The sequence below is a fragment of the Anolis carolinensis genome, chromosome 3, assembly GCF_035594765.1.
Source record: "Anolis carolinensis isolate JA03-04 chromosome 3, rAnoCar3.1.pri, whole genome shotgun sequence".
Taxonomy (NCBI): Eukaryota; Metazoa; Chordata; class Lepidosauria; order Squamata; family Dactyloidae; genus Anolis; species Anolis carolinensis.
In genome coordinates this window covers 268,436,826-268,543,516 of record NC_085843.1, presented here as the reverse complement: position 1 = coordinate 268,543,516, position 106,691 = coordinate 268,436,826, and the positions used below count along the sequence as shown (strand labels likewise).

The window sequence follows — 106,691 nt, the reverse complement described above, 5'->3', positions numbered from 1 at the left end:
CTAGGGAGGCGAATCGCCGGAGCGCCAGAATCGCAGCCAAACAATTAGCTGATTAGGTCTGCTTCCCTTGGGAAATTCTAAAGAGTCATGCATCTGGACACAGTTTGGGTTTCACTTCTTGTTCTCCAGGGAAAGTGTTCCTTGGCGGGAAAACAAGATCCTATATAGGTGTTTTGCCGCAAGGGGAACCTTGCGGAGTCAATTCGTCAGCTTGAGGAGTGAGATCGTGTGTGGACTACGCTACTCCAGTTCCTTGTTTCCAGGACCAAGTTCCAAGCCTGCCTTGTTCCCCGGACCTCGCCACGGACCTTGTTCTTGCTTCTTGTTGCCTCGTATCAAGTCTTGTTTGCCAAGAATCTAGTTTGTTTTCCAGCCTTGTTGTCAAACTCCAATGGACTAAAAGACCTTGTCATTTCCCCACACTTTGCTCGGCAAAGTGTGTGTTTCGGTTATTGGATTATAACTTTGGACCTTAATATCTCCTATTGGACATTATTTTCCTGGACTATATTTGACCTTTCCTGAAAGGTCTATTTCTGAACTTTATTCTTCACTTGTTTTTATTGACTTTATATATTCCTTTAATAAAGATATTAGATAGATTCTGGTCTCTGCGCATGGTTATTGGTGCTCTGCAGCCTGGGTCCTGACAGTTTGACTCCGCCACCCTAAGCACCAATTAACCTAGGCCAGAATGTCTACAGGAACCGGGGCGGAAGCCCAACCACTCAGCTACACCATTTCCAAGGAAGAATTCGACAGGATCCGAGATACCCTCCGAACACAGGAGGGAGAAATACGGGGCTTAAAGGAACGCGGTGTCCGGCTCCCTGGCCTAGCGCTTCCAACCAAGTTTTCTGGAGAAGCCTCCAAGGTTCATGTTTTCCGTCACCAATGCCAGGCGTACATAGAAGCCCGCCAAGCCAAGTTTCCCCAAGAAGAAGTCAAGGTGGCGTGGATTTACAGTCTCCTAGAAAGGCCTGCGGCCAATTGGGCGACGGCGCTATTTGATGCGGGCTCCATGCACCTAAGTTCCGCGCAAAACTTCCTGAATCACCTTAAGGCGACATGGGGGATCGAGGACAACGAGGAGGCGGCCGGCCATAAACTCCGGCGTCTCTTCCAAGGGGACAGACCGCTATCCCAGTACATAGCCGAGTTCCGGGTGTTGGCCCAAAACACCGGCTGGAACGATATAGCCCTCAGCGGACAGTTTTGTGAGGGCCTTAACATCGAGATGCAGGAAGAAATCTCTAAGGTGGATCCTCCAAACTCTCTTGAGAGACTTATCAATCATTGTTTACGAGCCGAGGTCCTGCTTGCCAACAAAAAAACAGTGGCTCCGAGGCCAGAGCGGAAGGGCCGGAGTGAAACCTCCCGCTTCTGCCAGTATTCAGCCACGTCCAGTGTGGAGACCCCCACCGCCAGCCCCAAACCTCAGGGGAAGCGAGGAGGAGCCGATGCAGTTGGGCAATGTGCGCCCCAGACTAGATGTTGCCGAAAAGGCCCGCCGCCAACGTTTAAACCTCTGTTGGTACTGCGGGAATGGGCGGCGGCGTCCTCCACGGAGGCGGAAGCGGCCGCGGCGACTGAAATCAAGCCGGCGGGGGAAGCCAGCGACCGGGCGTAGAGAGGCTCGACAACCCGGTCAAAAACCCCGCTCAAGAGCCGCAAACCGGGGTCCTATTTCTCCTGGTGATTACGCTGTGGTCAGTAAAAAAGGGACCCGTCATGATCCATGCCATGATAGACTCAGGGGCAACAAACAATTTCATCGATAGATAGTATGCCGACTCTCTGGGATTACAATATCACGATTTCAAGAATGCCCGGGTGGTGCAAGCCATAGATGGACGTCCCCTAAAGACGGGCCCAGTAAGCCAATGGACTGAACCCACCAGGATGTGGATAAGGGAACACATGGAAGAAATTTCCTTCTTCGTTACCGAGGTTCCCCACTTCCCTGTGATTTTGGGGATTCCATGGCTGATGCTTCACGACCCAAACATCTCCTGGTCCAACAGAGAACTACAGTTTGCCTCAAAATATTGCCAAAACCATTGTCTAGTAGCCAAGGTCTGCCATGCCACAGACGCTGAGCCCATCATCACCTTGCCCAAGAAATATTCGGACTTTTGGGACGTTTTCAATGAAAAGGAAGCCGAGAAACTGCCCCCACATAGACCCTACGATTGTGCCATTGATTTGGTGGAGGGGGCCCCGATTCCGCGAGGACACCTCTACTCCCTGACTGAACCAGAGCAAGAAGCTCTCAGGGAGTTCATAGAGTTAAACCTTCGCAAGGGATGCATCAGACCCTCTCAATCCCCAGCTGCTTCCCCAGTAATGTTTGTGAAAAAGAAGTCAGGGGACCTGCGCTTGGTTGTGGACTATAAAGCATTGAACAATATCACGAAGCGGAACCGCTACCCCCTGCCTTTGATCTCGGACCTATTAGACCGGCTTCGAGGGGCCAAGGTCTACACCAAGCTGGATCTCCGGGGGGCTTACAATCTAGTTCGCATCAGAAAAGGGGACGAATGGAAAACCGCCTTCCAGACCAAATTCGGATTATTCGAGTCCCTAGTCATGAATTTCGGATTATCCGGAGCTCCCGCAACATTCCAGCATTTTGTCAACGATATCTTCCAGGATTATCTAGATCGGTTCTTGATCATATACTTGGACGATTTTTTGGTGTTTTCTAGATCACAATCGGAACACGAGAAACACGTCAGAATGGTGCTACAACGATTGCGGGATCATGGACTATATGCCAAGTTAGAAAAATGCGCCTTTGATCTGCAAGAAGTAGACTTCCTGGGGTACCGCGTCTCGCCTCTAGGGCTCTCCATGGACCCGGCAAAGGTCTCAGCAGTATTGGAATGGCGGGCGCCAACCAACAAGAAGGAAGTGCAGCGCTTCTTGGGTTTCGCAAACTACTACCGCAAATTCATCCCAGACTTCGCTCGCTGGTCTGACCCAATCACCAGCTGCATCCGTGGAAAATAGCCTTTCCGCTGGACGGAGCAAGCTGAGAAAGGGTTCCAGCAGTTAAAGAAGTTATTCACGACCCAGCCAATTCTTCAGCACCCTGACCCTAAAACCCCTTTTGTTGTACAGGCTGACGCCTCTGATGTGGCAATTGGGGCTATACTCATGCAACCAGTGGGAGAGCATCTCCATCCTTGTGCCTATTACTCCCGTCAACTAACAGCCCCAGAGAGAAATTACACTATTTGGGAGAAAGAACTTTTGGCCATAAAGGCAGCTTTCGAAAATTGGAGACATTGGCTAGAAGGGGCCAAATTTCCCATTGAGGTTCATACTGACCATCGTAATTTGGAACATCTAAGAACTGCACGAAAACTAAATCAAAGGCAGCAGCGCTGGGCTTTGTTCTTTGAACGTTTTGACTTCCAGATCCATTATGTGACCCCGGCTCAGACCAAGCAAGCAGATGCTCTATCACGGAAACCGGAGTATGCTGCAGGGCGCAGAGAGACCACAGAGTCCCGATTGCTGCAGCCGGAAAACTTTGCCACGCTCACAGTGGGAAACACCAAATCCACTCCAACTGAACCAACTCCCTCTAACCCAGAATCCCTTTGCTCTCAGGAAATTAGAGCCAGTCAACAGACAGATGCCTGGGCTCAAGAACAGATTCGCCAAGGACTACGTTTCCCATTCTCACTTAAAGACGGCCTGCTATGCTACAGGAACCATGTTTACATTCCTCCGGGCCCCGGCAGAGAAAAGGCACTTCGTCTGTGTCATGACAGCAAGCCAGCAGGGCATTTCGGACTATTTAAAACCATGCACTTGATCCTACGAGACTACTGGTGGCCCAAGATCCTCAAGGATGTGGAGAAATATGTCAATACCTGCCCTGTATGTCAGCGCTCCAAGACACGAAGGGAGAAGCCCTCAGGGCTACTTCATCCCCTTCCCACTCCTTCTCGTCCATGGGAGATAATTTCCGCGGATTTTATCACTGACTTGCCACCCTCCCTTGGATTCACCACGATTCTAGTAGTAGTGGACCTTTTTACCAAATTGGCCCATTTCATTTCCTGTGATGGTCTTCCCACGGCCAAAGAGACTGCAGATTTATTCCTTCAACATATCTTCCGCCTACATGGGTTGCCCAAGAGTTTGGTCACTGACCGTGGATCTCAATTCACCTCCCGGTTCTGGAAGGCACTGCAACAACTATTGGGCATAGACTCTTGTTTATCTTCAGCTCACCATCCTCAAACGGATGGGCAAACGGAGCGCACTAATGCCACTTTGGAACAATACCTTCGCTGTTATGTAAACTACCAACAGGACAATTGGGCTTCCCTGTTACCTCTGTCAGAGTTTGCCTACAACAACGGTGTCCAGGCTTCAACTAAGGAAACCCCGTTCTTTGCAAACTATGGTTTCCATCCACGTTTCTTTCCTTCTGTCATTGAAACCTCAGAAGTCCCTGCAGCGGAGGACTGGCTGCAGGAACTCACAGCAGTGCAAGAACTCTTGCACCAGCATCTGAATCAAGCCAAAGAGGACTATAAACGCCATGCTGATGGTCATCGCCAGCCGGGGCCCGAGATCAAGGTAGGAGATCGGGTTCTATTGTCCACTTGCTTTTTGCCCTCCCACCGTCCCTGCCGGAAGCTAGATGCCCGTTTCATTGGTCCCTACCCAGTGGTGGCGCAACTTAACCCCGTGACTTTCAAACTCCAACTTCCGCGCTCCATGCGCATTCATCCAGTGTTTCATTGTTCCCTGCTCCTTCCGGCGGATAGTGTACGCCCTGATGTGCACCGGCCAGCCCCCGCCCCTGTTTTGGTGGACGGGGAGGAGGAATTCGAGGTTCAGGACATTTTGGATTCTCGCTTTCATCGCCGCCGCCTTCAGTATCTCATTGACTGGGTGGGTTTTGGCCCCGAAGAACGCTCTTGGGAAGACGCCTCCACAGTCCATGCCCCCGACTTAGTCCGCCGCTTCCATCAGGCCTATCCTGCCAAGCCGCGGCCCCGCGCCCTGCGGAGAGGGCCCATTTGGGAGAGGGGCCTTGAGGAGGGGGATAGTGTGATGTCTCATGGGCCTTGTAGTCCCGTTCCTAGTACTATTGTGGCAGATGAGGAGGAAAACATGGGATTTCCACCGGTTCAGCCAGAATCGGAGCCTCTGCACCTGGAGGATGTTTGCCCTCAAGAAGTCAGCCAAACAAACCTTGGGCAGAATTCTCCCCCGTTTTCTCGTCGGGACAATTATAATAGAGATAGAGGAACTAGGGAGGCGAATCGCCGGAGCGCCAGAATCGCAGCCAAACAATTAGCTGATTAGGTCTGCTTCCCTTGGGAAATTCTAAGGAGTCATGCATCTGGACACAGTTTGGGTTTCACTTCTTGTTCTCCAGGGAAAGTGTTCCTTGGCAGGAAAACAAGATCCTATACAGGTGTTTTGCCGCAAGGGGAACCTTGCGGAGTCAATTCGTCAGCTTGAGGAGTGAGATCGTGTGTGGACTACGCTACTCCAGTTCCTTGTTTCCAGGACCAAGTTCCAAGCCTGCCTTGTTCCCCGGACCTCGCCACGGACCTTGTTCTTGCTTCTTGTTGCCTCGTATCAAGTCTTGTTTGCCAAGAATCTAGTTTGTTTTCCAGCCTTGTTGTCAAGCTCCAATGGACTAAAAGACCTTGTCATTTCCCCACACTTTGCTCGGCAAAGTGTGTGTTTCGGTTATTGGATTATAACTTTGGACCTTAATATCTCCTATTGGACATTGTTTTCCTGGACTATATTTGACCTTTCCTGAAAGGTCTATTTCTGAACTTTATTCTTCACTTGTTTTTATTGACTTTATATATTCCTTTAATAAAGATATTAGATAGATTCTGGTCTCTGCGCATGGTTATTGGTGCTCTGCAGCCTGGGTCCTGACAATCGCCCTGATCAGATGCGACGTTCCGCAATCTTCGAGGTTCGAGTGTGTCTTCTTGAAGGTGGGAGCCCGAGACAGCTTGGGGATTCTGCTGGTGTACCGTCCACCCCGCGACCCAGCAGTCTCTCTGTCTGAGCTAGCAGAAGTGGTCTCCAATTCGGCCCTGGTCTCCCAACAACTCATAGTTTTGGGAGACTTTAACATCCATGCCGAGACCACATTGACAGGTGCAGCTCAGGATTTCATGGTTGCCATGACGACCATGGGGCTGACTCAAGTTATATCTGGGCCCACACATCAGGCAGGACACACGCTGGACCTTGTCTTTATTGTGGACGGTGGGACAGTCAGAGTGGAAGAGCAAAATATCCTTCCATTGTCATGGTCTGACCATCATCTGATATGTTTAAGTTTCGCCGTGTCTTCTAACCTCCGCAGGGGTGGTGGACCCACTAAGATGGTCCGCCCCAGGAGGCTGATGGATCCGGATGGACTTCTGAGGTCTCTTGGGGATCTTCCTGTTCTGGAGACTGGCGATCCTGTCGATGTCCTGGCTGATCGCTATAATAGTGAGCTGGCTAGGGCACTTGACACGATTTCTCCCGAACGTCCCCTCTCGCTTCGTAGAGTCACGTCGACTCCTTGGTTCACTGAGGAGCTGGCTGTGATGAAGCGTGCGAGGAGGGGACTAGAGTGCATCTGGAGGAAATCTCAGGATGTATCTGACCAAGCACGGGCTAAAGCCGCTATTAAGGCTTACTCCGTGGCTCTGCGAGCAGCCAGGAAAGCTTTCACGACTGCCCGCATAGCGTCTGCAGCCAACAGGCCATCGGAGTTGTTCCGAGTTGTTGGGGAGCTCCTGCGGCCTCCCGAGACCCAGGGGCTTCCTGATGACTTGGCAACTCGGTGCAGCGATTTTGCGCACCATTTTGCAGGCAAAGTTGCTCAGATACGCCGTGAGTTGGACTCCAGCTTAACTGTAGTTCCAGCGGAGGTAACCGAGGTACCTGTCTGTCCGATCTTGTGGGATTCTTTCCGGCTTGTTCTTCCTGATGACGTGGAGGGGATTCTTGGGTCTGTGAGGGCGACCACTTGCGCTCTGGATCCTTGTCCTTCTTGGTTGGTTAAGCTGGCCAAAGATGGGTTGTTGGATTGGTTTGTGGCTATTATAAATGCCTCCTTGGGTCAGGGGTCAGTTCCATCCTGCTTTAAGCAGGCAGTAGTAAAACCATTACTAAAAAAGACCTCTTTAGACCCATCTGTATGTAACAACTACAGACCAATTTCCAACCTCCCATTTTTGGGCAAGGTTTGGGAGCGGGTGGTTGCCATGCAGCTCCAGGAGTTCCTCGATGACACTGATTTTCTGGACCGCTCGCAATCTGGCTTCAGGCCTGGGCACAGTACCGAGACGGCTTTGGTCGCCTTGGTGGATTACCTCCGCAGGGAACTGGACAGGGGGAGTGTGACCCTGCTGGTTCTCTTGGACATCTCAGCGGCTTTCGATACCATCGACCATGGTATCCTTCTGGGGAGGCTCTCTGGGATGGGGCTCGGTGGCACGGTTCTGCTGTGGCTCCAGTCCTTCTTGGAGGGCCGTTCCCAGATGGTGAAGCTGGGGGACACCTGCTCGGACCCCTGGCCATTGACCTGTGGGGTCCCGCAAGGGTCTATTCTATACCCCATGCTATTTAACATCTACATGAAACCGCTGGGAGAGGTCATCCGGAGTTTTGGAGGGTGTTGCCATCTCTACGCAGATGACACGCAAATCCACTACTCGTTCCCATCTGACTCCAAGGAAGCCCCTCGGATGATGAACCAGTGCCTGGCCGCTGTGGCGGACTGGATGAGGAGGAACAAGCTGAGGATCAATCCTGACAAGACAGAGGCCCTCCTGGTCAGTCGCACGTCGGATCGGGGTATTGGGTGGCAACCTGTGCTGGACGGGGTCGCACTCCCCCTGAAATCACAGGTCCGCAGTTTGGGGGTCCTCCTGGACTCAGCGCTGACGCTTGAGGCGCAGGTGTCGGCAGTGGCCGGGAGGGCCTTCGCACAACTCAAACTTGTGCGCCAACTGCGACCATACCTCGTGAAGTCTGACTTGACCACGGTGGTGCATGCCTTAGTTACCTCTAGACTGGACTACTGTAATGCGCTCTACGTGGGGCTTCCCTTGAAGACGGCCCGGAAACTACAATTGGTCCAGCGCTCGGCTGCCAGGTTAATTACGGGAGCGAGTTACAGGGAGAGATCTACTCCCCTGTTCAAGGAGCTCCACTGGCTGCCTTTTATTTTCCGGTCCCAATTCAAGGTGTATACCATCACATATAAAGCCCTAAACGGTTTGGGACCCACCTACCTTCGTGACCGTATCTCCTACCACAAGCCTACACGATCCCTTCGCTCATCAGGGGAAGCTCTCCTGTCCCCACTCCCGATATCCCAGACCCGCCTTGTGGGAACAAGGGAGAGGGCCTTTTCTGCTGTGGCCCCCCGATTGTGGAATTCTCTGCCCGCGGAGATTAGGCAAGCCCCCACACTAGCAGCCTTCAAGAAAGACTTGAAAACATGGCTCTTTCGCTGCGCTTTTGGAGAGTAACCATTTTATATTTCTTTTCCGTTGCTTCCCCTAATATCTATCCTCCAGAATACCCCACTCCCTTATGACCCTGTTCGCTGTGGTTTTTATTTTTATGTCTTTCTCACCCCGAGTTTTAAGTTAATGTTCATGTGGTCTGCCCTTGTTTTTATTGTCTCCTTGTTTTATTTTGTAATGGATATTATTTACTGTATTGCTTACTGTATTGTGTTGTGCTGTTCTTTTATATGCTGTTTACATTGTATTGTTTTGGGCGTGGCCCCATGTAAGCCGCCCCGAGTCCCCATTGGGGAGATGGTGGCGGGGTATAAATAAAGTTTTATTATATTATTATTATATTGTAGATCATCTGCCTTGTTATTCTGGGTTATATGGCTGTGTAGAAGAGCCTTGAGAAAGATTCAGTGGAATAGGTGCACATGTTTGGAAGCTACACAGCCCCTGATGAAACCGTATCCTCCAACTTGATCTGGTTAGGCAGTGCAAAATAATTCTCTGCCATCCCTTCTACACTGCCAAATAATCCAGAATATCAAGGCAGATAATCCACATTATCTTCTTTGAACTGGATTATTTGAGTCTATACTGCCAGATAATCCAGTTCCAAGCAGATAATCTGGATTTTATATAGCTGTGTAGAACGGGGCTCAGGTTTTTTTCTTCCCTTATTTTCCCATTTGTCCTTTCCAAACTCCAGTAGCTGCAGAATGAGTTCAAATGCAAAACAGTTTAATTCAACATGGGGGAGATAAGAGGAGAGGGAATCATATTGCACTCTCCAGAAGGCTCAGGCAAAAACAAACTGCTACAGCCTTTCTTCCCTTGGGTGTTCTTCCTCATGACCTCTGATGCTCCTTGACTGCACATGTCAATTTTTAACTGTGTAATGCTGGAGGGTATGTAAAACATATGATCCTGGGAACACTTCCATTTAAATTAACACCTTTCCTATAAGCAAATGTATTATAAGTGAAATGCAATGCTGTAAGAAACAGCTTTTTATCATGTCAAAGCAACTTGAGAACATACTGCATACTGGTTTGAGAGAATTGGCTGTCTACAGAGACATTGCCCAGGGCATGCCCAGATTTGTTACCATCCTGCTGGAAGGCTTCTCTCATGTCCCCGCAAGAAGCAGCTGAAAAATGCAAAGTATCCAAAATACAAGCTTGTAAAAAATGGTGACTCAATCCAAGTGAAGAAGAGTTAAAATAAGCATTTAACTCTCCAGCTTCCTTTCTCCATAGTGAAGCTTTTGGAAAAGTCCCTTCTTTGGAGTATTACTTCTAAAATGTCCACCGACCAATGGACATGCAAACAGTGAGATTCTGAGAACTATAGCCCAAAAAATAACCTTTCCCAACTTTTGGCCTCGTGCATGTATCAGAACCTGGGAAGATGTGCAACTCTGAGTTGACTGGACTTGAAAAGAAAAATATTCAAGATAGGATAGTTTAATTCTTCTTTTCAAATCCAGCTCTGAGGGCCCTTCCACATAGCCATATAATCCAGAATATCAAGACAGAATAACCCACAATATCTTCTTTGAACTGGGTCATCTTGAAGCCACACTACCATATATCCCACTTCAAAGCAGATATTGTGAGATTTTATTTACCCGTGTGGAAGGGCCTGAATTGGACTGCGGTGTCCTAACCAGTATTGGGTTCTACAAAATAAAATTAGGATTGTTTTAAGTTGACAGGCAACTTGAAGATCCACGTACACCCCATGTAATATGGCTTTAGAAAGCAATCCTAGCAGAACACAGTGATTCCAAGTAAGCAGGCTTGCTTCAGTTCTTTTGCTATATCTGTGGTGCCATTTGCCAGTTCATTGGCTAATTTGGAGTTAATTACTGAGACTCATAGAGGCGTGGAATGATAAGAATCTTAAGAAGTGCAAGAGTTCTCACTGTTCTTTCTGATCCCCTTCCTTAACAAAGAAATACCGTAATTAACATGCCCCATCATCCTCATTTCTTTCATTTGCAAGACTGAGGCTGGGCCAAGAGAGCTCCACCCTAAATCTTCCTACAAAGCAGATACATCTCATACTTCTTGCTGTTAGGATATAGTTGTTGTGACTCAATAGATGTGCCTTTTTTTCGTGTCAGGAGTGACTTAAGAAACTGCAAGTCACTTCTGGTGTGAGAGAATTGGCCGCCTGAAAGGGTGTTGCCCCGGGGACACCCGGATGTTTGATGTTTTTACCATCCTTGTGGGAGGCTTCTCTCATGTCCCCGCATAGGGAGCTGAAGCTGACAGAGGGAGCTCATCCGTGCTGTCCCCGGATTCGAACCGGCAACCTTCAGGTCAGCAACCTAACCTTCATGTCAGCAGTTCTACCAGCACAAGGATTTAACCCATTGCTCCACCAAAGTAGATGTGTCATACTTTGCTATGACTGAATAATACAAAGAAACACAGAAGATTTTGATACGCTGAGATTTGGCAACAGAAAATATACGTGTAGCCACTTTCTGGCCTGTTTAGATTCCAACTTTTTGAATGTACAGTATTGGTTTTTTTTTCCACTGTTTGGAGGCTTGGGCTTTTCAGAAGTTCACGCTCTGGGTTTTTGCCCTCATTCTTCCAGGTTCTTCTCTGCAGATCTGTCGGTGTAAATGCTATTGCTCATCCAACCTCATCCTTACACAACATGTCAACCAGATTTTGGTAATTCATATGGCAAACTTCTGAAGAGTATTTATGTATTTCTTGAGATAGAAAAAGCAGAATGATGATGGAGGAGGAGGAAGAGGAGGAGGGAAGGAGAAGGATGTGATATCTTAAGTTCAGCCTCTGACATCTGTTCAGTGCCATTGCTGAACCTACTTCAAACTACTTAACCGATTTAAAGTGCCATAAAGACCCTTGACACACGTTAAAGAGTCTTACATATCCACCTTCAGCCTTCTGGTTCATTGAAAAAAAAGAGGCTCAGACATTTACAGTACTGTTGCCCAGTTCATCTTCCATTAAGAAAAACATGGGATTATGCGGACATGCTAGTGTTATTTCCTTGGGGAAGTTTTTTTCTTCGTGTCAAGAGCGACTTGAGAAACTGCAAGTCGCTTCTGGTTTGGGGAAATGAACGAATCTCAAAGACATATCTTTTATATGACCTTGTGCAAACTTGGTTTTCTCTTACCTGGAATTCTGAAATACTCCAAATTTCCAACTAGGGAGCTAAAATAGTTTCATCTCTGTTTTCTGATGGTTCAATATAAGCAAACTTGTTTTATGCACAAAAATATTTAAAATATTGCATAAAATCACCCATGTGCATAAGGTGTTTTTGATACATAAATGAAGCTATCTCATATGCAATTACAGATGTTTAAAAACCTGACAAAATCAAAAATACTTTTGGCCGCATGCATTCCAGATAAGGAATATCTTTATCTTATTGTCATACCTGTGAACTCTAAACTGCATCTGTGAAGTAAAGACCCAAAGATAGTATGCTCTGGTGTTCATTACATGTAGACAACATGGGAGGCATAAAATCAGACATCCCAAACCCTTGCAAATTTTCTCATCTTTAAAGAAAATGCATGTTTTGACACATCACAACACCCACTGAAAAAACAGCAAAATGCTGTAAGATTTTTCTGTACTTCAGGAATTCTTGAGTAAAAAAATGAAACATTTTATGTAAAACTAGCAAATTCATCCACTCAAAAAACAAGTGGAAATGTTATGTTTCTAATGGAACCATTTGGTTCATAAACCAAATATTAATTACATCTTATCCTGCTATATGTAATTAATGAATCATGAACCAGAAATAAAATGAGGCTGGAGGCTGTATTAATATTTCTTGTGGGTATTATTATGGTCTTCTAACCAGTCACAGAAGTGAGTATTAATCTAACCAGACATCAATATATACCAGATGGGAGTTATCATTGATCCTTAGAGTTTTATGATTTTTAATTAAACTCCGGCAATTAATAAAGCTTGAGGACCTCAAATGAACTTGCTAAGTAACTTATTCATGATTTATATAAATGGAAGGAGCTTACTTTTGTTATTTTGATACATGTAATGTATCAATATACGTTACATGATTCTTGGACCATGAGTCAACAGCACTCAAGAACCTAGGCTGGGATGAAAAAATCTAAAAGTTTTAGTTTCTCCCACATTCAGTTTTTTCTGTTTCAAATAGGAAGAATTTTATGAATGTTGATAAACTTATACAAAAAAGCCAACAACAACAACAAATTTTAAATCTCTAAACTGCAAACCCCAGAAGTCCATAAGATATTGCCACCACAGTTAAAAATGAAACCATAGTGCTATAAATGTGTAAAGTGTTTTGAAAAAACTGGTTTGTCCCTAGCTCCATAGTGTCTTTTCTACATGAAGGATGGAAATTATATGACCCTCCAGATGTTGTTGGACTACAAGTTCCAGCAGCTCTCACCAGTGGTGAGGAATGCTGGGAACTAAAGTCCAACATCTGCAGCTCCACATGATTGACACTGCTGCCAAAGAGGTGCTTTGCCACTTGATAAAATCCAGACCCTTCTAGACTGACAGTAGTTGTCCAGAGGAGATTTTCTTCAGCTGCCCCAAGATTTTGGAATGTCCTGCCAGAGGGTATTCATCAACTGACTAAACTTTCTGAATTAAAAACAGTAGTAAAGAGATATTTATTCCAGCAGGCCTAGCCAGATGATTTCTAAATCAGTAGCTGGAAATTGCTTGGTGATTGCCATTTTCGTAAGCGAATTCACATGTGTACATGTGAACAGTTTTGCAATGTCCATATTCAGCAAGCGGCTGTTGTTACATTACTATGTAGAGGAGCTGGCAAAATGATTGATGTGTGTTGGAACCAATGTACAGCAAGATCTTGTGATCTAATGCATAACATGAGCTGATTCTTATTGGAACGGATGCCCTTACAGAACCCAACATACATGAATACACTGGTTAGGAAGAGCCAACACACATCCCTTTGAACATCAGGACACCCTTTCCCGGTGTGCTCTTATGCAAATCACTAAAATCACTGAGTCCCTTTGAGGAAATAGGGTGGAATACAAATAAAGTTTTATTATTATTTATTAAAATATTGCCTTTGAGTCTCTGCTACATAGATAGGTATCTTAGCCACCACTGGTCACAGAATGGCTATGTAGCTGCATCAACTACATGGTGAGCATGGGAGGGTGTCTTTGGTCAGTGAAGAGTGTGGAAAACAATGCCAACCCCCAAAATGACCAAAAAAAGACGTACAGAAGTGTAAAGTGGACTTAATGCCGGGTATATCGCTAACCGATGTAGGAGCTCCCAGTGGCACAGCAGGTTAAACCACTGAGCTGCTGAACTTGCTGACCAAAATGTTGGCAGTTCGAATCCGGGGAGCAGGGTGAGCTCCCTCTGTTAGCCCCAGCTTCTGCCAACCTAGCAGTTCAAAAACATGTAAATGTGAGTAGATCAATAGGTACCGTTCTGGTGGGAAGGTAACAGCACTCCATGCAGTCATGCCAGGCACATGACCTTGGAGGTGTTTACAGACAACGCTGGCTCTTCTGATTAGAAATGGAGATGAGCACCAATCCCCAGTCGGACACAGCTAGACTTAATGTCAGGGGAAACCTTTACCTTTACCTTACATCACTAACAGGATGTCAGCTTCAGTATGTTACTTTGCATGTTAATATTTGCACTATACAACCCCACTATAGAACCTGAGGCTTTGTTTGCCATCCCTTGCCATTGATGCATGACCTGGGAAAAGTGCAACTGCTGGTATTGTAGACCAGTTGTATTCTGGCCTTAGTCACACATGAATCAAATCAATGGGACGTAAGTTGATCAGTACATTAAAGACTATGAGGTGGCACATACACTTAAGACTCTTTCTTATAAGAATATGAAACAGAACTGAATCCTTGTGCTTTTGGCTAGTACCACTTGGCCTGGACTAGGATCACTACTAAATGGTAAATAAAATCCTCAAAATAATACTTCATGATTAAGTGCACGCCATATAGGATTTCGGCATTTGCAAATCCTTTTTTTCCAATCAACTTGTGGCATTAATCCTCTAATGGCATTATTCCCTTAGAATATATGCCGGATTAAGAAGTCATGATGAGGCAAAGTACAAAAATCCACTCTAATCTTTGAATGGAAGATGCTGCGTGGGACGCAGCTAATGAGGTTGTCCCCAGAAAGGGTCGGTCCCCTTTCTGTCCACCTACTCCCTTCTCCTTCTGGTGACAAATGGGAGAGAATGTGTTTGCCAATGGTGTGTGCACAAGGAACTCACAAACAGGTCTGTTGAAATTAGAAACCACCTTTCCAGGCATCAGTCATTGGTTATCTGGTCAATCATTAGCTGCTTGATCATTTCAGTTGTCAGAGATCCATGCTCTTTATGAATGCCAGGAGGCTTAGGGAATTTACCTCCTCCTGGTACAGCTGGATGCCAGCTTTCCGGCAAATCATACAAAAATAATACAAAAAGTGATCATATTTACAGACCTCCAGACCAAGAAAACTATCCTGTAGAAAAGAAAATACTGTAGTCATGAGTGCTCTCTTTCAGACAATGTTGTTTTGGTTAAAAGATGTCTGGTTAATGTTGTATATCCTGTCTAGTGCTGTTTTTGCAGGGATACCATGGCAAAACTTGGAAACATGATTTTGGAACTATCATTCCTGGAATCTCCCAATCAACGTGGTGACGTGCCATGAAAGCTAAGGAATTATAGGAGCTGTAGTCCCAAATAACTGTTTTGTTTTTTTAGTAAAATAGCACTAATTTTCAAAACTAAAAATATACATAAGAAGAATAAATTGAAAAGAGGGTATGGGACATTTTTATAAGACTTGAAAGTTAACTTGTGCCAAAGCAGTGTTGTAGTATTTATCTTAATGTAAAAATATAAATGGTTAGTTGCATTTTTACAAGTTTTTTTTAAAAAAAACCCTGTATAAAACTGCACCCTCAAAGGACAGCACTTTGCCCCTTTGATTTGGGCTAAAGATAGTCTTGGAGGAGAGAAATGTCGTAGTTCTGACTTTATATTTGTCTCAGTGAAGGAAATCAGCCAAATCATTAGGAAAAGAAGATATTGCCATATGTGCTGTGCATTTTCATTTGCAAATAGTAAGAACCCTCCATCTGGAAGCATCCTGTGCAGTATTGTAAATAAGCACAACTTAACCTGTTCTGTTTGCAGTTCTCTGAGCTATTCTGGTAGTTTGTGAGCAACTGACTTCACTCTGGGAGTTTGGAAACCAAATAGTCTTCCTTCTGTCTGTTATCAGTTCTGTTGCTATACCATAACTATGTACATTGCTAGAGATAAGTTTTTCTTATGCTTTGTGTTCACACCCTTTGTATATTTGCAGAATGATGTGTTTACCCAGCTTTACCTGTATTTTAACTAGCATGCTGTGCACTCACTCTGACATCAATCCTTCACAGGTTTTCTTTTGCTCAGTTCTAACATTCTCTCCAATAATTTGGTGTGTTATTTCTTGGCTATGTGCCATTCTGTCTTCTGGCAATAATATGTAGCAGTATAGATTCACGTAATTCAGCCAAGCCTTTGATCGGCGTTTTTACTTTTTCCAGTTATTGAAGACAGAGTTTTGCCAAGATTACTGTTATATGTCAAAACACAGCCTTGCCTGAATTCCTTGCCAGTTGGAAACCATTTCATTTCTCTACCCTGATGCTTGCCTCTTCTCCAATGTACAGGTTATGCATCAGGGAGATCATATGTTATGGCACACCTGTTTCTTTAAGAGCAATTCAAGGTTTTTCGTGATCGACCAACTATAGATTTCTTTAATCCTTAAAGTACAATAAAGTATATTAATATTTATTTACAATATGGTCTCTAGGGCCTCTTCCTCCTCTGAACGCAGCTTGGACATTTCTTGCTCTATACAAGGTAAAGTATTTGTTGTTTGAGTATCACTTTCCTTGCATGGTAAATTAATGCAATGGCCCCATAGTTACTAGTGTCTCCTTTCTTGGGGTGGGTGTTACCAATATGTGGGCCATTATTTTGATTTCCATATTTGTTCACAAATTTTAGAAATAGAGTTGACTCTGAAGAAGTTCTATTGTTCACCCATCAGTTCCCGGGGATTTATTTCTCCCAAGTGCTCCGAATACGGCTTCCACTTCACTTTCTAAGGACATTATCCCATGGGTGAGAGGGAACTGGGGGAAAGAGTGGGGACTCATTTTCAGGGTTGGCCAGCCATTCCACATTGTTCCCCTGTCTTCTTCATGCTTTCCCCCGCTTCCCCCCTCTTTCTTCAATCAGAAGTCAGGTAATGGAGTCTTTCCTCCATTTTTGCACTCTGGCAAGACCAACTCCCACGGGTGGCCACTGGAAGCAATTGTGCATCATGGGATGGCCTTTGTGGGGATCCATTTCGCCAGCATGCAAAAACGGAGAGAAAACGTGTGGAAACTTGCATGGGATAAGGTCCTAAAATTGGTTTCATCTTCTATTTATTTATTTATTTATTTATTTACAACATTTATATCCTGCCCTTCTCACCCGAGGGGACTCAGGGTGGCTTACAAAAATTGGCAAAATTTAATGCCCAAAATACAATCATAAAAACAAAACAACAACAGATCTATTAATAACATTGTTAAAACACATTATAAAACCTTAAAAACGTATATATAATTAATTCCATATAATTAAATATATTTTATATAATTAAAGTTTACCCATGCCTGGGATAAGCCCTTCTAATGGGTCTTCCTTGAATGAATCTACTACATCATTTCTTTTATGTGGTTCTTCAATGTATGTTTCTATCATCTTTACAATTAAAAAGTACAAATGCAAATCTTCTTTGGCACAATCATAATTGGCAAATAAAATGTCTCCAAGTTCTAGAAAAAAAGGGCGAATCACCAAAGAAATTCATAAATGGAGAGTTTGGGGGAGAGTGACATGTTTGCTATTTATCAACAGAAATAATGTAGAATGGATTGCCCTGATGAATTATCTTATTTGGAGTATTCCTTTTGCAGAAATACATATTTTACCTGAAGATCATGTGAACTCCCTAACAACCCATGAGTTATTGACATCTTTATTTAGAATGGAGAGTAATTTTTTTTAAAAAAATGAAACAATAATATTTTTGGACATCTGAAACTCCCTTCTTTCCCTGTAAAATATGATTATATATGAGATGTTAAGCTACCATAGTTTTTTTATTCTTAAATATAAATCAACTCAGCTCCAGTTGCCGTGACTTTAAATAAGTGTCCGGTCATTCTTTCTTTATTTACAGTATTTATACCATGCTCTTCTCACCCTGAAGGGGACTCAGAGCGCAGAATGCACATACAGCAAACATTCAATGCCGATTACACAATTAACAAGGACAGACAACACAAACAGAGGTAAAGGCAGTTTGTTCCATCTTTTTTCCGGCATCTTGGAGGCTGTGCTCCGGCCACAGAGGGTGCTATTGCTCCATCTTCCATGCCGAGGAGTGTTTTCTCCCAATCTATGTCCTTAAAGGTGCCTTTATTACCTCCCCGCTAAAAGTGGTACCTATTTGTCTACTCACATTTCTGTTTTCGATTTGCTAGGTGGGCAGGTGAGCTGTGGCTAACAGCGGGTGCTCACCCCGACCCAGGCTCGAACTGCCGACCTTTCAATCGGCAGAGTTTTTCTGCAGCACCGTAATTTAGCCTGCTGTACTAAGCCCGACAACACTTGAAAAACATTCTTTCATGGATTTTGACAAATTTCATTATGAACCATACTTTAACTGCAATGATTAACTTCATCTTGGATTAACTCTGCAGTAAGTGTTACTGAAAATCACAACAGCTGAACAATATTTTATAGGGAGGAGGGGAATGTTACACTGCACTACTGCTTCATAAAATAATTCCCACAGAAGTATTTGATTTCTCTCTCAGCTTTCTCAAAGCTCCAGCATAAGTGGAGGGAGGGAAACAGTTGAGAACACAATGAACTTTTTATTCTGTTAGCCTTGTAACGTGAGCTGTAAATTGACTCAGCCTTCACAAAGCAAACCAGCACCCAGCAATCCGTCACACGTAGAAGGCATCGGTGTCAAAGTCTACACAGCTATTTCCTCTTTGGTTTTGGAAATTTGACCAGAAAACAAAAGAAATTAAGATGGATAGAAAGCTGATGAAGATATTTAATTGAAATGCCCAAGGAAGCAGTTGAACAAAACTGTTTGTTCAGCCTCCGGTAAGACTGATAAACTGCAAAGTCTAATGGAAGAAAAAGTTATGGCAACCTCTTTCACAGGACTAACGTATTTCTTGAGGTGGATATATATGTCTTTTGAACTTTGAACAGTTCTTCTGGCTTAACTGCAGACATCATCTGAGGAGAAGGAATACAACCAGCGCAAGCAAATCTAGGGAATGCAACTCCAAAGCTTGAGTCTTTAAGGAACGATGAAAATACTTGGAAAGCTGAAACTCTGCAGTATCAGGAATGGATAGCGACGGTAGGTTATTTTATCTTCTAAAAATCTCTGTCAATGTTTCTGTTATTTCAATCTGTGGAGTGTTTAGAATTTTGCATGTCAAAGCTAAAGAATCAATGTCCAAAAGAGGGGGAAAGCAACAGAATAAATACCCAATAATAATATAAATATTATATAAAATTATATAACACCACAAATACAGGTTTACTATATTTGAGTTACTTCATAGTTGCTTGCTTGCTGAACCATAATGAAATTCTGAGTGTGAAAAAGACATACACAGTACACCATTCATCAGCAAGCCCTGAAATCAATTGGCCTTTTATATATTTGCTTGAATCACTTAGAGACATAGAATCAGAGAATCATAGAGTTGGAAGAGACCTCATGGGCCATCCAGTCCAACCCCCTTCCAAGAAGCAGGAAATTTGCATTCAAAGCACCCCGACAGATGGCCAGATGTTGTCTTTCTCCTTGGAGCTGCCAAAGCACTGCTGCTACCTCCTCTGTCAGGCACCTCCCCAGCAGAGCTCCATTAATTTTGAGGTCAGAACAAGACACCCAGCCATATAATCAATAGGAAGACTCCACTATGGAGATTTATTTATCGTGTCAGAAGCGAATTGAGTTATAATGTATAGAAAAACCACAAACAAAGTTAAAAACTTGGCATTATACTAAATTTCCTTTGATGTATGCCTCTGGTGTCACTGTAGGAAGGCCCTTCACTGATCGTGTGGCAGGGCTCAGGTTGCATTATAATAAGTGGTCTGTGGTTTGCTCTTCTCCATGGAAGATGATTGGCAAGGAAAGTAGCAATGGTGCTTCAGCAGCATAATGATGAGTTATTACACCAGCATTGCAAGAATATTAATTATATCTATGTGTTTGTGTTTGTTAGTATCTCTAATACAGGGATGAGGAACATCTGGTCCTCCAGATGTCAGACTGCAACTGCCATTATCCCCATCATTAGTTATGCTAACAAGTGTTGCAGACTAACGACATATGGGGAGCCACATGTTTCCCACCCATGCTTTTAGAGACATGTAGACTCTAATTCTTTTTGAGTATTATGGATTAAAACCATAGGCTGTCTTGTTTACATTTGTCTTTTTCTCCTGAAAGTAATCAGAATTATCATTGTTTGAAGGCATTCCGAAAGCATCTGGCTGACTAATGGCAGAAACAGGATATTCGTCTAGATAGCTTTGTGATCTGATCCAACAAGTTTCTTACAATACACTAGGGTCATATAATACTTAGTCAAGATGACAAGATTAATTCAGAAAGCTTTCCAACATGACCATTTAAAATTGTATTAGCAAGTTGGCTTTAGGCACAAATATTTGGATCAGGTTTGAGCTGATGTTATAAAAAGCCAGTGTACCAAAATTTATCATGTAGCTTGGAAAAGTTATTTTGGTGGGCCATAATTCTCAACTCTCAGGCAGCCTGGGCAGACCATAAATGAGAACTTTTCCAAACTCTAGATACATTAAATGCATGTATATATAGGTAAAGTTTCAAGAAGACCTACCGTATATACTTGAGTATAAGTCGACCTGAATATAAGCTGAGGCATGTAATTTTACCACAAAAAACCTGGGAAAACTTGTTGACTCGCGTAAATTTCAAAAATAAAAATAAAAATAGATACCAATAAAATTACATTAATTGAGGCATCAGTAGATTAAATGTTTTTTAATATTTACATAAAAGTGTAATTTAAGATAATAAGACTTTAATAAGAAAAGACTGTCCAACTCTGATTACCAATATACTCGAGTATAAACTGACCCGAATATAAGCCAGCCAGGACCCTCTCTTGAATATAAGCCGAGGGGGCTTTTTTCAGCCCTAAAAAAAGGGTTGAAAAACTTGGCTTATACTCGAGTATATACGGTACTTGCCATCTTGCAAAAAGATAGTTAAGAAGAGGTAAACATGTAAAGCTATATTTTGTGGCAAGGGAAATATACTATTTTCTATTATTTGATTTTGAGGATCCATGTGACAAAGTTTACATAACTATTGGTGACCAGCCAAACTCAAGAGCAAATACAGTTCAAAATACATTCTCTGACTCTTATCTATCTTTGTAAAAACCCAATGCCAGGAACTCCAAGAAATGGTGAAGGTAGACTGTTTCAGAGATCCCCATTCAGCTTGTTTATAAATCAGATCCAGAAGAAGAAATCTTCCGCTGAGAAGGGGAAATCTCGGCATCCATCAAAGAGCAGATTCTTTCCCCAAAACTCACACTGTGAGAAATCAGAAGATGAAAGCAGGAAAGGAAACTCAACAGATACGTCTAGATCAGAAACTCAAAGTGTGGAGAAAGCTCTCCCTGCAGAAGGTAAGAGTTGTAAATTCATAGATTTTAAAATATAATTTTTTTAGAGTTACCAAGTCTGAATTAACTCAAGTCTGAGATTTTAGCAGCAAAACCTGAGATCCAAGGATGATCCATAGAAGGCTGCCTCTTGTTATGTCATTAAACATGACATGCTAAGCATCAACTGCAGATGTATAGAATATGCCATTCAAATAAAACAAATAAGGAGGCATTACTCTCACTCTGAGATTCTTCCTCTTCTCTCAGGGGAGTGGAGAAGAAGGGCCAGGTCGTGAAATCTGGCATTTTGCTCCTGACGGAATGGGAACATTTAGCATAGTAAAGACCTCTTTTCTCTGCCACCCATGAAGGAGTAGATTCTTCATGTCTCTCAGCAAAGTGGGCCAAATATGTTTGATTATGAAAAAAATCTATAGTAATTAATACCAACTCCTTAGACATAATATTTATTTTGTGCACTTCGTTAATATTATCAGAAAAACTTGTGCATTTGCAGCAATTTTTAAGGCCAGTATAGTGTTTAAATTGTGTTTTTTGCAATTTAGTCATGCAGCTTTGGGGGGAAAGGTCTATCCTTTGAGTAAGGAGGGATGGAGCTTAGCACTGCTAGAGTGAGGCCCATAAAGCTTCAGCCTGCCATTTGCCTTTGTGGAAGCAAATTACTCATACAGAAGTTTCTATATGAATTGTCAGCTTGCACATTTCTCAGGAGAGGACAGGACAAAATCTTTTACACCAGAGTTAAGGACCTAATTTGGAATGGGACACATCACAAAAAACCTCATTGGTTCCTGGTGTACAGGGGACTGGCTGGAAGGAAACCAACAAACTTTGATATCTCCTGATATCATCAATGATTGGGGATAAAAGCAGGATTCCTGTATGCATCTTATGCTCCAAAGTGGGAAAACCAAGAATGGAGATGGCTCTGGGGAATTTTCTTCCATATCTTGTGTGAGTCAGATAGGAAATCTCCCCCAGGCCAGACTAGGTCCAAGAACTATTAATCCTCCTCCCCATTTTGCATTGGCCCAGACATACTCTTTTCCAGAGATAGTGATCATATCCATAATCTAGAACAGTGGTTTTCAATGCTTGGTCCTCCAGGTATTTGGGACCAGCATCCCAAGGCCCCAACGTCAGGAAATCTGGGAGCTGGAAGTCCAAAACACCTGAAGGACAAAAGGTTGGGAATCACTGATCTGCAAGGTAAGGTGTTTTTGGTGTCACCAAAAGAACAGTTTTATTTTGGAAACCATGGAGCCAAAGCCACTCCATCCTCAGTATTTTGGTTCTACAGATAATGCTCCATCTTCTGCGACTAAAGAAGAATTAGCTTTGTGTGAGTGGAGAGTTAAGCAGTTCCTGAACAAATTGGGCAAACAGCCTTCCAACAAGATTTTGGACTTAAATAATTGTGTACTGGGTGCATCAGACGTAACAGAATTGAGTAAGTATACATTTTGCAATGCTGAATGCTATGGTAACTTTATCCTAGGCCCCTTCCACACAGCTGTATAGAATCCACACTGAACTGGGTTATATGGCAGTGTGGACTCAGGTAGCCCAGTTCAAAGCAGATATTATGGATATCTGCCTTGATATACTGGATTTTATGCCTGTGTGGAAGGGCCCCTAGTGATATCTTCCTAGTTTTTTCTTCTTATTATTAGTGAATCTCATTATGCCTCTTCACTTCCAACAGGTATGGTTATTAAAATAAGCCAAGTTGTGGTTGACGATGCTGGCTTGTTTGGCTAAATTTTAATTTTAACCATAATTTAGAGTTAAGATATGGTATAAACAATTCAAAGAGTGAAGCAGGTCTCTTCCAACTTCTCCTTGATTAACACTAGATGAAGTGGGAGAATACATAGACCTACGTTTTGTAAATTGTTTTGTGTCAGTGTATCCACTCTGATAAGGCATGAGCAGCTTTGGGAAAAGCTAAATTGTAAATAGAAGATAATATTATCTCTCAGTTTTGTATGTAGAATGACTCCTGTACCCATGGGATGGGTATTTATGTTTTCATATACCATCATCCATCAAAATATGTCATCTCGAGCAGTTTTCTAGGTTTTCCAGACAATTCTATTGTATACTTCTGCTAGAAGTTACCATAGCACAATTCTGTAGTAACTTTTATTGGAAGTCATTCATCTCAATTGGATTCTTTATTGTCTACTATTTCCTGTTTCCACTGTAAGTTCAATAACTCTTCCATCATGAATAAGAGGGCTGTATTGTACTTTAAAAAGTGAAAATTAAATTAAATGTGTATGCTCACCTAATGCCACAAGGATGGTAAAAACATCAAAACATCAGGGCGTCCCCTGGGCAACATCCTTGCAGACGGCCAATTCTCTCACACCAGAAGAGACTTGCAGTTTCTCAAAAAAAAAATGTAATGCCCTTACCTTATCAGCTGTATTTTTAATCTGTTGGTCTGCTTTTTTCTCCTGTCACAGTTGGCATCATACCTCTGCTACCAGCGCTGGAAGAGATTGATCTTTCCTGGAATGATTGTATAGGAGGGACATTAGGACCTCTTACACAGCAATTCAGACATCTGCAGAAACTAAAAGTCCTCCAACTGAGCAACTGCAGGCTCACAGCCAAAGACATTGTTTACTTAGGTACTGTCAAATAAGTTATTCCAAGAATGGGTCATTTTCTTAAGCAATGCTGTTGAATTCTGCCATATCCACATTGAGAAAAGTTACATTGTTTAGACTGAAGCTCCTGTAGTCTTTTTTCTAATTTGCCAGTGGCCATTCTAGCTGACTTTTTCTGGGAAATGTACTGTTTCAAGCTCCTTCCAGACCCCTGATCTGTGTTCGGAAAATTTAGCACTGCAAATCCAATTTGGACTAAACTTCAAACTGTTTCTAGTATATGCACTAATTCAAAATAGCCAATTTAGACCTTAAGAATTGTGATTGCAAAACCCTGTGCTCAGTTCGGTAGCTGGGACGAATTTTACCATTCACCTTACTTTGCATTGCCTGCTAGGAGTGAGTGTGAAGACCCCATTCAGCTCCAATTGATGATTTCCATGTCTTTTAAAGTGATGAAATCTGTCTAGATTTTAGTTTGAACTTTAAGAGAGAAATTCACAATCCCGAATCCTTGGGTATTTTCTTTAAAGTTGAGACTAAATTAGAGCAAATTCTTCATCCTACTAATGCAGAAATCATCAGCTTTCTCCACTGGCTTCTTTATTGTGCTCAAGATTGAGATAGTGGGAAAACAATGCAACTCATTTCTTATTCCATGAATGTTATCACCTCACATTGGGTACCACAGGTCCTCAGTGAAGTCTGGATTAGTTGTCCGGATGGCCAGATGTTGCTACAAATTATTTCTAGCATGGATGCAGGAATTGTCCATCGTTATTTTGATTTAATGGTTACATGTTTGTCTGGAAAAAATAGATGTGTGTATGTGTTGGAGCCTAAATAGAAAATATAATAGCATTTTCCTAGTTCTCCTTGTATACTTCAGTCAATATGTAGAGTTCTGGGAATTGAAGTCCAAAAACATAATTCTTCCAAGGTCTGTTCCAAATGTCAGCTTCTTTTTATTATTGTTGTTGTTGTTGTTTTTTTTGTTTTTTTTTTTTTTTACAGGAGAAGGACTTCAAGTTATTCCTCATCTCGAAATTCTGGATTTATCATGGAATACCAATGTGGGTGGGAGATTTTCCCTTCTAACCCATAAAATACCAAAAGCTTGTGCACTCAAAACACTAAAAGTCATAGGTTGCAATCTGACTCCTGAAGATGGCGAATCATTGGGTGAGAATGCATGGCATAACAATGTGACATTTTAGTATTTTGTTACCTAATGTAGACATCAAGCTAAATTCCCTTTAGTATGAAATGATGGTATGAAGCCTATGCATTTGAATACAGGTTGAGCATCCCTTTATTTATTTATTTATTTATTTAATTTACAGTATTTATATTCCACCCTTCTCACCCCAAAGGGGACTCAGGGCGGATCACATTATGTACATATAGGGCAAACATTCAATGCCCATAAACACATCGAACTGAGACAGAGACAACAGACAGACAGACGCAGAGGCAATTTAACCTTCTCCTGAGGGGATGTTCGATTCTGGCCACAGGGGGGAGCAGCTGCTTCATCATCCACTCTGATGGCACTTCCTCACTTCCTCATTCCAACGTTGTAAATTAGTTAAACTTGCCTCCCCACTTTTTTATAAGTGGTACCTTATTTCCTACTTGATAGATGCAACTATCTTTCGGGTTGCTAGGTCAGCAATGAGCAGGGGCTATATTTTATTTTTAATTGATGGGTGCTCACCCTGCCACGGGCTGGCCTCAAACTCATGACCTCATGGTCAGAGTGATTTATTGCAGCAGCTGTTTACCAGCCTGCGCCACAGCCCGGCCCCATTGTCTGATATTCTGAAATCCAAATTACCCTAAAATCTCAAACTTCCCACAAGGTGGCTGAGATAGGAACGCCTTTGCTTTCTGATAGTTCAGTAGATGCAAACTTTAATTCATGTACAAAATTAGTGAAAAGGTTGTGTATAAAATGTGTATAGCATACCTGGCTATGTGTGTAATGTGTACATCAAACATACATGCACTTGGGTATCTCTGTGTGTGTGTGTGTGTGTGTGTGTGTGTGTGTGTGTGTGTGTGTATATATATATATCTCTCTCTCTCTCAAAATTCAAAAACATCAGAAATATGAAACACTTCTGGTTCCAAGCACTTCAGATACTCAACCTGAAATGACTATGTTGGTAGACTTGGAAGCCAAGTAGATGCCATGCAATGCTTAGAAAAAAATTACTTTTTGGGACTGAACCTCCAATTAGATAATTAAAAACCTATATGTATGTGTGTGCATATATATAGTTACATGACTCTTGCCTGTACCTGCGTAAATGCACAATGGTTATGGATTTGTTGTCTCTGACTCATGTCTGGCTTTCTTCTCAGCTCAGCTCCTAAATAGGATGCATGACCTTGAAGAACTGGACCTGTCTATTAACAAAATGATAGGATGGAGCCTGAACAGTATTGCCCAGGAACTAAAATATGTCTCAAGCTTGAAAGTACTAAATTTGAGCATGTGTGGATTAAAACAGGGTGGACTCCAGTGTTTAGGTAAGTACAGAGGTTGGCCTGGAACTGGGAATTTTAATATATATAATCACTGGCAGGATTTAGGATTTAGGAGCCACAGCTGTGCAATGAGTTAAACCGTTGTGCCAGCTGGACTGCTGACCTGAAGGTTGCCGGTTTGAATCTGTGAAACGGAGTAAGCTCTCATCTGTCAGCTCTAGCATGAGGGGACATGAGAGAAGCTTCCTGGGCGTCCTCTGGGCAACATCTCTGTAGACAACCAATTCTCACACACCAGAAGGGTCTTGCCAAGTTGCTTCTGACACAATAAAAAAAACTGGTAGTTAGTGGCCTCCGTATGAGACACAGTGAATGTAATCTAGGTTTTAGTCTAAACTTTAAAGAAACTACACAAGGTGATGATCCCCATCTACCAAATAGATTCAGCATCTTTGATTGCTTCCTGAAAGTTGAGACAAAACCCAGGAACGGATGCAATGCACCCATGAATATGGGAGTCACAAGTCATCAAGAGTTATATTTACCAAGGTCTGTATAGACTCTAGGGAAAATAAGATTGAAACAGTTTGGAATTAGATCATTTAGTGAATCATGGCAGAAAAAAGACCTAAATAAAGAATTTTATGATCCCTATACAACCGGCATAGGCAAACTTCAGACCTCCAGGTGTTTTGGACTTCAACTCCCACAATTCCTAACAGCCGGTAGGCTGTTAGGGATTGTGGGAGTTGAAGTCCAAAACACCTGGAGGGCCGAAGTTTGCCGATGCCTGCTATACAACCTCAACTCTCTTTTCAGAAGAAATATGTAAAATTATGTATGTGGTTGGGATGGGGGAATTGTGGCAGAGTCACTGCCCTATTAGGGTTTTAAAAATATTATATCGGTTGCACTGGAATGAAGTACAAATGAAGTATAATGAAGTTTAAAAATAAACAACAACAATAATAAATAAATAAAGAATATATTGACGGCACTTTGGTTATTGACAACTCTTTATCCTTGTTCAATTTCAGGGACTGCCTTGCAGCATTTATTGGAATTAAGGAAATTAGATGTATCTTGCAATAAAGAAATTGGAGGAGGTTTCCAAAACTTAGCAGCCCATTTGGCTGGCTTAAGCCACCTTGAAATTTTGGATCTTCACCAGTGCTGTATTACAGAAGAGGACATGGCCATTTTAAGTAAGAAAAATAATGAACAGCCTTATACAAAACACAATCTCCAGGATTCCATAAAAGGTCAGGTTGATAAGAGGAGTAAAAGTATATACTGTTGCCTACTCTGAACAGAAAATGACCCATACACTGCATTCATTTATTTCAAAGCCTGTGTACTACCTGTTTTGGTTTTTTCATAGCCCAGATAATACCCCTTTTGTCAAGTCTTCAAGAGCTGAATTTATCGTCAAATAAAAGTGTTGGCCTCTCCTCCGATCAGCTATTCAGCAGGCTCCGGTTTCTGCCCAGACTGACTTCTGTGCTCCTCAGCAATTGTTCTTTACAACATGATTCATTTGCATCTTTAGGTAAGAATCCTCCTCCTAATCTATTGCTTTGGTTTGGCTTTGGTTATCCATCTTTGCAAAGAAAGCACATCAACCTAGCATTAATTTTTGGATAAGGATCACTTGGAACATAATTCAAAGAACATTTATTAAGGGGACAGAAGTGAAGTATAACACAATCTACTCTCATCAGGGTGAGTATAATCAACCCTATCAGTGTTTACTTTAGAATGTATGGAAATGGAGCTAGATCACACTGATTTGGAAATGTTTCAAAATCACATTTTGGTTTGAAGACTGGGAATGCCATCCTTTGATTACAGGCAGTCCCTAAGTTATGGACAAGATAGGTACTGCAGGTTTGTTCTTATGTTGATTGGTTTGTACGTTGGGACAGGTATATTTTTAAATGTCATTCCAGATTTTATCTATGCTATTTTAATTTTTGCATGTGTTTAGTTTTAATTCACATATTGTTATAACTTTTACTTTTAGCTGCTTTGAGTCTTCTTTGGCAGTGAAAAGTGGTGCATAAATGCTACTTTTTCTACTACTAATAATCATAATAATGGTACAGTTGGGCAGTATTATTTTTTCAATCTTGAAACATTTTCCTGCATGGGGACAGCATATTTCACACCTACCGTACCTGCTCTTCTGAAATAGCTAAAGTATTAAACATTAAATCTAAGTTTCCTAGGTGGTACAACTTAATAAAATTAAAGAACTTACCCATAACAGCTTACCCTATAAAATGCTTAATTTAATTGTGTACTATGATAGCTTTAAAGAAAACGTTGTGTTTCTTTAAAGCAGTCTTACGAAAGTTCCATTATCTTATAGCAATCTTTCCAACCTGCACACCTCCAGATGTGTTGATGTGCAGATCCCATTATCCCTACAAGTATATTGCTAGTGGAGACAGCGGGCCTGTTTCCCATGATATCTGGAACACTATAGATTCTGGGAGACCGCCAATTTTGAGAGATTTATTTAGATATCAATATGGCAGGAGGTTGAACTAGATATTCCTATGATTTTGCATAAGTCCATAATACTACCCAGCTGTTCTGATTTGGCAGGGACAGTCCCAATTAGTGTTCCACTTTCTCATCTGCTTTTAAAATGTCCCAGTTTCTCTCCCCCTTTCCTGCTTTGTCCCAGGCACATTTCCATTGCTGAAAACTGAGTTCAAAAGGCAAAAGTTCTTTGTACTCAAGTAATTCAGCAGGAGAGAGAGGAATGAAGGGGGTAGAACAGGCATGGGCAAATCTAATTGTGGGAGGTGGGGCCCAAAACACTTGGAAGTCTGAAGTTTGCCCATGCCTGGGGTAGAATCCTCCCCTTCCCAGTCAGCCCAGGCAAAAGAAAATAACTTCTCTACTCTGCTATATCTTGGCTGCACATGTCCCGGTTTGGAACTGAGAAATGTTTGAGGGCATGGCAGTCTCTTACTGAGTAGGACTGAAATATCAGTCCTTCGGTATTTTCCACATGGAACGCGGAGCTGGAATAAATGCCGAAACTGTGCAGCAAGGCAAATAGGCAACAGACAAAATCTTTGGTCGAAGGATTTACCAATTCTCAGAACTGCTTGCAATCCATCCTATGCGTACCACTGATTGAGATAATTCATTGCAAGCGCTGGTGTTTTGTAAAGCTTCAGAGTTACACAGACAACATGAGCAATGCCTAAAGCATATTTGGTAATCCTTATCTGAGGTCACCGTGACCTGCACAGAATGTAGTTTTGTGGTTTAAGAAGATGTTCTCAGAATCTGGCACTGAATGTAACCAGATCTTTTGATTATTAGCCCTGGGCACATATAATTGCTGTTGCATCATTTTCAGCAGCAAACAAATGAGAGACTGCAGCAAACAGTACAGGCTATGGGGAGGGGCCAGCTATTGTCAAAATGGAGTTTATGAGGCTCACTAACACCCCTTCCACACAGCTGTATAAAAGTAACACTGAACTGGATTATATTTATTTATTTACCATATTTATACCCCGCCTTTCTCTACCCTGAGGGCGACTCAAGGTGGCTTACAAACAGCATGATACAGTGCCTTGAGCATAAAGCATAGACATAAAATAGAATTATTAAAAAAAATAAAACAGACATAAAACAGTTAAAATACATCCCAATATGAGACATGTCATCCAAAAGCAAGGTCGATTCCGTTCCAAAATCCATTGCACAATGGATTTTGTGCAATGCATTTTATATGGCAATGTGGACTCAATATTGTGGATTATCTGCCTTGATAATCTTGGTTATATGGCTGTGTGGAAGGGCCCTGCGAGGCTTAATCCTATTTTGGGTTTATATGATCTTACCAACAAAAAGCATACTGCATCAATAAGCAAGCAAAAATGTAAATGTCCTCTTATTGCAGAAATAATTACAATAATTTGGCATTATAGATGTTGGCCATGCATAAGCCACATTGATATCAGTGATGCTTTTTGTTGCATGAATGAAGCTGATCTGCGATAAGATAACCCATTCACACATGCATAACCTCTGGATTATATCTCTGGTGCTGTGCTGATAAGGGCCGTCATACACACAGCTGCCATCATGTGGTCATCTGTTGAAATGGATCGTTCAGTGCCAAAGCTGTTAAGACTTTCCCATTCAAGAGGTACTCATTTAGCCAGAGATAGCTAATCTGATGATTATGGCAATACTAGCTCTTGCAGGAAATAAAGGAGGGCACTGTTCATTACAGAGAAAGAGTGGGTCAGTAAAGTTTGGCGAGTAGGACAATTAAGTGAGGCAGTTTGATAGACCACGAAATTTAAAGTACTTGAATGAACGCAATCCTTTCATTGAATGTCAGAAAACAAAATGCACTGTGGAAATCAATGTTTATTCATGCTTAGTCTTTTGTAAATACTTATAAGTGTTCCTGCCATTATGCACTTCTTGAGTAACACCAAATTGGTATATGTTCCATTATTTTTCTAGATTGCTTACTGACAAGTTAAAAGTTGGATGTCTCTGTGTTTGTGTACACCAGGCATGGGCAAACTTTGGCCCTCCGGGTGTTTTGGATTTCAACTCCAACCATTCCTAACAGCCTCAGGCCCCTTCCTTTTCCCCCTCAGCCACTTAAGCGGCTGAGGGGGAAAAGGAAAGGGCCTGAGGCTGTTAGGAATGGTGGGAGTTGAAATCCAAAACACCTGGAAAGAGGGCCCAAGTTTGCCCATGCCTGGTGTTCACACAGGTGAATGCGTTATTTTATTTCTTTCTTGAAATTAGTTATTAACAGTTACTTTAATTTTTCAAAATTTCAGTGTTATGACTTTAAAAGCATTAAAGTGTATACTAGTGTTGGGGAGACTTAACCAAGAAGTTGCTTCAAAGATCACGAAAACTCATTCCAGAAGGTGTTTGGCACTGTGTAAGATTGCAGGCGGAAAAAAAAAGAGATGAAACCTCCAGTTCTAGAGCAGCACGCCACATAAATTGGGACAGCAAAGGACAGAAGAGAGGAAAGAGGAGCATCTTGCCCTTCCCAATAAGCTTGGGCAAAAACAAACTGCTGCAGCCTCTCCTAGTTTATTCTTCCTCATTCATTACCTTTGCTATCCTGACAACACTCTGACATTGCTTAATCATATGTATTTTGGTTTTCATCTGTGAAATATTGTAGTATGTGACAAAAGAGAATATTCCCTAGTCTGTCTGGCAAACAACTGCAGACAAGAAATATTCTGTTTGGAAGCATCACACATGGGTGATATTTAGTGCATAGTAAAGGTAAAGGTTTTCCCCTGACATTAAGTCCAGTCATGTCTGACTCTGGGGGTTGGTGCTCATCTCCATTTCTAAGCCGAAGAGCCAGCGTTGTGCGTAGACACCTCCAAGGTCATGTGGCCGGCATGAATGCATAGAGCGCCGTTACCTTCCCGCCGGAGCGGTACCTATTGATCTACTCACATTGGCATGTTTTCGAACTGCTAGGTTGGCAGGAGCTGGAGCTAACAGCGGTTGTTCACGCTGCTCCCGGGGATTGAACCTGGGACCTTTCGGTCTCCAGCTCAGTGCTTTAACGCACTTCGCCACTAGTGCATATATCACTTTAATTAAAAATCATAATAAAAATAGGCAGCTGTTATGTACTAAATTTGGTCCCTGTGCCTGTGAGAATTGGATGGGAACGACTGCAGGAAAGGGAGTCTTGAACCCATATAATTAAGCAAATATTCATCACTTTTGTGTGCTATTAAACTGCATTCATTCTACAGCGTAGAAGCAGCCTAGATAAGACAAACAGACTTTGGTTACATAGAGTAGAATAAAGTAGACTTTCATATATTTCATGGATAGGGCTGTGCATGTATGTGTGTCTGGTCCATGCCTATTTATTTCAGTAAGCACAAAATGCTGTTGCTAATCTTTTCAGCTGAGGCTGCCCTTCACCTTCCTGAACTGATGATATTAGACCTTTCTTGGAATAAATGCGTTGGTGGGAACCTAAAGCTGATTTTAAAGGCGCTAAACCCCGGAGCTGAGATGCAAGTGTTAAGACTGAGCAGCTGCAGCCTGGTGGATGAGGATATCCTTGGCCTTGGTTAGTAAAAAGACATGTAAACACACTCCTAGTATTTCCCTTTTCCTCCATACATCTGGTTTTTAGACCTTGGTTTTTTTTTTTTTTTAGAACAGCCTTTTCCCTCTTGATCCAAAATATTTGCAACATGTGGCATCAGTAGTAGCAGATGGTTTCGACATCCATGAATTCATTTTGGGCATTTGTTGAAGGTTTCTAAAGTGCTGAACCTATATGAGGGATATGGTTTAGAACTGTGAATAGTCATTTTAGATTTGGCTCTGAAACCTATTCTGGATTTACAATCCCAGTGAGCTAGCAGCCTCAAATTGCTATCAAGCAAATGCCTTATAATGATAAATTCAGCATTACCAACTGACCTGTCATTGCTTTCTTTCAGCTGCTGTTATTCAAGACAGGAGCTTGGGTCAACTACAGAAGCTGGACCTTAGCTACAACCACCATGTCTCTAACCATGGATGGACAATATTTTGCCAAGCGTTAGTTGCACTGGATCAGCTTTCTGAACTGGATCTCAGCCTTCGGCCTTCATTGCACTGTGACTGCGGGGAATGGTTTGGCCAACTGTTGGCTGCCTTGCAAAAGCTATCTTTATTCACAGAGCTGGGACTACAAGGTTGGGTCCTTTCCAAAGTTCAGCAACAGCAGCTGGAACAGTTCAATGGAGAGAATAAACGAAATGTTCGTTTTGACATTTGGAGTGAAACTTGACACTATGAAGTAGTGTAATAGCAACAAGCAACTAAGAACTTCCATATGTTGTTTCTTCAGCACTACCTGCCATGATATAGTAGTAACCTTTGGAAGTATATTGCTCATCTTGATAGTCTTCAAAGCCAAGGAGTGACCCCTTGGGAACCCACCAAATACAGCTACTTGTGTTGATCTATATCAACAAACCAATTTTAGCTCTCTCACCTTCATGCAGAATAGGTCCTTTGCAAAGCGAATGGGTCTTAATTCCTCCTTCAGGACCAAGTGACATCAAAATACTTGCATTTGGATATATAGCTGTTAGGAAACAATTTCCTCCCCACATTGTTAGGTGAGTAAGACAACTACATTTAGAGGAAACAGAAAAGTCTGGTGAGAGAATGGTGCAATCATTGCTGTTTCTCAAAAAACCCTTTGATCTGGCAAAGCTTTGACTTCACTACATCACTGTTGACCTGACATAGTATAATATAGAAGAAGAGAGGGGAAGAGGACAGCAAAGAATCTTACTTAGATGGGCAATACCAAAGACCTTTGAATTGACTGGTAGCCGTCTTATCATTCGTGGCTGTTGTCTGCAACTTTTGAAATTTCACCCTAAGAATATAATGTTTGCTTCACTGGACAATGTTCTGCATTAGTTGGAGTGTGCAAGTATCAAAAAAAAAAAAACATTTTCTAAAATCTATAAAAAGTATTGTTCGCACATTTGTTCTGCTTTGTTTTTATTCCCTGGCTCCATTGGCTTTTAAAATCTGCTTTATGTTTCAACCACAGAAGAACTATTTCTTCTTTCCCTTGCCTTTAGCCTTGCCCTTATCTTTGTCCTTCCCTTTCCCCTTCTCCTTCCCCTTATCTTTGCCTTTCTTTTCTTTCTTCTCTTTCTTGGCTTTCTTTATCATTTTCTGGATCTCTGCATAGGGCCCGAGACCCTTGCGCACCATGATGCCACGCCAGCAAGCCTGGACCTATGGGTTAAGGTGAGAATGACAAAAATGATAAAAGGCTCATTTTGGATATTTTGAAGGTGGTGTTGGTCTCTTTCACATCCCATAATTATAGCAGTTTAACTGTCATGTTTGGATGCTGAGGAATCCTGGATTGATAGTTTTGAGATAAGCTTTGAGAATTTTGTGCCAGGGAGCACTAATATCTCCCCAAGCTACAATATCAACCCAGGTCTTCCCCAAATTATAAATCTGAGGATTGAACTAAATGTAGTCATGGCAGTTAAAATGGTATCAAATTGTTATAACTGGGTAGAGTGAAAAAGATTACAGAGTAATCACCTTCTTTCCAAAAGAATATGCAATCAGTCGGGTGTTGAATTATGATGACCACATACTTTTCAGAGCATTTTCTTAGGCAAGAAATACTCAGAAATGACTTGCCAGTTTCTTACTCTGAAATATAGTCTACAGCACCTGGTATTAACTGGCAATCTCCCATCCGAATATTGACCAGAGCTGATTCTGTTTATCTTCCAAGATCAGACAGGCTCTGGTGCATTTAGGATATTTAATACTTGTAGGGAGTATATCTTGTAGGGGTTTTAATACTTTAACTCTGGCCCTCTTTTCACTGTCACTCCCATTTTGCAAGTCAAAAGAGGCCTTTTAAGGCCTTCCACTCTTCAGAGAAGGAGTGGACCCTGGGGAGGTGAGGAGTGAGCTGGCCCAGAGGAAACAATGGAGAGCAAAAGTTTTCAGCAGATCATTGATTAAGAAAAATAGTTCATCACAAGACTGCAGCCACTGGACTGCTTAGTGATTTCTAGATCAGTCACATGCTGAATTTGCTCCATGTTGTAATTTCTGCTCCATAGAAGTTATCCAAAGTACCAAAGTTTAGCAATAGGTTAGGTTCAGCACCTTGGATAACTCCTTTAAAGTTCAAGTTAAAGGTTGGCATTGCCTCATCATTGCGGCTATCAGCCATTATGGTCGGTCCCCTATGCCATTTTGTGCATCACTCTCAAGACAGGGGAGGCACTGATCATAACCTGTTTTTTTCGCACACTGTACTTTCAGCTTTGCTCTCTTATCCCTGAACTTCACCACATTCTGGCAGAGCAATGCCATACAAATGTATTTAAAGATTAGATATCCATCAAAACATTTGCCTGATCAAATATCTAGTTAGTTTACAAGCAGATTTAAAATGACATGGATTACACAAATCATCCAACCTCCACAATGCTGCCTGGCATTCTTCTTGTATTGTTCTGAAGTTGATTTGTACCTTGACAGCCCAGGCCCTCCGCAGTCTTGCATCTTTTAAGTACTGCCATATGGCTGGCAGGCCTTCGGAAAACACTTCCACCGGTGGATCCATCAGTGGGTTTCCCTCGAGGGAAAGAACCTGCAGTTTCTCTAAGCTATCCAAGTTCTCCGGGAGTTGAAATAACTGATTGCTGTGAAGTAGTAGCTTTTGCAAACCTAAACACAGAGAATCATAAAAGTGAAATGTTTCCAAGCTGTGTTTGCTTAATGCTTACTTTGAAGCTCAAATTAATCATTGGTTTGTTGGCAATGTTTTCAGCTACAAGTGCTGAAATTATCTTGGTCTTAGAAAATGTATATTCAGCCTCAATAACAGGCTCAGCAGAAGCCAGGTGAATTCCAGTTTGCTTAAGTTAAGTTAAGAGACCTCAATCTCTAGGAATGAATCTGATCGCAAATGCCACAGTCTAAAAGCTTGAAATGCTTCTCATAAAAGTTCCTTACTAATAGAGATTTCAGAGTTGAAATATACTGGTATTTGGCCCTCTGGATAAAAAGAACTCCACTTTTGTCTTCGAGCCCTTCCACATAGCCATATGACCCGGAATATCAAAACAAAATAACTCACAATATCTGCTTTGAACTGGAATATTTCAGTCTACACTGCAATATATCCTAGTTCAAAGCAGATGTGGAATTTTATCCAGCTATGTGGAAGGGGCCTTAGAGACTGCCTAGTTCCCAAAAGCAATGCAGTTAGATATAGTCTTTTTCTTAGCAACTCAATCTTGCATCAATCCCATGTTGTATCTCAACCCTTGTATTCCATCAGGATACGCCAGAAGAATATGAGCTAGGAAAGATAATGAACCCAACTGCTACAGTCCTTCATCTATACTGTTTTCTTCCTTTTGTGTTTAGACTACAATCTAACACTCAAGGATCATCTTGTTTTTTCTAAGTGACAGTAGGCCTCCTTTTGTTTGAAGGGCAGGATAAATGTGCTTCAAATAAATAAGAACGTCCTCCACCTTCCCAGAAGCGCGAGAAGCAGAAGGATGGGGCTGACTGAAATGGTTGACTTGAAGTCAGATTTTAAAACCATGGGAGTCATTCAAATTATGCAAAGATAAAAGGCTTTGGTAGAGTGGGTCCTCTGGATCCAAAAGGGTTAAATTCTGGGACCCCTGCAAATGCCAAATAAGGGAGAGGATTACAGACCATATTATTGAATGACAGTGATGCATGCACAGACACTCCAGCACATTTATGTCGCCAGCATTTTATGTGTAGGATGTGATGATCTGCAGTTGGTGACCATTGTGGATTGAAGCAAGTGAATGTAGAGAGTCGCTTTACTTGCTTTCTCTAATTTATACAGAGACCTCAGCTTTGAAGAAACACAAAACAGGTACCTAAATAATCTGTAGTTACACCAAAATGATGTTCTTTGAGTGAGGAAAGGCATTGGAGTAAGCCTTTGTCAGGATCATTCGTTTTCTTTATTTTACCTTGTAGGCGGCATATGGAGTCAGGCAGCTCTATAAGAAAGTTGTTGTGACAGTCAAGTATTTCCAGGTTATTCAGTAAGCCAATGCTTGTTGGAAGATACTCCAAATCATTCTTCTCAAGGTACAGTTCCTTCAAGTTCTGGAAGGAGAGAAATTCACACCTATCTATTGAGCTAGGCATTGAGAGTTTGAATCCCAGCTTGGCCATGGAAACTCACTGGAGGACCTTGAGGAAGTCAGACTCTCAGCCTCAAAGAAAGGCAAGTAAAAGCTGGGAACAAATATCAGCGTCATCATCATCCTCTCAACAAATTCTGGTAAGAAAACTCCTTAATAGGTTCACTTTAAGGTCACAAATAGTTTGAAGACACAACACTCCCATCTTAATATTTAACTTCCATATACTCAATTTTTGGGATTGGATTGTGAACACATATATGAGTGATATCTTTTTTTAGAACTGTGTAGGAATGTTTTCATCACTCCCTGGTGAGCTCTTGTTTTAATAATCTGCAAACTGCCAGAAGTCCCATTATTCTTGGGGGTGGGGGGAATATTTCCATGTTTAAATATTTGAAAAGATTCTATATCAAAGAGGGAACCAGCTTGTTTTGTTTTTTTTTGCTCCAGAGACTTGGACACAGAGCAATGGGTTCTAATTCTGAAGGGAAAAGGTGAAAATCTTTTTATTTAAAACTAGCTTGGGTGTCGGGCGTTGCCCAGGTTATTGGAAGAAGTTCAATTTTACAAAATGCATAAGGTTGTGGCTATACTACAACTCACATCATGCCAAGTTAACCCCCTGAAACTCGTATCAATGCTTGAAAGTTTGTCATGCTGGGCAAATGTGCTCTAGATGCAACATCAGTGAGGTTCAGTATGTTCTCTTGCCTACCCTCCCTCCTTAATTATTTTGGTACAACATTAATCCCTTATCCTAGACTCAAGGACATTGTCCTCCTAGATTTATAACTCCCTTTGTCTCGAAGGTAGTCACCTTCCCTTAAACCATTATACAACATACCAAAACCCAGCCACCCCCTAATTGTGGATTTTCCCTTATAATTATTTACAATCTTCCCTTTAAACAACAATTACTGGGTAACATAAGTCTCCTGCCCCTTTGGACTTTAAAGTTAGTTAGACTGTTTGTCTATGCTTCTGGTTTGCATGCCTTGATAATTGTCTTTCTTTGCAGTTTTTTGTCTTTTTTTCTCTCTGCCTCTTCTCCTCCTCTCTCCTCTCGTGGGATGTCCTTTGGCTCTTCACGTCCATCTTCTGGCCCTCTGCCAAATGTCTTATCTCCGGCCATGTCTTGGTAAAGATTAAACTGTTTGAGCAGTTTGATGCCTTCTCCCAAAGTTTTGACTGTATATTTTTCCCATCTTTATGAAATAGTATTGTGGCAGGGAAACTCCACATAAATCTAATTCCAGCCTTGTTTAGACATCTAGTTATTGGTTGTAGAGCCTCCCGGTCCTGCCGCGTTTCCTTTGTCAGATCTGGGTATATAAATATTTTGTAATCCTTATAACATAGGTTCCAGATAGTCCTCAGTTTTTTTAAGATCTCTAGTTTTCTCCCTGGCGAAAGCCACAATGGTATCCCGAGGGAATGCAGAGTGAGGTTTCTTGAAAGGGGGGGGGGGGATTTAGGAGCTTTGGTATGTTCTCCAGCTGCAGAATGAATGATGGGTCAGTCCCGTCAAATCCCTCCAGTACATTCAGTTGATCATGGGGGTTTTGTTTGCCAAGTTTGGTCCAGGTCCAACATCAGTGGGGTTCAGAGTGTTCTTTGATTGCAGGTGAACTATAAATCCCAGTACCTACAACTAACAAATGTCAAGGCCAATTCCATCCCAAATCCACCAGTAATCAAATTTGGCCATATTGGGAATGTGTGGCAAATTTGGTGCAGATCTATTGACGTTTGCGTTCACAGTGTTCTATGGATGTAGGTGAACTATAATTCCTATAAATCAAAGTGATTTACCCCCAAGGTCCACCTGAATTTTTGTTGGTCATGGGGATTCTGTGTGTTAAGTTAGGCCCAGGGACATTGTTGGTGTGGTCCAGAGTGCTCTTTGATTGCAGGTGAACTATACATCCCAGTACCTACAATAGCTATAAATCAAGGCGAACTCCCCCCAAACCCCTCCAGTATGTTTAGTTGCTGCTCAGTTCTGCTCTGTTTGTTATGGAGACAGAATTGAAAAGAGCAGGAAAGGGTTAAGGGAGAGCCAGTGGGTGGGGTCATGCAAATTCCACACCAATGGAGAAAGGAAGCCTGGGATGGCTGCCTGTGGCGGAGGAAACACGTAAAATCTAGGATGAAATTATCCCTGAATGAAAGCCTTCCTTGGGTGGTGGGCCATAGTGTTTGGGGAGGATATTAGCAGTGTTTTGGCTACACGTTCATGGCGCTCGCTATAACCTACAATGTTCCTTCGAGTGAGGGCCTTGGGTGGCTCCTCAGCACTACGGATTGTAGCTTTTTGTGAGGGCAGGAGGCTGTAGGTGTAAGTGGACACCTCCACACACACACACACACATTTTCACTTTTATTATGTGGAGATAGATAGATAGATAGCTGATAGATAGATAGATAATTATGTGTATAGATAGAAATTTCCAAGCTGTTCTTTTCTACAAGGAGATTCCAGGGTGGGGTACATAAAGTATAAATAAAGTTACCACACCAGATTCAATACAGTAAAACAACTTTCTCACAAACAACAAATTGAGAGGTAATAGAACAACAAAGCAATTAAAGCAAACATAAACGTTAAAATGTAATGTATGGGGAAATAAAAATAGATCAACATGCCCACACCACCATTCCCAAAGATTGCAATGTTGCATCTGAACCTTCTAAGGGAAGATATTCCACAAACAGGGTACAACAACACCAAAATAAATAAATAAGTATTAATATTAATAACAATAATATTTTTACCCCTCCCCATGTGAAAAATACAACATGTATCATAGATTTAAAATATCTCTGGCAATCAGTTCTGCCATAAAATGAAGCACAAAAATCAAAATTTATGTGGTCTCAATATCTTCATCATGATTGTGTTTTGATGTCGTTTCACACTACATAATGACAGTACTATGGTTCCACTTTATGGAGTTCTGGGATTTGTAGTTTAGGGAGGGATATTTAGAAAGACTACTTCCTCAGATACAAATATTTAGAAAGCTAAAATGGAAACACAATGCTATAACTGTACACTGTGAAAAACCCATTGCAGTTAACCTGCGAAAGGGGAGCTACTACTGGAAGCCATCTCTGCTCATTTTCTTACCTGTAACTGACTGATGTTTTCTGGTAAATCTGCAAGCTTGGTTCCTTTGTCTTGCCCCATGTACAGTTTCTCTAGTGACTGAAGATGAAATATTTCCTCTGGGAACCAGGCGAATCTGTTGCTGGTCAGGCCGAGGCATTTTAGCCGAGAAAGTCTGTGTACTTCTGGAGGTACCTTGAATTATCGTTATTATTTTTTTCAAAATCAATATTCTGAAAAAATGGATATAGGACTAGGATTGTGGGGTGAAAACAATTTCAGTTGTTTGGAATCCAGATGGCATATGCAGGTATTAAACAAAGAAACAAATGGATGTCTCTTCCAATCTCATGCATAGCAAGGAGATGGTATAAAGGAAATCTGAAGACAAGGAATGTTATTATTATATTATTTTTACCATTGTTCTTCATTTTGATTCTCTTTGAAAGAAAAAAAGTGGTATACTACTACTACTACTACTACTACTACTAATAATAATAATAATAATAATACTAATAATAATATCCTAAGAGTACAGCTACAAAGGAGGGGGCAAAATGAGAGTATTTCCTCTCTGCCTCCATGAAATTTTCCATCAATCCATGCTAACATTTCCAAGAGATAATGGTCTGTACTGAAAACTCTTATGTTTGCTGTTTAATGATACAGGTATATCAATTTGGAATATCATTAAGCAAAGTGATCTTGTAACACTCTAGAGCAGTGGATTGCTGTGAGTTTTCCGGGCTGTATGGCCATATTTCAGAAGCATTCTCTCCTGATGTTTCGCCCATATATATAGCAGGCATCCTCAGAGGTGTGACCTCCTCACAACCTCAGATAATGCCTGCCACAGATGCAGGTAAAATGTCAGGAGAAAATACTTCTGGAACATGGCCATACAGCCTGGAAAACTCACAACTACCTAGTGATTCCGCCCATGAAAGCCTTCAACAACTCTAGAGCAGTGTTTCTCAAACTGTGCTCTTACAGATGTTTTGGACTTCAGCTCACAGAAATCCCAGCCAGTTTCCAGCTGTTAGGAATTGTGGGAGCAGAAGTTTGAGAAACCCTGCTCTAGATAATAAGGCCTTATCAACCTCTATTTTGGTGCTATAAGAATATGTGGCATATGAATGTTTTAAGAGAAAAAGCATTTTTCACTGTTTTAATGCAATTTTTAAAAACCTAATTTTTTGCTTTGTTTCCGGGGGAAAGAAAGTTTGTTATTTTTGTTAGTGTGCGACATTAGGGAATAGTGGGATAGATTTGTAGGTGGCATACTCTATCCGACAAGTGGCACCATTCCTTTTAATACCCAGTGCTACTTGCTGGGGTGTGCGTTTAATATGAACACTATTTTGATTAGGAAAGAAGGCTGCTGATTTAATGGCTGGGTCTCATGGCTAAGTTCACCTGGGGATGGGACGATGGCCCTAAAGAAAAAGAAAAAACACAGTGCCAACTTGAAATTTGGCTGGGGAAACATGTGATTGTCAATACATTTCAATCTGGTATATTACAAGTATGGCACTAAAAGGGTAAATCTGGACAAGCTCCAGGGTGGAATACTGTATACTAGACCTGTATTATTTTGCTCATGTGGGCAACTGAATCAATCTACTTCCTCAGATGCAAATATTTGCTGTGTCTGCATTCCCGCGATAATGTTGCTTGCCCTTTTTTGGATAGCTAAACTATATTTCCAAATGCTCAACTAAAGTTTCAAGTCACTGAAATGCTAGAAATCTGGGAACTAATTTGGCCCTAAAATTGTCTAGATCTCATTAGAGTTTCTATCCATACCTCAGTTATCTGATTGTCATCCAATGCCAGCACCTCCAAGTTTTCCATTGTGCAAATCTCCCTTGGAAAGGTATCCAGGAGATTTTCACTCAGGTCTAATATCATCATGTTGGTGAGCTTGGCTAAAGAGGGGTGCACCATCTGTAATGTACAGTTTTTCAAGTAAACCACAATGAGAGACCTCCAGCGACGAATCTGGCGTGGGAAGTTTGCCAGAGGGTTCCCGGACAACCCAAATTCTTTTATTTCTGTCAACTCTTTTAGACTTCGAGGAAGTTTGTGTAGAAGGTTATTGGACAAATCCAAAATGGACAATTTTGAGCACTTGCTCAATGTATCAGGGACAGCTGTCAAGCTATTATATGCAATGAAGAACTGGGCCAGACGTTTCAGGGAGCAAATTTCTTCTGGTATGGAGTTCAGTTCATTTTTTTCTAGATCTATTATCTCTAAATTATACAGATGACAAAGTTCTTGGGGGAAATTTTCAAATTTGTTGCTTTTTAAATAGATCTCTGTAAGTTTGGTCATGTTGACCACTTCTTTGGGAAGGCAAGTTAGATTATTTGTAGACAGGCCAAGGAGCTTCAGGTGATGGAGATGCTTGCAGATTTCGACTGGAAATTCATCCAGGTTGACATCATATAATCGGAGCTGGCAAAGTGCTCGCAGTTTACTGACAATATTCAGTGAATCATAAGAAAGTGGGTTATTGCTTAAATCCAAGTTCTGAAGACATTTCAGTTCTCCAAATTCCTTGCATAAGGTTCCAATGTTATTCTTATTCAGATAAAGGACTTTCACATTCTTGAGTTGATCAATGCTTTCAGGGATGCTCTCAATCATATTTCTTTCCAAATGCAATTCCTCCAAGTCTTTCAGATCAAAAACCTGGCAAGGGATCGCTGTCAGTTTCTTGTTGGCTAAATCAACAAAAAAGATCCGATCTGTGATCTGCACTGGAACAAAAATTTCCTCTATTGGTTCTTCAACTACTATGTCTTCAATTATTATGTCCTGACTTCCATTTGTTACCTCTTCTTCTTCTATCTCTGCCTCACTGAGATCTTCAAAAATAAAATCACTAGATCTGGATCTGTAAGAGTCTGTTTTTCCGACAAAGCTTTTGGAAGTATCAACCATCGTTTATCTAGATTTGACTATGAAGAAAAAGGAAGAAGAAAAATAGACAGAATGCTGAGAACAGTGGCAGAAACAGAACACTGGAATTATGAATGAAAGCATTTAATGAGGTTCGAATATTTATTGAGTAATTTATTGAGTAAGATATAAAGTGGAGCCCCCGATGGCGCAACAAATTAAACCGCTGAGCTGCTAAACTTGCTGACAAAAGGTCAGCGGTTCGAATCCGGAGAGCAGTGTGAGCTCCTGCTTTAAGCCCCAGCTTCTGCCAACCTAGCAGTTCAAAACATGCAAATGTGAGTAGGTCAATAGGTACCGTTCCGTAATGCCACTCCATGCAGTCATGCTGGCCACATGACCTTGGAGATGTCTATGGACAATGCCGGCTCTTCGGCTTAGACATGGAAATGAGCACCAACCCCCAATTTTGGACACGACTAGACTTAATGTCATGGGAAAACCTTTACCTTTGGATATAAAGTACCTCGCAATGTTTTGGACCCCGTTTTTTATTTTGTTCTTTGCATTTTCAGATTGAATATGATCCATGCCATTCTGGTTGTATGAATTTACTCTTAACTGTTTATTATAAGCTGAAGCTGCATACAGTTCTATGGGGTAAGAGCTATAGGTGGTTCCCACCTCCCAACAATTTGGGATATGTGGTGGTTGAATACTGACTGCTAGAAATGTTTTCTAATTCCACTTAACTTCTTTTAAATCTGAAATGAAATAACAAGCGAATCTAATTAATTTAAGCAAAGCAAGGTTTGTGGCTTGTACTGTCAGAGTTAGCAATCTTTAAATGCCTATACTCACTAGCTGTTAATTTGCATGTTTGTTTGTTTGCTTTTCCATATCCATACTCTTCCTGCACCACCATAGCCCACTGCCCCCATTTTTCCCGTTTCTACTTTATTAGATCTGATTTTTAGCTATGCACAACTAATTTGTAAGTAAAGCCAGTTTTATATTATTATTCTATGACTCTATATGTTTTGCAAAGAAGGCCGAGGCTGGCTTCTTGGGCCCCTTCCACGCAGCTGAATAAAATCCCACATTATCTGCTTTGAACTGCAATATATGTCAGTGTGAATTCAGATAACTCAGTTCAAAGCAGATATTGTGGGATTTTCTGCCTTGATGTTCTGGGATATAGGGCTGTGTGGAAGAGCCCTTCTTTGTTATGATGTCATTAGTCTGACTTAGCACATCATAGCTGCTTTGTATTCTCATTTGAGATTGTGCTACTATTGCCAATCAGAGTTTAGAAACATTACTTTTTGGGATACAACTTGCCAAAGACCCCAGTGTTTGGTGGTAATTGTGGGAGTTGTTGTCCAAGAAAATAACTTGATCCACTTCCAATTAATTAAGGATGGTAGAACTCAAATCTTTTTACAGTATCATACACTACTTTAGTACTTTATATACTACATGAATTGCGACAGCAGCCTTCTACAAACCTGGGATTTATAGCTTGGCGATACACTAGTGCTCTCCAATATCCCACAGGACTACAAATCCCAAGCTTCCAAAGATCACTCGTGGTTTCAGAATTCTATAATGATATAGTATGAAAGAGACCTTGGTGATGAAAGAGGGTCTGTCCTCACCAATGAGTTTTGGTCTCTTTTTCTCAAACAATTACTGTCAATAACTAAGGGCCTGACTAGGGAAATTTTAGTCGGACAATATTAAGAGTTGCAACAGATGTGTGTGCATCATACAAGACATCCCCAACAGCATGGATGTTTTGTTTAGAGTTGAGTGCCAGCATGATGTAGTGGTTTGAGCATTGGATTATAGGTCTGGAGACCAGGGTTTGATTATCTCTCAGTCATGGAGAAACCCACGTGTCACACAGTCTCAGTCCCAGAAAATCCCATGATATGTTTGCCTTAAAATTGCTGTAAGTCAGAAATGACTTCATGGCATACAACAAGAAGCAGGCTTGTTTTGGGACTGAGAAATCTCCAAAAACGTTTTCATAAATATGGCCTGGAGTCATTGCATAGCATCATAAAAATACAGAGCTGGAAGAGGTTCTGAGGGCCATCCAGTTCAAACCCCGATCATGCAGAATAAAACAAGTAAAGCACTTCCAACAGACAGCCTTAAAAACTTCAGAGAAGGAGAATCAACCAAACTTTCATTGCCAAAACAGCTCTTACCATTAAGGAGTTATTTCTAATGCTTAGGAGGAATCTCTTTTCCTGTGGTTTGAATGCTTCGTTTTGTGTTCTAGTTTCTGGAGTAGCAGAAAACAATCTGGCTCCATCTTCAATTTGAGATCCTTTCAAATATTTCAACATGGCTGTCATTTCATCTTTCAATCTTTTCTGGGCTAAACATACCCAGCTTCCTTAGTTACTCCTAAAAGGGCATAGTTTCCAGGACTTTTACTATTTTGGCCTCCCTCTTCTGGAGATGAGATATTATGAGACTTTTACCAGAAATAATGCTTTTGAATTGAGGCAATACTTGTGCATCATCTTGGTAGAAAATATTTACAGTGCTGCAAGTCACATAGATTAGAGCTGTATAGTGATGAAATAGTGGAATGATGACATAAAACACTGGGCATATTCTCTTTTTCCGGTGCCCATAAGGACCAGTCTACAACAACAAACTCTAAGAGCCGCTTGCTTTTGTTTTTCAACTGTTGGCAGTTTTCCCTGCGTTCTAACGCAACTGTCATATCCCCAGCACAAGCCCTTTTCAAAGATGATTCGTCCACATACCTCTGATGTCATAAAACTACGTTGGGATGGATGACGCTTTCTGATCTCCGGCAGCCAGGCATCAAAATGAGAGGAACGAAAAAGAGGAGGAGAGAGTTGGGGCGGGAGGCCAAGTTCAGCTGATGAGCTCACGTTTGTCTTAGAGATCATAATAAGGCCATCATGAGCAGCTTCCTCCAGGACTTAACCGTATCTTCTTCCGAGGTATCAGTAGAGACAGATGTGGAGGGCACAGAAGAGAAGAAAACAAGCAATAGGGTAGGTGAAGCACTGAAAAGGTATGGGTACTATAAAAGTAGCTTTCATAATCTGATAACAAAGATACCAAATTCTATTGTAATGGTATAATCATGGCTACCAGTGTGTTTGGGTTCAATAGTTAACTTTTTCCATTCGTGACCCCTTTTTGTCCAATAAATATTTTATGTGACCCCAGGGATATTGGTATATAAAATAGGCATGCAAAAAAAATTACTAATAAATCATAAAGAATTTTGTTTTAAATCCATTTTTGTATATATATAATTTTACCATTAATTAAAGATTAAAGCAAATTTGCATACTAATGTGATGGATGTGCTAATTTATTTTTACATAAAGAATCAGAATTTGGCTGAATATTTGACACTACAGCACATAGAGCATCATCAACACTGTCCATGCCATGCTGGCATGTTTACTTTGCAGCCTCAAGCAACAGAATATGTTCTGTTGCCTCTCTTTTTTTTCTCCTGGATTCATGTAAATGTCTAAAACAGCCAGCTACATACATTTTCATTACCCCCAGATTCAGTTAAGGGACCACAAATGGGGTTGCCGCCAACAGTTTAAGAAGCTTAGTAATAGTGGTCCGGGGGATACCTTTTCTATAGTTTCCAGTGTTTCTCAAACTTTGATCTTCAAGATATTTTGGACTTTAGTTTCCATAGTTCCATAGTCAAGTTGACTGGGGTTTCTGGGAGTTGAAGTCCAAGACACCTGGAGGACCAAAAGTTTGGGAACCACTGTTCTAGACCATGGAATTTGGTGCAGGGGTCATACTTTCAGCCTAATCTGGTGGTGATGAAGACAAGATGTTTTCATCTGATATATGCCACTCCAAATTCCTTGGAAGGCTGAAGCTGCAAATATTATACTTTAACCACCCACCTCTTTTTACGGGAGGGACCATAAACAAATCCAAGGTTGGGTTGTTTTGCACCATCCATTTAACATCATCAAAAATGGCTTGGCTAGATTCACCACCAATTTCCATCTGACAGCACTTAAAACTAGATAACAATTGTTAACTATAGACAGGGGCTGAGTTAGAAGATGAGCACCAATGCTTCATCAGTAGTCCTTGAGTTGACAGAGTGAAAACTGGAAAAGGTTCCTACCTCTTAAAGAGAGAATTTCAACAGGTGTTGCTTGTTACCTGGCTGCACGGCAAGCATCTCTGTCTGAAATTCCTTCTTCTACACAATTATTACAGGGACAGTAGCTCTCTCCAGTTGCAAGCTGGTGGCCCTAACCAGAATACACACTCAAAATACAAAAAGTTTAGCCCAGTGTTGTCAAACAGCCATCCTTCTACATTTGCTGGGGTTAGGGGCACGGGAAATCCATAAAAGTGAAACAAAGAGAACAAAGAAATGCTATTTTTTGTACCTGAGAGAACACTTTTCTAAATCTTCCAAGCCAACCACAGAATCCCATTGAGGAACCTAGAGATTCCCAGAGCAATGTTCTGTCTGGAAATCTCTAGGTCAGGCATGGGCAAACTTCAGCCTACCAGATATTTTGGACTTCAACCCCCACAATTCCCAACATCTGGCAGGCTGTTAGGAATTGTGGGAGGTGAAGTCCAAAACACCCAGAGGACCAAAGTTTGCCAGACCTAGGTCCTCCAGCATAACTGGAAGAAGCTGACTATAGTGTCACAATGAAGGATACATATCAGGTCTGCACAACCCGTAGCCCTCCAGGTGTTTTAGACTTCAGCTCCTAGAATTCCTGGCTATTGGGACAAGCTGGTTATGGCTTCTGGGGAATTAGAGTCACAGGATGGAGGGTCACAGGATGTGAAGGCCTGATCTACGTAGAAATTCATAGAGAAAACATTTTAATCTAAACCTGTAAATACATAATAAAATCCACAAATGACAAACCATATAGGTCAGTGGTTCTCAACTTGTTGGTCCCAGATGTTTTGGCCTTTAACTCCCAGAAATCTTAATCACTGGTAAACTGGCTGGGATTTCTGGGGGTTGTAGGCCAAAACACTTGGGGACCCACAGGGTGAGAATCACTGATATAGGTGAATTGATATTTTTACGTAATGAGACAGCTGATGCTGATGAGAGAAATGGTGAACATACAGCAGCAATGAGATGTTGAAGGTCTCCTAAATCTCCAAAGTTGGCTTGAGACCTCACTGACAGTAGAGTTTGCCATCTATCTCCAATGCTAAAATATGTCTCAACGTCCAATCTGCTACGGTCAGTGGAAGTGCCTCCTGGAGATGCTGGTTTAAAGCAGACCTTATTTGAAATGTGTGGGACCAGAAGTGTTCTGGATTTCATTGGAGGTAGGGGGATTGGAATATCTACATTAGCATATATGTATACAATATAATATTATGGAAATATTATGGAGCTAAGACCAAACATGAAATTCATTTATGTTTCTTGCACACCTTATACACATAGCCTGAAGGTAATTTTATACATTGCCTTTTAATAATTTTGTGCATGGAATAAAGTGTGTGTACATCAGAAAGCAAAAGTTTTATGGTCTCAGTCACTTATATAAACAAATTTGAAGTACAGTATTTGGGACTTTGCAATTCCAGGTGAGGGATGCTCAATGGGTATGGTATGCAAATGTGGGAACATAAAAAGATCCCGATAGGTTTTGTGTTGTCTGGCTAACAGCATTGCAAGATGAGAAAGAATCAAGGCTGTTTCTATTAGCAATTCCCTTAATTTTTCTTAGAAGTAGTTACATCACCTTTTGAGAAATTTTTAGCCTGTGATCAGTCTATTCTGCAATTTAATGTACATGCCATACATACTCATATATACGTCAACCTTGTATATAAGTTGAGGGCAGTTTTGGGGGCAAAAATGATGAATTTTGACAGGCTCATGGATAAGTTAAGGATCATTCCAGAGAGAGGAAAAAGCACCAGTCTTTCCTCACAATTTAAGGTAGATAATTGTTGTAGACAAAAGTATAGTAGGCAACTGGTGGATAAGTTGACTTCATGGATAAGTCAAGGTCAGGTTTTGGGGCCAAAGTTATGGATTTTGACAATGTGCCCTTGCCTGTTTTTGACTCTACTCAGAGAAGGGGGTCATTCCTTGTTTGGTGAAAGTTAAGATGCAGTACTCACATTCACCCCAGGGTAACTGTAAATGTTCCAGAAGCATTCTCTCCTGACACTTCATCCACATCTATGGCAGGCATTCTCAGAGGTTGTGAGGTATATTGGGAAAAAACTAAGCAAGATATATAAACCTTCCTTGCTTAGTTTTTTTTCCCAATATACCTCACAACCTCTGAGGATGCCTGCCATAGATGTGGATGAAGTGTCAGGAGAGAATGCTTCTGGAACATGGCCAAACAGCTCGGAAAACACACAACAACCTTTAATGTATTTTGACGCCACTTTAAATGCCGTGCCCCAACGCTATGGGATCCTGGGAGCTGTCGTTTAGTGGTGGTGCCCACTAAACAACACTCTTTGCACTCCTTTGGCTGAGAAGACCTTGTAAAACCACAACTCCCAGGATTCCACAGCACTGAACACGGCAGTTAATTGGCATCAAACTGCGCTAATTCCACAGCATAGATACACTCTAGTACCACAAGGCAGGCTTCCGCACGTCCTTGTCCTTCCTTGGGCTCCGGCGGGCAGGAATTGCAGGCGAAAGCCAAGTCTGCCTGGGTTGGAGAGGACAAAGGAGGCGCGCGCCCTGTTGCCCCGGCAACCGCGGCCCGGGAGGAGCTGCTTGGATGTTGCCCTCCAGCTTGATCACTAGCCGGAGAGAAAAACACCTTTGCACAACAGCAGCAGGTAAATGGGCACAAAAAGACAACTGGAGAGGGGGAAGGCAGGGAGTGCATTGCCAAGTTTCGTAAATGCACAGAGACAAGTGGACATGAACGCTTTCTTCCTTTTTTTGCTGCAACAGCAGGAGGCACATAAGCAAGCACTGCTTCATACAAAGTGTGCGCCTGCAGTCGTGTGCTGCTTTGCTCAGAAAGTGCTATGCTAAACAGTTCTGGTGGTTTACCAAACTACAATCCCCAGGATTTCACTGCATTGAGATAGGGCAGTTAAGTGCTGTCAATCTGCGTTACTTCTACAGTGTAGATCAAGGGTCCCCAAACTTTTTAAACTGGGGGACAGTTCATGATCCCTTAGACCATTGGAGGGCCAGACTATACTTGGCTGAGCAACAACAATAATAATAATAATAAAATTGTCTGCAATTTTTCTTTCAGCAGCTGAGGATATGATCAATGGTTTCGGCAGACTGTGCAAGGAAACTGACGAAACCGTTGATCATATCCTCAGCTGCTGTAAGAAAATTGCACAGACAGACTACAAACAGAGGCACAACTATGTGGCCCAAATGATTCATTGGAACTTATGCCTCAAGTACCACCTCCCAGCAGCAAAGAACTGGTGGGATCACAAACCTGCAAAAGTATTGGAAAATGAGCACGCAAAGATACTGTGGGACTTCCGAATCCAGACTGACAAAGTTCTAGAACACAACACACCAGACATCACAGTTGTGGAAAAGAAAAAGGTTTGGATCATTGATGTCACTATCCCAGGTGACAGTCGCATTGACGAAAAACAACAGGAAAAACTCAGCCGCTATCAGGACCTCAGGATTGAACTTCAAAGACTCTGGCAGAAACCAGTGCAGGTGGTCCCGGTGGTGATGGGCACACCACCGGATGCCCATCACCACCCGGTGCCAAAAGAGCTCAGCTGGCATTTGGAAACAATAGACATTGACAAAATTACGATCTGCCAACTGCAAAAGGCCACCCTGCTGGGATCTGCACGCATCATCCGAAAATACATCACCCAGTCCTAGACACTTGGGAAGTGTTCGACTTGTGATTTTGTGATATGAAATCCAGCATATCTATCTTGTTTGCTGTGTAATAATAATAATAATAATAATAATAATGAGGGTTGGAAGATGCCCCTTGGGCCATTTTGTTATGATTGAGCCTCGTGGCTCTGTTACTGACAGGCGTGGGCGTAAGACTCCTCGAGAGTCAGATACTCTCGATGAGCGAGAGAGAAAAAGACTGCGAGACATATTTGCAGCACCATCTGATGAAGAGTCTTTCGAGGGGTTTACGGAGAGAATGGAGGAGGGGCAGGTTAGCTCGGAGGAGGATGAGATGGATTGGACTCGGGTAAGGGAGGAATTGGGTGCCACTGGCCATGATGGGGCAGAAGATGAATGGGGACCTTCAGGATCAGATCCATGGCTTAGCTGGAGGGATGGGACGGGATCCACAGCTGGAGATGCTGCTGGGCGTAGTCAGAGGTGTTCCAGCTCTGACGAGGAAAGTGATGAGGAAACGCCCGGGTTAAGGAGGACAGCTGACAGTGATGAAGATTTGTAACTGGCATAAAATGGGGCTTGAGAGCAATTGCAAATTGCGTTGGGCAAGGTAATCTGGGCAAACGCTTGGGATCCGTGTGTGTGTGGGACGCTTCCCTGAAGACTTGTGTGCTTTCCTGTGCTGAGACGTAAGTTGATTGGAATCCAGGGTCAGACGGCGGGAGGGATTGTGTGGGCATTTGTTTGTGCAAACCTGTGCTTACTCTTATTAGCTTGACCTTCCGTCGTCTTCTTGACGGACGCCATCTCCTGCTTTGAATACCCGGACTGAACTGACCACGGCTTGGCTTCATCCCCTTCTTGGACTTGGGAAAACTACAAACGTCTGCTTCTGGCTTTGAACTACGGAACGGAACTGGTCTACTCTACTGTTGCATTCCCTGGCTGATTTGTTCGTGCTGGAAATCCTGTCTGCTGTGTGTGTGTGGGAGCGACGCAAGTTACTGTAAACACTGTGTTGGCAGCAGAGAGGAATCTGCTGCCAATTAGCTGCATTCTTTGTATCTTTTGTTCTTGGCTCTCGTTTTGTTTATATTCAGGCTGAAGCAAGCAGTTTGTTTTTTACCCGGATTAAACTCCGGTTTAATCCGGTTTATCTTTTGAACATTTATTTTGCCCCTTTTTGCTCCTAAAGGCAAATACTGCCTGGCCCTTGTGTTTTACGGGCTTGTTTTGAGTTCTGTAACCTAATAAACTCTGTTACTTTGAATCTCGTGGCGTTCTGTCCTTGACACATTTAGTCCAACCCCTTCTGCTTTTGTGCACCAAAAGCACAAGTAAATCACCCCTGACAGCCTCAACGTTAATAATAATAATAATAATAATAATAATAATAATAATAATAATAATAATAAAGAGGGTTGGAAGAAACCCCTTGGGCCATTTAGCCCAACCCCCTTCTGCTTTTGTGCACCAAAAGCACAAGCAAAGCACCCCGACAGATGGCCTCCCACCCTCAATGTTTAATAATAATAATAATAATAATAATAAAGAGGGTTGGCAGAGACCCCTTGGGCCATTTAGCCCGACCTCATTCTGCCTTTGTGCCGTGGGGGCCAGATAAATGGCTTCAATGGGCCGCATGTGGCCCGCGAGCCTTAGTTTGGGGACCCCTGATGTAGATGCACCCTTTGATGTCACTGGTGCTTAAGTGAGGAATCCATTCCAGGTTTTAATCTGAATTTTGTGCTGGATCTACACTGCCCTGTATCCCAGGATCTGATTCCAGATTATCACCTTTAACTGGTTTATATGAGCCTAACTGTCAGGGCCGGCCGGAGATAATTTTTAATGGGAAGCGGGGGTGCTGAAAAGCGCCCCCGCCACCGGCCCCGCCTCCCGCGCCCTGGCCCCGCCTCCCACGCTGCGTGGGAGGCGGGGCCATGGCGATTAGTGAGGGGGCGGGGCCACAGTTGGCCCCGCCCCCGCCCAGCGTGCCCTGGCCCCGCCTCCCACGCTGCGTGGGAGGCGGGGCCAGGGCACGCTGGGCGGGGGGGCGGGGCCAGAGTTGGCCCCGCCTCCCACGCTACTCCCACTCGCCCGTCTGGCCTTCCTAGCAGGCCAGAAAGCAGCGGAGGTCCCTCCAGGCCGCGATTGCGGCCTGGAGGGACCTCCGCTGCTTTCTGGCCTGGTAGGAAAGGCCAGACGGGCGAGCGGGAGTAGCGGAGGCGGAGCCAGCTCTGACGCCGCTCCCCCCCCGCCCAGCGTGCCTTGGCCCCGCCTCCCACGCTGCGTGGGAGGCAGGGCCAAGGCACGCTGGGCGGGGGGGGAGCGGCGTCAGAGCTGGCTCCGCCTCCGCTACTCCCGCTCGCCCGTCTGGCCTTTCCTACCAGGCCAGAAAGCAGCGGAGGTCCCTCCAGGCCGCAATCGCGGCCTGGAGGGACCTCCGCTGCTTTCTGGCCTTCTAGGAAGGCCAGACGGGCGAGCGGGAGTAGCGTGGGAGGCGGAGCCAGCTCTGACGCCGCTCCCCCCCCGCCCAGCGTGCCTTGGCCCTGCCTCCCACGCAGCGTGGGAGGCGGGGCCAAGGCACGCTGGGCGGGGGGGGGGAGCGGCGTCAGAGCTGGCCCCGCCTCCCACGCTACTCCCGCTCGCCCGTCTGGCCTTTTCAAGCAGGCCAGACGGGCCAGGGCGCACTGGGCGGGAGGCGGGGCACCGTCAGGGCGGTGCCCCGCCTCCCGCCCAGCCTGACGGCGCCCCCCCGGGCCTGCGCCCGAGGCGGCGGCGTCAGCTGCCGCATGAGTGGGGCCGGCCCTGCTAACTGTTTTACTTGCAATGTTTTAATCTGTTTTTACTTGGGATGTTTTAAATGCAATGGGTTTGACCATTTTAACACTACTGTATGTTCATTGTTTGTATAGTATGCTGTAAACCGCTTTATAAATGATGTAAATAAATAAATACACTGTCAGATAATCTAGGATAAGAAAATAATCTGGGATCAGATCCAGGGATATAGGGCAGTGTGGATCCAGCCTAAGAGGACCTATCCAAGGTGCAGGACCCAAACCCCCAAATAAGTGTAGCATTTTAGAATGCTATAAAATTCAGACTAAAACCAGGAGTGGGTTCACCTCCAGGAACTAGTGTCAGTCACATTGGTAGTTATTTACTTTATTGTATTTTACTGCCAAAGGTAGAGAAAGTATTAGGCGGTTCCCCTTACACCTGGCTGGTTTCAAGTACTATAGAATGAATGTGTGTGTGGTTCATGTGTTATTTTGCTTCAAAATATATTTGCAACAAAATATATTGAATGGGCACTGGATACTGGGGGTTAAGAAGAGAAAATGGTAAGGGTTGTAGCACACTACAACTGCATTAGAAAAGGCTATTCTGTTTGGACTGTATTACAGTAGAGTCTATCCGACACTCGCTTATCCAACATTCTGGATTATCCAATGCATTTTTGTAGTCAATGTTTTCAATACATCATGATATTTTGGTGCGGAATTCGTAAATACAGTAATTACTACATAGCATTACTGTATATTGAACTACTTTTTCTGTCAAATTTGTTGTATAACATGATGTTTTGGTGCTTAATTTGTAAAAATCATAACCTAATTTGATGTTTAATAGGCTTTTCCTTAATGCCTCCTTATTATCCAACATATTCGCTTATCCAACATTCTGCCGGCCCGTTTATGTTGGATAAGTGAGGCTCTACTGTAGTTCATTTCTGCATGTCGTTTTCAAATAAGTAAATTTTGATGGAAAAGGAAATGATGCCAACTTTGGCACCATCTGAAAGGGAGTTCTTCCATATGTGTTTGAACCATCTTGAGAGCCTTTCTTTACCCAAACAAAGAGAGGTTTAGCCGTTTTAGACTTCAGTTCCACGAATCTCTAAGAACAGGGACAACGTTTCTGCTGATTTAGGGCTTCTGGAATCATTATCCAAAATGCCTTTTCAGTGCTTTGATCCCTGTGAAATTATGAACCAGTTTTTTTACACATTTGTATTCATTTCAGGGGGGAAATATATGATTTCCTTCACATATGATATGCAATAAAGTAACTTTGCCTGTTTTTTTTTTCCATCCATGCCATCCCACAGTCGGGAATGTCAACAAGCTTTGACGAACAGTATTCCCAAGCCTGTGAAGAACACAAACAGCCTGAAAATCCATATGTAGCTCACATTCTCCGAGAATTGAAGCAGGATGAAGAAACTGAAGAAACTGAAGAAATGTAAGGCAACCAATTATTATGGGGCTCAGACAATGTCTTCTCAATACTCAAATGAGGCTTTTAAAAGTCTGTTCTTTGACAATGGAAAATCCGGTGCAATTGTAATCCAAATTCTGATGCAAGACCATTTGGATTCTGTGGAATAAATGAAACAGTAATGGGGCAAGTGCAATTCATGGGTGGCCAGGGTCTACAGTGTCCATCTTCCAACACACAGCCCTTCCAATTTTGAGGCAAAGTGATAAAGCAGCATGCCTGGAAAATCAGCTGTAAATCCTGGAACTGGAAGTCGACATTTGGTCAACCTTTTATGCTCCTTTGAATCTCTTTTAGAGAGAAAATGTTGTGGATCTCCACAGGTTTGCAAAGAGGAAAATTGGCTTTTGTATATGCTAAAGTTGCCCACTCCAAGTATAAAATATGTACATTATCCAGGTTTGCCTGAAACTGTCTATATTTCCTTGTTTTTGTACAATCTGCCAGATATGGGTAAGAGCATTTTCATAACAAAGTAATGCCTTGTGTCCCAATCTCTCTTCAGTCCACCTTGAAACCCAGCAACTGGGTTGGGCAAAGAATGTGAATGAGGCTTCAAGGAGGGATTGAGATAGAAGTCCTGCTTCAGATTGTTGTAGTTAGGAAATGTCATTTCATTGCAACCTGATTGAAAACCTAACAGACCAACAACTCAGCTGTTGGCTCTTAAGGTGGACTTAAGGTGGCATTTACATATTATCAGTAAGACTACATAGAACTACTATTTTATTTATTTACGTAGTTTCTATCTTGCTTTTCCCCCATATTGGACCCATAGAGCAGTTAAAGGTAAAAGTAAAGGTTTTCCCCTGACGTTAAGTCCAGTCATGTCTAACTCTGGGGGTTGGTGCTCATCTCCATTTCTAAGCCGAAGATCCGGCGTTGTCCGTAGACACCTCTAAGGTCATGTGGCTGGCATGACTGCATGGAGCGCCCTTACCTTCCCGCCGGAGCGGTACCTATTGATCTACTCACATTGGCATGTTTTTGAACTGCTAGGTTGGCAGGAGCTGGAGCTAACAGCGGCCGCTCACGCTGCTCCTGGAGTTTGAACCTGGGACCTTTCGGTCTGCAAGTTCAGCAGCTCAGCGCTTTAACACACTTCGCCACTGGGGCGAAGTGCATTAAATCTATAATTGTAATAATGCATCCCACCAATATGTATGTGGACATATCTATATCTATACGTATATATATTTGAGCTCTGGAAGTGAAAGATTAAACAGATCAGTAGTGTGTTTTAGAGTACAGGCAGTCCCTGAGTTACAAAACTCTGACTCATAGTTAATAATGGAGGTGAGACAACAGGAAGTGATAGAAATCTAACCCTAGGAAAGGAAATTAACTCCTGAAAGAGTTATCAGGGGGAAAAGAGGTCTCCACTGAAGCTTTATCACCAATCCTTGATTCCACAAGAAGCCAATTTTTTTTCAGATTCCAATTATCACAGGAACAGAGAGTGAAGTGAAACTTTCTGAACAGGGGCACAGACAGCAAAACAAACATTATAAGGATGTAAACCCGTCCCTATGATATCCTAAGCTAATACGTATGTATATTTGACTGGAGTTGGACTTAAAAATGTATATATTCCAACTTACAAACAAATTCAACTTTAGAACAATCCTACAGAACCTATCTTGTTTGTAACTTTGGGACTGCATGTATTACTAAACATTGTTTGAAGAGTTTGTTTGTGTTTTATCCTGGCCACATGGAAGCTAGTTTTCCCCCTCTGTGTGTTTTCTGTTTAGCTAAGGAAACATTGGACTGACCATGACCACACACTTCTCAGGCATGGAGTTAGCCCTCAGTGGCTGTGGTCCAGGCAATTTTGGAAGCCATCGCTCCTGTCCTGTTTTGGCTCTCAGGGCCCCTCAAAGCCAGGCATTCAAAAACAGGTTGTTCAAAGCCCATTGCCTTTCCCCGTTCCTTTGTTGTCTCCTTGCATGAAGGTGGAGAGTGTCAAATCACTTGCTTAGACTGTGGCATGAACTATTTATGGCCCAGAAGGCTGTTTCTACAGTTCTAGGTTCCAACAGACTTCCTAAATTGCCTCTTTTCTGGCAAGAAAATTGGAGTGAATTGATTTTAGCAGCTTCCAGGAGCAGCACTTCACCTTTTATAAATAGGTTGCACCGTTTAACATGATTTTTTAAAAAGGAAAAAAAAATAACAAGTGAATTTCCAGCCACTTCCAAGTTGGTTGGTTGGTTTTGCCTTTTGGCAATCTGTGCAACTCTAGACTTTTAAAACAGCTAAAATGGCTGCCTTAAAATGAAATTTACCTTCAAAAGTCCTGTACATATACACTGATTTCTTTTCAGATTGTATACTTTCATTGTTTAACTAAATATTTATATGGAGGGGGGCACCTATAAGTTTGTGAGATACTTTTAATGGACTTAAGAAAAATAAAACCAACAACTAAAATCTCAAATCCTTTTTGCTCACATTGTAACAGAGTGGCAAAAAAGATCACCATAAAAATAGCTGGGAATAATCGCTTGGTACCTGTGCAGAAAGTGACAGATGCTGACTTCCAGATCCTTGCGACTCTGTTTACAAACAACATCTTCCTTACAGGTATGTCTCTTTATTTCAACCTTGGAAATGCAAGCAGATTTTTCACCCAAGTTCTCCCTTTCTATCCTTTTGAATGTATGTATAAACTCATTGGCTCAGATTGAATCATGAGAGCTGTTATTTAGTAAAGATCATTAGCTTTCTCTGCCAAACAGTGCAGGTTCCTCACCAAACTACAACACTCATGATTCCATAGCATTGAACCATGGCAGTCAAACTGATGTCAGACTGCAGTGTAGATGCACCTTTTGTCTCGTATGAAGCTGCAATTAGACGAGAAAAACAGTTTAGATCATTTGGTGGATAAAATCAGTAGAGTATAACAAAAGTGATTAGGCTCTGCAAAACCCAATCCACTCATTTCTGTATTCATTGACTTGTTTCAGGATTGGACTTGAGATATAACCTGTTAACAGATGCTGGTGCAGTACACGTTGCAGCTTTCCTCCAGGTATGTGTTGTGTGATTGTAAAGACCATAGATTTCTCTTATTGGCTGGTTTCCATGGCTGTTAAGATTTAGCCCACTGTAAAAGGAACACAGATGCCCTCTTAAGAAGTCTGTAAGTTTAATTCATATAACTTTTCCCTTCCAGAAAATGGGATTAGCCTTGCAATTCTATGTGTATATTAATCAATGTGCCTTCAGCCTCTGTATAGCCTAGTAGAATAGCCCAATGGTTTCCAGAAGTTGTAGTCCTGCAACAACTGTGACTTGAGGTTAGGATACACTGTTCTGGAATAAACATGGGTGGGCTTCATGCAATCCCCTGTCATGTATGGTTTAAATGGGGAGTGTGATGTAGAGTTAGAGTCATCCCCATGTACCCTCCTTTCACATGAAATTATGCTCTGCATAAATGCATAACGATGGGAAAAGCTGCTGGATATCTGGGTGGATTTTATGTGCTTGCCCTATTGGCATGTAAAGCAATAGACACTACTGATCTATGTCTGGGGATGGGAATTAGATGGCCCTCCATTACTCTTGAACTTGCGGGGACATGAGAGAAGCCTCCCACAAGGATGGAAAAACATCAAAACATCCGGGCGTCCCCTGGGCAACGTCCTTGCAGACGGCCAATTCTCTCACTCCAGAAGCAACTCTGGTTGCTCCTGACACGAAAAAAAAATTCTTGAACTACACCTCCCAATAGCCCTGCTAACAAGGACTTGTCTTTCCTTGTATTTTAGGATAATCACACCTTACTTTACCTCAATCTGATGTTTAATGACATTGGTACCATTGGAGCAGAATTCATAGCAAAAGCTCTGCATGTAAGTATTTATCAGTTGGGTTGGGGTTGAAAGGAATGCAAATATATTGGCATCTCATTTGAAGCAAAATCCTGGAGAACTCAGCAGTTAATGTTGGTTATCAGTAGGCTTAATTCTAGGATTAAAAAGAAGACTTCCTTTTGTTATGCTCAGCTTCATTGTGGAATCAAGGAGTCATTGGCTGAGCAACCCTAATTTAACAGAGATGTGGGGCCAACCAAGAGCCTCACCTCTGGGTTTCCAGGTGGAATAAGGGAAATAGGCTCTGTACCTTTATTTGTTGTGTAGAAGAGGAAAAGAGACAGTGTGGTGTAATGGTTTGAGTGGTGGGCTCTCAGAGACCAGGTTTCAAGTCTCCATTCAGCCTGGAAACCTACTCAGTGACTTTGGGCAAGTCACATCTGCCTCAGATCTTGATAAGAAAAAACTTTAAATATAACGCACTCAGCGTTTGCTTCCAGTGGGTGCTGTCTAGAAATAAAGACATACTGGTGGAACAGGATTGTACTGTGAAATGTGTAAAGCTATAATAAAGCTAACGTTTCATTAAAAGCAATGCTGTAGGTATCAGTTCTCTAGCATTAGGTCTGAGAGGTTGGCGATGGGGATATTTTACGCTTCCTAACCCACATTACAATGAATGAAAAGAATTCATAGCCCTGCAATAAATAAACCGTTTGCATTATTGTAGCCCAGTTTCATGAGTTTTGGGTTGTGAATTTGAAAAAAAAAATTAAAATGTCATAGTTCTTTTATAAATGTGAAATTTTGTATCAATTCATTCGTTACTCAGTTTTGATTAAGTGCATATATTGACGTTCCAGTGTGACTTCTTGTCGTGCTTTTTGAGCAGATTTTTGTGTTTAATATCAGTAAATGAAAATGTTTTGAAAGCCTATTAGTAGACTTTAGCCCAGGTATGGGCAAACTTGGGCCCTCCAGGTGTTTTGGACTTCAACTCCCGCAATTCCTAACAGCCTCAGGACCTTTCCTTTTTCCCCTTAGCCGCTTAAGCGGCTAAGGGGAAAAAGGAAGGGGCCTGAGGCTGTTAGGAATTGCGGGAGTTGAAGTCCAAAACAATTGGAAGGAAGGCCCAAGTTTGCCCAAGTCTACTTTAACCCCATTCTTACTATTTACGTGCAGTCCCATATTACAAAAATAAAACATCAAAGCCAGTTGTGAAAACAATTGTATATAATGGAGCAAATTTGAGGTCATTCTTGGATTTTGAATGCAAAACCAGCATACTTTTAAAAAATTATTATTATTATTTTATTATTATTTTTCATTGCAATCAACTGAATGCTAGCAAAAAGAACCTGATTTTTTTTTGCAAGCTTGTAAGTCCATAGCAAATTTTAGAGATGTTTGCAAGCCAATAATTGATTTTTCCTGCTTAGAGGAATGAAACCCTGCTTCACCTCAGAATGACTGGCAACAAGATCGAAAACAAGGGAGGAATGTATTTTGCAGCAATGTTGCAGGTTAATACCACAATACAGAAGTTAGATTTTGCAGACTGTGACCTGGTAAGTGAAATCAAAGCAAAGCCGAATTACCTTTAAAAAAAAGAAAAAAAAGAAAACAGACTCCAAGACTATCAATTTATTTATTTATTTATTTATTTATTACAATATTTATATCCCGCCCTTCTCACCCAACAGGGGACTCAGGGTGGCTTACAATAAAACGCATATATAAAAATTATACAGTACAATATAAATCAGTTAAAAAATTATTAACTTACATCAGTATTCATAAAACACATTATAAAATACAAGTAGGCATGTTCAGTTCAAAAAACTGGGTCTGTCAATTGAGTTCCAGCGTACATGATAATAATTAACGCTGCCAATTATTCAAAAGCCTGGCCCCAGAACCAAGTTTTAACCTTCCTACGGAAGGATAGGAGGGAGGGAGCCTGCCTGACATCAATGGGGAGGGCATTCCATAGGCGGGGAGCCACTACTGAAAAGGCCCTGTCTCTCGTCCCTGCCAGCCGCACCTGTGAAGCTGACGGGACCGTGAGCAGGGCCTCATCTGATGATCTTAAGCTTCGAGGTGGGTCATAGTGGGAGACACGTTCGGACAGATAAGCTGGGCCGGAACCGTTTCTAGGATATGAATAAGGGACAGTGAAGGTCAAAACAAATAATGGAAATCTGAGGCAGTTTCTCTAGCCTTGGGGCTGGCAACTGTAGTGCATCTGGATGCCAGTCTCCTGCCACTGGGACTATGGGAGGCAGTTTTGTTGGGTGACTTAGAGTTGTTTCCGATTTACAGCAAACTGAAAGTGACTCTATCACAAGGTTTTTTTGGCAGGACTTGTTCAGAAGAGGTTTGCCATTGCCTTCCTCTGAGGCTAAGAGAGTGTGTCTTGCTCAAGGTCACACAGTGGGTTTCATGGTTGAATAAGGATTTGGACCTTTTGTCTCCATAATCCAGTTCTCAAACCACTATGCCATCCATACTGGCTCACATTGTGCACCCAGCCAAAAATGCCAACTCTTTTCCCCTGCAAAAAACAAAACAAAACCCTGAAGTGGTCTGAATTCCATGTCTGGTTTTAAAATGTAGGGTTCCCAGCCCATAATTAACATTATATGTAAGTAGGGGGCTGTAATCTTTTAAAAAAATGAATTGCAGCCATAGAAGGCTCCAAGATAGGGTTTTGTGTGTGTGTGTGTGTGAGGAGCGACTTGAGAAACTGCAAATCGCTTCTGGTGTGAGAGAATTGGCCGTCTGCAAGGATGTTGCCCAAGGGATGCCCGGATTCTGTGGGAGGCTTTTCTTACGTCCCACATGGGAAGCTGGAGCTCACCTCCCCAGGATAAGTAATGCCATCATTTTGGGGAGGGATAAAAAGGGCAGTCGGGGAAAATTTGGTATGTTCCAAAAGAGGAATTGGGAGCCACCTGAGCTATCGGTTGCCCATTTCTGCTCCAGTTACTTCTCTGACTGCATCACATGGAAGTTGAATGGTACTTTGTCATTTCCAACAGAGAGGATTAAATGAGGTTTTATGGATGATGTCCCTCTTTTATTTTCAGCGCACACAGAGTCTCATAGCTTTAGCAACCGTTCTGAATCAGCACGAATCCATCAGAGCCATAAACCTAAACCGGCCAATACTTTACAGTGAAGAGGTAAGCATCATGGATACATTGACTTGCAGTGGGTGTGTAAAGCAGAAATGCTACAGCCACAAGAATAATGGGAAAAAGAAAATAAATACCAACAGGAATACTGGAAGCATATTATTGGGGACATGAACTAGGTCTGCCTTCACAGCTGCTGTTTCTTGCAAGCTTTATTTGTGATTTTTTTAAAATTACTGTCCCTTTATGGTAAAATGGCAGTGTGAAAATCTCTAGAATGTAAAACTCTATGCAGTAAGCTTTTCGTTGTCTAAAAGGTGCTTGAATGCTTATTTTTCACCTCATTTATCTTTATCTGTGTTCTTTCACATCTCAGCTGGAGCGATATTCTTTGTTCAATGGTATAATTAATTGTCAACTACCGTAGTTAGTTTTATATGGGAGGGGGAAAAAATTAGTTATAAAGATGTTAATTTGAGGTCAGGCTAAGGTCCTGCACTCCAGGGATAGTCATAATATAGACACAGGGCACTGCCATCTTCATGTTGTAGACAACCATGTTAATCCCAGAGTTGGGTAGTTGAAATATCATCATAATGTAATAAGCATTTTCTCATCCATGTCTGTGCAGCAATGATAATTTCCCCCCAGCTGATCTGGCTAAATGTTTCATATGGAACAGATGTATTGTTTGACCCCCAATGTTCCAGTTGTAATTTATTATTATTCAACTTTAGGAAGAGCCCACTGTCCACCTAGCCCTCATGCTGAAAGTCAACAGCGTCCTTGTTGAACTGCATTTGTGCAAGCATGAAATGAAGAATTTTGGCGTGGAACGCCTGTGTGATGCATTATACGAGAATACCACTCTTCGGTATCTTGATCTTAGCTGGTAAGAAAGACTTGTCATATGGATATTATAGAATAGTACAAGTGGGAGAAATATTGCAGAAGAGTGTGCTTTTATTCATGACTCTCAATATGGCATTAATTTCCTCATTTTCTCTCTCCTGCAACCCAGCAAGAAAGTCCTGGTGTTTTATGTTTTCTGAGCGTGAAGGGTTCTCATTTAGTTGTCCTAGATGGAGTGACTTCTGAATCACTAATTTGTTCCTCCTTTTCATGTTTGGAAGATGCCTTTTTGGTTTCATAAGATATCACATTTGGAAAACAGTTAAGCATTAGCATATGTAATTCAGTGATGACATTCTTAAAATTAATGCAGTGCAACTAATATTTATATTGGATGGATGTGCAGCATTATTTGGTAGGGATGGCAACTCATAGCTTTGACCAGAATAATGAACCAACCAGGCAAAGTAAGCTATGCAAAGTAAACAAGAACATTTTGAACCTTCTAGAGACCACTTGAAAGTGTCCTCCAAAATATATCCAAGGACAAAAAAAGTTCTTCCACCATCCCCCATGTTTCTAATGATTTTCATTTCAGTATTCAAATGTATATATTTGTGCTTCTTTAATGTGTTGAGGGTAGCTAGCGAGGCAGGCTTTTCCTATTTCTGTTTTGCTTTTCATTAATGACAGTTATGTATTCCAGAGACAGCTGCCGTTATCTTTCATGTTTTAGGCAAACACACATAGCTACCGTAGGATTGGCAACATTAAAATCCATTTTTCCCAGTATAAGATTTATTGCATTGTTTTCTGCAGTCATGCTGCTGCAATCAAAAATCCGTTTCTCTAGTTTTTTTTCACTATTCTCTCAAAACCAGTGCTACTACCCTGTTTCCCCTAAAATAAGACATCCCCAGAAAATAAGACCTAGTAGAGGTTTTGCTGAATTGCTAAATATAAGGCCTCCCCTGAAAGTAAGACCTAGCAAAGTTTTTGTTTGGAAGCATGCCCAACGAACAGAACACCAGAGCATACAGGATCGGTAAATGTACGTACCATAAAGTGTTGTACATGGAAATATTGGTAATAACAAGAAATTCTTGATAGGATTCACAGTTTGTCTGGTTATGCTGGTTTGTGATGACAACTACTGTACAGTATATAATAAATGTTCATTTTTTGTTCAACAATAAATGTGAATTCTTCTTCATGGAAAAATAAGACATCCCCTGAAAATAAGACCTAGCGCATATTTGGGAGCAAAAATTAATATAAGACACTGTCTTATTTTCGGGGAAACACGGTAGCACTTCCACCTCGACAGGGAGAAAGGCAGACTGGAAGGGCATAAAATGACTTTGCAGAAAGGATCTTCTCTAGCAAAGACTATGAACAATGGCTGGTGAATTTAACTTTGCTCTGTGCATGTATGAGAGAGATGAGAAGAGGAAGGGATTTCAGATGTATTTTCAAAACTGATCCTCTGAAATTTTATTGCAAAGTAAAACTGCCTTTGTCTCTTTTCAGTAACAAAATTACTCGAGACGGTGTCCAGTTTCTGGGACGGCTGTTGAAAATTAACAGCACCTTGGAAATCCTGGATCTGAATTTTAACAGGATAGAAGATGATGGCGCTTTCTACCTGAGTGAGGCATTGACTTCTTATAACCGGACCCTTCAGGCGTTAGTATGCAAAGCTCCTAGAATCCCCGCTTTGTAAGAGCAGGCTTTTGGATATGGCAACAAAGGATGCTACACTTCACAGCAAAATGCCACGGTGGTAACCAGGACAGGAACATACGGGCCTGGGTTGAGAAATTTGCTGAAATGGTCATGTAATCATTGCGGTGGCCATGAGAGATCCAAAAGTTTCAGCTCAGCATCCTTTGAGAAAGCTGCAGAGAAACTCAGGATATTCCTTTGAAATCTGGAGTCTTTTTCATTCTATCACCAGTGTTATGATTTATAATCCACATTAACAGATCTTTAGTTGAGCACACTGAATAGATAACAAGGTTGTAAGAAAAAGTTGAAAATAGCAGGAAGTTTCAAGTCTTGGAAACTAGGACTAATCTTGTAACCTGAAGGAATGACACCTTCACCCTCTTTCCGTTTGAATGTTGTGGGTAAAGAAATAGACTGTTGGGTGGGTAGCAATCCTAAGGCAAAAACTACAGTGTTGGTTTGTGGTTCATGCAGGCCAAGGAAACTGGATTGTCTGTCATTGAATAGTGACTCTTTTCTGCCTTGTGTCCCTGTGGTTACTAGGTTAGCAGTGACGCACAACAATATCACTGGGCAAGGATTGGTTGCCCTATCGGAGTCAATGAAAATAAACCCAGTCCTTTCCTACATCTATATATGGGGAAACAAATTTGATAACGACACCTGTGTGGTATGTCTTCTTCATTTTCTTATACAGTTAAGTAGTTTAATTATTTACACTATAGAGGATAAGGATGTAGGATTGGGAGGATTTCAATTTAAAAATGGTGCTGGGAAGCTCAATTCCTTTCTTTCAGTAGTACAGCCAACAATTGCAGTTGCACCTTTAAAAGAAATCTCATTGTCATTGCACACAGTTGGGCCCTCAATCATTTTGATATCTTTCTGTCTTTCAGGCATTTGCAGACTTAATTAAGAGTGGCCGCCTAGCGCCAACCGGCACAGATGTGGAGCCATATGAAGTGGATGGGACGACATACTTTGCAGAAGTCTCCCATGGCTTGAAACAGTATTACTATTGGACTCCAAGTTATGGAGACCCTGAAAGCAAACATGCCAATGCCTCTCTGGCATTATCTCCGGTTACTGAAAACCTATGAATCGGACTCCTTATATCTTGGGATTTTTAAAGTTATATATGATTTGTGTATCGGCCTTAAAACAATTACATAGTTATGTGAATGCTATAAAGTTTGGGACCATCATTTTGACATCGGGTCACAATATGAAGGTACTTTGATTCTACACTTGAGTCCTAAACCAGCAAAAGTTATCATAATGTATGCTTATTAAAGAGAGTAAAACTGAATTTAGTTTCAATTAAATTGTTCTATTGTTTTTGATGGATGTTAATCATTGCAAACATTTAAAACTATTGAATCAAGATTGAAAGTAGTGAAACAAAGCATCATTTTATAGCATTAGAACTGTATACGAAGGAGAAATCAAGGAGTACGGTTTTTGAAAGAAAGGCAGCAGCCCTGAACATATATGTTTAGAAATAAAATGATAACTTACCAGAATCAGTAAGATTTCAGTATAAGTATCTTTCAAATTGGAAATTTATTTTACTAACCTATTTGTAAGTGAAAGATATAATATAAGCACCCTGTTGGATACGGGGAAACAGAAACAAAAAGTTATATCAGCAGAATTAAACCTGCAGTTCATGATTTGTCAACAAACATTGCTTGTAAGAAGTGAAAACCTACCAGACATTCTGAATTAACAAGCATAAAAAGAATAATTACTTACTCATAGAAATCCTGTTGATTTGAGAAAAATGGTCTGACCCGTCAGTCTTCAGTTGTGAGTTTTATACATTCAAGAACATTATTAGCTTGTGGTACTACAGCTATGGTGGTGCTGGGCATGCACTGTATTCCTTTACTAGATCAGGAAATCCATTAATGACTTCTTGGCTCTAAATATGAATTCATAAGACAGCCTTTTTCAAGGTAAAAGAGCATTAAAAGAGATTTCTCTGTAGCTTTGTTTTTTTCTAAAGCAATTTTATCTCTGCCTGAAGCCTTTGCTAATTTATAAACTGACATGTGTATATTAATCAATTAACTTCCAAATTATAGATTTACTGCACTGGACTATGTGCATGATCTCCAGTGAAAAACACTGCATTTGGGACATCGTGAACATTAGTTCCTGTAGCAGAAATGTGTGCCTCCTTCTCTGTCAGTAGCAGTTCTTGTTGCATAATCTCAATATATGAAATAGACCAACTCTTTAGAACAGCTTAACTTAAATAAACTGCATCCATCTTTAAAATTAGAGGGCTTTTTTCCTAGTTTGCACTAGATCAGCAATTAGTCAATTTCATAACCAGCTTTTTCAAGCAGCACATAATTTCATTGATTTACTTTTCCCTGACCCTGGCAATAGTTAAAACAGAACTACCTGTTACAGTCAAAGTAATGAAACAATGCGACATGTAACTGGTGAAGACATTATCAATTCTTTTATCAAATTATACTGGTACTTTGCTTAGCAATGAAACAAATCATTCTGGAATTAGGCTTTTCCATCCCACATCTCTCTCCAGAGCAATTATATTTAAAACAGTAACATCAGGAACAAAGAAGTGCTACAAAACAAGTTTTATTCAAGGCTAACACTGAAATATTGCAAGTTAGTTATGTACACAAAACCTTATAGGAAAGTATAAATACAAAAAGCAAGCTCTACACAGAGAACGAGGAACAAATATGTTTGTGAAACATGTCAGACATAATTAAATCAGAAAGGGTGACTTAAGACTAGCTCTTAAGAAAATCCCTTTATACTAGTAAAAGTAGCATTTTGAATAAGAACTTAGTAGGAAATATATGGTCCTCCAGATGTTGCTAAATTGCAAATCCCAGCATTCCTCACCACTGGCTATGAAGGCTAGGGTTGGTGAAAGTTTCAGTTCAATAATATCTGGAGGGTTCCATGAACTCCACTGAAGCTTGAAATACGAGTATGGATGTAGAGAAAGTAAAACTCCAAGTTGAGGTCCTTCCGTTTTGGGGAACAGCTACCACTGAGCCCAACCAATATGGTCACATGGTGAGGAATCACGGGAGCTGAAGTACAAAACACCAAGGAGAAGAAAGGTTGGAGTACACATTCTTTCCCCCCATCAAAGTAGGGCCTCAGATTGAAAACAAATCCATATATTCATAGCAGATGATGAACTTTAGATGGTCAATTTGGATAAATCCAGCTGCATATGTCATCCAGGTAAGGTTCATGGAGTACCAAGCTCTACTTAACAGATACAAGTAACATAGCCCTATGGTTGATAAGATGCAATCCTGATAGGACCCCACAAATCATGTTCTTCCCAACAATATAAATGTACATATATTTTAAAGGGGCATGGGGCCTTTGCACACGGCAGTAAGTACTTCCAAGTTTGGAAACTAAAAGGGATATTTCTTCCATTATTGCTACAATAGATTTCCGCTCTCTCAAGAGTCTGTTAGTGTTATGGGGAAACGGACTCAAAAAAGAGCTCTGAAAAATACTTCATGTACAAAAGTCAAATGAGATCTATAAAGTAAAACATCTTTATAAATATTAAATAGCTAACTAGAATCTAAGAAAAATCTAAGAATGGGCCTTTTTAAAAGTACAGTATGCTTTTTTGAAAGAAAAGGTGACAAGACACAAAACCCAAGTAGAAATTCTCATATGAAATATAAATATTAAACAGTCAAGTTCATTTCCCTCTTCTCCACAAGACAAATGGCAGTCATATTCTTAATAAATGAAACAAGACTTAATACTGCAGGGGGACGAGGGACTATCCAATCAATAGAACTTAAGAACTGACTTACTAAGTTTCCATTAATGTAATGCATATACTACAGTTGGGACTGACTCTTAAATTTAGATCATTAACGCTTTTCAGAAAAAAACAAGGATTCTGCATTCCCAGATACATGATAGAATCAATACTGTACCATGTACAAAGTCTGTATTAAATTTCGTATCGTCGGAAGTTTCTGGTAGCAAAAGAAGTTGATCCTTGAGAACAAAACAACTGAAATCTCTTGATGGATAGTGGATAGACAGATCTATGCTGCAACCTTTCTAAGGGATTGATGTAGTATCAAAGGATATGAGCATAGTATTCCCTGTTGCTCTGATTTTAGTAGGTCAGCATGATAGGCTTGGGAAATAAGAGTCCTCACTTCACAAATAGCTGGGTTTTGTTTAACCAGGTTTCTAACCTTCATGATTACAAAAGAAAAGATCTATTTTCCCCAATGTCCAGTGTCCATTTCTCTCTGTCCCACTCACACCAAGTAGTGAAAGCAGAAGAGCCTACATTCAATTGGACAGATTTGTACTTTCCATATTTGAAGACCCTTCATCCAAATGAAGTAAATTTAGGCACATCTAATTCTGTCCAAACCTCCAATCTACTTTAAGCCAAATGTAAAGTTCCCTCAAGATCAAATATCACTAAACAATTTTGTGGATTTTGTATGGTACAGTGAATAGAAATGCATTTGTTGCACTGGATACATTTTTAAAGCATCATGTCCCAAAACAGCATTTCTTGATCCCTTTAGCCCTCTTCATTTGTTGCTTCCCAAAACTCCCAACACAGAATAGCAACGAAGCCCGCATAATATCACTTGTTAAACGTAACAAGAGTAAGGCCATTATAAAAGCATCATTTTGATCTGTTAAAGAATGAAAATATAAAAACACCCTTTTTTGTTCATGTGCTGTTAAGCCTGCACCACTCAGCAATCCTGAAAACCCCTGCATAACATAATCAATGTATTCATTTGCTAATCTGTTTAAGCACACCAAGGACAAGGAATGGACAGAGAATATCAGTTTCTGCCTAATCATGGCCACTACACCTCACAGCAAGGAAATGAGCATCTCACAACCTCAGAAGCAGGGCGTCTGAATATTGATGTTAAAGGAAAATCAAGAATTGGACTTTTTTATGGTGCCCAGCCAAGGGCTTCTTTTGAAGACATCTTACTAGGAAAAAATATGGGCTGGAATTTGGACCAACTAAATCTCTGAATTAATTTGAGCATTGAAACAGGGTTCAAATCCCTGATTGTCCATGGAAACCCACTGCCCGAATTTGGGCGAGTTTCACCCTCAGCCTCAGAGGAAAGCAAGGGTAAGCCAACTCTGAACAAATTGTGCCAAGAAAACCATGAGAGAGTCCCCAAAAGTTGGAAACAAAGGCACACAACCACTCTGTGAACCTTAGTTGCTTCTGCTATTCCAAACTTAGTATGGCTAAACACCCCTCACAAAACATATATTTTAATACTAATTTCTGTAATCACACTCTCATGAGCAAAGGTATTTACACTGTAGTTATGATACCCATAGCCACTTAGATTTCCTCTGATGCCATGTAAAATTAGCTTCAAAATGCACCACAGTTCCATGAACAAGTTCAACGCCTATCCTATCCACTGTCTACAAGTAATCACATCTCCATATCAAACTGCTTCATGATTAGGGGAATAGTATAGAAAAAGCCTCGACTGTCATGTTAAGTCCAGCTTTACAAAAAAAATCTCACTTTCATTTCATACAGTTTTAGAAATCATTATAGCTATTAAAAAATCTGTGAAAATTTGTAAGCAGTGCCTGTTGACGTGTTAGAAGTCAGGATTGATGAAATGGGATTTGTCTCTGTGACAGTTTTAATGCCCTGCAAAGCCCTTGACAGGGCCACCCAAACCTGTTATACAAAGTAAGAAAAAAATCATGCAAATTTAGTTCAAATATAGAATTCAGCTCTCAACACATACGTTTGAACTACTTGGATGCAGAAAACAGCCAACTCTAAGTACAGATGTCAGAATTCATGAAGAAGAGCTTCTTTTGCTGTCGCTATTCACTAATTTTCACTTAGGAGCTCTGAAAAGTTCCTTTTTCTAAGAATACAGCTCCTGGAAATCTAAAGTGGAAGTTTTAGCCCAAGAAAGGAACTTTACTGAGCACTTAAGAAAGTGAATTAGCTGGTGAGTGGGCAACAAGAACTGATCATATATTGATTACAGAAGATGAACAGCATGAACTTCAATTGAGTTGTCCAGATTAACTGAAAGACTGCTTAAGGCAGGTGTTGGAGGGGAGAAAGACATCTTTATCTTCTAGAAAATGCAAACTTAATTATTCCAAAGAGAAAGAAACCCCAGAATCTTTTGTTCTTGATTAACAAACCATAAGAATGAAAAAAGGGCACTGCAAGTGTCTACATGAATCAAAGAGAAAGTCTGGCTTAAAAACAGCCACATAATTACATTCGCTTTACCAAAGATGCCCTTGCTGCCGAATCTTTCTCCACAGAGGGGATTTCAGTACAACTGCTGGAGAAAAATAAACTGAGGTTCTGAATATCCAGAAATGGTTGACCTCAGGAGCGTGTCTGATGGGGGAGACTGGCTGTCCGTTACCGGCAACAGCACTTGGTGGTCTTCTGTCCCAATAGGGAGAGGCAAGGTGATGTCTGAAGGCTTCACGTCGACAGACTCCAGCAAAGGGCTTTTCTCTTGTGGAAGTGAGTCCTGGTCATTAAAGGAATGCTCAAGTGTGACGGGGTCCAGACCATCCTCAGAACCTGGGGAGACAAACAGAATTTTAAGCCTGGGCATTCCTTGAAAGCAAAGCTACAGTAGATACATCAGATCCAGGGACAACTACCACTTTCCATACCCAGGACCTGAGAGACAAGATCTCAACCCCCCTCTTTTTGCTGGAAAAATCTTGCCAGTGCCCTTGGGAAGCCCTGAGTGGCAATTTCATTCTGTTTCAGATCTAGAAAAAGTCTCTTTCCTAATCAGAAATTGGCTGGAAATAATTTCCATTATGGTAGAAAGTCTGCTCATCTTAAAACATGTGCAGATTCCCTCCTAGAGGATGGAATTGCTCACTCCATAGCCTTCTGAAGACATGAGGGCACCTTTTCAGCAAAATAAACAAAAGGGGAAGAGGGAGTCCACACAAAAGGATGACAAATGTATTTAATTTCATGGTATATGATGTGGGTATTCACTACAGCCACCTCAACACAAATATTTTAATTTTGATAGATAACTAACAGCCGACCATGTTTGTTGAAGTTGAGCTAAGGGTTTTTTATGAGCATAAAGGCTGTGTGGATGACCTTCTGAGACCAGCTCTTACCTGTATGAACCTTTGCTTTGTGTTTCTTTAGGTTTTTAATATCTGTGTAAGAATTTCCACACAGCTCACAGATAAATGGTCTTTCACCTTGGGAAAACAAAACAAAACAAAAAACCCCTCGTTAAATTACATGCATGTACAAGAAGATGAAATAATCTAGAGTGTGTATACTCCAAATAATGATTTATTTTCTAATCAGTGAGCTTAAAGCTGATGTTTTATTTACTTTAGCATAATCACAATAAGAAAAAGAGAAAATATATGTACATTCCTATTATGGTTCGCTTCACCCATGTTTTCAGTGTCCCACTTTACTTTAACCAACCTCCACAACTATCTAACTGTTTATAGTTACATAGATTAGTTTATAGTTACATAACTGTTTATACATGTCCGAGGAATCAATATTATACGATACCATGCATCCGGTAAAGTGAACTGCAATCCATAAAAACTATTGCTAAATTAAGCTGATTAGTCTTAAAAGTGCCATGGTTTTTTTCATACAGAAACAGTGTCATGATCTCTTTTAAAATGGTTTTTGACATTAAACAAGATTAAACCTAAAAGGAGATATATGCCTGAAAACTAACCTGTGTGAGACCGAAAGTGTTTGCTGAGTTCTCCTGAAGAAATGAAGCTTTTGCCACAAATGCCACATATATATGGTTTCTCTCCTACAGAAAGAAGTGGAATTAAGTAACTCAATACCCAATTTACAGGTTGTGAATATGCTCCCCAAATCAGAACTGTATAAACACGCGAATGTTTTCTCAGCTAGAAATCTTTCTATTTTTTCCTATATTTTTGTGATTGTCTTTAAAATATATATTGTGATGTAGGCTACCAATTTTTCTAGAACAAGATGTTTTGGGACTACAAATCCTATTGTCTCTGACCACTAGCTATGAATGATGAGAGCTAGGATCCAGAAGTATATTTAAAGTTACAAGTTATCCAGTCTTATTTCAAGGCATAGAGTTGTCTCACATGTGCTCATCATCGGTCAATCAGGCAGCGAGGAAAAGCTGCTAATCTACTCAAGGCAAGTTAACGATTTTTCATTTGTTTTACTGCCCCACTAACTAAGAAAGGTGTACATCTCCAGCTCTGGTGGCTTTCATATCATTCCTGACTCCATCTATCCTTTTGGCTACATCAGGCATGGGCAAACTTGGGCCTTCCAGGGTGATTTGGACTTCAACTCTCAGCCATAGGCTGTTAGGAATTGTGGGAATTGAAGTCCAAAACACCTGGAGGACCCAAGTTTGCCCATGCCTGGGATACACTTCCCCCTTCAACTCTACTATTTAAGAATCACCTGTATGCTTTCTTGAGTGTGTAATAAGCGAGCTTGAGACCGCAAAAGCTTTCCCGCAAGTATCACAAACATACGGTTTTTCTCCTGTGTGTCGCCGCACATGATAGGTCAACGTGCTCGCCTGTGCAAAGCGCTGACCACATCTATCACAGACATATGGCTTCTCTCCACTGTGCTTCCTAAATTGGAAAAAAGAAAAGATGGTTAAATTCTATCAATGTATCTATCAACCACTTCTCTGAACAATAACCTCCTCAACGACCTCCTCCAGATCTATTGTAGGCAATGCCCATTTACTCACCGGGCATGAATCTTCAGATTGCTAGAGGTTGCAAACTGCAGGTTGCAAGCGTTACATTTGTATGGTTTCTCCTCCCCGTGATGCATACGGCTGTGGAAAACCAGCTGACATTTCTGAGCAAAGCTTTTGTCACAGAGTTCACATTTGTATGGCTTTTCCCCTATGGAGAGAATAAAACTGTTCATTTTAGCATTGGTGGGTGAAGGATGAGGTGTTTCAGTAGCAGATTATAATGACATAACCAAAGAAACAGGCAAAATTCAAAATTAGGGGGAAAAGAATTCCAAAATCAAGTTTCACTCTATCTAAATTCAAATCAGCTAGGATTTGAATTTACTCAAATATTTACTTCAAAAGTTGGAGCTAGTGGGGCAGAGAAACTAATAAGAATTCTCAGGTACAACATTTAGCAAACGACTGCTAAGCAAACCAGTAAGAGAACCAGCATAATGTAATAACATGAGCATTGGACTATGACTCTGGAGATGAGGATTCAAATTCTTGCTCATCCATGGAAACTCACTGGTGACCTTGGGCAACTCACACTCTCCGAATCCAGATGAAGGGAAAGGCAAACCTCTCTGAACAAATCTTGCTAAGAAAACCTTGTAATACATTCGCCTTAGATAATTATAAGTTGGGAAAGAAGGTACACAGCAACAACTAGCATAGCAGTTACCAGATGAGCTAGCAAAATGAATGCTTGTACCAGCAGACTTGCACAATATAGGTGACATCAAGTTGAACACATCTTACTAGCCAAGTCTGGCAGGGGCTTGGTGAAGACTACAGAAAAATAGTTTTTGACTTACACAGAACTTTGAATATTCCTTTCAAAAAAAGAGCTAATAACATTACCTTCAAAAATTATTTCATATTTCACAATTATCATAATAAAAATAAAAGTGTAATAATGAGGTTAATTCCAGAATCTCCTTTATACCTGTGGTTACCTTCAAAGGGCCGTTGAATCAATGGACAAAGAATCCATGGATAGAGGGCCAACTATATTTTTTTCACATAGTGGTCAGTGCTCTTTAGTTTTTACCTAGATGTTATTAAACAATTCCCATCACTTTTGATGATCTGTTGTGTTGACTGGGAATAACTGTCTCTGTTTGATGTGTTTATGGGCATTGAATGTTTGCCTTATGTGTGTTATAATGTGATCCGCCCTGAGTCCCCTTCGGGGTGAGAAGGGCGGAATATAAATACTGTAAATAAATAAATAAATAAATAACGGGAATTACAACCCAATAGGACTTTTGGCTCTGGGGATGGGGAAAGGTTAAAGGATATTTTAAAGTCAGGCATCAAATCCACAGATCTTATAGCTAAATCCAAAGCCCACTATTCTGACTAACAGAGCAAACTGAGCATTCCAGATGTTACTGTATCACAATTCCCATCAGTTGTAGTAATGTCTAATGATGAGAAATACAGGAGTTGTAGTCCAGCATCTGGAGGGCCACATAAAGTGACACGGTGGGCCAGGTTCAGCCCATGGACCTTGAGTTTTGACACATGTGCTCTAATCAATCCCCATTGCCAAGGATGAGACAACTAATTTGAGGCAATTGGTGGGCTTTCCTACTCATACTCCCATGAGGCAACTCCCAACATCAAGCAGAAAACCTACCTGTGTGAGTTCTTACATGAGTTTTCAGCTGGTTGCACTGTGTAAAGGCTTTTCCGCAGAGCTGACACACATAGGGCTTGACACCTTTGTGGATCCTCATGTGCCGCCTCAGGCTGCTGGCTTCAGAGAACACCTTGCCACAGGTGTTACATACTGGCTTGGTCTTAGGGTATTTCGGGTCCAGTTCCTCTCCTGAGCTTTCCAGCTGATAAGAGTTCTTGTCACTGGTGATGTTAGACAAGCAGTGCTCTTTCAAAGCGCAACTTTGCTGCGCTTTGCTTCGCTTGGGTTTCACAGCCATAGTCTGGATAAGGATCTCCTGGGCAGCAAACGTTTCACTCTCCACTACAGGAGTGAGCTGCAGCTCAGAATTATCCCCACCTTGGGCAGCTTGCTCTGTTATCTCTGTTGCCAGTTTATTTGCATCCAAAAACATCTCTATGGCAGTGTTCTCTATGACATCATTTGGATATTGTGCAGGCTTGTCTGGCAGCGTTTTGGGGGAACCAAATGCCTTCTTCCGCTTTTTGGTTTGAGCAGATTTTTTCCCCAAGGTTGCTGTTAAAACTGGGGATGGGACTGGATCCACTGAAGGGGCATCCAATTTCTCTTGGCTAGTGTAGTCACGAAGAGTTAGCAGGCAAGTCTGCTGATTCAGTGCAATGTTCCCAGTAATACTAGAGATTTCTGTAGAAGACGGATTAGCAATAAAAGCAAAGTCTTCCATCTTTATTTTACATTTAGTGACTACCTCTTCCACTCTGAGATAGTCAGCAGCCTGGTGTATTTCTTTAACATTCCAACTGCAAGGGGTGAAAGGTAAATATGAATGTACTAAGTGAATAAAAATAGTGATCTTGTAGAATCAATTCAAATTCTAAACAGTCTAAACTAGATGAAAAGCTAATGTTTTTGCAGATACACTTAAAAAGTACGGCTGAGTGTATGAATTCAAGGCTTGCTGCTCAAGCTTGTTCCCTTTGCAATACGTGCAAAAAATTATGCTATGGGATAACATGCAAAATATGTTATTGACTTGCTCAAGGGTTTCTGGTGATCTTCACAGCCAAGTGAAGACATGAAACATTTCCATATAAACTTGATATTAAAGTGACAACACCATACAAAAAAGCCAGAAAAATAACATTCTCAAATTGAGATTTGCTTTTAAACTAGATTATTATGGTGTTAGCTATTGGTGTCCCAGCAAAAGGAAATTGAAACAGATGTAAAATGGAGTTTTTTCGTGTCAGGAGCGACTTGAGAAACTGCAAGTCGCTTCTGGTGTGAGAATTGGCCGTCTGCAAGGACGTTGCCCAGGGTATGCCTGGATGTTTTTGATGTTTTGCCATCCTTATGGGAGGCTTCTATCAGGTCCCCGCATGGAGCTGGAGCTGATAGAGGGAGCTCATCTGCGATCTCCCAGGGTTGGATTCAAGCTGGCAACTTTCAGGTCAGCAACCCAACCTTCAAGTCATCAGTCCTGCCAGCACAAGGGTTTAACCCACTGCGCCACAGGGGGCTCCAGCTCAGGGAAAATTGAGTATGGGCAACTGTCCACTGAAATCATGTGGTCCACAGAAATGATGTAAAACCAGGGCACGCTACAGCGTGCAATAGTGGAAGAATTAAACCTCAAAAGGATCATATTCTCTTTTAAAAGAAAGTTAATTTTCTACATCATTTTTTAAACACACACACACACACAATTCTTTGTGAACTAAAAAGTTTCCTTGCTGCCTGCAGGAGCCAGGGTGAAAAAAAAACCTCCAGCTTTTCCAAGTCATTCACCGTACCCTTTTCAACAGGTCTAATTCTGACTCATGACATGGCCAGTTACTTCAATCAAACCAGGACCTTGGAAACCAGAACACACTAACTAGTGTTTGACACATGCGTATTCTAGGTCCTTTTCACATCCTCCTTGACCCATCTGCGATTATGTCCTTAACTGGGACTATTTCAGGCAAAGACCTATCTTTGTAATTCTCCAGAAAGTGTTTATTTTGGACCCTAAGCAAATATATCCCCATCTCTAATGTATTACCTGTCAAGGCTTAAGTCTCCTGTGTATATAAACTCTAGAAGTTTCTGAAATCCATCGGCCTTCACTTGGTTCTGATCCAAGAACACGTTACTCTCTGAAGTATCCCTGTAAAAAGCCCCAAAGTATTCGCTAAAGGAAGCCAGAACATTTCGATGAGCTTTGAACTGGAATTCACCAATAATGATGGTGCAGTCACAAAGGAAGCCCACCTCTCGTTGCTTGTTCAGTCTCTCCAGTAGGTGCTCACAGTGATGGGCACACTGCATTTTCAGCAATGGGAGATGGTGTTTTGCTCTGGCCTGTGAAGGCAAAGGAACATACTTAGCACCAGTGTGCAATGTTCAGAATGGAAGGCACAGGTAAAATAGTCCCTATACAAACAGTCATATAAACCAGGCCACACAAGCAGGTGTTCTCCAGAAGCTTGGGACTACAGTTCTCTCAATATGTGATCACTGATCATGCTGTCTAGGGCCTACCAGACTTGCAGTCAAAGACATATGGAGGGTATCAGAAAAAGACTATAGAACAGACATGGGAAAACTTTAGCCCTCCAGGTGCTTTGAACTTCAATTCTTATAATTCCTAAGAGCCTACCGGCCACTTTGAGTCTCCTCGGAGAGAAAGGCGGGGTAAAAGTGATGTAAATAAATAAAATAAGTCCAAAACACCTGGAGGGCCAACGTTTGCCCATGCCTGTTATATAGGAAACTATTCTAGGTATCAAAAGCAGCATTCCAATAATTAGACCCGCACACAAAAATGTAAGTTATCCAAGAGATGCCAATAACACACTGCTACTACAGTTAAATACTATATAAGAAGTATACCCCATCATTACTGGGAACATCTGGCATTCATGTCCAGAAAAGCTGAGTTTAGCAGTTATCTTCTGATCAATATCAAGAAGAGCTGAATCCAGAATCCATGCTAAAACTCAAACCTGATGCCACCCAGTTGTACTGGACTATGCCAAGTCAGTAGAGTTGTGGCTTCTTTCTCCCAGATCCAGTACTAGGTCAGATGTGACACCTGTGCAGCTACAAGTCTATACGTAATAGTAAGCAGTCTCAGTTTGACATTGTACCTAAATTACTGATTTTGTGGCCTGACATTTGGCAAAACACCAAGATTTTTCAGCCCCCCTCTACACTGCCATTTAAAATCCAGATAGCCTGTTTTGAACTGGAAGTGTAGATCCATGTAATCCAATTCAAAGCAGATAATGTGGGTTATCAGATTTAACAATCTGGATTATATGGCAGTGTAGAAAAGGTCTCAGTGTCTTCCCTATCTGTGACTCTTACCTGATTATTAGTGTTCTGGGTTATTCAAAAGCTTGCACACATTTTGTAGAATTTGAGCTGACCCTAAGGTAATTAATTTTGCTCACAAACTACCTGTCTGACAAAGTTTGTTCCGTATCTGAAGTATTCCTACTTAACAGGGAAATCCTTCTAATGTTTAATTTTGTTGTTGTTGTTGTTAACATTCAGGCCCCATTCTCCCATTTCCGATACCAATGATCTGCGACATCTACAGATTTTTTTTAATGGGAACCTGGTGTAAAAAATACACAGAATGGGAAAAAACTTTTAAGCACAGAGATTTGTGTAATAGTTTGCATATTGAACTACAACTCTGGAGAATAAGGTTCAAATCCTCGCTGTTGGAAATTACAACCTTCTTCCAGCCTCCTCTATTAATTTGTTCATCTATAATCCTGTTGCTTATTTATTGTATGTATGTTCTGGGTATGCAGCCTTCTTTCCTTGCTCTATTTTTTCCAGAGAAATTGTGGGAAGGACTGCAGACCACATGATCTGCTCTGAGCTGAGCACAGACTTCTTTAGACTTTGGGACTGCTCAGATCGCAGATTTGTAAATGTTTGTTATTTATTGTAAGAGATGTTCTGATCGGATGACACAGAAACGATCTCAAACATATTTGTAACTGACTGATAAGTTGTGTACGGTGTTTATGCTGAACACATGATGGTAGTGAGTAAACCAAATATGTTATTTTTTTTACTAAAGTCTACTTTATTTTGTCTCATGACTGCATAATATAAAACAAGTTGTTTTATGAGAGAGTAGATATATTTTTGGGCCCTAAAAAATATTTCTGAAAAACTGCTATTTTTATGCCCTGGCATATTCTCTGTTTCCTAACGGATCAGAGACATTCGGTTATTCAGTCTAACAACGGAACCCAATTGCCTTGCATAATTACATTTGGTTGTATACCACTTAAGATTCTACTCAAACGGGTTTTTGGCTCTTCTCTAAAAGGTTATGAATATCATTTTCAAAAAGACTATGATCTCTAAAAGGTCATGCTTCTCTTCAGCCAAGTCACACTGTCTCAACCCCTAAAGAAAGCAATGATAGACCTCTCCTGAACAAAGATTGCAAAGAAAGAAAGCCCTGCGATAATCTGGAAATGACTTGAAGGCACACAACAAAAGCCAGCCCATAAACCCAAAAATCTGGTTTCTGGACGTCCCAATATTGCCCTGTTTAGGGAGGAAGAGAAGTAAGTTTGTTTTTGTGCCATAAGTCATAGAATCACAGAATAATAGAGTTGGAAGAGACCACATGGGCCATGTAATTCACCCCCCTGTCATGCAGGAAAAGCACAAAGTATCCCTGACAGATGGCCATCCGGCCTGTTTAAAAAGCTACTAAGGGAGGAGCTTCCACCACACACTGAGGCAGAGAGTTCCACTGTTGAACAGCTCTTACGGTCAGGAAGTTCTTCCTAATGTTCAAATGGAATCTCCTTTCCTGTAATTCGAACCCATTGCTCCTGATCCTAGTCTCCAGGGCAGCAGAAAACAAGCCTGCTCTTTCTTCCTTATGACACCTTTTCACATATTTATATACGGCAACCATGTCTCCTCTCAGCCTTCTCTTAGGCAGGCTAAACATGCCCAGCTCTTTCAGCCGCTCCTCATATGGATTCATGGTCTCCAGACCTTTGATCCTTTTAGTCGCCCTACTCTGGACACCTTCCAATAGGAAACATAATCCTTGCCAGTCATTTTGCTTTGGTCCCAGTGAGGAAAGAGACACCCTTGCTAGTCTAAGCCTGAGACAGACCTGAAACTACCTGAAATATGTGACAGCTTTTACAAATCTTCTCAAAGCTTTAAACATGGGTTAACCCCCCCCCCCAAATGTGACGTCACAAACACCCTCCAAAAGCCAATGGCTTAGTGAAGTCCCTCCCATATATCCCAACTGGATCTTCTCCCATCCCCTTTCCCTCTCGCAGCAGCTCTTCTTCCCAACTTTTCCTTGAGCCCTTCTTTTCCTACCACCCCCCGCAAAGGTCATATTGGTCGCGTCCAAAACCCTTTTCCAAATGAGTTGGGATGACCCACCTGGAGGAGGCGGGGGGGAGGTGGGAAAACTGGGCACACAAACCCTCCTTCGCTTCAGGCCGCCATTTTGTGTTGACGTGACGGTCGACGCCTCCTTTGGAGGGGGCTGGAATCTCACTTCCGGTTTCAATGGTCTTCAATGGGAATATGGTGGAAAAGGGAGAGCGGCGTTTAAAAAACTACATTTCCCGTGATACTTCGCGCCACAACTCTTTATTGGACACGCAGTGTGTAGTGCAGCTTTGTGGCGCTCAGAATCACGAGAAACGTAGTTTTTAATGTCTATATAGCTTTATACAGATACACACACACTTTTAACAGTTTATAATTCTGAATCTAAATTATACACTCGCAAGAGAATTAATATTTTTGAAAAATGGTACACACAAATATATACACACATAAATATATACAGTAGAGTCTCACTTATCCAACATAAACGGGCCGGCAGAATGTTGGATAAGCGAATATGTTGGATAATAAGGAGGCATTAAGGAAAAGCCTATTAAACATCAAATTAGATTATGATTTTACAAATGAAGCACCAAAACATCATGTTAGACAACAAATTTGGCAGAAAAAGTAGTTCAATATGCAGTAATGTTATGTAGTAATTGCTGTATTTACGAATTTAGCACCAAAATGTCACGATATGTTGAAAACATTGACTACAAAAATGCGTTGGATAATCCAGAACGTTGGATAAGCGAGAGTTGGATAAGTGAGACTCTACTGTATTACAAAACATGGCGCTCTTTGTATGTATATGTATGTATTATACTTTGAAGCCCATATTAGGGATTTTATTTTTTGTGATGGAGAGACATAACATTACTTTTAAACCAATGACAACAAAGCCCCGTGAAAGTATATTAATTCTGGAAAATGGAGAGAGGGGTTTAAAAAACTACACTTCCCGTGATGCTTCGCGCCACAACTCTTTATTGGACACGCAGTGTGTAGTGCAGCTTTGTGGCGCTCAGCATCATGGGAAACGTAGTTTTTAATGTCTATATAGTTCTAAGCACATGTATACACACCCCTTTAACAGTTTATAATTCTGAATCCAATTTATACACTCTCAAGAGAATTAAAAATTAATATTTTTGAAAAATGGCACACACATACATATATATTACAATGTATATGTATGTATATGTGTATGTATTCTACTTTAAATCCCATATTAGGGATTTTATTTTTGTGATTGAGAGATAAAATTTAACATTACTTTTAAACCAATGACAACACAGCGGGGAAATGCACATTTAATGTTGGCGTATATATAAAGCCCCATGAAAGTGCATTAATTCTGCCCTAAGTGTGCCTATCTACTTTGGAAAAGTTAAAAATAAACTTCTCCAAGCTCCTCTATCTTTCCCAAACCCATGAAATTTCCATTCTTACATACACATTGAATTAAAGAAACATTTTAACAAGGATATGAAATATTATTAAGTCAAATTAAAAGCTTGTGTTTCCGCCCGGTTTCGAACCGGGGACCTTTCGCGTGTTAGGCGAACGTGATAACCACTACACTACGGAAACTCACATAGGGAACCATTGAAAATTATATTCCTTATAGACGAATCAAACATCAATTAGAAAACTAATATTAGAAAGACTGTTAAAAGTAATTGATCCCTTGGAGTCTTAAAACCTTTTGGGGAGATAACATGCACACTCTTTAGTGGAAATTTTAAGCCCCTCTATTCTTCCCACTTCACAAATTACTAACATTTTCTCATGTGGTGTATTGCAAAAAAATAGTCACAGAAGTCTCTTGTTTTGCTAAGTTTTTTAAAAAAAATTATTCGTAGAGGAACTTTTTTTGCCTGGTTTTCAGGATTGCAGTAAAGAGCAAAGCAAAACTGGCTTCCCAATAGTACTTTTAATAAAAAGTTTAATTGTTTCTGAAGCTAGAAATTGTTTGCATTAAGTATCCCTTGCCTCTGGGAATAAGTCGCACGCATAGCACGCTGTTGGCTTAATTTTTGGTGGCTGTCCTGGAAAATAATTAAGATTTGGAAAATGTGTTTCCGCCCGGTTTCGAACCGGGGACCTTTCGCGTGTTAGGCGAACGTGATAACCACTACACTACGGAAACCTCCATGTAAACTGATGCTGCCCTCTTTCCTGAGAAAATAGAAGCACAGTGTGAATCTATGTACAGTAAACCTATTTATAATTTAAAACCCACTGAGTTCAATGAGACCAGGTAAGTCTGTAGGGCTGGTATCAACTTCTAAAGAGCAAAACAGATTATAGGGTGCACCTACACTATAGAATTAATGCAGTCTGATACCACTTTCCTGACCATAGCTCAATACTATGGAGTCATGGGAGTTGTAGTCTTATAAGGACTTTATAGCCTTCTATGACAGAGTGCTGGAGCCTCACCAAACTACAAATCCCAGGATTCCATAGCATTGATTCATGGCAAAGTGCAGTCAAAGTGCATTAATTCTGCAGTGTAGATGCACCCTATCAAAGAAAACACAAACCCACTATTACTACTACAGTAGAGTCTCACTTATCCAACGTTCTGGTTTATCCAACGCTTTTTTGTAGTAAATGTTTTCAATGCATTATGATATTTTGGTGCTAAATTCGTAAATATCATAATTACTACATAGCATTACTGCGTATTGAACTACTTTTTCTGTCAAATTTGTTGTGTAACATGATGTTTTGGTGCTTAATTTGTAAAATCATAACCCAATTTGATGTTTAATAGGCTCTTCCTTAATCCCTCCTTATTATCCAACATATTCGCTTATCCAACGTTCTGCCGGCCCAGTTATGTTGGATAAGTGAGACTCTACTGTACTTTAAAAAGGTTTCCCTTCTAGGTTGTTGTGCATTTTCTGGGCTATATGGCCATGTTCCAGAAGCATTCTCTACTGACATTTCACCCACATCTATGGCAGGCATCCTCAGAGGTTGTGCAGTATACCTCTGAGGATGCCTGCCATAGATGTGGGTGAAATGTCAGGAGATAATGCTTCTGAAACATGGTCATACAGCCCGGAAAAGGCACAACAACCTAGTGATTAAAGTCTTCGACAACACATTTCTCCTCTCTTCTCAATCTGCTCACAGTAAAAGGAAGACTGCTCACAGTCAAAGGAAAACTGGGGAATCCCAGACAAGAAACAATCAGGGCCAGCTAATCACTTCCCAACAAAGGATTCCTCCAGGCAGGAAGCAGTCAGGCTTTGAAGCTGAAAGGCCATTCAGTGCTAATCAATGTGGTCAACTGCAATAGTCATACTTTCCTCAAACAAACAATAGTTCTTTCTCCCTCTCTGGACATTATTTCACAGATGAATTAACCTCACTGATCTAGTTTCCATAGATCTCACAACCTCTGAGGATGCCTGCCATAGATGTGGGTGAAATGTCAGGAGAGAATGCTTCTGGAACATGGCCATACAGCCCGGAAAACTCACAGCAACCCAAATGAAGTCTGTTTTGCGAAACACTGGATCTTTTTACACATAAAGCCTAACCCATTTGATGACTACAAATCCCAATCAGATCCCCTTCCGGATACAAAGATTTCACCAGGTATTGTACAAACATTTTCAGACTTACTTAAAAGGGGGAAAAACTAGTATTCTCAGAGCACTGAATGCTGTTGGTTGGATCTGTAATGGATTTAATATATGGAAATTCCTACAAGATAGTGATGTTTGAAGCAAATCCAGGGCTAGTTCTAATTCTTAAGCCATAGGCATGTTTCCAGGAGGGGAAGGGAAGCAATTGTACCCAATGGGTACAAATGTAGTGCCAGTCCCTGGTACATTAGAGGAAGAATGACTGACTTTCCACAAGAAACACTGCTTTACCTATTTCCCAGAAAATAAGACATCCCCTGAAAATAAGACCTAGTAGAGGTTTTGCTGAATTGCTAAATATAAGGCCTCCCCCGAAAATAAGACCTAGCAAAGTTTTTGTATGGAAGCATGCTCACCAAACAGAACACCAGAGCATGCAGGATTGGTAAGTATACGTACCATAGATTGTTGTACATGGAAATAATGGTAGTAACAAGAAATTCTTCATAAGATTCACAGTTTGTCTGGTTATGCTGGTTTGTGATGACAACTACTGTACAGCATATAATACATGTTCATTTTTTTGTTCAACAATAAATGTGAATTCTTCTTCATGGAAAAATAAGACATCCCCTGAAAATAAGACCTAGTGCATCTTGGAGAGCAAAAATGAATATAAGACACTGTCTTATTTTCGGGGAAACACGTTAAGACTGATACATGGGCACAAAAATTTCCCAGGTAACTATAATTCTCTTCCATTCACACCACAGTGTGTCTGTTCGCCTATTTTTCTGAAAACTACAGAGAAGGTAACTTGGATATTATCTAAAGATTTCCCTCCCAAGGTGAGCAAAGTGGAAAGGAATGAAGTCATAATGAAACAGCAACATGTTTTCACATTGTATTATCACTTTCCAGTTACGAGAAGGGGAGAATAACAATTTCATGGATATTGAAGCGTGGAAAATAGTATGTAAGATTTGGGGTTGGACCATCTCCCATTCTCTTGAGATGAACAAAGCAGGGCCATCAGGTCCCTGATAATTATGGATTTGTCATTTGTATTGTGAGTGACCCATCAAGGTTGGTCGGGCACTCACTGCACCCATGTCCATTGTATCCATGCCAAGGCATTGTCCAAAATGATGGGATTATGGAATCCATTCCTGGGAAACGTGGAAATGGCATCTTGGAAAATGGGGCAGGACCTCCCAGTATCAGGGAAGAGCGCCAGGTGATTACTGTCCCTTTTGTATCCATATGACTGCACAAAGGAAGGTGACCCAATCACTTAGGTCCCTGTTATTCCTTGAACAGGGAACTAATAGAGATGGATTGGTTCCAGAGATAATGGGTGCTTGGATCCATTGTTGATATGATGACCAGGAAAACACTGGAGGGAATTCCAGGATCAAGAGGTGCCGGTGAAAGGTTACCTGAGTCTTGATTGGTGGCTTCATATCTCCAAAGTTTGTATAAAATATAAAATATGGTATTTTACACACACAAGAGGGTCAGTGGATACCGGGGGCACCCAATTGTGGGAGCCTCTGCACAGCTGGAGGAGAAGGTATCATAGCAACATGCAAGTCACAATAGAGCCAGCAACACCTGCCTTGGGAGATTGTGAGCCTCACTTTCCCCCCAGTGAAAGATAGACCCACTGAGGGGCAAGGGCCCTGAGCAGGAACAAGCAGAAGCAAGACCATCGTCCAGGAATGGGGGAACTGCCACCAGCTATAGTGATCGACAATGGCTCTGGCTTGCTCAAAGCTGGGGTCGCCGGGGACAAGGAGCCACGGGTCATATTCACCAACTTGGTCGGGCGTCCCAAGGCCAAGTCTGTGATGCTAGGAGCCGGCCAGAAGGACTACTACATTGGAGACGAAGCACAAGCCAAGCGAGGGATCCTCTCCCTCAGGTGCTCCGATCGCCCTTGTGAACCACAAGGAATCGATAAGTGTTGGCTAACCTGAGCATTGGGTGGCTATGCAGCAGTGGAGACTGCCTAGGCAGGACAAGCACTATCTATCTAGCTGTCTGCATATCTATCTATCCATCATCTTCCCCCTCCTTCCATCTAGCTTTCTGGCACTCTCCGGATTCTTTCCTCCCTTCCTTTCTAGTATTTATAGCCTGTCCTTTTTATCAAAAGGTCTGGTCAGGGCATCTAACATGATAGATTATATATGACATTCTCTGCCCTCTAAAAACATGACACATAGGTGGAAAAGGATAGAAAGAGAAGAGATTCAGTGCTTACTATGAGCTATCAGTGGTTCTCAACCTGTGGGTCCTCAGATGTTTTGGCCTTCAACTCCCAGAAATCCTAACAGCTGGCAAAACTACTGGGATTTCTGGGAGTTGTAGGCCAAAACATATAGGGACCCACAGGTTGAGAACCACTAAGCTAGATGATAAGGGTCTAGGAAACCTGCTGAAATAGCAGGAACTAGTTGTCAGTTGAGAAGGAGAAAATCAGTGTGTTAACCATTATGCCTAAGTAGCCAGAAGGCAATACACCTTGCAATGTGCAAAACCACAGATGGACATTGTGTTCACCTGTGATGTTGAAGGCCTTCAATTATTTGTCCAGCAGTTACAGCAAAAGACTTTACAATTGATGGTTCTTCTCAATAGTTTGACTTCTGGCACTAGGGATATGTTTGCTGTTCTTTTTCTGTGGTTAATATAGTGGCATTGGAAGCTGGATGGTAGGTGTTTAAAGAACAGCTGAATTCAAGCAGAGGCCGCATCTCCACTACCTAAGATATTATATGAGTCTTCACCACCATAGAATGCAGTTCAATACAGTTAAATTGCATTATAGTATATCGAAGTGGAGATGGGGCCATAGATGTGCTTAGCTGGTGGATGCTTCCCTCTCTGGACAGAAAAGACTGTAATAAGTCACTTGGGTCCAACCTCAGGCAGCAGATGCTTGGGAACCAGAGCATTTAAGTTGGAAAGACAGAGCTGTGTGTGCCATTTAGCTTGTCCCTCCTAAACTTCTTTCCTTAGCTGCAGCATGGTTGTGTTTCAATATGACTCAGCTGTGAATTTGATCAGATGTTGTAATGCAATCTGGGGCTGTATTGCAGATATCTTGTCCTTCACCACAGGTAGAAGACAATTTGGGTTAGACTGAGGGAAATACAAGGCTTGGAACTAGCTTTTTGCTTCCATGGTGCAACCTAACAAAAAAGATTTCAAAGCCACCTGCGAATCCCAATTAGAATGGATCTATTAAATCCTTGTTGAATGATAAATCAAAGATTAGGTACATGTAATTGATTCAGTGGATTTGTTTTATTTGGCACTAGGAATCAGATAAGAGGTAATTTCTTAGTCCCTTTTAACCAACTTGCAATTACAGTAGAGTCTCGCTTATCCAAGGTTCTGTATTATCCAACGCAGTTTGCCTTTTAGTAGTCAATGTTTCAATAAATTGTGAAATTTTGGTGCTAAATTCATAAATACAGTAATTATTACATATCATTATAGTTTACTGAACTGCCTTTTCTATCCATTTGTTGTAAAGCATGATATTTTGGTGCTTAATTTGTAAAATCATAGCATAATTTGATGTTTAATAGGCTTTTCCTTATTCCCTCCTTATTATCCAGGATATTCGCTTATCCAAGCTTCTGCCGGCCTGTTTAGCTTGGATAAGTGAGAGACTACTGTACTAGCAAAATATTGTTCTATCAAGGAAATTTGTGGTTCAGGAAGCCTTCAGGCATAGCACATCTCCTTTTAAAGTGAGGTATTTCTGTTCTTTTCCCAAAGTCAAAAGTGGGCATTCACGGAGGCTGGATCTACACTGCCATATAATGTGGTATAACTGCATTGAACTGGATTGTATAGTATAGTAGACTCATATATTGCATTCTGAAACTGCATTATTTGGCAAAGTAGATCCAGCCTCAACTTTTAGTTTTGAAATCCTGCACCATTTTGGTTGAGATGCCATCCACCACTATGTGCTAAATTTTCCCGCCCCATGCTAAAATTAATAAAGCATGAGAAATAAGAGGGGCATTTTGTACTTCATAAGTTGGGTTAACTTGTTCAAGAAGGTTCATGGTCCAATTCAAGTGTGCATGTATTGTAGCAAGTTGGGAAAACTTTAGAAATGTTGTTTTTAATGGACTGATCGTTGCCATGAATTTCGTTGCACAGTGAACTTTTCACCCCATCTTAAAGACATTGCATAGGAGTAGGTTAACTGGAAGCAGTTTGACTCTGTTTTCATATTACAACAGTAGTGCAATGACTGTTTTACTAGGAATTAGGTCCCTTAAAAATATATTGATTATTCTACATACTGCTGTCCTATAAATTCAATAGGTTTAAGTTTAATAAATGACCTGTCATTCCATATTAAAAACAAAGCAAACTCTCCAGGAACAGTAGCTTTTAGAGTGTTAAACACTGGTGGTTCAGACTGACCACAGAAATACGACCTGCATGGGATATTTAGCATTTTTGTACTTTTTTTTTGGTTTGGGATGTTTAATAAATACTTGCATTTCTAGTTTAAAAAAAACCCACCCTTGTATCTGTTGGGGATATGTATCTGAACATATAGTGGAAACATGAAAACACAGATAATAGCAGACTGTTGAAATGAAAAAGTTGTATTGGAATTTACTACACAGCAGGCATGGACAAACTTTGGTCCTCCAGGCGTTTTGGACTACAATTCTCACAATTCCTAACAGCCTACCAGTTGTTAGGAATTGTGGGAGTTGAAGTTCAAAACACCGGGAGGGCCGAAGTTTGCCAATGCCTGCTATAGAACCATCTTGGAAAATCTCTAGAACCTCCAATACAACTCCATGGTAATTTCCAGAAGAGGCATAACACCAAATGACCTGGAGTACCTAAATACAGTAGAGTCTCACTTATCCAACACTCGCTTATCCAACGTTCTGGTTTATCCAACACATTTTTGTAGTAAATGTTTTCAATACATCGTGATATTTTGGTGCAAAATTCATAAATACAGCAATTACTACATAGCATTACTGTGTATTGAACGACTTTTTCCTTAAAATTTGTTGTATAACATGATGTTTTGGTGCTTAATTTGTAAAATCATAACCTAATTTGATGTTTAATAGGCATTTCCTTAATCTCTCCGTATTATTCAACATATTCGCTTATCCAACGTTCTGCTGGCCTGTTTATGTTGGATAAGCGAGACTCTACTGTATTCTTAGAGAAGTAGTATTTGTTTGTTAGGTGAAAAAGTAGGGACTGGGGACTGAATATAGTCGGTAAACTTAGTGTCCATGTGAACTAGTATAATGTGATTTTGGGGTGTGCTTATGAGTGATGACTTTCCATGGTGGTGGGCATGTTTCCATTTGATAATATATCACCATCATCTTTCTTTTATTTGTATGAATACAATTTAGATACCCAGTGGAACATGGAATTGTCACTTCCTGGCCAGACATGGAGAAAATTTGGAAACATGTGTATGAGAATGAACTCAAGCTCAATGCCTGCAACAGACCTGCGCTATTAACCGAGGCACCACTGAACCCGTTGGCTAACCGTGAACAAATGACGCGACTGCTCTTTGAAAAGTTTGAGGTGCCAGCCCTTTACGTGGCCATCCAAGCCGTACTGGCGCTCTACGCAGCGGGCCTCACCACGGGCTGCGTGATGGATTCTGGCGATGGTGTCACCCACACCGTGCCCATATTTGAAGGCTACTGCTTGCCTCATGCCGTCCTCCGGCTGGACCTGGCGGGCCGGGACCTCACTGAATATCTCATGAGGATCCTGAGAGAGAGTGGCATTGCCTTAGTGAGCACAGCCGAGAGGGAAATTGTGCGGATCATCAAGGAAGCCTTGTGCTACGTCTGCCTGAACCCAGAGGAAGAGATGGCTAAAAAGCCAACGGCGATAGAGAAGACTTGGAAGCTGCCCGATGGGCAGATCATTAAGATCCACAACCAGTTGTTCCGCTGCCCCGAGACGCTCTTCCGCCCGGCGAATGTGGGCATGGAGGCCCCGGGGATTGATAAGCTCCTCTTCAACACTATCATGAAGTGCGACATTGACTTGAGGACCACTTTGTACGCCAACGTGCTCCTCTCTGGCGGCTCCAGCCTCTTCCCTGGGATTGCAGAGCGCTTAACCAAGGAGCTGATCCGCATGGCACCCAAGGACACCGAAGTGATGGTCAATGCCCCTCCCGACAGGAAGATCTCGGTGTGGATGGGGGGATCCATCCTGGCGTCGCTCTCTGCCTTCCAGGAGATGTGGATCTCCAAGGAAGAGTATGCCGAAGTCGGGCCCAACATAGTGCACAGGAAGTGCTTCTAGATCCCTCTCGTACGGAAACATTTTTATTTAAAAAGCTGTGGGGAAGAACCTCAAATTCATGGCATCCTTGGTGGGGCTTGGAGCCTCACTGCTTTCTGAAAGATGAATAAAGGTAACAATCAATTCCAGGCATGTTTGTTTAGTGTGTCTTGAGAATCAAAGATTTGGAAGAAATTGTTACGGATTGATGATGATAAATGGAAGTTCTTATGTCTGCCCACAATCCAGAGTCACCCGCAGAAAAATAACATGACACTCAGGTTTGCAAAACAAACATGCAGGAACTTTACTGATTCCAAAAGAGTAGTACAGTAGAGTCTGACTTAGCCAGCCTTCGCTTATCCAACATTCTGCATTATCCAACTCAGTCTGCCTTTTAGTAGTCAATGTTTTTGTAGTCAATGTTTTCAATAAATTGCAATGTTTTGGTGCTAAATTTGTAGATACAGCAATTGCTACATAACATTACTGTGTATTGAACTGTTTTTTGTCAATTTGTTGTAAAACATGATGTTTTGGTGCTTAATTTGTAAAATCATAAAGTAATTTGATGTTTAATTGGCTTTTTCTTGCTACCACTCCTTAATTCCTCCTTATTATCCAACATTTTCGCTTATCCAATGTTCTGCCGGCTCGTTTATGTTGGATAAGTGAGACTCTACTGTATTGACAATGGTCCCTCTGCTTCAGAGAAGAATACAGTCCTGGTTCTCAGCAGCATAACAGGCCTCAAAATAGCAAGGCCTCTCTGAGTACACTGCTCTCATCACCAGCAGTACTCAATCAGGAATGAAAACTTGTCCAAACTGGTTCTGCAGCAGCAAAACAGAAACAGTATCAAAACAATTCCCAGGTCTTTGCAGGCTCAGCCAATCGGCTTCATGCACTTCATTTTTCAGTAAACACACACAGCACAGTGCCTTTGCAAACCACAACAGTTAAACCATCCAGTTTAACCCCCTGCCATGGAGGAAAATACAATCAAAGCACTTCCAACAGATGGCCATTTAGGCTCTGTTTAAAAAGCTCCGGAGAAGGAGACTCCACTGCACTTCAAGCAAACATATTCAAATGCCAAACAAATCCTTTACAGTCAAGAAGTTCTTCCTAATGTTTGAGTGGAATATCTTTTTCTACCATTTGAATCCATTATTCAGTGTCCTAGGGCCCTTCCACGCAGCCATATAACTCAGAATATCAAGGCAGATAATCCACAATATCTGCTTTGAACTGGGTTATCTGAGTCCACACTGCCATACAATCCAATTCAGTGTGGATTCTATACAGCTGTGTGGAACGGGCCCTAGTCTCCAGAGCTGCAGAAAACAAACTCCTTTCCTTTCAATGTGACATTTTTTAAAATATTTAAATGTCAGCAACACAAACAATACCTGTCTATGGCACAGGTACAATTATCAAACATGCCCCCTTTACTCCATTAGTGTAAAGAACGAAAGAAAGTTGTATGAGGGAAAGGGAGGAAGGTAATAAGAGCCACAAATAAATTGCTGGGTTAGTACACAAGTTTCCAATAAATCAAGCAACATGCTTGCCACAACTTTAGACTTACTGAAGACTTTGGATGCATCTACTCTGCAGAATTAATGCAGTTTAGCACCACTTTAACTGCTATCGTGCAATGCTATGAAATCAGGAGAGTTGTAGTTTTACAAGATCTTCAGCTTTCTCTGTCTTAAGAGCGCCGGTGCCTCACCAAACTACAATACCAGTAGTATGGCACTTTGGGATTTGTAGTTTGCTGAGGACCAGATCTCTTTGATAAGGAAAGCTAAACACCAAACACAACTACAACCTTCATGATTCCACTGCAATGAGCCATGGGAGTTAGAAAGTGGTAAAAAGTGGTATCAACTCGACCACTTTTAAACTATGGATATTGCTTTGAACCCCATTGAAACCCACATGTGTTTTATTGGTTTAATTATGATTTATTTTTATGATTGAATGTTTATATTATTTTATCTGTTTGGCTTAATTGATTATTATTTCATGTTGTAAGCTGCCCTGAGTCCCCATGGGGAGATGAAGTGGGATTTAAATAAGGTTTGATTGATTGAAACTGCATTAAAGCTCCAATATAGATGCAACACACCCACCTGCAATTTTAAGTAACAGAACATGTTCAGAAGTATTTATATTGTGGAAAAGGTGCTTTAAAATGGAAATTATTATTATTATTCCAGCCATGATGGTCCCTACTTGGCCTACTCAAAACAGGATTTTTCAGGATTTCAGGTGGCAAAGCGTAAACTCTCCAACCTCAGCCACGTCGGGTTGTTGTGTGTTTTCCGGGCTGTATGGCCATGTTCCAGAAGCATTCTCTCCTGACGTTTCACCCACATCTATGGCAGACATCCTCAGAGGTTGTGAGGTATATTAGAAAAACTAAGCAAGGAAGGTTTATATATCTGTGGAAGGTCCATTGTGTGGGAAAAGGAACTCTTGTCTCTTGGAGGCCAGTGTGAATGTTTTAATTAATCACCTTGATTAGCTTTAATGGCATTGCCAGATTCATTTCCTGGCTTTTTCCTGCCTGGGGGAATCTTTTGTTCAGAGATGTTATCTAACTTCAACAACACAATCCCTTTCCTACTCTTCCATCCACTTTTAAACCTTGAAAAAACCCCAAAACAGAGGCCACAAAAAGTGCTTTGCCCGGGCAAGTCCTGTGGAAATAAGGGCGTGGCTTGGAACTTTGCAAAACGCCACTCTAAGCAATCCCGCCAATGAGAAACGCCGAGACTTTTCTCGGTAGCCAATGGGATTGAAGGAGGCGGGAAATCAGAATGTCTATATGAGACACTAGCGCAGGTTTCTTCCGATCTCCGGCTGGGAGGCTCTCGCTATTCTAACCCTAACTGGTCTTTCTTGACATCTATTACGCATGCGCTGTTTTTCTCGTTGACTTTCAGCGATTTGAACACTCAAAAAAGTCAACGGCGAGAGCCTCCTACCCGGGAGGCCCCGCGCCTCTTCTTCGCCTTCATGGTTTCCCTCCAGTTGGGCCTCGCCGTCCCGTCTACGAGGCCGCGGCCAGGCTTTCCTGTCGCGAAGGGTTCGCCCCTGTCAGCCTTAGGGCGGAGGAGGCTCCGGCTGAGGAGCGAAGGCAGCTGAGGGGAACGGCAGAGAAGCGCCAGAGAAAAGCGGGCACGCCTTTCCCCCCGCAAGGGGGCGCTGCGCTCTTGATCGGTAGGGCGTGCGGCGTAAGGCAGGTCCCGACAGGCATCTCTATAGCCTTGGGCCCTCTCAACTCCCAGAGGCCTCGACCGCTTTGGCCAGTGGTCAGCAATTCTGGGAGTTGGAAGTCCAAAGGACTTGTGAGTTTGGGAAACTGAAATGTTAATATTACTGATCGTATAGTACCGTAGTAAAGTTAAGTCCAGTCGTGTTCGACTGGGGGTTGGTGCTCATCTCAATTTCTAAGCCGAAGAGCCGGTATTGTTCATAAAGACACCTCCAAGGTCATGTGGCCGGCATGACTGCATGGAGCGCCCTTACCTTCCCGCCGATCTACTCACATTTGCATGTTTTCGAACTGCTAGATTGGTAGGAGCTGGAGCTAACAGCAGGCGCTCACTCCGCTCCCGGGATTTGAACCTGCGACCTTTCAGGCTGCAAGTTCAGCAGCTCAGTGCTTTAATACACTGTGCCACCAGGGGCCCCTATAGTACCATATAGTAATGTATATAATGCTGATATTGTGGTAATGCTAATAATATATTGTATACACATGGCTTCTAGGGACATGTAAGTTTAATATTTTCCCTTTAAAGTTCCCTGAAATTGCTCTATGCACATAAACTATTGTGCCACAAGATGCTAATATGGTATTCTTCCCCCCCCCCCCCCCGTCTTACCACCCTGCATTTGTGCTTTATTTGCAGCTGCATATATCAAAACCATTTCAAACAGTTTTGATACATGTTTTTACATACAGTGGAGTCTCACTTATCCAACGTTCTGGATTATCCAACACATTTTTGTAGTCAATGTTTTCAATGCATTGTGATATTTTGGTGCTAAATTCGTAAATACAGTAATTACTACATAGCATTAATGTGTAATGAACTACTTTTTCTGTAAAATTTGTTGTATAACATGATGCTTTGGTGCTAAATTTGTAAAATCATAACCTATTTTGATGTTTAATAGGCTTTTTCTTAATCTCTCCTTATTATCCAACATATTCGCTTATCCAACGTTCTGCCGGCCCGTTTATGTTGGATAGGTGACACTCTACTGTATTTATATGTTTTTACCTGTATTTATATATTTGATGTATTTTATTTGATTGTATATGCTGCATTGAATATTGCCATGCTATAAGCCTCTCTGAGTCCCTTTTGGGGTGAACGAGAGAGTGAGATATAAATTCAGGAAATAAATACTATATATGAAAAATAAATTTAAACAAAAAATGAGTACTTTTCTTTCATTGGCTTGCTTTACTAAACTAAATCACATTTATTTATTTATTTATTTACAGCATTTATATTTCGCCCTTCTCACCCCGAAGGGGACTCAGGGCGGATCACATTACACATATAGGCAAGCATTCAATGCCTTTTAATATAGAACAAAGACAAACAAACATAGGCTCCGAGCGGGGCTCGAACTCATGACCTCCTGGTCAGAGTGATTCATTGCAGTTAATTGCACTGGCTTGCTCTCCCCCTGCGCCACAGCCCGGGCCTGTTGTGGAAACAAGGATTGGTGAGAAAGCTTCAGGGGGAGACCCCTTTTCCCCATGATAATTCAGGAGTGAATTTCCCTTTCTAGAGGTAGGTTCCTCTCACTTCCTATTGTCTCAACCTCCTCTTAACTTAATCATTTATAAGTCAGGTGTTTGTAACATGGGGATTGCCTGTAATAGAGTTGGAAGAGACCTCATGGGCAGGCACAGGTTTGTAGCTTGGGAGTCCTGGACACATTGCTGAGCCTGGAACTTTAGGTTGCGGTGGTGCCTAGGGGGCTTTCGTACAATTAAAACTTGTGCCCCAGTTGCACCCGTACCTTGGGAAGTCAGACTTGGCCATGGTGGACAACACTCTCATTACATCCAGGATAGATGTGGGGTTGTCTTTGAAGACTGTCCGGAAGCTACAAATAGTCTTAACGAGAAGCAGCCAGGTTAATAACTGCAGTGGCATATAGGAAGCATACAACTCTCATGTTACGGCAGTTCCACTGGCTGTCTGTTTGCTACTGGGCACAATTCACAGTGCTGGTTTTGGCCTATAAAGCCCTAAAAGTCCCCAGGCCAGTTTACTTGTTCAAACGCATCTCCCTTTACAAACCACAGTGAAAACTAAGATCTGGGGAGGACCTGCTCTCGATCCCACCACTATCACAGGCATGATTGGTGGGAATGAGAGACAGGGCCTTCTCAGTGATTACCCCCTGATTATGGAACTCCCTGGTGAGATTATATCTGCCCCCTCCCTCCTGTCCTTCAGAAAGATGGTAAAGACATGACTGTGGGACCATATCTTTGAGGCTGTGCAATGGGCAATAATAGGAAACCTACTTCACTGACCATCATGGTGTCCTGAATTGGTTTTAATAGCTGATTTTAAAGTAGATATAACTGATGTTTGTGTATATTTAGCATTTTTTTATGCCCCGGCATGGAGTGCTTGCCATATATATGTTGTACTTTGCTGTGCGTCCCCTTTGGGGTGAGAAGGGCAGAATAAAATGTTTTAAATAAATAAATAGATCTAGTTCAACCTCGACATGCAGGAAAAGCACAATCAAAGTACCCCCATCAGATTGCCATTCAGCCTCCATTTAAAAGCCTCCAAGGAAGGAACTTCCACTACACTGAGGCAGAGAGTTCCACGGTTGAACAGCTCTTATAGTCAGGATTAATATAAATCTATTTGATATAAATTGATTAATATATAGATTTATGTATCACTGCTAATAACTTATTCTTGAATCTTATTCTGGTCTCCTTATTGCCATAAGTGGAATGACTAAAGGCATAGAACAGTGCTTTTTTAAAACCTTATTTTATTTTTTCCCACATTTTTGGGAAAGCAAGAGCCAGTGTGGTGGTGATGTGAGCATTGGCCTATCACTCCAAAGACCAGGCTTCAAATCCCTGCTTGACCATAGGAACCCACTGGGTGTGAAGCACACTGACTCGGCGTCAGGGGAAGGCAAAGAAGCACAATCCAACTGAATAAATTTTGCCCAAAATAGTGCCATAAATTAGAAACAAGGTGTCAAGCTGTGTGGATGTACATCTCAGAATTTCTCCTAAATCATTTAGGCAGCACTCTGGATAGGATTTAATACCAGCCTCAAAATATCAGGTCTGATACTTGTTTAATCTGGACCAAAAATGCAAACAATAATTTAAGTACAGGTATACCATAATTTTACATGCTTGACTACTGCCATCTACTGGTGTGTTGAAATTTTCATACAGTACTTGTGATGACTAGAAGAGATTGCATCAGAAAGAAATTGGAAAATAAATCAAAGCTCTTTTCTCATAATTAACGTGATGTGAATCTGCATTAGTTCTACAGTGAAGTGGCATTTCTTGTTTCAATATATATATAATCCAGATTTTGTGATGAAGCGTGGAAGAAATGCTGGCCTGGATGTTAATCCTTCTTTCATATGTCTGTCTGATATAGCAAGAAATGTAGGAATCATATATGCAGAGATGTTTACATTTAGATATGAGTTGTTCACTGCTTCACCTAGTCCTTACTGCATGTAGTCTAATAAGTTAGAACCAATCAAACCCCTGATAACACACTAATTGGGAAACATAGGATGCGTCTACACTGCAGAATTAATGCAGTTTGACATCACTTTAACTGCCATGGATCAATGCTGTGGCATTGTGGGAGGTGTAGTTTCATAAGGTCTTCAGCCCTCCCTTTCTAAGAGTGCTGGTGCCTCACTAAACTTAAATTTTGTCTATTTACATATAAATTAACACTTAGGAGGATTATTCCCATGTAGGGAAATTTAGAACAATGCTCTTAGTTGTGTTTTGCAGTGCCGTGATGATCAAGAATGTACATTTAGGTTTGTGTACATCTTTAATCGACCAATATTACATGATGAGAGTTGCCACAGTTAATTTACCATAGCCATAAAAAATGTGCTTAACCAACTAGTCAGATGGATGCATTTCATCTGAACTTACAATATGATTTCCGTGTTAGATAATGAACAGGGCAGGAAAAGACTACAGTTCAGGCATAAAATAAACATTTGACATACAAAAGGCTCCAGTTCAATCACTGAAGATTTTTAAAAATCACAGCTATCAACATTAGAAAAGATCCTGAGACAAATTGGATTATTCTGTACCTATACAATCAGTACTGACCTAGATGCCCTAATGGTTTAATTTCAGCATAAGGTAATATTAATAAAATGATAGTAGAATAGTGAGTTAAAATGCAAGAAATGATGCACTTGGAGTGCATCTACACTGCAGAATTAATGCAGTTTGATACCACTTTAACTGCCGTAGTTGTGGAATAAGGAGAGTTTCAGTTTGGTGAGGTACAACTGCTCTTTGGAACAGAAGGCTAATGACATTGTACAGTGGCAATTCCCATGATTCCATAGCATTTTGCTGTAGCAGTTAAAGTGGTGTCAAACTGCGTGAATTCCATAGTGTAGATAACCCTTTGGCCAAAAAAAAGTATTTTCAAAAAAATGTGTGAGTGGATTTAGTTCTTAAAATGCATATACTTGCTTAGCCTAAACTTGTTAGTAGGAAATTGAGAGTACTGTTCTCTAAAATACATTTTGCTGCCTAAAATTATTAGGTCTCATTTGGAATATATGACTTTCGTAGGAACACCTTGTTATATAGCGCCATTTCTGAACAATGGGAATGGGTACATATATTTAATGCATATGTTTTGTTGGAATACCAAAAGACTAGACATTCTGAATCAAAGCTGCACCTGGCAATTTGCTCCAAAACCCATTGACAGCAATGGGACTGTAAGCAGGGTCACATGAAATTTCTGCTTATGGTTAGTTCATTTCCCACCGTCTCACCCCCATCTTGGAATGTGCCACAATTGTGGCAAATGGGTCTCCGAAGCATTGGGTTTGCACACCATTGCTCAGCCCTTGTTGTGAAGAAGGCTGGAGCAAAGCTAGCCTGTTTCCTTGTTCAGATAACTTATGCATAGCCTGGATGGGAGAGAAGAATAAATTGGACTTAAGTATGTGTAACAATGAAGGATTACTTCCTTCAGGGAAGCAAATGTAATTGCTTTTATTGGAGTTCCTTGAATTTCACAGTTAAGGATTTTGTGCATAATAATATGTCCCATACTTAAGAACATTTCCAGCTCTTAAATGTATATATCACTGACCTTGACAAAGTCAAATTTGTGCAGTCTGCAAATGAGCTGATGTTGTTAGGAACAGATTTAGTTTTCTATCTCTCTAGTTTGACATTTTGCAGCCAGTACTGTGAGGACATGCAACTGGTTTGAACAGGGTATTTCTGTCGTTGTACAAGGGAGGTGGACTTGCCAAAGTTCAGTTTGTCTCTTCACTTTTGTGGGCTTCACTCTCACGGTTTTGATTATTCACAAGCTCAACAGTCAAAGTAGTGTCAAACTGCATTAATTCTATAGTGTAGATGCACCTGGGATTTATAAGTTGTTCTTTATTGCTTTGAAAAATTGGTCTCATATCTGAACATGAGCAAGTTGTAGCTTTGAACCGTGTGCCAGGGTTATGAAGAAATTAGATTTTCTATGGTATATGTATGTAATTTCCCCATCATGTGGCACTACTAGATGGTGCTCACTTTTTGTCAGATGAGAAAGATACTCCAGCCTGTGTTTTTTGGTCATAACCAAACTCTTGTACAGTACTTGATGAAAGCATAGACTTAATTCTTTAAGGGTTGTCAAGACACCAGTGTGTCAGCACTGATGGGATATCTTGTTTCTTCTGGTGTTGACTCACAACTAGTGTGAATAAATAACATTGAAAGTACAGAAAACCAGTATCTGTGTGACTGGTACCCACAGGTTCATTTTGTCATGTCTGACAAAATATCCTCTCTCTCGACATTATCTAATACGACTATGATATTCTTGAGCCAGTAGTCCTTTATTTCAATAGGGTTCACTATTATCTGGGGCAGAGTTTTCCAAGCTCTGTGTAGTGACATGTTAGTGCCTCCGCTACAGTGTGTAGGTATGTCATGCAAGCATAATAAGCAATGACAATTATTTTTGAAATATAGGTTATTATCTAACAAATCATATACTTTAAAAATATGAATGAAAGGTTTTCATGAGATACATTATTCTCCCATACATTTCGTTATTACAATTGATGTATGTGTTCGTATATTTTATAAGGGACTAGCTGTGCCCGGCCACGCGTTGCTGTGGCGAAGTATGGTGGAATGAGAAATAAGGTATTGAGGAATTGGTGGGAGTTAAGGTAAAGGGTAAAGGTTTTCCCCTGACATTAAGTCCATTATAAATGGGTTATGTAGTTGTGTGGAAGGGCCTTGAGTCTACACTGCCATATAATCCAGTTAAAAACAGATAATTTGTATTTTATAGGCAGTGTGGAAGAGGCCTAAGTGAGGCCTAATTCTGCCTGTCCCCTGGGCTGAGTGGGTTGCTAGGAGACCAAGTTGGCGGAGCTTAGCCTTCTAACTGGCAGCAATTGGATAAAAACAATTATTCCTCTCCCTCTAATTAGGACTTTATTTTTCTTTTCTTTTTGTTGTATGAACGTAGAGGCATGGATGAGGGGTTGTGCTGCCAAGTTTAGTGTTTCTGGGATGTGTAGTTTTGTTGTTTTGTCCTAGGCTGAAATTTCATTACCCTTTTATATATATACATTGATTTAATGTCTGATTGAATGACTGTCGTGAAATTATGCTGGTCTTAAAAGTGTGTCACCAACATGAAACGTTTAGAAAACTCTGCTGTGTTCACACAAAATCCAAGAACATATCTTCTGCAGATACAGAGGTTGTACTGTATTCAAGATTAAAGAGGTTAAAGAGTATTCAGAACTCCGAGTAACTCTTAGAATGAGGTTTATACTAATGTCTAAAGCACCTCTTTAATCTTGAATTTTGGTCCACTTTAACGTATTTTTACTATAATGAGAGCCACTGTTTTCCTACAGAATATCTGCAAACTTTTCAACACAGAAAACAGCTTGAACTACTGATGATTTACAAACCATAACCCTTATCTTGATCCAAAATATTTCTGTTCCTCTGGTTATAGATGTTTTAAATTTTAGTTTTGCTATAGCTAAAGATATTTGTGTTTTCATTATAAGCCACAGTTCTTATCTCGTTTTGCATGATCACAATCTATTGGCAGTTGCTTTAGACAAACGGGTTTGAGTAAGCAGAGCATGGCAATGAAAGGAATGCATAACTAACATCTGCTAATTTCTCTCCTCTCTGTTTCTTATTTCCTCTTCCCTCTGGTTAAGTGTCTATCTGCATATTTACAAGAAGGTGCTGAAATCGTTAAGACAGTTTGTTTTGGATCTTTTCATGTGTTCTTCCAAACAGAATGCCAGAAAATGACTGTTTTTCATGTTTTTCTATATCTTTTTTCCTGGGGTGTTTGATAGCGCTTGCATGCCTCTGATCCCATTCCAAGAAATTATCTAGGATTAGAGCAGGACTATTAACAGATAAAGTGGGAAGCGGGAGAAGGTAAATCTTGTGTACTTTCTTGTGAAGTTTTCTCTCCTTCTGTTACGTGGTATTAGTATATTTTTCTTTGCAATAAAAAAATCTGCATTCTTTCAGTCTTAAGACATATCTGATCGTGATCCTGTTAACTAGAGATTGTATGCCATTATTTTGATGTGCCTGTTCTTAAGTCTGCCGACGTCCCTGAAGAGAATGAGGCCACACAGTTGACAGGCAGAACACAACACATTTTTCTCCGAAAGCTGTCAAAAGGCTCCTTTAAAGCCTGAAGCTTGTTGGCCCCTAAGTTTAGGATTGTTAGTTAGGAGATTAAACAGAGCATCGTGTAAACATGTGTCGCTTGTTCATTGCAAGTGACTAGGAACGTATTTCATTTACATCTGTGTTGGCCGTGCATCAAATCTGGTCTTAAGATGTGACCTAAGATTAATTGATTGCTGCTCTAATACTTAACTTATGAATACAATTTAAACACAGATGTCCTGAAACATTTCTCTTGTGTTGAAGTGTATTAGAAACATATTGTAAAACATGCTCTGGGTTTATCTATACTGGCAACAACAAAAAATGTATTCATCATGAATGGCTGTCCCACAGTGGCTTTCGGTGACAGTTGTAAGGAGTTTTTATGATTTCAACCAACTCTGCCCTACTTGGAGTAGCCTATGGAGTTGGGGATATTCCAGAGCTTGCTAGAAACTCTGGAGCATCTTGTTACTTTGTGGGTGTGTGGACAATGGGATCAGGATGGATTCAGTCCAATCCACTGTCCAGATTAAACACTGGTGCCATCACCATTTCCTTGTGCTCAGCACTGGATTGTGTTTGTGTTGCCATTGTTCCTAGCCAACCATGAGCATCATCTGAGCTCCAGGCCATTGCTGCTGCCTCTGCTAGTGTCAAAAAGGGTACCCATGCAACTAGCAGGAAGAGAGAGGTAGTTGTGTAGACGGTGGCACAGAAGATATGAGACCCAATAGGCCAGACAGTAGCCCCAGATTTGGCTCAAATTAGCAAAATCCAGAGCTGCTCCAGGGCAGATTTACATTGGCCTAAAGGGCTTGGTCTAGATCAGTGGTTCCTAACCTTTGGGCCTCCAGATATTTTGGATTTCAACTCCCAGAAATCCCAGTCAGCATACCAACTGTTGGGAACTGTGGGAGCTGAAGCCCAAAACACCGGGAGACCCAAAGGTTGGGTACCACTGGTCTAGATGATCTCTTTTCCATACCTCACAACCTCTGAGGATGCCTGCCATAGATGTGGGTGAAACGTCAGGACAGAATATTTCTGGAACATGGCCACACAGCCCGAAAGACATACAACAACCCTGTGATCCCGGCCATGAAAGCCTTCGACAACAGATCTCTCTTTTATGTTTAAAGTCTTGAACCACTTGCTGACTTATGGGTCTATATTTCAGAGTCACGGGAGCTGTCTTTTGAAATTCACAATCATTTTCTTAATGTGTGTTAAGCTAAGAAAATCCTATGAGAATCCAGAGTTGACATACGTAGACGGGCGACTTGACGGCACATGCATATCCACAAGCTCAGGAAAACATAAATCAATTAACCTTGAAATATCACATGCATGTGCATAAGAAGTAACTCTGTGATTGGTTATGGTGTATCAAATGAGCTGAATGTATGAGAAAATGGCTCAACGGAAAAATTGTTCATTTGAAGTACTATAAAACACCTGGCTTTGATGTGAAATGAGGGGATCTGTTCTCTCCTTCATGCACATATTCTATTGCAAAGAAAGCCACATTACACTGAGTCCGACTATTTGTCCATCTAGCTCAATATTGTCAACACAAGATCTTAAGGTTTGTTTGTTTATTTATTTGATTTATACCTTGCTTCCTCTCGAATGGGACTCATAGCTAATTACTGTATACATTGAAAAAGAACCGCTAAAACAATATTGAATACAACCATTTTAAAGTATTACATGTTTACCCTCCTTTAGAACATTACATTTTAAATCAATTTAGCCACTTAAAATACATATTACATACCAAAAAAAACCCTAGCAGTTTTAGACATGGTTACTGCTTAGCCTGCATATGTCAGGGATTGATTCTGCGATTTGTGTGCAAAGAAGGCCCTCGCACATTAAGCTATATATTTTTTTTACAAATGTATTTTGGGGCTATTGAAAATAGAGTGTTGGACTGAAAAAAATGCAATTACAACAGGATAAATGCTCCTTTGGATGGGGCATATTTCATGGCATTGTGTTTCTACTATAGTTGCATTGCATTTAAATGGTGATGGCATCTTCTCTTCGTTGATGGGGAAACAATGAACCTAATATCGCTTTTGTTTCACTACATTTTATTGTATAATCCTTTCCTTCCACTGCAATCCCAATACTGCAAAATGAAGGAACATCATATGATATAGACAGTTTGTTCAGCATCCATAATCTTGTGCCGTTATCTTTGAATATGTGTTTTTAAGTTGTCTAATATGTTTTTAATCCTTTGAAAGTCCTTTCATTTCATTTTTACACTGTATAATTAGTTTTGTATGGTTCTCTGAGATCTTTAGATATGGGCCAAGATATAAATATTTTAATAGATCAATAAATCATCAATAAATTGATTTCTTGAAACAAAATGAGCTTGTTCCATGTTGCTACTCCATTGGACTGGCTTTAGCAGTTGATTGGGAAAGCATTTTATAAAAGGTGTATGTTTGAATGTAATATAATAACTACTTATAATCAAATGCTAAATTAGTATTGTAAAGATGTGTGGTCTACTTGTATTGCTAGTTGCGTATGCTTGGTTTAGGACTTGATTGAAAGGACATGTGGAACTTCTACAAGCAAAACAGCTCTTAATCTGTCTTCAGATCTCTTGATACACTGTAATGCTTGAAAGGAACGGATCCATGTTGACAGCATTTTTGAAGACATGCTTCAAGGACAAAATTAAAACACTCTACGAGCTGAGACATCAATCAATGTAAGGATGTTCTTGTACTCCAAGTACCGCATGGTATAGCTTGCCAATGACCTTAACATGCTAGCCAACAATGAAACTACTAGGGTAATTACAGATTACATTAACTATCAAGCAAATGCCAGGAGTCAACTACTAGACAGTTCTTTTATACATTATTAAAGTAGATACTTCCCATAAGATTCAAACTAATAAAACTGAACTTGATAAAGCAACCAGAAAAAAGCAATTAAAGAAAAACCTTCCCTAATTCTCCTTCACTGATGTGCTAGGCACCCTTGTGTTGCACAGCATAAATGCAATGTGTGTGTTTTACATGTTTTACAAAACTTTTGTGTATGTGTATGCGTTTGGATAGATAGCACTTTTCATTTTAAAGCAAAGCCTGTCACTTTGAGCACATCTATACTGACTCAAATTGGGCCCGATATGGTGTGCTAGACCAGGCATGGGCTAACTTCAGCCTTCCAGGTATTTTGGACTTCCAATCCCCACAATTCCTAACAGCCTACCGGCTGTCAACACTCACCAAAAAGAACTGGATTCACCATGAATGTGCCACTGAGAGTCCTCATGATACACAGCAAGTTCTAGTGAGAAGCTCATGGGATTTTTTAAAGCTTTAAGCAAAGTTGGAGAATGCACCAAAGTTTGCTGGAAACTGGCATATACTAAGGCTTTGTGAATGTTTGAACAGCTGGATCGGGCCCAATTCAACCCAATCCCCTGTCCAGACAGACACCAGTGCCACCATCCCTATGTCACCATTACATCCCATCAAGTCCACAGCTCTATCCAAGCACCTGGCTGATACAGTTGTGTTTGCTTATGTGGAACTGGATACCTGTGCTGCCAGCAAGTAGGAGGAGGTTCGATTTGCCTACCTCTTGTGGATTGTGCAGGTGTCCCAGATGCTTGGATGGATGTCCATGTCCAGCAGGGAGAGGTAGCGGTGACACAGATGACGAGGTGATGACCTTGTGCTGCCAATGCAGTCCAGACCTGGCTGCCCACTGGATCTGAATATAGCAAATACATTCTAGATCCAGGGCTGCTCTGCAACAGATTTACATCGGAGTAACCTGCCCAATGTAAATGTGGCCTATGAGCTGGGGTAGAAGAAAGAAAAAATGCTTAGGATTTTTATTTTAGATACTGCCATGAAACTACTATTTACCATTGCAGTGAAATATGTCTTCATTTATTGGCCTGCAGCCTAACAGGGAATAGCTTCCATTAAAATCAATGAAACTTAGCTGAAAATAATTCTGTTTGGGATATGAGTGCCAAATCAAGACAAAGTGATGTCAAAAATCATGTTAAAGACTATAGACACAGATTATTATTTGATGAAAGTTGGCCTCTTTTTATTTTGTGACAATGGAACATGTGTCCTCAAATTATCCCCAGCGGATTTAGGAGAGCAGAGAATGCAATGGCACTAAAGGATATACAATTAATTACAACCACTTATTTCATCTGAAAAATAAGCATCATGCTTAATCAACCGTGGACACAATTTCAGCCACAGAGCAACTATTTAGTGCATGTGTATTTTTCCAGTAATGAACATTATGCAAGATTGAAATGTAACCTTTGAAGCAGAAAATAAAGATGAAAAGAATGCATCTCAAGTCTAGAGAACAGGGTATTAAACAAAGCACTATTGTTTGTCAAGGTCTACAGGATAACAACTGAAATATCTGCCTCTGATGGTTGAGGCAAATAGCTATTGTTCTTTTGGTTTCTTAGGTGCAAGGGTTTTTTTTTGTGTGTGTTTTTAAATGTGAAGCTGTTTTGGTACTCGGTGTGTGCCAAGACTAATCACCCAGTATCATTTAGGATGCTGTGCTGATATGTTTCCTGGTATATGTGCTGAGGAATCGAGACAGAAATGGAGACTCTTCACACCCTAAGAAGAGAAACAGTTTGGTGTAGTGCTTCGAAAATTAGGACTACAGGTGTAAATGAAAACCCACTGGGTGACACTCTCAGCGTTAGAGGAAGGCAATAGTAAAATCCCCTCTGAATAAAACCTGCCAAGAAAACCTCAAGATGGCTTCACCTAAGGGTTGCCATAAGTTGGAAACAACTTGAAGGCACACAACAGCAAAAGAGTTCTAAATAAGTTTGTAGAATCGTACCTTCTATTTCCAAGTTGAAGCTGAATTCCAGGTGCTTCTTTCTCTCGTAGCAGAAGTAAAATTGTTAGGGGAAAAAACCCAAAATACAAAACGAAAAAGAAGACTCATAACAAATATTGACTGGAGTGTGTTCC

At 41.2% G+C, this 106,691-nt stretch overlaps 5 protein-coding genes, 2 long non-coding RNA genes and 2 other non-coding genes across 17 annotated transcripts; 4 read left to right on the top strand and 5 right to left on the bottom strand.

The window, feature by feature from the left end:
• The first annotated feature begins 18,125 nt into the window (after positions 1 to 18,125).
• Positions 18,126 to 34,020, top strand: lrrc31 (leucine rich repeat containing 31). 2 transcript variants are annotated; one of them, XM_016992009.2, is made up of 11 exons: positions 18,126 to 19,039; positions 21,138 to 21,377; positions 22,485 to 22,586; positions 22,678 to 22,827; positions 23,849 to 24,016; positions 25,010 to 25,177; positions 26,363 to 26,530; positions 27,526 to 27,693; positions 27,870 to 28,037; positions 32,433 to 32,600; positions 32,980 to 34,020. In XM_016992009.2, the coding sequence occupies exons 1-11, from the start codon at positions 19,027 to 19,029 to the stop codon at positions 33,309 to 33,311; spliced, it is 1,845 nt and encodes a 614-aa protein (XP_016847498.1). In that variant the 5' UTR covers positions 18,126 to 19,026; the 3' UTR covers positions 33,312 to 34,020. The 2 variants fall into 2 exon arrangements, with proteins under 2 accessions (XP_016847498.1, XP_016847500.1); XM_016992011.2 differs by lacking the exon at positions 22,485 to 22,586 and having other exon boundaries at positions 18,265 to 19,039.
• A 5-nt stretch (positions 34,021 to 34,025) lies between these two features.
• lrriq4 (leucine rich repeats and IQ motif containing 4) lies at positions 34,026 to 46,157 on the bottom strand. 3 transcript variants are annotated; one of them, XM_062976750.1, is made up of 6 exons: positions 46,030 to 46,157; positions 42,143 to 43,302; positions 40,358 to 40,531; positions 37,048 to 37,186; positions 35,556 to 35,752; positions 34,026 to 34,282 (listed from the first exon to the last, which is right to left on the bottom strand). In XM_062976750.1, the coding sequence occupies exons 2-6, from the start codon at positions 43,283 to 43,285 to the stop codon at positions 34,097 to 34,099; spliced, it is 1,839 nt and encodes a 612-aa protein (XP_062832820.1). In that variant the 5' UTR covers positions 43,286 to 43,302; positions 46,030 to 46,157; the 3' UTR covers positions 34,026 to 34,096. The 3 variants fall into 3 exon arrangements, with proteins under 3 accessions (XP_062832820.1, XP_062832821.1, XP_003218205.2); XM_062976751.1 differs by lacking the exon at positions 46,030 to 46,157 and adding an exon at positions 45,460 to 45,972 and having other exon boundaries at positions 35,503 to 35,752; XM_003218157.3 differs by lacking the exon at positions 46,030 to 46,157 and adding an exon at positions 45,460 to 45,972.
• lrrc34 (leucine rich repeat containing 34) lies at positions 37,231 to 66,276 on the top strand. 3 transcript variants are annotated; one of them, XM_062976753.1, is made up of 11 exons: positions 37,231 to 37,364; positions 55,228 to 55,361; positions 57,862 to 57,983; positions 58,370 to 58,434; positions 59,177 to 59,260; positions 60,661 to 60,789; positions 62,311 to 62,406; positions 63,096 to 63,250; positions 64,741 to 64,896; positions 65,482 to 65,608; positions 65,835 to 66,276. In XM_062976753.1, exons 1-11 carry the CDS (start codon positions 37,254 to 37,256, stop codon positions 66,036 to 66,038), a joined length of 1,383 nt encoding a protein of 460 aa, XP_062832823.1. In that variant the 5' UTR covers positions 37,231 to 37,253; the 3' UTR covers positions 66,039 to 66,276. The 3 variants fall into 3 exon arrangements, with proteins under 3 accessions (XP_062832823.1, XP_062832824.1, XP_008104251.2); XM_062976754.1 differs by lacking the exon at positions 37,231 to 37,364 and adding an exon at positions 46,146 to 46,287; XM_008106044.3 differs by lacking the exon at positions 37,231 to 37,364 and adding an exon at positions 49,851 to 50,089.
• On the top strand, positions 50,714 to 52,380 carry LOC134297891 (uncharacterized). The gene is made up of 2 exons (XR_010004842.1): positions 50,714 to 51,799; positions 51,884 to 52,380. It is a non-coding gene; the product is annotated as an uncharacterized LOC134297891 (long non-coding RNA).
• A 1,259-nt stretch (positions 66,277 to 67,535) lies between the features above and the next one.
• mynn (myoneurin) lies at positions 67,536 to 80,954 on the bottom strand. Of its 4 annotated transcripts, XM_003218143.4 has the most exons (9): positions 80,809 to 80,954; positions 77,423 to 77,721; positions 75,376 to 76,178; positions 73,737 to 73,896; positions 73,436 to 73,614; positions 72,708 to 72,791; positions 72,115 to 72,201; positions 71,243 to 71,548; positions 67,536 to 68,018 (listed from the first exon to the last, which is right to left on the bottom strand). In XM_003218143.4, the coding sequence occupies exons 2-8, from the start codon at positions 77,686 to 77,688 to the stop codon at positions 71,286 to 71,288; spliced, it is 1,842 nt and encodes a 613-aa protein (XP_003218191.1). In that variant the 5' UTR covers positions 77,689 to 77,721; positions 80,809 to 80,954; the 3' UTR covers positions 67,536 to 68,018; positions 71,243 to 71,285. The 4 variants fall into 4 exon arrangements, with proteins under 4 accessions (XP_003218191.1, XP_008104253.1, XP_062832819.1 ...); XM_008106046.3 differs by having other exon boundaries at positions 67,536 to 71,548; XM_062976749.1 differs by lacking the exon at positions 80,809 to 80,954 and having other exon boundaries at positions 67,536 to 71,548; positions 77,423 to 77,527; positions 77,632 to 77,721.
• A 1,329-nt stretch (positions 80,955 to 82,283) lies between these two features.
• On the bottom strand, positions 82,284 to 82,356 carry trnav-aac (transfer RNA valine (anticodon AAC)). The gene has a single exon. It is a non-coding gene; the product is annotated as a tRNA-Val (tRNA).
• Positions 82,357 to 82,842: 486 nt separating this feature from the next.
• trnav-aac (transfer RNA valine (anticodon AAC)) lies at positions 82,843 to 82,915 on the bottom strand. Its single transcript has one exon. It is a non-coding gene; the product is annotated as a tRNA-Val (tRNA).
• A 2,343-nt stretch (positions 82,916 to 85,258) lies between these two features.
• LOC134297892 (uncharacterized) lies at positions 85,259 to 93,913 on the bottom strand. Its single transcript, XR_010004843.1, has 2 exons — positions 93,689 to 93,913; positions 85,259 to 90,808 (listed from the first exon to the last, which is right to left on the bottom strand). It is a non-coding gene; the product is annotated as an uncharacterized LOC134297892 (long non-coding RNA).
• Positions 85,997 to 90,841, top strand: actrt3 (actin related protein T3). Its single transcript, XM_003218158.4, has 2 exons — positions 85,997 to 86,292; positions 89,795 to 90,841. The coding sequence occupies exons 1-2, from the start codon at positions 86,090 to 86,092 to the stop codon at positions 90,711 to 90,713; spliced, it is 1,122 nt and encodes a 373-aa protein (XP_003218206.1). The 5' UTR covers positions 85,997 to 86,089; the 3' UTR covers positions 90,714 to 90,841.
• Positions 93,914 to 106,691: the final 12,778 nt, after the last annotated feature.

Coding starts and splice junctions, on each gene's coding strand:
- lrrc31 (XM_016992009.2), top strand. Junction 21,378..22,484: donor GAAAGCTCTCCCTGCAGAAG/GTAAGAGTTGTA, acceptor TTGGTCCTCCAG/GTATTTGGGACCAGCATCCC. Junction 24,017..25,009: donor CAAAGACATTGTTTACTTAG/GTACTGTCAAAT, acceptor TTTTTTTTACAG/GAGAAGGACTTCAAGTTATT.
- actrt3 (XM_003218158.4), top strand. CDS start 86,090: ATGGGGGAACTGCCACCAGCTATAGTGATCGACAATGGCTCTGGCTTG. Junction 86,293..89,794: donor CGAGGGATCCTCTCCCTCAG/GTGCTCCGATCG, acceptor AATACAATTTAG/ATACCCAGTGGAACATGGAA.
- mynn (XM_008106046.3), bottom strand. CDS start 77,688: ATGCAGTGTGCCCATCACTGTGAGCACCTACTGGAGAGACTGAACAAG. Junction 73,897..75,375: donor TCATGTAAGAACTCACACAG/GTAGGTTTTCTG, acceptor TTCTCTCCATAG/GGGAAAAGCCATACAAATGT. Junction 72,202..72,707: donor ACACTTTCGGTCTCACACAG/GTTAGTTTTCAG, acceptor TGTTTTCCCAAG/GTGAAAGACCATTTATCTGT.
- lrrc34 (XM_062976753.1), top strand. CDS start 37,254: ATGGAAACTCACTGGAGGACCTTGAGGAAGTCAGACTCTCAGCCTCAA. Junction 55,362..57,861: donor ACTGAAGAAACTGAAGAAAT/GTAAGGCAACCA, acceptor ACATTGTAACAG/AGTGGCAAAAAAGATCACCA. Junction 63,251..64,740: donor CGGTATCTTGATCTTAGCTG/GTAAGAAAGACT, acceptor GTCTCTTTTCAG/TAACAAAATTACTCGAGACG.
- lrriq4 (XM_062976750.1), bottom strand. CDS start 43,285: ATGGTTGATACTTCCAAAAGCTTTGTCGGAAAAACAGACTCTTACAGA. Junction 35,753..37,047: donor CTCCATATGCCGCCTACAAG/GTAAAATAAAGA, acceptor CTCTGTGTTTAG/GTTTGCAAAAGCTACTACTT. Junction 34,283..35,555: donor GGAGGGCCTGGGCTGTCAAG/GTACAAATCAAC, acceptor CTTAACCCATAG/GTCCAGGCTTGCTGGCGTGG.